We start from the raw sequence: 144,179 nt of genomic DNA on the forward strand, positions 1-144,179 counted from the left end.
ATCCTAAAGCTGCTCACAATAAACAACGATAAAATACAGAACTGTCACAAATGCGAGAATACTGAAGATTACAAATAGTACGTAAAAATGGTTTAAAGTTATATATAAAACAGCAGTAAGGAAAGTTGTCACAAGTGGCAAAATACTGACCACAATATACTTAGTCATAAAGCACCTAAGCACGTCAGAAATTAACTACCTTTTGTCGTTTAATAGGCTGTGCACATCAGTGTAGAGAGAGTGCACTATTCCTGTGCTCTGTAGAGCTGTGCGTGTTAGCGTCGAAAGTGCACCACTGAAATACTCCAGCGTTCAGCAATAGCTGTGCACATCAGCGTAGGGCATACCAGAAACAGCGGTGCACATCAGCATTGGAGATCCCACTGCATGCACTCTTCAAACAATGTTGCACATTAAGGGCACATTGGCACTCGTAGACCATATACAGAGATGAAGACGCAAACGATCTGTTAGTGTGTGTATCACTGCGCTGATCGCCCATAGCAAAATGGCTGTGGCGACGCGTTATGTCACTCCGCACATTCAACAGCGTCTGATGAAACTGCGGCGCACATAGTGCGCCCTTGTTAGGGTGCTGCCCCTTAGTGTGCACACTGACCATACTCTACTCCCAGGGACCCCCAATGGGAGTCCCTTCGTTTCCGGTACTCTCTCCACATCGTTTCTGGCACCAAGGGGGCTGGAGCCAGGAGGTACTTATACATGCCCCACCGAGGTGCCAGCCTCTTTGTTGTCCTGCTTGACACGCTGTTGGTGCCGACCTCATGGTCATGTTGTTGCGTTGCATCGCAGTCTTGTACTTGCAGGCAGCATCTGTGTTATCTCGCAGTGGTTTCTTTAGCCTCCTGGTATTTAATTGCAGTCTTTGGACTTTGTCTATCTTCTCCGCACCCGAACGTGGCTAATAGTGATGAAAAATACTTCACACAAAATGTACCTCAGAAATTGTGGCTAATTTGTGCATGGGAAGTATCAGTGCTAAAACTCTAGATCTGCTATGGTCCAGCGAATTTTGTATTCCCTGTGTCACCAATACTCCTGTTAGGAGTCCTATGGCATTAGCCGTAATATTCAGGTTTTGTATGTTAGTGAAAGGATGCATGTCCTGATACTTGCATTGTTTCACATCTCAGTCCTTCATCTATCCCTGCCAATGAAGGTGTGCATCGAATTGCATGTGAGCTATCACATTGTGTGTTAAGTTATCTCCTTAGCTAAATTTCACATGTTTGCCAACCGTCAGAGGAGCTCTGATTTGCATTAGAGTACCTTCTTTAGGTCGAGCCTTGACAGTACTTGGTGGGCTGCTCCTGCCGCCGCTGCCCTACCTGCACCCGAGCGACCCTGCCACAGCTGAGCCGCCCGGCTGCCAGTGTTTTTCCCGCCGCTGACCCCCTGCGGCCCCGCCCACCACCAGCCCATTGGCCGCCCCGCCAACCCAGCTGACCCGCCCTCCCGTCCCCCTACTTATGACCCCCCCAGAGCGACCGTGCAGCGGACGCGCGCAGCGGGAGCGCCGACTGAGCGCCGAAGGTGCGCCAAAGGTAAGCCCGTCTGCTCCCATCCGCGCCTGGACCGCGCCCAGCGCCAGGACCCCTGGCTCCCGCAGACACCAGCCCTACCGCCGGACCTACGACGCCACCGAACTCTACGCACTCAACGCCGGTCGAATCCCGGGCTGCTATTGAGCCACCCCGAGACGCACCCACGGACCCTTCTGCTGCCACTCCTGCAAGCTCACCTGCATCCGGACCTGCACTACACCAGCACCGACCAAGCCGAGCACCAGCAGCAACCACCTCAAGTGCATCCTGCTCAACACCCGCTCCATCCACAGACACGCCGTCGAGCTCTGGAACCTGCTCGACACCACAGCCCCAGACGTCGCCTTCCTCACGGAAACCTGTATGAACGCCTCCTCAGCGCCCGATATCGCCATCGCCATCCCGGACGGCTACAAGATCATCCAGAGGGACTGCGTCAACCAGACAGGAGGAGGCATCACCATCATCCACAGGAACACCATCCGCATCACGACCAACACCGACGACACCCTCGCACCCGCCGAACACCTGCACTTCCAGATCCACATCAACCCCAAGACCACACTCAGAGGCACCCTCATCTACAGACCCCCGGGACCACCACACAATTCAGCGAAGACATCGCCGACTTCATCAGCCCACACGCCCTCCTCTCCGCTGACTACATCCTCCTCGGGGACCTCAACTTCCACCTGGAGAACAACAACGACCGCAACACCACCACCCTGCTGGACAACCTCACCAACCTCGGTCTCAAGCAGCTGGTGACCACCCCCACCCACTACGTCGGACACACTCTCGACCCCGCGTTCTCATCCAGCAAGGACTCCACTGGACGGACTACAGCTGCGTCCACTTCAGCTTCAGAAGGACCATGATCTCCACCACCAGCAACAGGTTGCATGCAGAAGCTGGAACAAGATCACAGCCGACCAGCTCGCGACTTCCCTGAGCATGAACCCTCCCACCAGCGCAACGAACCCAAGCCAGGTGGCCACCAACCTCGCGAAGTGGATCAGCAACTGCGCAGACGACCTCGCCCCTCTGAAGACCCCGCCTAGCAGACCCGGCAGCAAGAAAGCCCCATGGTTCACCGACGAACTCAAGAGCTCCAACAAGAACTGCCGAGCACTCGAGAAAGCCTGGACAGAGACCCAACACCGAACAACATGACTGCCCTCAAGCTCGCCTCCCGAAAACACCACCAACTGATCCACGCCACCAAGAAAACTGCATTCAAGGAATGACTGGACACAACAGCAAGGAACTCTTCAACATCGTTAAAGAGCTCTCCAACCCCAACGCCGGAAACAACAACATCACCCCTTCGCAAGACCTCTGCAACTCCCTCGCCTCCTACTTCCACAACAAGATCGCGGACATACACAACAGCTTCAGCACTCAACCGATGCACGCCACGACTGAACCACCGCCCCCCACCACCACCCTCCGAGCCTGAACCCCGATCAGCACCGTAGACACCATCCGCACGATGAACTCCATCCACTCCGGATCTCCAACCGACCCCTGCCCTCACCACGTCTTCAACAAGGCCGACGCTGTCATCGCACCCCACCTGCGGGACATCATCAACACCTCCTTCGACACCGCTACCTTCCCGGAGAGCTGGAAGCACGCCGAACTCAGCGCTCTACTAAAGAAGCCATCAGCCGACCCCACCGACCTCAAGAACTACCGCCCCATCTCGCTGCTCCCGTTTCCTGCAAATGTCATCGAGAAGACCGTCAACAAGCAGCTGGCCGCCTTCCTCGAGACGAACGGATCCCTCGACCTCTTGCAGTCTGGCTTCCGGGCCAACCACAGCACGAGACCGCCCTGATCGCAGCCACCGATGACATCCGAGCCCTCCTCGACAACGGAGAAACAGCAGCCCTCATCCTCCTAGACCTCTCCGCGGCCTTCAACACTGTCTGTCACCGTACCCTAGTGCGGCGCCTCAGCAACGTCGGAATCCAGGAGAAGGCACTGGAATGGATCATCTTGTTCCTCGCCGGAAGGACACAGAGAGTCCGCCTCCCCCCGTTCAGATCAGAAGCCACCGAAGTCATCTGCGGCGTTCCTCAAGGCTCCTCGCTCAGCCCAACCCTCTTCAACGTCTACATGAGCCCCCTCGCAGCCATTGCACGCCAACACAACCTCAACATCATCTCCTACGCCGCCGACACCCAGCTGATCCTCTCCCTCACCAACGACCACGCCACCGCCAGAGCCAACCGACACTAAGGGATGACAGACGTAGCCGAGTGGATGATGAACAGCCGCCTGAAACTGAACTCGGACAAGACGGAAGTCCTCATCCTGGGATCTTCACCCTCCGCCTGGGACGACTCCTGGTGGCCCCCCGCCCTGGGCAGCGCACCCAAACCAACAGACCACGCATGCAACCTGGGCTTCATCCTGGGCTCCTCCCTCTCTATGACCAGACAAGTCAACGCCGTCTCCTCGTCGTGCTTCAACATCCTGCGCATGCTACGTAAGATCTTCCGGTGGATCCCCACCGAGACCAGGAAGACGGTCACCTAGGCCCTCGTCACCAGCCATCTGGACTACGGCAAATCCCTCTACGCCGGAACCACCACCAAACTCCAGAAGAGACTCCAGCGGATTCAGAACGCCTCAGCACGACTCATCCTGGACATCCCCGTCGCAGCCACATCTCCGGACACCTGAGAGATCTGCACTGGCTCCCGGTCAACAAGAGAATCACCTTCCGTCTCCTCACCCACGCACACAAAGCCCTACACAACCAAGGCCCAGGATACCTCAACAGCCGCCTCAACTTCTACCCTCCCACACGCCAGCTTCGATCGACCGGCCACGCCCTCGCCGCCGTCCCCCGCATCCGAAGAGCCACCACAGGAGGAAGGTCCTTCCCCTACCTGGCCGCCAAGACTTGGAACTGCCTCCCGACCCACCTCTGCCTGACCCAGGACCACCTTGCCTTCAGGAAGCAGCTCAAGACCTGGCTGTTTGAGCAGTAGCGGACCCCCCCTCCCCTAGCGCCTTGAGACCCTCCGGGTGAGTAGTACGCTATATAAATGCTTTGATTGATTGATTGATTGATTGATTGGGCTCTGGAGATCAGACCCAGGACTTGTCTGCTTCCGCTTTTGCTTAGAGACATTTTTTTCTGTTCAACTGTCTCTAATTAACTGTCTTGATTGAAAACTACCAGTAGAGGTCAGTAAAATACCAGAATTGCTTTCTGCTTAGGGACTTTATTTTTTTATTTTTCTGGCAACTGCCTCTATTTATCTTTCTTGAAAGAACACGACCAGTAGAGGTCAGTAAAATCCCAGAATAATTTTAGCATTCCCTAGATTCCATGCCATAGAAACTTGTCTTTTTCAAGCACCCGTAATTATAATAATTGTTTTAAATCTTGTATTTTCGGTGATTTGGGGCCAGATGTATCAAGATACACTTTCACGATTCTCAAATAGCGATTTTTAAGGAATCGCTATTTGAGAATTGCAAAATGGTATGTATGTAGAAATTCGCTATTCTTTAGCGATTTCTTAAAATTTCTTAATTAACAATTAAGGAATAATTTCCCATTCATTTCTATTGGCCAGGAGGCCCATAGGAATGAATGTGAAATTATTCTCAATTTGCGATTCGCAATTTGCAAATCGCAAATTGAGAATAATTTCAAGGGTGCAAGGGTGTCCGAAGGACACCCTGTTGCACCCCTGAAATAAGCATGGGTGCACATGTGGTGCACATACATTCCATAAGGGCATGTATGTGCATCACATGGCACTTTCAAAAATGCAAAAATTGGCATTTTTCAAGAAATTCGCAAATTACCACCAACTTGAAGTTGGTGGTAATTTGCGATTCTTTAGGGACAATTAGCAAATTTTTTTGCATCATACATTGCATTTAAGGAATCGCAAATTTTGCGATTCCTTAAATGCAATTGCAAAATAAGGAATCGCAAATTTGCGATTCCTTATTTTGCACTGAAATTTGCTACATACATACGATTTTGCTCAAATGAGCTCGCAAACGCAGAATTTCGGCGTTTGCGAACCCATTTGAGCTTCATACATCTGGCCCATGACCACTTAAAATAAGAGCTTTCGACAACGCCATTTCCCGCTGTATGGCAGTATTACTCTCCATGTGTTTGCATACCTAGCGTGTTTCGCAGTTTCGTTCTTACTTTCCCTCCATGTTAAAGAACAGTAGATGTTTCATCACCCAGGCTAATGTGCTGCATAGCTAAATACATATAAAGTCCCAAAGACGAGATGGATTGTATTGCAAATGCTTGTTTTAGCATTGGTGCTTCTTGGGGTTGTTTACACTTAAAACATAAGCCCTATGTGTTCGTGCATTTCCGGTGGGGGCCTTAAGGTATCGCGCCACCATTTTGCTTCGGTAGACTCGAGGATGAAAAGGAACGAAGGCTTCTACTTAGATTGAATTTCAACTGGGTTTCATTTTGAAGGGACGATTTGCTTGACTCCGAATAATGCTCTTTCGGTTTCGGTTGTGAGTTGGCTATTATTAATCGGTGCTACTGATGCAATTCGAACCACACATGCCTGATAAAGGTTCTGAATGTCTACACATAAGCCCCTATGTGCACAAATCTATGCCTAAAATGTGCACTATATAGCAGCGTATAGAATTATCACCTTCTTAGTGAAATCCAGCATTTCCTTGCATGTAGAGGATTACAAGGGTAACCGGTGAGGTTCAGTCAGCTTTTTGTGAACACTGCCCATAATCTACAGAGGCCCGAGCAACACTTTGTTTCATTCAGAATGTAATAGTTAGCTCATTATCGTAAAGGTGTGACACGAAAGTTAAACTCAAAAAGGGACGAAGCTTCCTGTTAAGGAAAGTGGTTGAGTACTCTCCTATAAAGGGATTACTTTTATTTCGGTACAGCTAAATGACCTAGGGGGATACTCCCCTTTCATGCACACCTACTCTGAGTCAGCTGGCGGTCAGGTTAGCAAGCCAGCCTATTTATTGGCGGTTAATAACTGCACCACGGGACCCACCATTATAACTGAACTGGAAATTGGCTATAAACTGGATATGATGTGACTATCATTTCACTTCTCTTGAAGTCATGTTTAAGGTGATGAGGTATGGGAACCTACGACGAGCATCCGGATAGAAATTTTGGTTTCCATCCCCACGCAACACTCATGTGCCTCAACCGGCCACAGGAGGGTTTGCAGGTTTCGGGCGAACGACATAGAGACTGTTCTCATTGGCGGTTCAATAGTGGGGGAGCAAATGAGCAATGTCCTGGGTGGCACTAGGCTCTGCGGGGTGCCCGAGCTCCCACGTGAGTTGGAATGAAAAGTGGTGGGGATTGTATGCCGGTCCGTTACCGTATAAGCGAATGTTGGTACTGCAATGATCACAGCCTAGATCCGTGGAGGCCGGTGCCACCCCTTAGGTTGGGACAGGCAAGTGGAACAGTAATTTTTCAGCCCAGAAGCTGTAAATCCGAGACAGGGTTTTATTAATTTGTTGTCATGTGCCCTTTAAGGTGGTTTTCAGTGCAGAATCTCCAGTTATACTTTGGGCTAGAATGATGGTTTTATCCTTGGATCCACCAAACATATGAATGAATGAATGAGATTTGGATTTATAAAGCGCTTGGTTACTCCGAGGAGTGTCCCCGGCTAAGCAGAAAGTCAGGCCGTGGCCAGTCTGGAATGAGTGGCCTAATAGCTCTGCCTAAAAATCCAGGTCTTCAAGTTTTGCTTGAAGCTTTTCTCAGACTTATCAAGTCAGAGGTTGATTGGCATAGAGTTCCAGAGCTTGGCTGCACACAGCCCAGATGAGCAGCCCCCCAGTCCTGCACGCCATACTCTGGGAATAACTGCCAGCGCTGCTTCTCCCAATCTAAGTGTTCTGGAAGGAGTGTGAGGGTTGATCAGGTTGAAGAGATAGCTGGGACTCCTCCGATGCACTATCCTGTGCATAAAACACAGGGCTTTATATGCAATTCCGTGTTTGACTGGAAGCCAGTGAAGTTCGACCAAACCATGGTGAATAGAAAACCCTTTCGGTCTGCTGCATCCGGGCTGTTGTGTTTTGTACTCTCTGCAGCATTGCTAGCCTCCCTAAGGATCTGCCCAGATAGAGCACATTGCAGTAGTCCAGCTGAGACATCATCAGGGCCTGTACTACTGTTTTTTGTGCTGCCATCGGTATTAGCCTCAGGAGCTTCTTTATTAGTCGCAGCATACCGTAGCACATGCCAGCTGTGGCCCTGGCCCGACTCTCAAAAGATAGATGTTCATCAAAAAGGATACCTAGGTTTTTAACTTTGGGTTTTGGGCTAGGGGTAGGGCCAAGATCAGCCAGCCACCATGCGGAGGACCAAATGGAGGGCTGTTTCCCCACAACTAGTATCTCCGTTTTCGCTGCATTCAGCTTCAATCATCTGTCCTGCATCCATGTCGCTAAATCCGTGAGGCATAGTTTAAAGTTGGTTGTGGCCCTCTCATCATCATTTGCTAGTGTAATCTGTTGACTGGGTGTGAGTGTTTGATTGGTTCAGATGCTCCGTCCATCACCACCCCCTTTTGTACTGCTTTGTTCGCCATAAGTTGGCCGGGTATGCTCAGACGTGAGTCCCTTGCTCACTTTGCCACTTGATTCAAAGCAAGCCTGGCTGAAGACGGCTGTAATTCCAGAAACCGGTCCTAGGAAGCTTGTTTCCGGTCCAGGGAAGGCATGGCTTGGCAGTTCGGGCTGGACTGTTCCCATGAGGCACAGGGTCAGACTGATTTGCATATGGCCATGTCTGAACTGGGGTGGCAGAGTGGCTAAAGAACGGTGATGGATTAAACCCAGATCTGTTGACTGGGTGTGAGTGTTTGATTGGTTCAGATGCTCCGTCCATCACCACCCCCTTTTGTACCGCTTTGTTCGCCATAAGTTGGCTGGGTATGCTCAGACGCGAGTCCCTTGCTCACTTTGCCACTGGATTCAAGCAAGCCTGGCTGAAGACGCCTGTGTCTTGTATCGTGCAATTGGCCGACGAAGGCTGCCGGCGGAACCCCATATGAAGATGACGACCGACTCTGTGACGGAATGCGAGTAAGCCTTTTCCCGTCCCGAGTACGTCCTAGTTGGTGGAATCCCCGTGACAAAGCCTTACTTGACTCAACTAAGGAATACCAGTGAGCAGCTTCCCGTCCTGAATACGTCCTAGTTGGTGGAATCTCCGTGATAAAGCCCGACTTGATTCTTTTAAGCTACCGGAGCTTCTGATTCAAATGCTTTGATTTCATCAGCGGCACCGAAGCCACAACATTAGTTCTTGCAGGAGCACTTATTATCGATACAACCACTACCGATAGCGAGACGACAGGTTCAACTCCTGACTTGACCAACAGGACGTCTTTGAAGAGATGAGACAATATTCGACATTTTTTACATCATAAGAATTCTACATTTCTGGTTACCTTACGTATGTTAACTATTGGGTGGAACAACGAGCCGCATAAGTCCGACCAAAGGAACCACAAGCCCAGATTAAATAGCTTGGTTACAATTGGAATCCATCTCCCTTTGCAGTCGTGATGGTGGCCCTCAAATCGTACGCCACCTTAAACAAAATAAACAGATTTTACTTCTCTCCCCCTGCCCAGCATACTACCCTGGCCCTGATGAAGGTGTGGCCATATTGGCTTTTCACCGAAACGCGCGTCGGCATGTTTTCCCAGGAATACGGCATTCTGTCCTAACTACATCAGGACCCGTATTAATACTATCTACCTGGATGAACCTCCCGATTTAGGCAACTTATTGAATATCTATGGTTGCCTATGCCAGGACTATATGAATGGATGAATGGTAGTTGAATGCTTAAACTAGAGTTAGAGACAATCCCTGTATGAATGAGTGTGCAAGTTTGTCTGAAGTGTGGTCAGTACTGGGTAGCTCTTAATCTTTTAAAAAAAACTTTTGCTATGTATTTTGCGATATATCAATGTGACTATCTAATTTGTATATGTCTGTCCTCTGAAAATTACTAATAATATATTTAAAAAGAAGAAAAATAAAAAGTATGTATTTTCTAATATATCTTGTTTAGTCTGCTTTGATTGACCTGGTGTTTGTCCTGTGCAGCGTCAGCCCTTGGGCTAATCACCCCCCCTTTTTTATCATTTCTGGATCCTGTAACTAGGAACTTTATAAACACTAGGCAGGGTACCTTCTTTCATTTTCTATACAGTTGAAGACGCCTGTAATGCCAGAAACCGGTCCTAGGAAGCTTGTTTCTGGTCCAGGTGTGGAAATAAAATTGACAATTGTGCCCCATCATTTCCCTGTTTCTGCCCGACAGCCATTTTTTCATTCAGACAAGCACCCATTTTGTGTGACATCCATTTTGTCTTCAGACCCACAAGCAAAACACCCTGCCTCTGGCACCCCCGTTCATTGACCACACATTTCTGTGGTTCTGCCAAGTCTGGGAACCAGCAGCAGATAGTTCCTGTTTTCTTAACTGTAAGACACCCTGCACCTTGCATCTTAGTTCATTGACCACCCCTTCCTGTGCTTCAGCCAATCCCCAGAACCAGCAGACAGTTCCTGTCTTAAGAAATAGTTCCTGTCCTTGACTGCAAGCCAGAGAGCAGATGGTCTCTGTTTTACACAAGATAGTTCCTCTTTTTGACTCTTGTGGTTCAGCCAATTCCCAGAACCAGCAAGATAGTTCCTCTTTTTGACTCATGTGGTTCAGCCAATTCCCAGAACCAGCAAGATAGTTCCTGTTTTACACAAGATGGTTCCTGTTCTTGACTCTAAGCCAGAGATAAACCCCCGAATGAGTAAGGGCCTTCAACTGAAAGAGAACACATTTCCACACATCACATGCCCTCTCACGAGACACAAGACACGCCCCTACCTTGACACATCTGTTGGAAATTACTGCTTGTCACTTCCCTTTTTCTTGTCACTTCTCTTTTCTTCTTTTGCCTATTGACTGAAAACTGTATAAATATTCTGATGTGTGAATAAAGCTGCAGACCACTCCTGTACCCGCTTGGTGCTGGAGCTCTCCCCTTAACTCGAGTTACTGGACCCTTTTTTTTTTTTTACTCGAGCACCACGGACGTTCCCTTTTCCCCACGCGCCGGCGATATTGGACCCGGTACTGTCCCCTCCTGACCTTTGACGGACTTCAAAGTGCACAACGCGGGGAATTCCTGCTAACTCCCTCGAGGCAAAGAGGGGGACCAACTGCGGCCCGGTATCCACACGATGCAGTGAGGAAAATTGCGGAACGTCCTGAACCAGAGCCCAACCTGTGAAGAGACGAGTCCGAGGTTCTGCGAGTCCCACCTTAGAAGCTGCGCACATGTCAAGATCTTCAAGAGGCCATCCAGTTATTTTTTCGGTGAGTACTGCTGAAAAGTATAAAGACGAACCCACAGCTTTTGTGGGTGCAGTAAAGATACATGTTTTTGTTGGTTTCTCACCTATCTTTGGTGAGGACTGCTAAACTAGTATAAAAGACGGACTCACCACTTTGTGGGTGCGGTAAAGATACATGTTTTTGTTGGTTTCTCACTTATTTTGTGAGGACTGCTAAACTAGTATAAAAGACGGACTCACCACTTTCGTGGGTACAGTAAAGATATATGTTTGTTTGTTTTTCTTTTTCTCTCAATTCTAAATCTTTGAAAAGTCTTGCCATCATGCCCATTTTCTCGAAAATACGTAAGATAGCAACCAAAAGGAGTATTCTTGAGAAGGAAATTCCCCTTCCTCCTCGGGATACTCCAGGATACTTCATGTATGCAAAACATGGTGTCGGTGCAATTATTTATTGTGATTTATGGGTGGATTATACTAAAGACCTAGAACACAGATATAGATGGCCTGAAAATGGTACTTTTGACATGGAATGTATTATAAAATTAGAGGAACAGTTGTGGAAGAAAAAGGGAGTCCGCCAGTCAAAAAGTGACTCGGTGGAATTATGGAGAAAAGAAGCCCATAGGAGGCAACAGAAGGAATTGCATAAAGTTGAAAAGGGTAAGACAATGTCAGAGCAGGCCAAGAAAGAACAGTTACAAGAAATAGGGAAAGAAGTAGTTAGTGAAAGGAATAAAAGGGAACAATCAGCCATTTCTACTGGTTTTTATCCTGTATTGCCATCTGTACCTGAAAACCTTAACATTGCACCACCTAAGACACAACCTACCGCCCCATTACCAGAGGATACTTTCACCAATTTCCTCTTAGATACTCCACCTCCATATGAGGTTCCAGTAATTCAACACCCTCTGCCTCCGCCACCCCTTTTACAACATAACACACCACCTCTCACTCCAGAAGGGGGTGCCGTAGGTCCAGACCCAGGTAAAACAATTCCCGACTGCCCCTATGACCCGACTCCGAGCAACACAGGGGAGGCGGGCCGAATAAGTAAAATACTTCATGACTCCTGGGAAGAAATAAGACATCTACCAGCAATTGACACGTTTCTTCAAGTGGCCTCTGAGTTTCTTCGTACTGGAGAGAACTCACGAGCCATTAACGCTATGACTACAAGGAGATCACACCCTGTAAAAATGCACATGTATAGGTTCCTCCTTTGCTGTTTCATAAAACACATACAAGCAGAGGAAAGAAATGTACCAGTTTCACTTTTTGACTTATTAGATTCCGCATCCGACCACACTAGTCTAAAACTTATAAATGATGCACTAGACAGGTTCACCCGTAAGGTGACCCGTATTCTGCAAAACAAATGAAGAAAATAAGAAACTTGAGGAGGAAATTACTGAACCTACTGAAAAAGTCCTACCCGTTCGTTCTTCCGCCCCTAATTCACGAACATCCCCGCCTACATTCCTCCAAGGTCACTCTGAACGGTCATCTTCAGATGAGTTATTTGAAAATACATCCAATGCATTAGACTACTGGTTAGACCAGGAACCTCCGCTTACACCGGAGGAGGAGGAAATAGCCAGAACTGCGACCCTATGGGTCTCTCAATATAAGATATATGACAATGATCTCATAGCCCAACTTTTTCTAGCATTACCACGCTCACTTCAAAGATTAGCAAGACTCTACATGGTACAACATCTCATCACACTCAATGACACTCATTTTAAACATGATCCAAGACTCGAATATTTTCTGTCTGACTGCGCTGATAACATGTTCCTCCACAATAGTTCAGTTTTTCTCAACACATTTATAGATTTTAGACAGAAATACCAGAAAACGACTGAATATAAATCTTTCAATAATACTTGTGGACCAATTAATAGACTTCCTCAAACACGCCAGTTCCCCAGGAGAGAGGTCCACCCCAGAGCTGACACGAATGGCACGCTACAACGCGTTTTTATTTATGTACCCCTGACAAAACTTGAGTTACTAAGGATAAAAGAGATGGTTCCCTCCCATTTAAAGCATCCTGCTGGATTCTTTAAAGAATTAGGAGATGTATTAATGATGGGAACATATACTCTTTCTGATATCACAGCAATTCTGAAATTATTGTTGCCATCGGGTATATATGACAAACTAAGAGAAAAAGATTGGGAAGTAGCAGGTGAACACATTAGATTGACCGAACTTCAGAATTACGAAAATACTAGAGTAGCAGGTCAAGGTATAGGAGACAGACTAAAAGCACTTCCTGGCACTATTTTAAAGGTGCTACCACAGTTACTGACAGTGAAAGGAGTGGGATACCATTTCCTCCTGCAAACAGAAACATGGTGAAGACATAGGAGATTATTACACCAGACTTGAAAAATGTTTTGCGGTAAATAGCGGCCTTACGCCGACAAGCGAAGCTTACCCGCATCTGTTTGTTTCTAAATTAGTAGACAACGCCTTGCCAGCTATTAAGGAAAGAGTACTAAAAGTAGAAAGTACCTGGCAAGCACATACACCACCACAGGTGTTACAAATGCTACAATATCACCAAAATCGCATTAGGGATGAAGAAGAAAATGATAAGAAACGGATGAAAGACACCAAGATGAAAGCATTAGTAGCCCAAACTTCACCCCAGCGCCAACAGACACCAGGTAGCCAGATAAACGTGAAGAGCACTTGTAATTATTGCAAAAAGACAGGACACTTTGTTAAAGACTGCCCTGTCTTAAAGCACAATTTGGCTACTGGTAAGACACAGCCTCGTCCATATCAGCCAAAACAGAATGTTTCCCAATGCAGTTCAACACCTTCAGTTCCACCGACAACACAAATGGCCCAAATGAACATTATAGACAGCGACTACACTGAATACTCCCCAGATTGTTCATGATGTTGCCCAGGGAGAGAAGATGACAAACTGCCCCTAATCCCCATCCCAGTAGATCAGAAAGGCCCACTTATAGAGGTCCGACTTCTTAGGGAGGATAGAAAGTTTCTACTAGACACTGGGGCCAGTAAAACAACAATAAGCCATCAAGAGGTCCCAGAGGCTCCTCTCTCAGGTTCAAAAAGTATTTCTCTGGGTTTCTCCGGACAACCTGTGACAAACGCCACGTCAAAACCACTGCCCTTGCAGGTTGGTCCCCTCACGACAACTACAGATCTCATATTGACCACATCATGTCCAGAAAATTTGCTTGGTATAAAAACATTGAAAGAATTAGGAGCCGTTATTGTTTATTCACCTAAAGATGTCAGATTATTTCTACGAGATTTTAAGGGCCACTACACCAGTAGAGAATTAGACGAGCGTTTGAAAGATTTGCCACACACCCTTTGGGCCACTGATTCCACCACAGTAGGATGTATGGAAATAACACCTCACAAGGTTACACTGAAAGAAGGAGCCCAACTACCACGTATAAGACAATACAAAATTCCCCCTCAAGCAGAACAAGCATTAATGTTAATTATTCAGGACCTAATACAGTCAGGTGTGATTAAAGAAACAACTTCGAACATTTGCAATTCTCCTGTTTTACCAGTTCATAAAAAAGTGGAACCAGGAACACCACCTGTCTACAGACTAGTGGTGGATTTGAGAGAGCTCAATAAATGTGTCATTCCACAACACCTGTGGTCCCAGACATCTCCACTTTACTCACAGCCATAGATGCAGAAGCAACACATTTTTCTGTCATTGACTTAAAAAACGCATTCTTCAGTATACCCATTCACCCAGACAGTCAATAACTTTTTGGCTTCTCCTTACAAGGACGAAGTTTCCAATTCACAAGAGCTCCTCAAGGTTTCACCGAAAGTCCAAGTGTATATAGCCAAGCGCTGAAAAGACAATTGGATACTATTCAAATGCCCACGGATATAGCCATACTACAATATGTTGATGATATCCTCATTACAACAAGGGGTGGTGAGGGACAGAGTCTCTGAATAAAGCAGAAAGCTCTCACCCAGTCAAGAGATCAGGGCTAGATCCAACACCGTTTTTTAGCTCACTGCACCATCCCAGTTTCAGAACCTGGCTGTATGCAAATTAGTCTGTTCCAGTCCCAGTGCATGATGGGAACAGGGCAAACCAAACTACAAAAGCCAATTCTTACACTGGGAAGGAAACAAGCTCCCGGGGACCGGTTTCTGGCATTACAGCCGTCTTCGGCCCGGTTTGCTTGAATCCTGATGGTGCAATGAGCAAGGGTCTCACATCTTTAGTCTGCCCTGTTCCCATGATGCACTGGGCCAGGGACAGACTGATTTGCATATAGCCATGTTCTGAGCTGGGATGGGGCAGTGAGATAAATAACGGTGATGGATCAAGCCCTGATCTTTGGACTGGGTAAGAGTGGTCTGCTCAATTCAGACACTCTGTTCATCACCACCCCCTTTTGTAAATCGATTTTGGCCACTATAGGTGTGGCAGGGTATACTCAGACATGAGTCCCTTTCTCACTGCTCCATCAGGATTCAAGCAAGCCGGGCCGAAGAGGCTGAAATGCCAGAAACCGGTCCTCGGTAGCTTGTCTCCTTTCTGGTAAAGAATTGGCTTGGTAGTTTAGTCTGCCCTGTTCCCATGATGCACTGGGCCAGGGACAGACTGATTTGCATATAGCCATGTTCTGAGCTGGGATGGGGCAGTGAGATAAATAACGGTGATGGATCAAGCCCTGATCTTTGGACTGGGTAAGAGTGGTCTGCTCAATTCAGACACTCTGTTCATCACCACCCCCTTTTGTAAATCGATTTTGGCCACTATAGGTGTGGCAGGGTATACAGACATGAGTCCCTTTCTCACTGCTCCATCAGGATTCAAGCAAGCCGGGCCGAAGAGGCTGAAATGCCAGAAACCGGTCCCCGGTAGCTTGTCTCCTTTCTGGTAAAGAATTGGCTTGGTAGTTTAGTCTGCCCTGTTCCCATGATGCACTGGGCCAGGGACAGACTGATTTGCATATAGCCATGTTCTGAGCTGGGATGGGGCAGTGAGATAAATAACGGTGATGGATCAAGCCCTGATCTTTGGACTGGGTAAGAGTGGTCTGCTCAATTCAGACACTCTGTTCATCACCACCCCCTTTTGTAAATCGATTTTGGCCACTATAGGTGTGGCAGGGTATACTCAGACATGAGTCCCTTTCTCACTGCTCCATCAGGATTCAAGCAAGCCGGGCCGAAGAGGCTGAAATGCCAGAAACCGGTCCCCGGTAGCTTGTCTCCTTTCTGGTAAAGAATTGGCTTGGTAGTTTAGTCTGCCCTGTTCCCATGATGCACTGGGCCAGGGACAGACTGATTTGCATATAGCCATGTTCTGAGCTGGGATGGGGCAGTGAGATAAATAACGGTGATGGATCAAGCCCTGATCTTTGGACTGGGTAAGAGTGGTCTGCTCAATTCAGACACTCTGTTCATCACCACCCCCTTTTGTAAATCGATTTTGGCCACTATAGGTGTGGCAGGGTATACTCAGACATGAGTCCCTTTCTCACTGCTCCATCAGGATTCAAGCAAGCCGGGCCGAAGAGGCTGAAATGCCAGAAACCGGTCCCCGGTAGCTTGTCTCCTTTCTGGTAAAGAATTGGCTTGGTAGTTTAGTCTGCCCTGTTCCCATGATGCACTGGGCCAGGGACAGACTGATTTGCATATAGCCATGTTCTGAGCTGGGATGGGGCAGTGAGATAAATAACGGTGATGGATCAAGCCCTGATCTTTGGACTGGGTAAGAGTGGTCTGCTCAATTCAGACACTCTGTTCATCACCACCCCCTTTTGTAAATCGATATCCTCATTACGGCAAGATCCGACGCAGCATGTCCTGAAGCATCACTACTAGTACTAGAATTCCTAGCTGCAAATGGCCATACAGTTTCCCCTGGTAAGCTCCAATTTTGTTTACAGCAAGTGGCATACTTAGGGCACTTGCTGTCAAAGGAGGGTAGGCAGCTTACACAGGAACGCATCCAGCTCATACAACAAATACCACAACCAACAACACAGAAACACGTTCGAGCTTTTGTTGGTCTCACCTCATATTGTAGACAGTGGATCCCCATATTTGCACTCATTTCTAAACCATTAGTGCAGCTGACAACACTCGAAGCTGGCGCTACTCCACAATTACCCTGGACAGATGAACACACGCAATCTTTTCAGTCTCATAAAAAGGCTATGTGTCAAGCCCCAGTGTTAGCAACACCTGATTACACTAAAGATTTTACCTTGTTTGTAACAGAAAACTCAGGTACAGCACTATCAGTCCTGACCCAACTTCAAGCAGACAGACATAGACCATGTGGTTATTTTTCAAGTACATTAGATCCAGTAGCACAAACATTACCTGCAAGTCTAAAATCAGTAGCAGCTACTGCACAAGCTATTAGACAAAGCGATGCTATTGTATTAGGACATCATCTGATAGTCCAGGTCCCACACGCTGTAGAACTTCTGCTAAACAGAACGCAAACACAGCATCTGACAATAGCCAGACTCACCAGATATGAGATGACGCTTTTTCAGCCACATATTGAGATTAGACGATGCAACATTTTAAACCCAGCAACACTGTTGCCACTGACCTCTCCTACTAAACAACATCACGGTTGTATTGACATAATTGATTTAGTGACCAAACCCAGACCAGATTTACAAGATACTCCCCTTTCTAAGGCAGAAATGACACTTTTTGTTGATGGTTCTTGCATGAGACTCCCCACTGGAGAACTAGCAGCAGCCTATGCTGTCACAAATAGTACAAACACCTTGGAAGCACACAAGATAGAGATACTGTCGGCACAAGCAGCCGAACTCATAGCACTAACACGAGCATGTCACTTAGCAAAAGGAAAATCAGTTAACATTTACACTGATTCACAGTACGCTTTTGGGGTTGTACACAACTTCGGCACATTGTGGAAAGAGAGAGGATTCCTCACATCACATGGGTCTAAAATACAGCATGCTACACTCATCACTGCCCTCTTAGAGGCCAGTCAGTTACCAGCGAAAGTTGCAGTATTAAAGTGTAAAGCACACACAAAAGGAACCGATGAAATATCAAAAGGAAATGATTCCGCAGACAGTGCAGCCAAATTAGCAGCAAACACATAATTGAATATACTACACCGCCAATACGCAATACGAGACCCCTTTTCTGACATCCAGGATGTCCAAAGTCACACCACACCACAGGAACTACTAGAATGGAAGGAACAAGCATTTACAATGCAATGGTTTTGCCTTTGTTAAAGTTAGAGCTATTGGCATTGCTCTTGACATTATTTTTATTTATGTTTTTTTTTACATAAATAAATGGCATTGTCATTTACAATGCCACTAGCTTTATCTCTCGCAAATGACACACACAAACACACACAGAGCCCCCCCACACACACCCACACAGAGCCCCCCACTTACACAGCCACACAGAGCCCCCCACATACACAGCCACACAGAGCCCCCCACACACACAGCCACACAGAGCCCCCACACACACACAGCCACACAAAGCCCCCCACACACACAGCCACACAGCGCCCTCCACACACCCACACAGAGCCTTCCACACACACCCACACAGCACAAGCAGGCAACAGGGGCACACGGAGGCACAAGCAGGCAACAGGGGCACACGGAGGCACAAGCAGGCAACAAGGGCACACGGAGGCACAAGCAGGCAACAGGGGCACGAAAACGGAGGCACAAGCAGGCAACAGGGGCACACGGAGGCACAAGCAGGCAACAGGGGCACACGGAGGTACAAGCAGGCAACAGGGGCACACGGAGGCACAAGCAGGCGACAGGGGCACACGGAGGCACAAGCAGGCGACAGGGGCACGAAAACTGAGGCACAAGCAGGCGACAGGGGCACGAAAACGGAGGCACAAGCAGGCAACAGGGGCACACGGATGCACAAGCAGGCAACAGGGGCACACGGAGGCACAAGCAGGCAACAGGGTCACGAAAACAAGCGCAAGCAGGCAAAAGGGTCACAAGCAGGAATTGTAATTTAGACGGGGCTGAAGTGGAGAACGGTCAGTAGGGAAGTAGTGCGGCTGGTGCAGTGGTACCAGGCCGAAAGGTGAGAGGGGCTGTCTGCACCCCAGTTTGGACAGTTTCCACTACCTAACGGGGATTGGTGGGAGGGGGGCGTACTTCTTGCTTGCTTTAGGGCTGTTACTTCGGGGATGCAGTGCACGCTCTTGCCTGCTGCCGCCGAGACACGACAACAGGCAGGGAGAGGACAGGCTGGGAGAGGGCAGGGAGGGGACAGGCTGGGAGAGGGCAGGCCGGGAGAGGGCAGGGAGGGTACAGGATGGGAGAGGGCAGGTTGGGAGAGGGCAGGCTGGAAGTGGACAAGCTGGGAGAGGACAGGCTGGGAAAGGTCATGGAGGGGACAGGCTGGGAGAGGGCAGGCTAGAAGTGGACAGGCTGGAAGAGGACAGGCTGGGAAAGGGCAGGGAGGGTACAGACTGGGAGAGGGCAGACTGGGAGAGGGCAGGCTGGGAGTGGGCAGGCCGGGAGAGGACAGGCTGCGAGAGGACAGGCTGGGAGTGGGCAGGCTGGGAGTGGGCAGGCTGGGAGTGGGCAGGCTGGGAGTGGGCAGGCTGGGAGAGGACAGGCTGGGAGAGGACAGGCTGGGAGAGGGCAGGCTGGGAGAGGGCAGGCTGGGAGAGGGCAGGCTGGGAGAGGGCAGGCTGGGAGTGGGCAGGCTAGGAGAGGACATGATGCGAGAGGACAGGCTGCGAGAGGGCAGGCTGGGAGAGGGCAGGATGTGAGAGGGCAGGCTGGGAGAGGACAGGCTGGGAGAGGACAGGCTGCGAGAGGACAGGCTGCGAGAGGACAGGCTGCGAGAGGATAGGCTGGGAGAGGGCAGGCTGGGAGAGGGCAGGCTGCGAGAGGACAGGCTGCGAGAGGACAGGCTGCGAGAGGACAGGCTGCGAGAGGACAGGCTGGGAGAGGACAGGCTGGGAGAGGGCAGGCTGGGAGAGGGCAGGCTGGGAGAGGGCAGGCTGGTTGATGACAGGCTGGGAGAGGACAGGCTGGGAAGCAGAGAGGGTCTTAACTGAGAAGTCTGCCAGCGCGTAGCTCTCCGGGGCGCAGAGCAGCAGCAGGGCCCAGCAGAGCAGGGCGGGGGCGGCAGGGGCTCGCAGAGGTGTATCCTGGGGCAGCCGCCCAGGTCCACCATGGTGCGGCTCCGAGCCCCAAGCTCACATGGTGCCAGTGCTGCCCGCTGCCGAGCAGCGCCGAGTCTACGGGGCGCAGAGTAGCAGCAGGGCCCAGCAGGGCGGGGGGCGGCAGGGGAGAGTAGGGCGGGGGCGGCAGGGGCTCGCAGAGGTGTCTCCTGGGGCAGCCGCCCAGGTCCACCATGGTGCGGCTCCGAGCCCCAAGCTCACATGGTGCCAGTGCTGCCCGCTGCCGAGCAGCGCCGAGTCTACGGGGCGCAGAGTAGCAGCAGGGCCCAGCAGGGCGGGGGGCGGCAGGGGCTCGCAGAGGTGTCTCCTGGGGCAGCCGCCCAGGTCCACCATGGTGCGGCTCCGAGCCCCAAGCCTCTGGTGGTGGTGCTGCTGCGCTCGGTAGGCCATTTAACTTACCGGGCACTCTGACGGGGGCTCCTTGCGACGGCGGCAATCTCTTGGGCACTTCTCCGGTCTCCCTCTTCAGCATGGGAGACCGGCAACGTCCTCCGCTTCTCCCGGGGCTCCCTCCAGGCCACGGGAGCCCCGCTTGGGCTGCCATACTTCTTCTCCTGGGCCGCCGTCTTCCTTCTTCCCCCGGGCTGCGGGGGGGGGGGGGCACTTCCGGCCGGCCGCGCTAGGATTGGCCGGCCGGCTAGTCACTTCCGGGTCGCCGCGGGCCCGTCTCTAGCTCAGGCAGGCGGGAGGCGAAGTTTCCCGAGGAGTGGGCTCAATCAGCTCACGGGAGCCCGGCAGAGCGCCTGCCATGGTAGTGCTGGTGGCCGAGGCTGCTGCAGGGCCCCGCTGCAGCGGGACGGACGGGGGCGGTGGGACGCAGGAAGAGGTGGCCTGAGCTGCAGCCTAGGACTCGTGGAAGGGGCGCCGAGTGCCGCCAATGATAGAACAGATTCGGGGGCGTTCCCGAGGGCTTTTGGCTGACGTAGCGTGACGTCGCCAAAAGCCAAAAATTCTCGGGAACGCCCCAGAATCTGGTCCGGCATTGACGGACAGGCCCGTCTTCCAATGGCTAGCCTCCATTTATGGAGCTAGCCAATGGAAGACGGGGGGCGTTCCTGTCTCCCCTACTATAGTCATTAGGTTTTCGCCTGCGCGAAAAAGCTGCGCAGAGCGCAGCTTTCGCCAGGCTAAACCTAAAAAGGAGGGGTCCTTACAGATCAGGGTTGGATGACACCTGAAAGAGCAGTATGGTTTCTGCCGGATGCTATGGTACAGGTTATAATAAACACCATACATGCACCAGCGCATCTGGGAGAAAAAGCAATGTTAGACAGCATACAGAACATATGGCACAACAAACATTTGAGAGCTGCAGCCAAACAAAAAGTTAAAACGTGCATGATTTGTAATCAGTTCAACCCAGGTAAAGGCACCAAGGTGGAGCAGGGTGGATTCCAACCCCCTGACCATCCATTTGAAGTTCTCCAAATGGACTATATCCAGATGGAGAGATGTAGAGGTCACAAGTATGTGCTAGTTGTAGTATGTGCTCTGACCAGATGGACAGAAGCCTATCCCGTCCCAGATTACACTGCAACGACAACTGCTAAGCAACTAGTAAGAGAATATTTACCGAGATATGGGTTGCCCCGCATCATCTACTCAGACAACGGCCAGCCCTTCTCCTCTGAACTCATGAAGCAAGTGTCTCTTCTATTAGGGTACACTTGGAAATTTCACTGTGTAAGACATCCTCAAGCAGCAGGTCTAGTAGAGAGACACAACCAGACTTTGAAGACAAAATTAGCCAAGATATGTACAGACAAAGGCGTGGACTGGATGGTAGCCTTACCGGTTGCCCTTTTCTACATGCTTATGGTAGCACATTCCAGAACTGGTCTATCTCCGTATGAGGTGGTCTTTGGCAGACCACCAAATATGTGGCGTACGCCAATGCCTAAAAGAATTACTGATGTAGACAGCAGAATATTGACTGATTACCTGGCTTCCTTGATGTCTGCACTCCAATCTTGTCGTTCACAGGTCGCTGCAGCCTTCCATGACAAAACCGCCCCTGGAGAACACACCATCTGACCCGGCGACTGGGTGATGATAAGAAACTTCGACAGGACCAGTCCTCTTCAGCCCAGGTGGAAGACTCCGAAGCTTGCGCTCCTAACCACGCGGACGGCGGTGAAGGTCGAAAGCAGGAAGGGCTGGCTACACGCGAGCCACTGCTGGAAATATTTTGGACAAAGAGACACTGTTGCCGGCGACGCTGCCAACCCTAGTGACATTGTAACAGAATAATCTTTTGTGCCCTTGGAACTGACCCCACAACAAGGATATAAATAAAAGTTGAGGTCTGCCATCGGGACTCTGGCTAATTAAGTTCACTGGGCGCAGGTCCAGTGGTGAAGCGGTTGGAGCATGGGGATGGATTTAAACACCTTGACTATGTGGGAAAAAGATAGAATGAAACGCAGAAACAAGAACTTTAAGAACTTGCGTAGTGGTTCTATCATATGTTTAATGATATTGTTTTTCTTCATAACCATTATGACGTGTCTTGGTTGGATCCTCCACACTGTTTTTCCTCCAACACCAAACACCTTTCAAGCACCCAACAGCACTCAGCAACACACATATCATGACCTACCCCCTCATGAACAAGCCCACAGACTAGCCTTGCAAAACAATACCTTTATACAGATGTTACACTACACGCATCAGGCCAGCAATAGCACAAATTGCTGGATATGTGGCCGCCTCCCACCTCAACAGAAATATGGAGGGATGCCTCTTTTCCCCTTTCCATTTTCCTATAATTGGACTTGTGAAGCCTGGTTCACCCTAATAACAGCTGATGATACTACCCCCACCTCCTGCCCTGACGGAAATAATTCATGCATGAATGGGTGGCCTTGGGGGGACTTAAATAAGGTACTTAATGCTGCCTGTTACCCAATTAAGGATGGAAATCCTCCGGCGACAGGTACAGTCCTAGAAAGTGAAGAATACAAGCAAGGGAACATGACCATGTCCTACAAGATGTTAAATACCAAACCTAAAAAGAATGCTGGTCCCCCTTCCATCTCGGTCTCACCAGTAAAAGGACACCTGTGCATTCAGAAAAATGTCTCTGTTCCATTAGGGCACAGTGACTGTCATACCACTATAAGTTTTGAAGACAGAGGAAAGTCCTCATTTCTAGCATCTCGCCATACTTATTTCGTCTGTGGCCAAACGGCCTATGTGAAGCTGCCCTTGAACTGGGGGGGAACTTGCTATACAGCATTCCTGTTACCCCCTGCCTTTGTGGCCCCATCCACTTACCACTGAGACCTCCTGGTGCCCCATGTCAGACATAAAAGAATGATCGATACCTCCTTGGTTGACCAAACAGAAACCTCATGGGAACAGTATACAGATTTTAACAAAGGGTTCTTCTTCTTTGTTGGCCCTGTACAGAACAGAAAGCTTATACGCAGGTTGAGAAGGACCTTAGAGGCTGTTGTAAACCAGACGGCGTCTGCCCTGGGGAGCTTAACCCAGGAGCAGTCCGCCATACGATTGGTTACTCTCCAAAATCCTTGACATCATCCTGGCTGACAGAGGCGAGCCTGTAAAATTATAGGCTCTAGCTGCTGTATATTTATTCCTGATAATTCCCCATCTGTATACATGGCCATAACAAAATTACACAAGATAGCCGTAAGTTTACATCAAGAACCTGGCACTTGGACGTGGTCTGATTGGTTCTGGAAGATAATATCGTCCTGGGGATGGCAACTGCTGTCAGCAGCAGGTATAATATTCCTGATAATAACTGGATGCTGCCTTTGCATCCAATGTGGTCCTGCCCTGTGCGGTCTATGCGCTGTAAACTGCATTCCTAAACCACTTGTCCAGCAGAGAGAAAGGGAAAGAATTATGCTACAAGAATGTATAGACGATCTCCTGCAAATTGAGATATAATGTAGGTACACTCTGGGGCAAGGAGGGAATGTGGAAATAAAATTGAAAATTGTGCCCCATCATTTCCCTGTTTCTACCTGACAGCCATTTTTTCATTCAGACAAGCACCCATTTTGTGTGACATCCATTGTGTCTTCAGACCCACAAGCAAGACGCCCTGCCTCTGGAACCCCCGTTCATTGACCACACATTTCTGTGGTTCTGCCAATTCTGGAAACCAGCAGCAGATAGTTCCTGTTTTCTTAACTGTAAGACACCCTGCCCCTGGCATCATAGTTCATTGACCACCCCTTCCTGTGCTTCAGACAATTCCCAGAACCAACAGACAGTTCCCATCTTAAGAAATAGTTCCTGTCCTTGACTGCAAGCCAGAGAGCAGATGGTCTCGGTTTTACAGAAGATAGTTCCTCTTTTTGACTCTTGTGGTTCAGCCAATTCCCAGAACCAGCAAGGTAGTTCCTCTTTTTGACTCTTGTGGTTCAGCCAATTCCCAGAGCCAGCAAGATAGTTCCTGTTTTACACAAGATGGTTCCTGTTCTTGACTCTAAGCCAGAGATAAACCCCCAAATGAGTAAGGGCCTTCAACTGAAAGAGAACACATTTCCACACATCACATGCCCTCTCACGAGACACAAGACATGCCCCTACCTTGACACATCTGTTGGAAATTACTGCTTGTCACTTCCCTTTTTCTTTTCACTTCTCTTTTCGTCTTTTGCCTATTGACTGAAAACTGTATAAATATTCTGAGGTGTGAATAAAGCTGCAGACCACTCCTGTACCCGCTTGGTGCTGGAGCTCTCCCCTTAACTCGAGTTACTGGACCCTTTTTTTTTTTTTACTCGAGCACCACGGACTCCTCTCCTTGCTTTGACTGAAATTATGATTATTAAGTGTAGAAATTCTGAGATGAGGTAATATTTAATTAATTTACCACACAGGGAAGGCATGGCTTGGCAGTTCAACCTGGACTGTTCCCATGAGGCACAGGGTCAGTCTGATTTGCATATGGCCATTTCTGAACTGGGGTGGCAGAGTGGGCTAAAGAACGGTGATGGATTAAACCCAGATCTGTTGACTGGGTGTGAGTGTTTGATTGGTTCAGATGCTCCGTCTATCACCACCCCCTTTAGTACCGCTTAGTTCGCCATAAGTTGGCAGGGTATGCTCAGACGTGAGTCCCTTGCTCACTTTGCCACTGGATTCAAGCAGGCCTGGCTGAAGACGGCTGTATGCCAGAAACCGGTCCTAGGAAGCTTGTTTCTGGTCCAGGGAAGGCATGGCTTGGCAGTTCGGGCTGGAATGTTCCCATGAGGCACAGGGTCAGACTGGTTTGCATATGGCCATGTCTGAACTGGGGTGGCAGAGTGGGCTAAAGAACGGTGATGGATTAAACCCAGATCTGTTGACTGGGTGTGAGTGTTTGATTGGTTCAGATGCTCGTCCATCACCACTCACTTTTGTACCGCTTTGTTCGCCACAAGTTGGCAGGGTATGTTCAGACGTGAGTCCCTTGCTCACTTTGCCACTGAATCCAAGCAAGCCTGGCTGAAGACGGCTGTAAAGCCAGAAACCAGTCCTATGAAGCTTGTTTTCGGTCCAGGGAAGGCATGCCTTGGCAGTTCCGGCTGCACTGTTCCCATGAGGCACAGGGTCAGACTGATTTGCATATAGCCATGTCTTACTTGGGGTGGCAGAGTGGGCTAAAGAACGTGATGGATTAAACCCAGATCTGTTGACTGGGTGTGAGTGTTTGATTGGTTCAGATGCTCCGTCCATCACCACCCCCTTTTGGACCGCATAAGTGTCATCAGCATATGACACCATCTTCACCGCTATGGCTCTGTATAACATCGGTCAATGGGCGCAGGTAAAGATGAAGGGTTTGGGCTCAGTGCTGACCCCCTGATGTACTCCCCACTGCAACGGGATAATGTCTAAGGTGTATGGTTTATGGATTACTTGAAACGAGCACATATGAAGGATGTCTGCTATCCAAATGAAGGCTCTACCCCAATCCCGTCTCCAGTCAATCCAGTAACACAGTGTGTGAAACTGTATCGAAGGCTGCGCTAAGAGCTAGCATGATGAGAGCCCCTGATTTCCCTTTGTCAGCAACCCTACGTAGTGTCTCAGAGGCCAAAAGCAGAGCTGATTCTGTGCTATACTGTGGCCTAAAACATAATTGGGTCTCAGGTAGGATGTTCTTCTCTGTGATAAACTCAGTCAATTATGAGTTGATGTGCCTTTCAGCCAGTTTCGCCACAAAAGGTGGGAGAGAAATGGGGCGGAAGTTCTCTGGTTTAGCGGGATCAAGCGAGGATTTTTTCAAGAGCGGGATCACCATGGCTTGTCTCCACTTCACCAGAAGCTGGCCAGCCTCAAACGACATGTTAAGCACTGAACATAGCTTGGATGCCAGTGCGGGCAATCCCAGTTTCCAGATAGCTGGAGGCGCCGGGTCTAGTGGAGATACCCAATTTGATTCTAGCCACTAGTGAGTCTAGTTTTTCCACTGAGATGCCCTCAATCTTTAAAGCACCATCGGGGAGGGGTTCAGACTTCCTCTTGGAGGGGAGGCCAGAGTTGTTTGCAGCCACCGGAAAGGAGGCATATATCGCTGAGATTTTATACTCAAAGAAGTTGCAATCTTTTTGCAGCCACTTCTGCTAGGGTCCGTAAATGCAGATACGGTATCCAGGGAGGTAAGGGATTTTACAATTTAAAATATCTCCGGCTGGGCGTTCTTGGCCCCGCGGGCGATTAGCACTATTAATCGCTGAACGTGTGAGGACTTGCTCATGCCACCAGTGGTGACCGTGTTTGATGGTATGGTACAAGACGATGTTGGTGAGGGTAGATGCTAAAGATGGGAACTATGTTAACATTAAAAAATCTATTATATTGAGCGTTCAAGGACCAGCTCACTACTTCAATAGAAGTCAACAGGGGAATAAATTCTCCTGGTTACATATTTAAATTTAAATTCTACCACTTTCCCCTTTAAAATGGAGGGGTGGACGCTTCTGTGGCTAACTCTGATGATTGATATTTCCGGCTGGGCCTTATGTTGCGCGCCTGGGGACGTCATCTGATTGCAGACCGGGGGCTTTAGAGTTTCACAGGGGAACTGCTCGCCATGTACCTTTCTAGTGCAGCATTCAACCGTCACAGATGAGAATCACTCCATTGGATAGAATTGGGCCTGTCTGTAGGCACTGGAGGCGCAGTTGTTCTTTGGCAGGAGAAACAACTTCACACTTTATTAAGGGGCGGAGAGAATGAGCTGTTCTTCGTAATGCAGCATGTTATTATATAATACTTTCTATCCATAGTGCTTTTCCCGAGGAGGATTTTCCTTGGGGGGGCTGGCGGGTCATCCCTCAGCATTAGCCAATGCCTGTTTCCGGATGATCCCTAAGTATCTTGTCCAGCTCTTGGAAAAATCTTTAAAATGGAACAAATTACAGGTATTTTGTTTTGGAGGGTTGGAAACAACAGTTGTGGGTCAGGAAGAATTCAATGGCTCACAATTGCAACCATGCAGGAGCCCCCTTTGAGAAGTTGTGGGGCAGACTTTAATCGTCTTGAGGCAACTTGACATTGCTGCGTTAGGCTGTAGGATCCGGTCCGGCCATACATGCCAATGGACCGAAGCCAGACAGGTGACTTTGAATTTTGGAGCAAAATGGCACTATTTTGACCGTCTCTTGCTTGAGACCGCCTGTGAGAAAAGTTCCACAGGATACTTTAACGCAGCAGTGTGCTGCTCTCTGTGCAGAGCGTTTGACACCCTACAACAGATAATTTTCCCCCATATTCAACCACTCTGTGTTTAACCTAACCCTGATAGTACAATCTGGGCAGAGTTCCAAACGTTAGACAAAGCAGCACATGGGGCCCCAGCATGTACTCCTGTCTAGATGACCTCTCAGAATGGATGTTAGTAAAAAGGCAGCATGGTATAAAGAAATAGAAAGGGTTCACCTGGTTTAAGCTACATAACTTTTATTCTGATACTATCTTCTGAAAACATATTTAGAACTTCAGTGAGTCCTGATGGTTCTACATTGGCTCAACAGTTGGTGTTACCATTCAATTACTTAAACGTTCACTGTTTCGGCCTGCCTTTGACTGGCGAGTCACATATTTTAATAGGAAGGCCAATTTAGCTTTGTCCCATGAGCAGTAACAATTAAACAAGTAACTTTAACACATGGTGTTTACAGCAATACAAGAGGTCAAAACTCATGTGGTACTGTGTTAGTGCTCAGATCACTTTTGAACACACTATACACTAATTAGACCCTCGATGTGGTTAAAAAGCTGAAAAACGAGTTTTCTTGCTTTGAACTCTTAACCGATACATGTGGAGCACGATCAATTCCACGACAAACAAGTTTAACTAGGCTAATTTCTAGATTAATCAACAAGGGTAATAGTGGGGTCGCACGGAGTGAGGAATATTAACCCCCCCCTCCGCCAATTGGAGGCAGATGCTCTCATGGAGAATTAGCTTAATGTAAGAGGTGTGCCATTGACATGTGATACAGGAGCAATGAGTACCCCAACTTTTACTTTCTGTAAGAAGAACTTCTTCAGCTAAAAGGTAAAACATCTGGAGCTACTAATAAAATTCTATCCCAATCCAGGCCACATCTTAACCTCCCTGTCTTGAAGCAGTTAGCGGAGTGACAGCGATCTGGAAGCCGATTGGTACATAGGGGTACCATCTTAAGGAGAACAGCAGGTGTGCTGTATGGCAAACTCAGGAGTCTTCACGGCAGGACCCTGGATGTAAACGCCGGCACCCTGCTAGTCCTTTGGGCGGTTGTAAGACTGAGCAACCGGGGGCTTGCCTTGCAACGCTACGCCCCTAAAAAAGGCATGAGTAAAAAACCTGAACTGGTGGTCCACGATATTTAAGGGAAAATAAAATGGTGGCACTAAATGGGTTGGCCACCATGTCGCATGGCTTTTCGGGCGGGTGGGCAGCTGAGGCTACTCATCGCAGCCTTCCCTTGGATCGCCTGTATGTTAACCCACCACATTGGCATATTTCATTTACGAAAAAACCCAGAGGCAAGCTGTTTTGCCACCAAACCATGTATAGCTTGATTCTTGTAAGGCATTGTGTACTAATGTCACTTACCATGGTTGTTGGGGAGGGCTGCTGATATCGGCACTAACGCTCTGCACTCCAGCGATGCCAGAATCTGGTGATGCTGCACTCCCCGAGCTTCTCCTCACACGATGGCACTGCTCCTCCTTGCACAAGTTAGGAAACTGCAATGCCTGTGCAGACGCAGTCCCCGAGGCACTCCTTGCATGTATGGCAGCATCAAGAATTGGTAGGGCAACAAAAGGTGACAGCTGCAAGTGCGCTCCATGCTCTGAAGCCTCTCAAATTACTCACACGCTCTTACTTACAATCTGTTCTCAATATTGTTACCGCTAAGCGCATTGTCACAGCTTGTAGTCTTCCGTTGAAGGTCGTTGTAATACAAGTGATCCTTTCCCTTTGGAAAAAGTAGTTGGGGTGATGGGTAATTTCTGCTCATCGCCAATATAAATATGAGAGGTTCACCCTAACTTCTTATAACAGTAAGTACATCTTTCTCCCTAGCCTCCAACCTTCAACACCTTTCCTAGTCAACGCCCTTCTCATTTACATTTTTGTTTTGTGGCACATGCCATTTAAAAAAAAAAATCAAAACGTTCTTTTGTGACTTGAAAATCAGCCATTATTATAAAATCAACTAGAACATTCACAGCCCTAAACCTCCCATGGCTTAAGTTTACATTTAGTATGGATCAGAATATTAGCATTTAATGTCCCCTGTAATTGCCACATAAATACCTGTCTAAAGTTATGTAATGAGTATCAGTATTAGTGTAATCATCATATGTAGGTAACATTGTCCTTAGCTTTTCTGGTAATCTAGAAAAACGGCTGATTATAAGTTGTATACTACTGAAGTACAAATACAACATAGCTGCCAAGGTTTTAGATTGCTATGTGTGACATTTTCATAAACTCAGTGCAACTATGAGTGACATTTCACCGACTATGTGTGACACTTTCTCGTGAGCAAAAATCAAGTAAAGAAGGCAAGGAAAACAAATGCATATCAGAAATTACACCCATTTTAGCAACATGACCGCGCCAGCAAAAGACCATTTTCATAGCAAGTCCATGCAAACTAAAGGACACTTCTGCAAGGCGAGCCAGAGCCGTGGCAACAGGCGGGCCCTGCAGTTTGCTACAAATGGAGACAGGCCCACATCAATCAGCACCACCGCTCTGTATTCTGGCACACAACTGCTTTTGGTGACATTGGTGCTCTGGGCTGCTGAACCACTCCAGGGCCACCGTGGTTTACATTGTCAACGGGGACTAAAACTTTACCGAATGCAGCTGGCTACAAAGCAAGGGGGTGCAACAGGGGTCAGGGAACAGATTTACTTATTAGCATCCAGATATGGTATGCAGCCGATGTTCCCGATCCCCAAAAGAAGTCCTTTAATTTACCCGTTGCGTTGAAATAGCGCGCCATGTTTAGCGGAGAACAGTACCAGCTCAGCTCTCTGTCCTACTGAGTGCCATAGTAGCAAGGCAATGGGCATCACATGGACAATCATGATAGGGGCTGTTTGTGCCATGCCCCATCATCTCAGGAAAAGGCCTATTCCTGCAACTGTCTGATTATCGGTAACACAACCTACGCCAAAAAAATTATCAGGTCAGTGATGGCACTATTTACTTTCAGTATTTTTTTCGGCAGGAGAAATGTGGGTCGAACTGGGGGTTGGTGGTAATTTACACAGCCAACAGCAAACCGGTTCCGAAATGTTACAATGAAAGTGGCGAACGCCCCATTGGTTGTCAACTGAGCAGGTTAACGATGCGCTGGTAGGGATCAGGTCGCATCCTGCTGGGCCGCGTTATCAATGATACTGCCAATTAGTAATTGAAATGAACGCAGTGGCAGGACGAACTGAAAATCACCTATTAAAGCGAGCTTTCTCCCACGTAGCCCCTACCCTCTGGAACACACTCCTGGGGCACCTGTGACACTGTTCGGATCACTTACATATGTGGCTGGTAGCAGCGCGGAGATACCCCTTGGGGGGTGATTCAGGTGCTCTATGAGAAAATATATCAAATCAAATCACTGTTAAAATGACAAATGCTCCAGGGAAGGTAGGTAGAAAACGCCGTTTATTAGGTCTCGGCTAGAAACGCGCAAAGCGCGTTCTCGCCAGAGAACCATATTTGCCGGCTCAGCTGGCTAACGAGTGGAATGTGGCTTCAAGACCTGGACGCGCAGCATTTCCTCATAGGATAACGTTGTGCGCGGCCTGGGCTTGTCTCCACTCCACAGCATGGCATGGCAGACCGGATCGGGTCGCGCGCCTCCCTGGAATGCAGGGGGAGTCTGCAGAGGGGCGCGCGGTGCTGCTAAAGAGGCTGACGTCGGAGACTGAGTGCGGAGAGGCGGAGGCAGAGGAGGGCTGGAGCCGGCAGGCTTCATTCGGGAAGTGAATCCAGCAGTTATCTCTATGTTCCATTGCAGGATGTTAATCTTCTTAAAACGTATTTTAAAATATGGTTTTCAAGTTCGTCTATCACTTGGGGGTAAACAAATCCCATGGCGTGTATCATCTGTACACAGGGAAGAATCTGAGTCTGATTAACGCTTGTTAAACCCTGGGACCATGAAATGTCTTTATACCACGAAAAACAGATACACACACCACTCTTAAGGCACAGAAATACTTGCCCCCTCATTTTCTTTCTTCTTGACAGTATTTCCCCTCTTGCTGTCTGCCAGGAACATTAGGGTAGACATTCAACTCCATTAAGATCTTACCGTGTGGCTTCGTAAGGAGCAAACTGGGCAACTGTAACCGCCTCTCTGACTCGATCGCATGCACCATTCTTCACTCACCTTTGTCACCAGCAGTCTGTACCTCCTACCTGGTTCTGCCCACGCATACATTCAGATGTCCCTGGTGAACTGGCATTCGGTCTTCAAAGAGAGCCTTTCCTCACCACCTCACCTAATTCCTCACCAAGGTCCGAAAATCAACTCAAAGGCTGCACCACCTCCCTAGCACAATGCCTCTTTCAGTCCAAGCCATCTCCGCATCTTCCCAACCACCAAAGTCATTATTTCTGAAAAATACTCTCCAGCAGCACACCCTGTCACATCCCTTTTTGTACCTTTTTTCCCACCGTTTGCAAAGCCAGTGGGAAGGCTTTAATGTGATAAACATCATTTATGCATGCTACGCTTGCAAACAACACTTGAAAATGCTTGTATGTGCATGTATTCCACATAAAACCCATGCCTTTAGGGTTTACCAGTGCTTGTTTTTATTTTAATTTAATGTCACCTTTGTATAGACACACCGTGAGCAGCATCGTTCTTGGCAAGAGAAACATCAAAAAACGATTTTGAGAGATCACTGCACTCAACAGGAGAGTATGTTTTTTCCCGCTGCTTGCCACTCTTCCTGCCGAGTGTGGATTAGCATAGACATTCTCCACTCTTAGACCCCAGCCTCCAGATCTTCTAGCCTCAAGGGATGGGTGCTTTGTGTGAAAATCATTTGAAGCATGAGACGAAGAATTGATTAGGCTGATACTGGAACAGTTTTCAACTAGGCGACATGGACCAGCCCATGAAGGCTGTTGAACACTGGGGTGAAGATTAGAAAGATTACCTTAGACTAAAGCGGCTGCCAGTGAGCGCATGGCACATTCAAGTTTTGACATATTGCCTCTTTTCTTCAATCCAAAAATGTACATGATTATCGCATTGTGGGTGCACTATAATCACTGCAAACTGTGACTCAGGGAGACTCCGGTAGGGGTCATTCCTGTAAGTCCACTTGGTGTTAAATACTGCACCCCTACAACCTCATGGAAATCTTAGGGTGGCAAAAAGGACTCTCTCAAATGGTGCAACTTTAGGTTCAGGTAAAACTTAATTTCTTGACTGTGTCTATAAAAGAATGTCCAAGAGCATAGGGCAGGTCCCGAGAGCAGATGCCTATCCCCAGGGATGTCACCTTGGTGTTGGCTGCATTAGGTTTCTGCCATATAGGTCCCACCCTACAGGTTATACACAGCCTCCCTGAAGTCCTCGCCTGACCCACTAAAACGCAGATAAATGTGTATGGCATTGAAATTGAGAACTTGACTTCTCAGAAGGTCAACAACAGGCCTAATATACATATATGTTGAACAGAGGTGGCCTCCGAAGTAATCTGCATGCAGTTCTTTGCTTGTGTCTTTTTCTAGGTTCTTACTATACCAAGGCAAGGCCCTTTTCTTAAAAAAATTGAGAACCTAAGAGGTACTCCCATGCACACACAGACACCACCACTGCCATGCACACACGGAAACCACCACTGCCATGCACACACGGACACCACCACTGCCATGCACACACAGACACCACCACTGCCATGCACACACAGACACCACCACTGCCATGCACACACAGACACCACCACTGCCATGCACACACAGACACCACCACTGCCGTGCACACACGGACACCCCCTCATTATGCAGGAACTGCGCCTCTCGCCCCATTATGATGTCTCGGGGACATAAAAAAAAAAATGTTATTACATCGCAACACCTCGCAAGCTGTGTTTTTTAAATTATTTTTTATCCTCTTTACGGATTGTGGCATATTTAATTTTACATTGTCTGTTATTTTATTAACCTACCTATGTCCTGTCCCGTCCCCCCAGCCCACTTCCATCCTCTAAGTAATGAACCTCTTTTTGAAAGGCACACACGGACACCACCACTAACATACACACACGGACACCACCACTGCCATGCACACACAGACAACACCACTGCCATGCACACACAGACACCACCACTGCCATGCACAAACGGAAACCACCACTGCCATGCACACACGGACACCACAACTGCCATGCACACACAGACACCAGCACTGCCATGCACACACGGACACCACCACTGCCATACACACACAGACACCACCACTGCCATGCACACACGGACACCACCACTGCCGTGCACACACAGACACCACCTCATTATGCAGGAGCTGCGCCTCTCGCCTCGTTATGATGTCTCGGGGGCGTAAAAGAAAAATGTTATTACATCGCAACACCTCGCAAGTTGTGTTTTTTAAATAATTTTTTATCCTCTTTACGGTTTGTGGCATATTGAATTTTACATTGTCCACACACGGACAACACCACTGCCATACACACATGGACACCACCACTGCCATACACACACGGACACCACCACTGCCATGCACACACACACACCACCCCTGCCATGCACACACGCACACCACCACTGCCGTACACACACGGACACCACCTCATTATGCAGGAGCTGCGCCTCTCGCCCCGTTATGATGTCTCGGGGCATAAAAGAAAAATTTTATTACATCGCAACACCTCGCAAGTTGTGTTTTTTAAATTATTTTTTATCCTTTTTACGGTTTGTGGCATATTGAATTTTACATTGTCTGTTATTTTATTAACCTATGTCCTGTCCCGTTCCCCCCCACTTCAAATAAGGCATACAATCTACAACATATCACTCTGCACTGCTACAAGTTAAACACTTGTGGTCATGGACTATGTCTGTTGACTTCCATTACAAAGGCGTAGCGAACAAGGCCTATATTTATTCAGCACAGCAAAACTAGCACTCTATATTACCGGCAACTTTGCTTGGCATAAGCAACAGCTAACCATTCACAAACAATATTTATATACCAATTGCAAATAAAAAAAAAAGTTAATGCAAAGCATTGTCATTTACAATGCCAGTAACTCAAACTTTAATGCTGCGAAACCTATTGCATTGCAAATGCTTGTTGAAATAGAAGTCGGAGGACTGAGAACCCACAACCGCTCTTCTGGTGTCCTAGGTGTAACTGCCTAACAGCACGGTTAGAGCAGAGCATCAGGGGATAGCAGAACACAGAACCATAATTAAATGACGACATACGTCCCGAGCGGGAGCACGGGTTCATAACAAGTTGTCCTTAAAGCATCAAAAGATAACTTATTAATATAACATCACCACCCCTTTTTTGCAAATAAAAGAAAGTTGAAGAAATAATAACGATAAACAAAATTCAAGTAGGCATGCAACAAAAAAAAACACCAAATTTACAATGTGGTAATAATAACAGTAACAAGGAAAAAAGAGCAGGGAGCATACATAATCAAATAAATTACATTAAATAATAATCTTTAAACTTAAGAGGAAATACAGCATTGTGAGGCATCCTACAAGGAGACGTGGAAAGTGAAGACCCTCTGGTCAAATCCTGGATGCAGGCACCAGAAGAAGAAAGGATAGACTTGTTACATGGTAACAATACATGTGAATCATCATGTTCATGAACATCCTCATTGAACGGAACACAATATAACTGTGCAGAGAGCACAACAGAGGTTGACTGCGACTGAGTCTTTTCATGAGAAAAGTCCAACTAGGAACTTTCCTCACCATACTCCCGGTAGCATAAACCTTTTTGCATTTGTAATCTTTAAAGCTTGTTCATTGGTGATTTCAACCAGACTCCTCCTGCTCCACCACCCTCTACCCTCCAAAAGAAAGCACCTTTTGAAATCCTAACAACCTTGACAGGTAGGGTAAATTTAGATTCTCCTTTCCTGATCCTGTTGGGATTGTTAATGAGTACCCTGCCACCTACTGAATACTGAAGAGTTATTGCCATAATATCTGGATATGGCTTCGTGTTTTCTGGTCACTTCATTCCTCGTTGCATCAAAGTTATCCACTGCATTACCAGTACCATTAGGAAGCTCTTTAACCCAAGCAGGACATGGTTTATATCTGGGTAGTCAGTTACATAACAACGAAAGGGTGATATTCCAGTGGTGCTATGTGGTGTGATATAATAATTCCAAATTTTCTATCTTACTGAAATTTTCAACCTGTAAGCCAGCTGACAATGCAGTTTGTATGCCTTCATCTAAAAATGTGTTGACCTGCTCTACTAAATCATTTGAGCTTGGAGAGTACAAAGCCATCTTGAGATGTTTATTGCCTAGACCATGAATGAACTGCAAAATTGGATGAGACTTGAACTGGGTACCATTCTCAGTTACAAGCTCTTTAGGTGGGCCTTCAGTTTCAAATACTTTCTTAAGGAAATTTATGACAGATGTGTTGTCAGGTGTTGACACAAAGTTAAAATCATTTCGACAGATAATCCAACAGAACTATCATGTACCTCTTATTGCTGGGAAGAAGTTCAAAAGGACCAGGAAAATCAACTGCACTTTTGACCCATGGTGCATCCGGTAAAGGAATCGTGTGTAAGCAGGCTCGGTTAGTTTCCAATGTTTATTGGAAATTAAGCATGTACTGCATACTGACACCCATCTGTTAACCTGGGTATCAAGGCCCAGCCACCTATAATATAGCATCAAGTTGCGAATTGTGGCTGGGAATTCCCAAATGACCTTCATGTGTTTTTTTAAATAATACATCTCTTAAATTTGTGGGAGGTAATAGTAACTCATGGTGCAGTAAAAATCCTTCGAACACAGACAATTCATCTGAGACTTAAGCGAACACTTTAAGCTCCGATGCTAGGTTTCTATCCTGGGGCCAATCTTGTTTAACATGTTTGATGACTTGTTGGAGAAGTAAATCGTCATTAGGAGCATTTAACCAAGACTGCGTCGATATGGAGGGTTGTACCTCAGCAAAATCCCTAATGAGAGCCACCACACATTCCACTTCTTCCTCAGACTCACAAGGGATCATTGGTAAGAGGCATTCTGGACAAGCAATTGGCACGGCCATCCTTACCACCAGGAAGATAATGAATGGTAAAGTTGTATTCTTGTAGTTTAGACAAAATGCGAACTAACCTCGTAAATGCTTTACCCATACCATTGCCATTGAGTAAATAAATGAATGGTTTATGATCAATAAAAATGTGAAATTGCGCACCCCACAGATATTTTTAAAAATGTTCTACTGCCCATGCATACGTTATTGCCTTTTTCAATTTTACTGTAGTTGAATACAGCAGGACTCAAGGAAAGTGACGCAGAAGCAATTGTATGTTCTTTTATGCCTACCCACCAAGAAAGAATGGCACCTAGCCCTAATTGACTGGCATCCAATGTCACAAAACATGGTTGTCCAGCTGTGAAAGCTGATAAACTGGGTGCAGAAGTGATACGTTTTTTGATCCTAGAAAAATAGTCATGCACTGCATCAGTCCAGACAAAAGCTTGGCCCTTCCATAATAATTCACGTAAGGGTTGGACTGTCAAAGCGTAGCCATGTATGAAACGTGAGTAATATTCACATAAACCTAGAAATGAACAAAGTTTATCTTTGTTAGAAGGTGGGGACGTATTTTGGCTAGCACAGACCAGTGGCATTTTAGGGCTAATGCCCTGACTACATAAGCAGTGGCCAAGATAATCCAAGTGATCAACCATAAATTAGCTTTCCTGAGTATGATACCTATATTCTCAAATTCACTCAAAACCCTCTCTAAACTTAAGTTGTGTCTCCTTACACTATCAGCAAAAATGAGCACATCATCCTAAAATGCCTGTACTCCACGGATGTCTTTTTAAATGGTGTCCATAAACTTTTGAAACACACTTGGGGCAGACCGAAATGCATGTGTAAAAATGTAAAAGCCACAAAAGATGTGAAGAAAGTGGTAAGTTCCTGACTCTCTGCAGCAAGTGGTATTTGATGGTAAGCTGATCTGAGATCAAGCAATGAGAAAACCTTAGCTCCCCCCTAAATTTGCCAAGAGATCTTGCACTTTAGGTAGGGGGTTACAATCAATAACAATGTTCTTGTTGAGGGTACGTACGTCCACACAGAGACAAATCTCTCTAGTCTTTTTCTTCACAATAACGACTGGACTGACCCATTCTGATGATTCAGTTGATTGAATAACTCCTTCGTTGCACAGTTTATCCAGAAGATCCTTGAGCTCTGACCTGATGCTCAAGGGAAACTACCTAACTTTATGAACCACAGGGATGGCATCATCCTTAAATTCAAATTTCGATATGTTACCAATTTGTCACAAAGATTTTTTTTAAATGTTTTAATTACACAATTTACATTCAAATCAGAGTCAGTCTCAATGAAGGAAATAGGATGTTCAGCCATAACAATAGGATTTTCTGCACCTGGTAATAAGATGATCCAAAGTCTGGCTAGGTCTTGCCATCCTATAATGTTCCTGCCTTCGATTGCAACATAGATTTTAGTGGTGATTTGCCTCTCTAAAGAAAAAAATGAATCAATAAAATACCCCAGCATATCAATGTCTTGTTCACCAAAGGCTTTTGGGTGAATATCAGTTTTAGATATTACTCTTGTGCCCCACTGTTCTGATGAGAAAACATCTGAAATAAGGGTGATGGGAGCACCTGAAAGCACCATCATGTCAATAGCTTCTCGGTCTACAATTACTTTACACCAGGGGCTTTTCAAGGCAGCCTGAGAGGTATTGTCAGAACAAATGGTTAAGGCAACACTGGATAAATCATGAGCACATGAATCCGTGGTGACCAAGCTAATTCTCATTGTATTTTTATTACTTCTGCATGAAATGTTCCATTTTTGGTACCGCCCTTATTGATGGCAGGACAATTTGGACTATTGATTTGAATTGTGTGTATGGTTTTATCTATTTTAATTATGTGTAATGATCTTTTGCCTATGAACAATTGATGATTTTTTAAATAAAATATTTTTATACTTTGCATATATTTGGCCTCTTTTTTTTTGTTTAAATTTGTTTATTGGGTTTTTTGTTTGCATTTTACAACCAGCATGACAGTGATTATACGGTATAGTAATGCATGACCATAAGTACAGTTTCAGGAAACGCCTAGTAGCCTTCCCCATACAATAATCACGTGCACCATCGACCACAACAAGCTGTGCGGACCAGTAACGTTTACCATATATTCCCCTGCAGGGCCGGTTGCTCACTCCTGAGAAGAGCAAAGACTGTCCGTGGTGAGCGGTCTACTATTCTAAGCGTGGTAATGACCTCATGGTATGTTGATTGTTATTCAGTCATCTCAAATAGCGCCGACTAGGTCGGCATGATCCGTATCTGCATGTGCCGTCATGACGTCGTTATCTATAGGTCTTCCCAATAAACCATTGGTAGGGGGGGGGAGATACCCTCTCCAATCTAAAGGTTCTAACTTTTTCAAATCTTAGAGGTGAACTTGGTGGGGTGGCGGGGGGAGTATAGGGGGTTTAGCTGTTGCGCCGGGGTGAGGCGTCAGTGTTCCTGGGTTGCAGGGTACGACAGCGTGTGGGGAGTCAGTGGCGCACGTCGGGCCGCAAGGGTCGCGGGGCACGGTTTCTTGCGATGTTAGGGTAGTTTTTGTGGCTGTGTCAGTGAGGTGCGGGGGCTGGTGTGGCTGTTCATGTCTTGGATTGCGAGGCCGTCTGTGACTCTTGGGGACATGTTGCCTGTGTAAATTTGTACATTAACCGGGCCCAGTATAAGGATATAGGGTGTTTGCGGTGTCCCTTCACTTCCTCCTACCGGAGCATCTCCTCCGCCACTTCACCGCACTTATGCATCGCGCCTATCCAAGTCGCTTCCGGTGGTCCCGTGGGAGTCCACCAATGCATAGCTATATCCCGTTTTGCCAAGAGAATGCCTAGTGAGAGGAAACGATACTGCACTTTCTCGGTTTTCCGCCTGCGGAATATCCCGAGCGCGCATGCAACCCATGTGGACATGGTTGTGAAGGCAGTAACCTCTTCAAGGGTCCAATGGACTGTACCCCAGAATCCTTGAAGTGTGGGGCAATCCCAGAACATGTGCCTAAAATCCGCTCCCGGAGTTTGACATCGGGGGCACTCAAAGTGTGTTTTTCGGAAAGAAGCGCTGCAGTCGGTGTGGTGTGAGGTAGGCTCTATGGAGGACGTTGAACTGTATGTTACGGAATCTTGCGTTTCTGGATACTTTTTTGGGGTATTCCAGGGCTGTGCTCAATTTTTTATCGTGGACCACTCTGCCGATGTCCGTCTCCCACTTCTGACGCAGGGGTTGAAGGGATGGGAGGAGTAGTGTACTGTCACCGGGTCACGAACCCATCAGGATCCTGCCCAGTGACAGACTTCTCATCTTCCCTGCAGGAATGGTCCGGGCCCTTTAAGGGAAGTCTGGATTCCCTTGACCGCAAATCCGCCCCTCTGACGTCAATGGAGAACAGCCTATCCCCAAGCGATGACGCCAAAGAAAAGGAGGACCCGGAAGACGCGGAGCTGTTGTGGTGCCGTGGAGAGAGCAAGCAGCGCAGAAGCAGACGTGAAGAAGGTGTGGAGGACGCCGACCCAGACCTGAGTGACAGCGGACCCGGAGCAGAGCCAGGCATCCACGGACTGTCGGAGCGGGAGAGAGAGACCTCGCCGCGGGAGAAGCCAGGAAGCCACCGGCCCCATGCACCGCTCAGCCACGCGCAGGAAGACGCGTGGCTCAAGCAGGTACGGGGTCGTTTCCGTAACATTCTAAACTTTACAAAAGGGGGAACCGGGTAAAGGTGGGAGTGGGAGGCTCCAGGACACACCAGTTGCTTTGTGCACTTCACTGCACCTTGGGCTCCATAATTGTGCAGTTATTTTGGTGACGGTGGTTCGCTCTCTCCTACACCCGATAGCTACCCTCACTCCCTTTTCCCCATAATCATTTAAAATCAGGCAGTGAAGTAATTGCAGCGTTTTTCTTTTGTTTTCCTGCACACACCGGGCACGCCGAGAGGACCGGCCAAGATGACCTCCCGAAGAAATCAAAGCAGGAAGTTATAGCCAGTACCTGGAAACTATATCTAAGACTGGAACTGTAGAAACCACTCTCTTGTACAGAACACTCAATAAAACTCTTGTGCAAAGACCCATTTAGCGGCTCCTTCCCTCCTTGTATACCCACAAGGTTACATGTACGTACCGCCTTATAAAGCCAAGTGACCAGATGTCGCCCCACTCCCATGTGTAAGATCGTGTGTATCACTATATATTTGGCCTCTTATTGTGTTATGTTCTGGTGATAGTCTGGATGTGAAGAGTGGTTTGGCTCTGTTGATTGAAATATACCTAAAGGGGGTCTGGTTTTGACTACGGTCTATTTGGTGCCCTACCCCTTTGTTGGTAAAGGAGCCCCTCTCATTTGTTTTGAGCCAATTTCTTTGTGTCAGGGCTAAGAAAATATATGTATTAGTTGAGGTCCAGATTTTGCGTCGGGATTGCGCCACTCTTTGGCACACCCCTGACGCCCAATCTCATTTGTTAAATCTCAAAATGCGCTTAAATGTACTCATCATATACCCGATAAACATATGTGTAAGGTCTTAATCACTAATGTCACTTCCAGTGAGGTCATTTCCTGTGATCCAATGGATTGTGGTCGTGCACTGCGTAGTTTAATACTGCAAGTTCATTTCTATATGTTGTGCTCCCGGGTATCACTCATCACTCTGACGTGTAATTGAAATTATATCATGGTTTGCAGATCCAAATCCTTGGTCTGTCTCCCTGGGCACTGTTAATGCTGTGTATCCAGCTATTTTCAAACAATAAAGATGCTGAGTAACCTTCTTGGATATTTAACTTCTGTTTATTAATCCATGTATTTCATAACAGATGTTGTATTCACATCTATCTTCTGAGCATTAAATCATTCTCTGCTTATAATGTGTTCTATGTTTTACACATCAATACATATTTTGCTACCCCAATGCATTTCGGCGCCGCGCGCCTTTATCAAGGGGTAAATCGATGTGCGTTCTCTGACCTTTACTGGGTTTCCCGTCCTGGTGCGTGCTGGGATTCCTGCATGGGCGTTTGTTCGCGCTGGCGTTTACGTATACTTTAAAATGATGCTCATTTTGTTCCCTCATACCCCAAACCTGTCTCTCAGCACCGGAGCTGTCTCCACCTCCCTTGCACATACACACTGTCTCCTGGTCCGTACACGGTACGCCACTCCTTTCTCTGGCTCCCCTCGCAAACTGAGCCTGCTCTTCAGACATGAATCTGCCCTACCATGCTCCCTCGTGCAGGTCTTTCCACACATGTGCTTGTCACCATCTCCTTCACAGGCTGAACGCTCTCTTCGTTCACTGACCCGTCTCTTACTCTGCCTCCTCGCGCAGGGATTCTGTTTTCACACACACAAAGACCTGTCTTCTGCTTTTTGTTTTAACCACCTAGAGAGCCTGTCTCCACCACCCTCACACATAGCGCATGTCCCTTCACACACATGTCTCCTGTCTCCAACAAGCTGCGCCTGCCTGCCTTCGGCTTACACAGAGTGCTCCCCTCTGGGCAAACTTTAGGGCAGTCAGACGGCACTCTGCTCCATAAACCTGTTACTGACGCACACTCTGACCCGAACCTGCCCAAGACGTGCGTCCTCCTAGGATCTGCGGTTGGTGGCTAACGCGACCCGCACACCACCCTTGCACCTTGCAATTATTCCTGTCCCATTCATGCGCTCTGTCCCATCCATCACCAACTCCAGTCCTGCGATATGCCATTCATTCAACCCCAGTCCAGCAGCACTCTGTCCTAGTACCTGTCACAATCATTTATTGTCGCAGGCCTACCTAGTACCACCACAGTCTCCTTCCCAGGACCTGCACTCTACCCCAGTCTTTCTTGCCCAGCATCTCATCCTGCACTCTTTCCCCTGCCTGGGATCGGTCCCACTTTCCTCACACTGCCCACAGTGTCTTCCCACGCCTCTACCCTAGCCTTGCTCTGTGCTCCAACTCATTGACCCTGTTCCATCATTCATGATTTCCCAGTCCCAGTCTGCCCACAGTGCTTCGTGTGACCTATTGCCGTTAGCAGCTGCCAGTCGAGGAAACTTTTTTTTTTTAAATCAAGGAAAGGAGTTACTTTTCCAAAACCCGGTTTCCCACAAGAAAATACTGTATTTTCCCACTCCCACGGATTTAATTAGAGGGATTATCGTGCAATCATATAATCTATGGAGATGTGGCATCCAGAATAGTTCTTTGTTACAGCAAAGGATGAAGTGGCAGACCCTGTCCGTTGACTGATTGCAACTTACACCAGGAGATATGTTATCCCCGGATGACAGCCTCTCAGCTGAATGTTTAGAAGCCATTGAATGCCCAACCAGGATCGATCATTGACTGTCTTCCCTACCTTAAGTGCTCTCTACACACACCTTGTCCTGATGAAGAGTCCACAGTGAGGAACGAATCACCCTCTACCCAACAGGGGTCGAAACGTAGACCATCTACTGCTTACCTACAAACTCATAGAAACTAAATACTAATAAATATATGCCTATGAGTTATGTATATATGGGAACAATAGACCAGTATAAGACTGGAAAGGTTTTATTGTATATAAACGTGATTGTGCCTATGTCACAATACCTTTACCCTGTCCCTCACTCACCAATTCACCCCTATTACCCAAATACCCCCTTCTTTCTTCTATCACACTGTGAGAACTGTAAATGCTACATGCACTATGAATGTTTTTAAGCCGATACATTCAGTAACATTAATGCTTTGAGTCAAAATTGCATTTAATGAATGTATCACTCTTGGAAATTAAATTTCCTCCCTTTTCTGTTGAATGCAATCAGAATCGTGTGTGGTGAATTGCTTGTCTCTATATGTTTAAACTTTAAAAATCTACCACGACCATTTCTTGAATGTACTGTACTGTTGACCCAGGCCGGGTAGTTTGATGGGCTTTACCCCGTTAAAACTTAACACAGTGATGCCCAATTCTTGCCATCTGAGGTCAGCCCTTTACTCTGCCCCTAAGCAAGCCGCCCCTCCCTTTCATCCTTGGCTCTGACCACAGTCCCGGACAGCCCTTCACGCTGCCACAAACACACCCCTGCCGTTACGCCTTCACTCTCTCTTGCCCACTCTCTGGCAATAACTCTGGCCACAGACCTGTCCCAGACCAGCCCCTGACATCAGCCCTTCATTCTGCCCCCAACCCTCCCCTACCAATACCCCTTCATTCACCCGTGTCAGTGCTTTCCTCTGCCCACAGTCGGTACATGGCATTGGTCCGTTTTGGCCCCTGTCCTGCCCAAGAATATTTACTGAATTTTGGGTTGGGTTGGCCATAGCGGGCACCGGGCAATATCCTGGTGCGCCACACGGCTGAGGGCCGGTTTTGGGCCCTGGGGGCGTTTTTGTTACAGGGCCATTGGCCCTGTAACAAAATCGGCGGAAGACCGGCCCCGGAAAAGAGCTCGGCGGCACCTCCCCCCCCCCCCCCCCCCCCCCCCCCGAGTGGGGGGCGCCGAGCACTTTGCCAGGGTCGGTTGTGGTTCGCAGTCCGGCCTTGGTTGGTGCAGAAATTACCAAAGGTCCTCGGAATTTGAAGGCGGGATTATTTAAAGGCAGAACTAACCGGCTGTGTTTTTTCTCACTTCAGCTATCACTAAATTACCACTAAATATCTCGGCCCTGGGTCACTGCTGGGTAAAACGTGTGCTGAATTTTTTGGGTGGAATTTAACAACTGGATTTTGCAATAGGTGGGATATACAGCTTTCGCCAGCTGGGCATTTCCTGGAAGTGCTCCCGGGGTGACGGCCCACTGCCCAGTGTCCCCTTCACCCACAAACAAGTTGCTGTTTTACCGAAAAAAAGACCTCTCTCAAGTCTTTAGACCTGAGTTTATGTTTTGCCAAAACACTTCAATCTGCGCAGTTTTGATTTCAAAGTGGGTTGGTGAATGACCTCCTTGTGGGAGCAGTGCTGCGCTGAGGCGTTTTTCGTATTTTCCCTGTGCCTTCTGAAGCGGAATAAAGGTCTGGTAAACGCATTGGAGTGTTTTCCACAAGCACCTTTTACATTACACGAGGTCAGATCCAGCGTGTTTTATGTATGTATGTATTTATTTACTTATGCTGGAAAGTACATTATGCTGGAAAGTACATTACTAAACACTTATAAGATCCCAAAGGCCACTGCAAATCAAAACACATAGGTAACAAATACAATTCTAACAACATAAAATCACAACATTTCACATACATACATACACTCAATAATACATAGCTATAATACAATACCATTAGCAAAGCAAATGGCTTTAACTTAACCAAAGACGCAACCTATTGCATTTCCAATGCTTGTTTAGGACTTGTGCCCTGGGTTGGTGGTTATATGGGGAATAAAAGGGGATGCATGATTCTAGCAGAAAAAGTATAACCACTTGGCAGCTGCTGCAGCCAAAGTTTAATGCAATTTTTTGCAGCTGGTTTTACCTTCCTGAAACATATTTAGGTGTCCCACACAAAGTAAAATAAAACGCGGCAATTTCGCTCTGTCTAGGTTATAATGAGGTCCTACGCAGAAGAGGGCAATAAATATGGTCCTACTTCTAGTAGCTGGAACGTCTCGGTTTATGGTTTACAAAATCGGTTCGGCTAAACTGTAAAGAGCTGCTTTAGGTAACGCTCGCGCTGTATAGAAATGCAATAAGTAAATCGTGACGCCATCAGAGCGCCCCGCCCTCCCACTCCTCGTGACGCCATCGAAGTGCGCGGCAGCGGAGCAGGCCTCGGGAAGAGGCTGCAGCAGCTGATCATGGCGTCTTCGCTCTGGAAGGGGCTGGTGGGCCTCGGCTTGTTCGCTTTAGCGCACGCCGCTTTCTCTGCAGCCCAGCGTGAGTGCCGGGGGGATTAGTGGTGTTGCAGGGGACAGTTGCTGTTTATAAAGCCCAGAATGACAAGGACCGAAAAAGACTTACTTGAGGCTAGAGATCCGCGTGTGCGGCAGGTAGCAAGTGCTCCGGTGCACAACGTGCCGGGAGACGCTGAGAAAAGGATTCCACGCACGCTGTCTGTAGCGAGGGAGAAGTAGGGGCTGTTAGCCTGTGCACGCCATTGAGGCAAAATATCACAGACTAATGTTGGGGGAGGGGTGGCAGGTGAGTCTCTGTGGGGTGTGAGGCATAGAATAGGTGCGGCCTGTCAAACCTTTGACCCCCCCCCCCCCCCCCAATAAGGACGACGTCTGGTATTTAAGAGGGTTTTTCCAAAGTAATCGGGCAATAAATGGTTTAGGGCAGGGGTGGCGAGGAAGGCGTCTCCTAGCATAGTTCGTGCAATTGCATCTTAATACAAAGTACTAACGCATAGTTACAATTGAATTAAAACCTCCGACACATTACAATCGTTAATGACCTAATCCGCGCCGTCAGCCAGTATTGTTAAGTCCTTCAAACGGAAGCAGGTACGAATTTAAAATCCTAGCTTAATAGTGATAGTCATGCAGGTACATTTTCATCACAAATTTGTCATTCACATCAACAAATTAGTAGCACGTATTGAGGTTTATGGGAATTTATCAAGACGCCAAATAATTACTAACAGCACCAGCTGATAATACACTCATTTGCAGCTGTTGCTTTATTGACCGTCATTTCTTATTCCATGTGCAAGCATATCCTGTTACCGTAATAATTGCTAACAGCACCAGCTGATAATACACTCAATTTGCAGCTGTTGCTTTATTGACCGTCATTTCTTATTCCATGTGCAAGCATATCCTGTTACCGTAATTTCTGCCTCAAAATAATTGGACATTGGCACACCTGTAAGAAAAGTTGTCAAGTCTTTCTACATCATAACTAAATAGCCTACAGTTGGTTATTTGTTCTGCCTGCTTCTCAGCCAGTGTGAGTAAAAGAGGGAGATATGTTGTACCTGCTGCTCAGCCAGTGTGTGTGGGGAGGGGAATGTTGGATGTCCAAAAGAGTCAGTTCGAGTATGGGCTGAGCTGCAGGAAGTGTGCTCCTGGTAGGGCTCTTCATTATAGCTCTTGATCTTAATTACTTAATAAGCCATTTTACTTAATCTGCGCCTGCACTACTGGACTTAATTTATATTACCACATTATGCTTGTGTCCTATGGCTTCCAGCAAGCAGATCCCTTATTTTTAAGTGCATGAACTAAAGCCTCAGAAATCCCGGGTGTCGTAGGCAGTACTACTCGCTGCAGTGTTCTGTCAAAAAAGCATACCTGTATATTCACTGGTTCCCAGAATTATGTGGGGGGACTCTCCAAGTTAGGAACAATGGGTGTGGCATCACTGAAAGTGGCATCCTAACCCTTAATGTCACAGGAAGTGACCTTAGATCTTAAGACCTCACATATGTTTGGAAGTCTATTATAAGTACATTTGGGCGTATTACAATTTTTAAGAAATTGGATTTTGCATTGGGGTTTTGCCAATATATAGTGAAACAATCTGATGCAAAATCTGGGCCTCAATGTATACATGTATGTTTAACCCGTTCCGTGCTCGTGACGGAACCACTCCGTCACGAGCCACGGGCACGCTGTGCTAATGACGGAGTGGTTCCGGCACGGCCGCTCCGCCATGCTGCATCCATTCCGTGCCTGTATTGATGAGCGGGCGGGGCTGTGACGGAAACACTCCGTCATGAGCACACCGTGACGCAGTGGTTCCGCCACGAGCATGGAGGTGCTGCACGACCCTCCCCCTACACGGTGGAATTACCGCTGCGGCCAAGGGGTTAAACCCTGCCACAAAGAAATTGACAACAAGGAGAGACGTGGCAGTACATTTGTTTGCAATGTCTGTATTTTAAAATATATTATGGAGTTAAGGCACCTTCTGCAGAGATCTTTGTATACCAGATCAATCTCGGGGAATAATAAGGGTAACATGGTAACATATTTGCTGGAGAGATCTGTGTTTTTCCTAGTTTTGAATCAAAGTAGCATAGTGGATTAATAAGTCTCCCACAAAGCACATTATGTAACACGCAGGTGACACATGTTTATTATCTGTAAATGGATAAGTGGTTACTGCTTTTAAGACAGAGATCCTTTTGTTACTTACAGTTCATAAATTGTAATCCTTCTAATATAGCACCATGAGGTATGAAGGGCATGTAGCTTCTACACCTTGTAACCCTCGCTGTCTTATGTAACACATTCTACCCATTGATTTCCACACACATGATTTATTGGCAATACATAATCTGTACGTCTGATGTAAAGCGCTTGGACACCCTGCATTGGGATGAGTAGTCAAAGAGCGCTATAAAAGAAATAAAGCAAAATGGTGGTATTTAAATTATTTGTGTAAATACTGGGGCGACCAACACATCTGACATTCTTACACTGTATGGATATCTATATTTAGGGACTGAACAAAGTCAAAAGCATTTCTCTCTTAAGTACTTGTGAAATGATGAGATGTGAGCCTTTGTTTCCCCTCCATCGCATCTAGGTGTGAGGCTCCAGATAGCTCCCAGCCAGGATAATCTAACAAAAAGAGGCCTAATGGCCCTTAACTCCTGCTTTTGTTATGTGCGAACCTGGAATCTGATAAGCCCCTTCCCCACCTGCACATTGCTGCTCGGAACAAAAGCAGGAAAACTGCAGGCACTACTGAATGTGATGTAGTGTCAGAAATTAACACCAGGACGCGTTCAGCACACTTCTGTGAATTCTGGAAAAAGTAGGAAAGGAACTTGGCACTGCTGAAAGTGGGCAGATTTGGAGCTGGGTAGATGGAGGGAGTCTTCCCTCTGAAAAAAGAGGGTGGAGAGCGTCTACCCTCGGCTCGAGCCCTGGTACTTTGCCATCACTAAGCCTACGTCTTTGTAGTTCTATTTAACATTTTATCTGACCACAAACTGGTCAGATTGTATTTCTCCAAACCTATTAATAAATATGTGCTGCACATTCATGCATAAATACATGGTCCAACAATAAATAGGCCATGATTTAGAATGTTCTAGATGCAAACTGTAAGAGATACTTTTTCAATCTAGACACAGTCACTATAGTTCACCCATTATCTCTAGTAGGCTTAAGCCACTAAATACCTTCAGTTACAATTTGATCTCTTCTAATCTTTTTCCTGGGTGCTCCCGAAGAGGGTTGTTGTACCCTGACCAAGACAAGTTGGCCTAGTGACCCACTCTTCTAAGATTTTCAGTGTAAATTTGCATGCATTTATCGTATTGGATTCCTGTCTTAGGTCTCTTAGCCATATGTTGGATGCATGTGTTAACCATACCAACATCCATGGAGTTTTAGGAAAAATGATTTTGGTAATATAACAATCTTGACAGTACTAACACAGAATAAAGGGAGTTATGTTCTTTTTTTTAAAGACCTAGCTATCCTGTTTAAATGTCTCTAAAGAAAACTTTCATTGGGTTCCCTCATACTTGAACCCATCTAACATGCTTTTATGTACATTTGGCCCCTAGAATCAGTTATGAGTTGGATAAAGAGCAGTGCATTCAATTGAAGCATTCCAAAGTGTTTGCAGAAAATATAGAATTTAAAACCTATGCTCCCTATTTACGTTTTCAACATGAGCACGGAGTAAGGCGCTGTATCCTACTCTTACGTTTGGGTATACTCCCTCTAGCAATTTTTTTTTAATGAATAGGTTTATTAACATTTTCTTGATTACATTACAAGAACATCGTTGAGCAGCGAAACGTAGTAACCTTTCCAATGTAGCAGCAGCACAAGACATGATCGACAATCAGATAGTTGCATCATACTCTTATAAATTTCTGTGGGCCCCTTACGGTAACACAACCCGTGCACCCCCCAGGGGGGATCATTATGAGTCAGAGAGTGAGAGCCCATAGTGTGCAAGCCATGGCTTCCATATTTTCGAAAATTCTTTGGGGCAACCCCGTACTTCATATGCCTCTAGCAACATTCTTAGCTATCTGGGAAGGTACAAATAATCCCAGAGGCTTATGTGATTTATGTAAAGGTGGCCGACAAGATTTGCTTCACGTTTTACTAATCTGTCCTAATTTGAGCATAGTAGCGGCACAACGTCGAGATATATTTTTTCAATTGAATTATAATGCACTTTTGGCCCAAGAATTAATTATGTTGTGTAACTCTCCAGTCAATTAATTTGTATGCCATAACCTGTATAGGCTTTTAAAAAGTTTTTTGAAGCCGTTCTGAAATTAATCAAAGTTATCTTTATAGAATGTTGTATGGGTAGGTGATAGAACATTATTATTATGGATTTGTAGAGTGCATGGCTGCCCTAGGGCTTCCCAGCGCTGAGCAGTCGGGTACTGAATATGGACAGGTTAAACCTTAAAGATATTGCATAAACAGCCAGGTTTTGATCTTTTTACAGAACTCTAGTTCTCCATTTATCTGCCTGTATTCTAGTGGTAGGGAGTTCCATAGTTTGGGAGCAAGGTGGGAGAAAGATCTCTGTTGTATTCTCTGCACTTATGTTTTATGTATCCCTTTAAGTCCTACATTCCTTTTTCCCTGATGTCATTTTCTCCTTTGTTCTGTCCTGTCAGTTAGCTCCTGCTTTCTGATGGGAACACCAGCTTTTCTCTATGGTGCTTAATAAATAAGTGTTAAGCCTTACATCTGCCTGCTGACTTCATTTACAACACATGGCGACGATGAACAGAAGGAGCTAAACAACCATAGAGGGAGAAGAACTCCACTGGTGAAAAGAACCACGCGAATTTTCGATGAAACAGAGAAAAGAATTTTGAAGAACCACGCAAGTTCAGAAACTAACAAAATTATACTGCTACACATCTCTTGAAACAGACTGAAAGAAAATTGCTATCCTAAGAAACGCTGGGTCTGTAGCCTGCATCAAGATACGTTTTTTTAATTGAGAAGTGAAGCCTGCAAGTTTCCAAACCGACCGGTGAGTTGGAGAGACTGTCGTATGCCTGTTTGTGACTGTCCTAAACGTTAATCTAAAAGACTACGTTCAGCCAAAGAAACGCCACGTTTGGGAAACTGCCCTTTTTAAAAAAAAAAAGGTGAAACTTCTTGGATTTGATGGGGATGTGAACAGCATCGCACTGTTTTGTTTTTGTACTGTTTTATTTGGCCACGTCAGACTGTGGGGGCCGAGGTTCAGGCGGCAGAAACAAGTTTCGTTTTTGTGCCCCGGCGTCACACGTTGTGGTCGGAGGCGTCTTTTGAAACTCACCGGCAAGTGTTGACATCGCGCTGCATCTTTTAAAACCGGCGCGCGTAAAGAAACACGAGCCTACTCACCCGCTGAATCCCGTGACTTCTTGCCGAACGGAGCCATTCTTACTGTAACCTACGTCAGGCAGGAAGGAGAATATCGGAGAAGAAAAGAAAACAAACGTCAAGGAGAAGTGACGTAATGACGCAACGTAGCGGCCATTTTGGAAGCCGTATGAAGTAACTAGGCAACCTCACTAAGCAACACGCATCAAACTGCAGAATATTACGGAAACAGACAAAGACACTGAATATATTGCGGAAACTGACAAAGACACTCTCCGCTACGGTTCTTTCTGCAGACGAGTGAATTAAACAGTGATTCAGAGGTGAGGTGATTCAAACGGTGAGGGAATCATTTATTAACCAAAGTAACCAGAAGATCGACTATAGACTAGCACACATTTGGTAAATGTTAAGTGGTGACATTTCTTTTTATCCAGTTTGACTATCTCTCCATTTTAAAAAAAAAGAAAAGAGGATACTGTTTTAAAAAAAATGGAGAATTTAAATATTATTGCACCCCCTTTGTTCCTACAAGCCACAGGAGATCCACCCATCGAATGGGATGAATGGATAGACATTTTTGAGAACTACATCGAAGCGCTTGATGGGAAAGATTTTAGTGCAATTAGGAAGAAAGCCCTTTTGTTAAGTGCTTTGGGCAAGGAGGGTCAACATTCTTTTAAATATCTTCCTGTGGCAGTCAACCAAGATGGTAGGGCGATAACTAATGTATACACAGAAGCTAAAGCTCGGATGAAGAAACAATATGCAAAAGAAGTAAATATTGTTATGGCGCGACACAAATTTTACACCCAACCTCAAAGGAATGAAGAGTCTGTGGACCAGTTTGTGGCTAGGCTACGTGAGTTGTAGATAAAATGTTGTTTTGGTGAAATAAGGGATGAAATGATAAGAGACCAGCTAATAGTACAATGTCGAAACAAAAAGATGCAAGAAAAATTGTGGGCAGCAAAAAACCCAACTCTACAAATGGCCATTGATATAGCAAAAGTAGTTGAGGAATCGAATGCATGCATGAAAGAGATGGAAAAGAAAGATAACGCAAAAGGCAATGCTCAAAGCAATGATGTTTCATGTGTTGATCATGATGAAGTTGCTGTTGTGAACAAGAGGAGTGTGGACCTAGGAGGAGGTAGTCAGAAAAGATTTAACAATGCATTTTCAGGTAATGACAGGAACAGATTCCAAGGAAGAATGTGCAGTAGATGTGGGAGTACCTTTCACAACTCGGACTTTAGGAGATGCTTTGCGATAGACAAAATGTGTAGGAAATGTGGGCGGAAAGGACACTTTTCAAAAATGTGTAGAAGTACAAACGTTGACAAGGTTGCTGTTGTTGAAAACAGGGATGAAGTAAGAGACTTCGTTAGTGTTGAGGGTGCAAACAAAATATTGTGTTTAGGTGGAGACGGTGCGAATGAGGGTGAGCCTGGTAGGAGATTCAGACCAAAAGCATTGTTTCTTATTGATGAAATCGAGGTCCAACTAATGGTTGACCCTGGGTCTTTATGGACCATAATTCCCAAGGATATGTTCCTAGCAAATTGGAAGGATGCGCACTTGTCTGCTAGTGACATTAATGCCTGTGGTTTTCAGGGTGAAAGCATAGATGTGATTGGGTTCATGGTGTGTGTAATAACTTTCAAGGATCGTTCAGCTGAAGGGAAGGTGTACGTAGCTAAGTCTGGTCCTGCAATTTTAGGATGGGGGCAACAGTATGACCTTGGGATAATAATAAATCCCAGAGCAGCACAACAAGTGATGGTGGTAGACAGCATAACCACTGATTCGATAGTGGAAGGGATGAATGGTTTGTTTGAGGAACACATAGGAGAGTTAAGGGGCTATGTGCATAAGATCGTGTTGAGGGACGATGCCATACCCATGCAACACAAAGTCAGAAAGGTCCCATTCATCGCACGTGAGGAAGTGAGGAAGATGTTAGAGGAAATGCTAGACCAGGGTGTAATAGAGCAGATCGAAACATCACCTTGGATTTCCCCTGTAGTTATTACAACCAAATCTGACGGAAAATTTCGTTTTTGTGTGGACCTTCGCACCCTGAACCAAAACATTGTGGTGGACAACTTTCCCTTACCGAACATCAATGAGTTAGTTCTATCATTAAAAGGGGGGAAGTACTTTTCCAAGTTAGACCTTCGTAGCGCCTATCATCAAATAAGACTACACCAAGACTCCAAAGCACTTACGGCGTTCATAACAACCGAAGGAATATATCAATTCACACGAATGCCTTTTGGTCTCGCTTCTGCTGCTGGAGTATTCCAAAGGATGATGGGTGTTGTATTAAAAGGTGTGCACAATGTTGTGTATTTTCAGGACGATGTTCTGATATTTGGAGCGACCATTGAAGAGCACAATGTGATCCTGAAAACCGTTTTAGAAAGGATGGAACAGGCAGGTTTGACTCTAAAGAAAGAGAAATGCAAATTTGCAGTGGAGGAGGTTGAATACCTGGGGTATACATTGTCTGTGGATGGAGTAAAACCTAAAAGAGACTTATTAGACTCCATTAGAAATGCACCTTCTCCGTGCGATAAGGATCAGTTGAGGTCTTTTCTCGGCCTCATCGAGTACTATGCTAAGTTTGTAAGGGATTTTGCAGAGAAAACCGAGAAGATCAAAGTGCTGTTAAGGAGTGGATGTAAGTTTGTATGGGGTGTGGAACAAGATGAGTGCTTCAAAAGAATCAAGGTGGAAATTTGCGAGGCGGGCATTTTGACACCGTTTGATACCAACCGTAAGTCAGTCCTGACAGTGGATGCAAGTGCTGTGGGTGTTGGTGCGGTCCTTGCTCAAGTACACGATTCTGGTCTCAAAACTGTAGCGTTTGCCTCAAGGACACTCACTACAGCTGAGAGGAACTACTCTATAATCGAGCGTGAGGCTTTGGCTGCGGCATGGGGTTGCGAGTATTATAGAATGTACCTGTGGGGGTTCAAATTCACATTATTGACAGATCACAAACCTCTGGTTAAAATACTTTCGCCTGGTGGCGCTGGCAAAGGCTCTGCCAGGTTAGCTAGACTTGCTGCCAGGATCCAGGAGTATTTGTACACTGTAGAATACATTCCCGGTTGGAAGAATTGCCAAGCGGATGGACTCTCTAGACTTCCACTACCTTGGGAGAGGGTAGACAAGTTAGGGGTTGAATCTCTCAATTCAGAGGGTTCTGTTGCCGCTGTAGAGGAAGTTGTTGATATGTGTGCTGGGGCAATCAGTAGAAGTTTGTGGAATTCTTCAATGGCTAAAGATGCGGTGTTGTGTGAAGTCAAAGATTTAATAGCGAAGGGACCAAGGAGAGAGAGTTGTCTATCTCCTGCACTTCGTCCTTATTTGAAGGTTCTTGACCAATTGTCTATCTTGGACAATGAGGGATTCATGATTTTAATGGATGACAAATTCATTCCTCCACAAGATGTGCGATTTACTTTGTTTAAGCTGGGTCATGAGGGCCATTTGGGGCAGTCCCTTACCAAGAGGAGAATTAGGGACAATTTTTGGTGGCCCGGGATGGACTCAGAAATCTCACAGTGGGTGGAGAGATGTACAGAGTGTTTGGAAAGTGAAAAAAGACTTAAGGTGGGTAGTCATACTGGTTGTGGCTCAATAGCTGATCCCAAGTGCCCGTGGCACACCATATGTCTCGACTTCATTGGCCCCTTTCACCAGTTGAATCAGGATTTGAGGTTTGGGTTGGTGGTAGTTGACGTCTCTTCCAAGTGGTTAGTAGTCAAATTCATGAGGGAGATCACCACGAGCAGCACTATAGCCGTGTTGGGTGAGATCTTTAGGGAGGAAGGTTTCCCCACAAGGATCATTACTGACAATGGGACACAACTCACCTCCCTGGAGATGGCTAATTTCTTGGGAAAGTGCGGCATTATTCACTCTAGGACCTCACTTTACAACCCCCAGGGAAATGGCATAGTGGAGAGGGCCAACCGAATGGTCAAAGGTGCCATTCAAATGGCAATTTCTTCCCGCATGGATGTGAAGACTTTAGTTAATGACCTGGTGTGGGCCTACAGGACTACAGAAAATGGGGTGACTGGTTTAGTCCCGTTTTCTGTCATGAGGGGACGTCCTGCGGGTACTAAACTTGTGGCTGCTTGGATGAAAGAACTCATGGACGCTGATCCTCCTGCTGGTCATGGTGAGCCTGACACTGTTTGCGAATCTGATGGCGCGTGTAAATTCGCTGTGAATGATTGGGTTAAGGTCAAACCAGGTCGTGTGGGTGTCGGACTGACGAAGTTCAGGGGTCCATTTAAGATCAAGTCTGTACACAAGAGATTTGTTACCTTATTTAATGGGGAGAGTTGGAACTTGAGGCGTGTGGCACTGTATAAGAAAGCCGAGCGAGAACCGGTGGGGTTCAGAGAGCCCAGAGAACAGGCCAATGAGGTTAGCGCAAGTAGAATCCAGAGAGTGAGAAGACCTCCAGTTCATCTACGTGACTTTGTTTGCAAGTAAGGTCTCTCTCTGCAACGAAGGGCATGGTCTTATAATGTTTTTGTTCGACTTACTTTCGTTTTTTTTTAATTGATTCTCCATATGAAGGGAAGAGGATATGTTGTATTCTCTGCACTTATGTTTTATGTATCCCTTTAAGTCCTACATTCCATTTTCCCTGATGTCATTTTCTCCTTTGTTCTGTCCTGTCAGTTAGCTCCTGCTTTCTGATGGGAACACCAGCTTTTCTCTATGGTGCTTAATAAATAAGTGTTAAGCCTTACATCTGCCTGCTGACTTCATTTACAACAATCTCCCTACCCATTTTCCCCTTCTGACCTTTGTCGGTTTTAGCTGTTCTTCAATGCTAGAAAGCAACTACCTCTTTGGAATATAGGGGGAGATTAAACTCCTAACTTTTTTGGGCCCTTTATTGTGCCGTGCTCTATGTGTAATGACCAATACCTTACATTTTATTCTGACCTCCACTGGAAGCCAGTGTAGTCTTATAGATGCTTTTTTACCAATTCCTGAGCTGTAATGTCAAACAGTAATCTTGCAGCAGCATTCTAGGCTATCTGCAGTTTCTGGGTGACGCATTTAGGTGCCCCCAGGAACAGTGAATTTCCATAGTCCAGTCGCGAGGTTACCAGTGAGTGGATCACTGTTTTCCTTAGTTGTGTGAATATTCTGTCTAACATTTTATGTAGACTTCTGAGAAGTCCAAAGCAGGTTGCTCTGACCTTGTTGGCCTGTGAGATCATAGAGCGAACTGATTCTAGCCAGAATAGTTTTTTAACCGTTTCTGCCAGAGTGGGTGGTTTACCTAGGCATGCGTGCCTGGGTATTGTCTTATTTCCAATGAGCAATAACTCATTTTCGTCTCCATGCAGCTTTAAGTAGTTTGCTGTCATCCATTCTTTTACTTTAACCAGGCAGGAGGATAGTCTCTCACCATCCTTGCAGTTTTTTGGGGGCAGGGAGATAATCGACTGCATATCATCGGCGTACGAAGTCATGAATCTATCAAATTCTAGTTCGATTTTGGCAAGCTGTTTAACATAAACATTGAAGAGTGTTGAACTCAGTGAGGAGCCCTGTGGGACTTCACACTTCAATGGCATGGTTTGGGAGAGATTGGTATTTTCCTGTACTTGAAATGTACGATCACTCAAGAATGATGTCAACGCTCGGATGCCAATGATCCAAGAAGATGCGGCCATCTTCTCATTAGACGCCACAATGGCGTTCGACCTTGTGGAATGGCCGTTTTTGTTCGCAGTACTCCGAAAGTTGGGATTCGGTCCAAAGTTCTGCGAGTGGATCAAATTTTTATACACAGCACCCCTAGCACAAGTGGTACCAAATGGACGCATATCGTGAGAGTTTGCATTGGGGAGGACGACGAGGCAAGGCTGCCCGCTGTCCCCACTCCTCTTAGCCCTAATGCTGGAACCACTTGCAGCATGGATAAGGCAGGATTTGTCAATCCGTGGGATGAAATGGGAGACGGACTGGGAAGACCGGATTTCGCTTTACGCGGATGATGTGTTAATATACTTAACATCCCCCGCAAGATCCCTGGTGTTCTGCTGAACATTTTCACGGCATATGGGACAGTGTCACGATATATTATCAACTGGACAAAATCACTGCTCTATGTGGTCCATGGTCCTACTCTCGGGCTCCCCCAAGGTTGGGAGTTGCAGATTGCGACCAGATGATTTACATTTTTAGGAATATAGGTTACCCCGCTGGAAACTAGTTTTATGGAGGAAAACCTGATGAAGCTGCTGGCAAGGCTCCGGGCACATGTCAAACACTGGAGATCCCTTCCGTTGACGTTACTGAGGAGGGCGGCGCTCTTCAAAATGCTGGCCCAGCCTAGGTTCCTCTACGCCCTTCAGAATACCCCATTCCCAGTCCCCTCCTCTTACTTTAAAGCAATTGAAGCTGAAGTATCCACGTTGCTGTGGGACGGGAAACCGCCCGCATAGCACAACACAAATTAGTACGTAGCTGGTACAATGGGGGAATCTCATTACCAAATGTTAAAATATACTATTGGGCCTCAAAACTAAAGGTGATAAACCAGTGGCTGCACGTCCCACAGGACGAACCGGCATTCAGAATAGACAGATGCCTCCTACCCGCAGAACATCTGATGAAAGCCCTTTACACCAACAAGAGACGAAATACACTCACAGGACCGACGGCACACACAATTAAATTATGGCACACTGCACAAAGGGCGCTAGGTTGGGAAGGAGTACTGACACTGGCCACCCACCTCTGGGAGACTCGACGTTTGGGCACCCTGGCTAACACTAAGGGATTTAGACAATGGGATCTCATCTGCATTACTAAAATAGGTGATCAGTAATATCCTACCCTTCGCAACACTGCGGGAAAATATATGGGATGGGGGAGACAGAACTCTTGATATATCCAAATTAGACATGCACTCCAGAGCGCTATCCCACCAGACACCCAACAAGCAGAGTCTTCGCCCTTGGAAGACAGACTCCTCATGGATTATATGGAAAAAAGGCCGTCTCACAGATGTATCGTAAGCTGGTAAATAACCAACCAGACCCTATGGCGACACTGAAGGAAAGGTGGCAGGCAGACTTGGGGGACATGGAGGAGTCAGACTGGATGGACGCATTGGCGTCGACTCGTGAGGCAGCAATCCCATCTAGGCTAAAACTCATACAACTCAAAGTTCTACATCGTATATATTATCCACGCACCACACTACACAAGCTTGAACACCCCCCCCCCCCCCTGATCCCCTCTGCCTCAGAGGTTGTGGGCATACTGCCACATTTTATCATATGGGACTGTCTGGGTATACAATCCTACTGGGAACGGGTAATGAATGAGATCTCGGAGGTGGGGGGGCAGGCAGGCAGGCAGGTGCTGCCTCCTAAATGTCTGGCAACTTACGGATTTAAATCTGGCACTACAGAACTGGGCCACGCTCGGGACGACGACCGCCAAGCAAATTATAGCCAAGAACTGGAGTTCTGGGTTATCTACGCATAAACAGAGGGAAAGGGACATGGATGTCGCAATGGTGGCTGAATGGGCGGTCTACACCCACAGGGGATGTCCCAAAAAATGGTCCAGAATATGGGGAAAATGGAATGAATTCCGGGGGAATATATGTGAGCCTCCACAAACGGCCTCAACCCCTGAAGTTAGCCCGTGAATATAGGAAGGGCTGAATAGACTGAACTATGGCTATGAATAAATGATGATGTTGGTTATGGAAGGGATGCTAAGAAAGTAATGTTACCTGTTGTAGTGTAAGTTTCTACGCTGTGAGATAATTGTTGTGTATGCCATGAAATGTACAATGTACAATTTAACTGCAGAGGGAGATGTTTACTGTTCGTTGATCATATGGAAGTGTATGAAAACGCAACAACAATAAAATGTTTATCAAAATAAAAAAAATTATGTCAACCATTTGAGTGCCGAACCCCTTACTCCTTTGTCTGAGAGTCTTCTGCACGATATACGGTGATCCACCGTTTCGAAAGCGGCGCTCAAATCTAATAAGAGCAATGCAGCTGTTTTTTCTTGGTCTAAAGACTGCTTTAACTCCTCCACTACCACCAGCAGGGCAGTTTCTGTACTGAACTGTGCTGTGCCCTGAAGCCCATCTGTGTATGGTGCAGGCAGTGATTGGCCTCCAAGGTTTTTATTGACATATTTTTCTAATAGCATGCCAACATATGGTAGCAGGGAGATGGGGCGGTAGTTCCCTGGTTGTGATTGATCTGTTTGCTTTTTTCAGCAGCGGTTTTATCACGGCATGTGTCCAGGCCACTGGAACTGTGCCTGTTTCTAGTGACTGATTCATGATCTTCATCAAGTTGGGTGTAGTGATGGGCGCTACTGTTTTGAGCGTGTGGAGGTGCTGGGTCCAGGGGTGAGCCAGACTTCACAGTCTCAAGTAAGGTTTCTAGATCCTTCGTTTCCATCTTTGGAAAATTAGTGATAACCTGTTTTGGGGGAGCTCTTACATGTTCTTCTTCCCCCTCTATTATGTGGTTTCCATCCGTTTTGAAGCAGCTATAAATGGCTGTCACCTTCTAGAGGAAATATGAGGCTAAGTTATTACACCTCTCCTCTGAAGTTTCGGATGGACCACTGTTAATGGGTGGATTGGACAGGGTTTTGATTGAGAACAGTTCCCTTGCTGAGTTCTGTGCCCCCTTGATTTTCTCCTCTAAGAACTTAGCTTGACTCATTTTAATATCATTGTGATACTTCCTAATAGCTGATTTATACTTTGATACTGCTCCATTTTATAGTGTTTTAATGCAAAATGGCGTATGGGTGCGATAGAACATTGTTACTGTTACATTTTATAGTGTGTTTTAAAAGTAAAAGTATTATCATCTAATCATTTTAAATTCAATAATAATTTTATTTCTGTATTTGTTGCTCTCAGTTGTGGTCTGAATCATTTTTTCTATTGATTTGATATTGAATATGTACATTAAAGACACAAAGGATGGTGGTGTTATATTTACAGTTATAATCTCTGCATTGGTTAATTTTGATCTAAGGCCAGATAACCACAAATGAAGGCATGGGCATCATACAACTTTCACTACCAAATGTGTGTGTTATAGCCCTGAAACTTTACCCGTGCATAACAATTAAGTGAGAATGTTGTAAAACGAAATTTCCCGTAAAAACCACCATTGTCCTCACCAGTCATATTGTGGAAGAAAGTTTAGAATTCAGTAAAACAATTGACCCAAACATGCTGTGTTGAGCTCAGCTGTGACTGTTCTGACCTGGTCAAACTTTAGCTTTCTGAACACCACCCAAACAAACCGACTAATGAGATGAAAATATCATTAGGGCTACCTAGCGCATTAGGTGATTTGAATCCTTAAAACCGAACATGTATCTCTGCAAGGATATTGCTCTATCCTCCCACAGCCTGCAACTCAAACCAATTGTCTTATTGTTTCCCTCTTATGCAATTCTGACCCTGACATTTTATCTTTACAGTAGCGATGCTTTAGTCTGCTCCTTCTAGTTTAGGGCCTTTAAGGAAGCCATCATTGTTCCTTCTCCTTTCATACGCTGTTATATTGTATTCTACAGCTTACCTTTGGTACAGAGGATAATTCCTCTACTTCAGCTGCCCCACATAATCTTGTCATCCAATTTGGGTGACAGTTTGCGGTCTACACATGACTTTCTGCTAAGGCACTTCATAAGCTCCAGTGAGTCTCAAGCCATGCTTCTGGACATATTTCTGGCTTGCAAGGCTATGACCATTGCAAGAACTCACTAAATCTTTTCGGCTGGGTGGCTCCAAAATTTCCGCAGTTAAGGTTGTGTCATACTAAGGACTGTCTCTGTTCTTAGCACCTATAAGCTTCCAAAGGTTCTTCCTGTACTATCAACATTTTGCAGAGCTCAAAAATACATTTCTTGCATGCATCCTAATAGTCCGATATGGCTCAATTCTCCTGTGACCTAATTCTAGCTTCATCCACAGGTCTCTCTTGCACTTACCAACCCATTGCAGACTAGTCACAAGCCCAATACAATGCCCATATACAGAAATATAGCATGTGGCCCTAATAGGGACATGTAAAGAGATTTCTAAAATGTAATCCGTACATAATTAAACATTTTAAGTCATGCCCCTTGCTCTACACTTTTGACATGTAGGATGGATATTTTTTTCACCATTTGACTGATTTTTCGTGTTTTGTATGTCAAGGTATTTTGAAATGTATGAAAATCCCATACAAAAGCAACAAATAATCATTCATGTAATACACTTTCACAGCTGAATTATCCAAGTACTTTGTATTTTTCGGTTGTAACATCATCCTTTTTTTTTTAGTTGTCAGCTCTCTGGTGGTGCATTACAGACTTCTTCTTTGGTATGTAGGTTGCAGAAGGACTGTTGCCTGTTGGTCTGCTTTCTGCCCTGTCTTGTATTTTAATCATAAATAACTGCTAATGACAAAAGACTTGGCTTTAGAAAAAAACCATAGAAATAGCTACCCAGTTTAACTATGTCTCAGGATGTAAAACAACCTAAAGTGAACAGCATAGGGCAGTGGCTCTTAACCTTTTGCTGCTGCGGCCTGCCCACTAAGTCATTACTGGACGCCAAGGATCCCGGCCTAATGATTAGAACTGCAAAAGAAAGCACACAAGTACAGAAACAAGCATTCGTCGAACATATAAAAATGACTAAATGGGTTATTTAATTCACAAATATGAAAAACTGCATTTCAATAGTACGGTTGGAGCGTTTCTAAATATAATTGAGGCCACCCACTGTCCATACTATATTCTGTTTGATGGACATACGCTGCTCCCACAAATCAGTCTGAGAATACTAACTTTTAACTTCCACTTTCAAATTCCTTCACATTTACTGTTTAAAAAATCGGTTTCACATTTGGCTTCTTTATTTATACACACTTTATTAATCTATGTATATTATTTAATTTTCTAAGCAGTCTCTGACTCCTGGAGTAGCCTCCATTGACTTTCAGGGTCCGCAGGCTAAGAACCACTGGCAAAGAGCAAATAAGTGAAAAGACCGATGGTTAAAAAGACACTGGGAGCTTAGGTGGGAAGGCATGAAGCAGTATGTGGATGGGATGAAAGAGAAACAGTAGAGATGGTGTGCATTTCATGCATAGTAGAAGGGCCCGTTTAACCACTGTCAATGCCTGTCGTGCCTATAACAAAGTGTGTAAAAGGTGTAATCTAATGGGTCCCTTTGCTGTCATATGCATGGGTTGGAGTGCAGGAAATTACAGTTTAAGCAGGAACATAGATGTAGTTTGTATCAAGGAACAGGGATGAAGACAAAGACGTGAAGGAAGAATTTACACTTCAAATTTGTGGGGTCAGGGATGACCAAGCTTCTCCCTTCTGTGAGATTACAGTTAATGGTATACCATTGAGAGCCATGGCCGGTTCAGCTCCAAGATGCAATCAGTTTGGAGAAGATGTAGAAACAAGGGAGAAATCTGAAAGAGTCCAATATCCAGTTAATGACATACGAGTGGGAAGATAAGGGTTGTGGATTAATTTGAGGCAGATATTGATTTTGCACTTCCTACAAGGTGTATGTTGCTAAAGATGGAGGATGTTTGTTAGGGTCGTGTCAATCATGGTAGTTAGGTAGAACATTAGCCCTTCAGGATTTTGACCAAGTGCTGTGCGATGATAAACCAAAAGAGCAAGTAGTATATGATAAGGGGAAGCCGAACTTTCCAAAGATTTTGATTGACCGTCTAAGGTTGCTAAAGAAATGCAAAGATAAGATCTCATTTCTGGAAGGGGCAGTGTTGAAGGTGCATAACGGTGAGGCTTCTATCCTTGTCCTTGAGAATGCAGTTGAAGTAAGAGTTGAAGTTATTTTAGGGAAGTATTAAATCAGTTAAGGCTTTGAAGTGCTTGGCTCCTATTGATTTTGCCCTAAAAGCAGGGTGGAAAAATTAGAATGCATGTGTATTTGCGAGACCTAGTCAATGAACTTGATTGGACCCTTTGCTGAACATTAATGAAATTAAGGGTGCAACAGTATTGCTGACATAGGATCGCTCCTCCCTACATCTTCAGATTGCACTAGATGAGCGATCCAAGTCTTTACTGTTTATCACCTGAATGACCTTACAGTTTCTGTTGCAAGCCCTTTGGTTTGGTGTCGGGGGTATTCCACTGGGTAATTCATCAGTTGCTTTGTAAGGCCAATACAGTCACATACTTTCAGGATGACCTCTAACTTTAGGTAAAGAATTTGGAAGCGCACGATCAAACATTTGAGCAGGTTTTGAAAGGGTGCCTACCGTCAAGGGTGAGAAGTCCAAATTAGGTCAAAAGTGACATGGATTTATGGGGTCAACCTATTGACTGAGATGAGGAAAAAGAAAAATGTGTTTAATTATTATTAAAACTGAGGGCTTACTTTAAACAGTTATGCTTATGCCAAGGACTAGTGGAATATTGCACTAAATTCATAGTAAACTTTACTAACCTGATGTGGAAGTGGTTAAAGAAGAACACATGCAGTGACAAAGGCATGACAATAAATGTGCTAATTTAAAATTTGGGAAGTCTGCTATATACCGTGCTTGAAACTGATCGATACAAAATGCCAAGAATAAAAATATAAATTATCAAGAATTCTGCTTATGTATATTTTTATTTTCCTCAAATTATTTCATATTTATGTTAATGACTGATTGCAAGCATTCCCCCTGCATACTCTTTAGCAAAAAAATCATTTTCATCTGGTGAATTGTAACCTATACATTTTTGTCTGTGTGCTTCTGTTGCTAGTTAAAATTACGTTAAGTAGCCATCTATCTGCTAAGGTTGTTTAACAAGTGGCTCTTGCCTCTGTATTCTTGGGAATGAACGGAATAGTGTTCTCCATTCACTTTGCACCTTTATGTATTTTATATCTAAAGCTAATCAAAAGGTTTTATTGTCTGACTAGATGAAAAAACATGTTTTTAATTGTTGAGCAAAGTGAAGTGTTTTTGCCCTTTTTGGAGTGTGCTGCGTAGATTTTTTCTATCTTGACTAACATCGTATACCTATGTTTTGCGTGCCACTTAACAGTAAATGCCAAGTGTGGCCACCTATGGTAAATTTTCCTGAACAGATGGGCCTCCTATTCAGTCACATAATTGAACTGTCTCCCTATAAGAATCTGTTGCTTAGACAAATTTGATACCTTCAGCTTATTTTTAGTTTCTGCGTAGGGTAAAAAACCCTTTTCACTCTGATGGCTTTGTGTAATGGCTATATCTCCGTTCTACCTGATGTCACACATCTAAAGACAGTACTACATGCTGCAACTCCACTATCCAAAGGTAATTTATCTTTACCACTCTACTCGGAAAAGAACTGTATTGACGGCTGCCGCTTCCTGCACCTATTGAGTTTTTAAGCTCTTGGATGATCTTAAAAAAATGTACTCAATGCATTGAGCACTGCTCTACATTTTTCAAGCCTCACCTGCTACTCGGAGCTTGTCGTCGTCCGGTTTGAGTTCACAAAAAGCCCACAAACTGAGTACCTAAAAGGCTACTTGTCATAATCCCCAGTTCCGCATCAGACACATTGCTTGCTGAGCCTCAAAAGTACTCTGACAATAATGTAAAAAGCTAAGGATGTAAGATGGTTTTTATTTTTCAGTGGTTTGGCTGACTGCCTGTACTGCTTTCTCACAAAAAAAGCAAGCACCGAACTATATATGTCATGGGATATTGTCTATTTCAAGTCTTTTGATAAATTGGTGTTCCCCAGCGAATAGTTAAAAATCAGCCCTGGATACTGACCTTATATGCCTTTTCATGATAGGCTCCACCGTGATATTACTGAGGCAGCGATCCTTTATATTAAGCTTGTTTAGCTAAGATTTTCAACTTTGCCTAGTTTATATCACTTTCAAGGTGACAGTGGGTGGAGGAATGCCTTAACCACCGTCCTTGCACTAGATATGGAGTAGACCTGCTGATTTTACATATAAAATGCCATTGGTTTAACTCTGTTTCTCAGTTATGGGGAGGGGTGGAGGGGAATGCCTAACCACTAGATATGGAGTAGACTTGCTGATATTCCATATAAAATGCCATTGGTTTAGCTCTGTTTCTCAGTTATGGGCTAAGAATACATTGAAAATATTTCAGGCCTCCCCATAGATGAAATGAAAGACCTGTTCCAACTGCCATTGCTTTTGAATAATTCCTGTCATTCCTAAAACTCAATGGAGTAGTTTGTAGGCCAGTTACATGCAAATTATATTAAGTAATGTAAATTGATATTTGTTTGTTTTTTAATACAGATCGCTCCTATATGCGGTTAACAGAAAAGGAAGATGAAACTTTGCCAATAGATGTAAGTAATTTGAAACCTGCTCCATTTTGGGTTTCATATATTTGAATGCCCTTGTTATTTATATGTGATTTTGTAACTTTTCCTGCCATCTTCACTTTTTAGGTCGAGCCTATAGCAGCACATGCGCTGCTATAGGAAATTGACCTCTTGGAATCGGTTCATGTGAAGCTCGTGAATGTGGTGCTCACACGCCATTGGCCTTTGCGTCTGGCTTTAGCACGCAATTGGCCAAATGCTTGTGAAGGTCCCAGCTTTTATGGAAATGTTCACTCCCAGAGCGTTTTGCTCTCGGGAGCTAGCAGCGCATGTAGGGGCCAACTGGTTATAATAAGCGCTTGTCTGTTTATACAGGGCGTGGGAAGGCTCTCCTCATGCTCAGCTGCTTGAGTGTTGGTTGGTGAGGCAGAGTGAGGTCTTCCGCCCTCCCCGCAGTGTGTGCACCATCTCTCTACCCTCAACATATACTGTTGTAATTGCCTCACCGATAGCTGAAACTATGTGGCCTCCGGCATATGTAAACTTTATTAAGGGCAGCAGTCTGCGAAAGTGCAGTGCTGCTGGCACAGCGGCTAATGTGACATCCAAGAAATGCCCTCCCCTCCCCCCCAAGGTACGTCTCAGGACGGGGGCAGACACACCCTTCCACCATTGTTGGGGAGACCTTGCTTGGACTCCCGGAGGCAGAAATCTTACTTGCATCTGCGCTTGAGTGTAGTGCAGCTGTGATGTGTCCCCGGGCATTTGGGAACGGCCCCTGGCTCACGTAGCCTCCTCCGGTCTCCTCCGCTAAACCCATCTCCTTCACTCGGTTGAAGCAATGCGGGCCACGGTGAGGTTCCGTGACAATTGTAAGTGGTGTTTTCGACTCGCACGAATATGGTCGAGTCTGGTATCTATGAACCGCAAATGACGAGTTTAGTAAGTGTGCGCAGTTTCGCTGTGCTAACTTAAACCGTTCGTTTGTTATGTGGGCTTTTCATCTGTACCCACGGGTTCCATCTTAGATACGGCATCCATTTTGTCTCTTGCCCTCAAGTAGCCAGCGAACGGACGCTGTCCGCTTCGCGACCCTGGGACTCCCAAGATATTTGCGGAAGACACATGTTCTTTGTAAGTGTCTTTATGACGAGGGGGTTGCTGCTGTAAGGCAGATGGCGCCGCTCGAGGCTCATCTTGCCGCACGGACTTATTGTCTCAAGCCGTGCATCTCATTAGGCACGTCCCTTTGATGCCTGTATCTCGTGTTTCTCGATACCTCCCCTTTTACACCCTTTCCGATCTCCCCACTGTCTCCGTCTTCCTCTGCACCTGTCTTCGTTCCTATTTCGATCTACTTTACTGCTGATTGGAATTTGCTAATGGTGGGAAGATGGGTTTTTACAGTTGGGAACCGCCAAATGTTTCCGCACTTATGTTCCGGACCTTGTGTGTTTCAAAGTGACCAAAGCGACCCCTCTGGGAGCTAAATGTGGGAACCGGGTTGTAAACTTTTGTGTTCAATGTTATCCTATGGGTAAAAACTGTATAAAAGGAGCGATCCACAGAACCAATTTGAAGCAGTCTCCCCGAACTACACTCGATGTACTTCCTGTGACTTCTGTGTTCCCTGCAGCAAATAAACCTTGAATCTTTGACGCCGAAGGAAGTGTCCCGTGTCTCTGTGACTTGTACGCCGGAGCAGGTTACCCACGAAGGTTTCAGGTGTTGTGCCCTGGCACCGCTGGGTCCAAAAGAACCCAGTCCTTCAGTTGGCGCCCAACGTGGGGCTGCATCAGTGGTACCGGTCCAAGCCCGACGATCGTGAGGAACTTCGTGTGAAATCTCCGAGGGAAGGTGCACCCCGCTTCATCGATCCTGTTGTCGAAATAAGTGGCCCGAAGACTTTTCCCGCGAAGATTCCCGCCTCCTGACGGCTGCGACGGACTGCTGCCCTGACTGTAGACCTGTTTTGGCGCCTGGCGTAGACCTTGGTATAGCGAGACGATTGACGGGCCTTCCTGAGGACGCCATCGATCTTTGAGTTAAGTATTTGTGGGTCGCTCCCAGAGTTCTTGGTTGTTGACACTTTAGCGAGTGTCTTTGTTGTACACGCTGTGTGAGTGTTTTTGTCGGTGACACTTTGCTAGCGTACTTTGTTGTTGTATTGTTTGACGACTGCAGCCGCCAAAAACCGAGGGTTTTGTTCTTGCTGGGACTTGGTAAATCCCGTAACCCTTGAAGTTTGTGAAACTCGGCTAGTGTGCAAGATGCCTGGTCGCAGTACTTTGTTCAGTTGTTTTAGACCTTGTGGTGCGGATTCCCTGCTGGAGGACTCGTGTCCGATACCTCCGGTTGGAACTCCTACTTATGACTTATATAGCAAACATGGGCTAGGCCCGATTGCTTTTAACGATTATTGGATAAAATATACAAAGAAAGACGGCGATCTTCGTTGGCCACCTCACGGTAGCTTCGAAGCGTCGATCTTAGATAATTTGGAAATAAAGTTGTTCGAACGTAAATCTAGGCCGGCCATGTTTGATGCCTTTCGGTTGTGGCGCAAAGAAGCCCGACAGAAAGAAATCAGACAGAATAAACGTAGTCAGCGAGATAATGTTGCTACCATAGTGAAGAAAGCTGAGCAGTTTCAGCGTGATAAGGAGGATAAGGATAAGGAAGTGTTTGAGAGGCTACAGCGTATGTCCATAGATAAATGCTATCCTGCTTTGCCTACGGAGTCGGATAAGAAGGAAGAGGCAGTTGAGGATCCTTTAATGTCCTATCTTATGAAGTCGCCACCTCCGTACGTACAGGGTACCGCAGCTCCTGTGGTCCCTGCCGTACCTGTTCTTCCACCTATTGTTCCTCCACCAGTTCCTCAACCTGCACCCGCTCTTCCAACTATTCCTGCTCCTTTGTCTATTTCTATTCCTACTGCTCCTCCGCTTCCACATACTCCTGCTCCCGCTACTGCTCCTGTGTTGTTAACCCCTGTTGTTGCTACTGTTTCTACTCCTTCTCTTGTTAGTCCTGTGTCTTACTCTTCTCCCTCTACTCGTAATCGTAACTCTCCCCTTGCGACAAACTTCTTTCAGTCGCTCGGACCTGTTTTTGGGTCTGCTGGTTCTGATGGACCTCAGAGACGTAGCCAGCTTCCTGGTAATAGAGAACGTGTTGCGCTATATAACATGGCGATGGGTTGGATGGTAAACCCTCTTAGAAATCCACCCCGTGTTGTCCTCGAAACGTTTAATCAATTCAACATACCAACTCAGAGATATGTGTTTGATGAAATGTGCAAGTTCCTTCATGATCAGATAGCGGCCAATGCGCCTGACGAGGTGCTGACCGCCCTGTCTGAACTTCGACTTCAGTTCGCCACTGGACTGATAGTAGATACTAATGTCCGACGTGCTATTGAGCGGTTACTATCTCTTCGTCCCGCTCCTATTCCTCATGCATTGTTCGTTGAGGATATTGAGCAACAAGACGAGTCTGGCCAATATCCTATGCGTGAAGTTCCGCCGGTTTGGATACCAGCTGATAATACTAATGCTGCCCAGCCAGTAGCGGCACATTTTGAGAGAGTGTGGATGCACCTCCCATGGAAACGATCGGAAGTGCTTCAGGTGAAACAATCTTTGCCCGATCCTCGTAAAAATCCTACTGGGTATTACAAGGAATTATCGCAGCTCGTAGACGCTACGGTAATGAATCTTGCCGATATCGACATGTTGTTTGGCAATGTCGTACCGCAACCGGTATGGGCCAAGATTCGTCACCAAGATCACGCAAATGAATTAGGTGGTGATTGGGCTGCCATTACAGCGGCAGACGCTGGACAAGTGGCTGCTACTAAACCCGATCAATTGATTACTGCTCTTCCTGGGCGAATAATAACATTAATGAAAACACTTATGCCAGCTATGAGGGTCAATTGGGACAAGTTGTCAGCCTGTAAGCAGAAGAAAGATGAGAGTGTATCAGACTTCTTTACGAGGTTTGAGGAAGCATTCATTGATCATAGTGGACAGGATATGGGTACTGAGGGTGGACAACGGTTGTTTGTGGATAAATTTGTGTCGAACTTACTGCCCGATTTGAGCAATAAATTAAGGAATTCAGAAAGTGCATGGGCCGTTTCTACTTCAGCTCAGATATTGGCTACGGCACAATATTACGAGAATAGAGAGAAAGAGGAGAATGACCGTGCTGATAAAAAGACGAAAGAGCTCAAAACTAAAGTGTTGTTACAACAAGCGTATCCGCCGCGTTCTAATCAGAATGCGCCTCAACAGAATAGATCGCAGACGCAATCGAATCGATCGCAGCCGCGTAATGATTCCTCTTTCCAAAGATCTTCGTTAGGGTACAATCAATGTGCTTATTGTAGACAGGAGGGACACATTAAATTTGATTGTCCTGCTTTGAATGGACGTAATAGCGGTAATTCATCTAAAGGGGGCCGTGGTGGTTCACAGCACGCATCACGTGGTAGAGGTCGTGGTGCTCAGAACGACCGTTCTGACCATTCATCAAATTCTAATAACTGTTTCGATCAACGTGGATCGTCGCAAGGACGATCTGCGCAGTATAATGTAGACGATTATTACGTCGATCAGGGAACTGACGACAGTAATTACTAGGACAGCCAAAGACAAGGAGAGGGAGTGGTATCAGTTCCGGTTGATCAGAGAGGGCCTTACGTCGCAGTTGCTACATCGGGCGTCGTTGAGCCTTTTCTGTTGGACACTGGTGCAGCGAAAAGTTCTATCATGCATTCGAAACTCCCTGGCGCACCTTTGTCTGGCTTAACAAATGTTTCCGTTGGATTCTCTGGCGCCCCCGTTAGCAATCCAGTTTCACGCCCTTTGCCCCTTAAAATTGGGCCTCGTGAGCTCGAAGCTCCGTTGATTTTGACCACTGGTTGTGGTGAGAATCTTTTGGGTCTGGATTTGCTTAAACGTTTGTATGCAACTTTGTATTGTTCTCCTGCGGGTGTAAAGCTTACGTTAGGAGAGAGAGTAGTCTCTCCCATGTATTTGTCTCTCGATAAGCTTCCACTGGAATTGAATTCTCTTCCTGCGTCTTTGTGGGCGACGGGTCCGAATGACGTGGGCCTACTTGATATCTCCCCTTATGTTGTTCAGTTGAAATCGAATGTGCGATTGCCACGTATTCCCCAATACCGTATCTCCCTTGATGGTGAACGAGCTTTGTTAGCGATCATCTATGATTTGATCGAGAAAGATGTTATTGAGGAGACTCGGGGAAACGTGTGCAACAGCCCTGTACTGCCCATTCTTAAACGTACTGATCCTACCAAACCGCCTGTTTATCGTTTTGTTATCGATTTACGGGAGGTAAATAAAATTGTGGTTCCTCAATTCCCTGTTGTGCCTGACATCACGGCGCTACTGACTCTGATTCCAGCTACTGCTTCGTGGTTCTCGGTGATTGATTTGAAAAATGCGTTTTTCAGCATCCCGATCGCCGAAGAGAGCAGGGACCTTTTCGGTTTCTCTCTCGGTGGACGTAGCTTCCGGTTCAAACGCGCTCCTCAGGGCTACTGTGAAAGTCCATCGATTTACAGTCAAGCCTTGAAGGGTCAACTGGATGCGTTTAGGTTGCCGGTTGGTGCGGCTTTAATCCAATACGTCGACGACTTATTGGTGGCTGCTGATACTCAGGACATTTGCAAAATTGCTACGGTATCGTTGCTGCAACATCTCTGTGAGTTAAATCACAAGGTGTCACCTTCTAAACTCCAATATTGTTGTCAAGAAGTAACCTATCTAGGTCACTTATTGTCAAAGGAGGGAAGGAGATTGACCCCAGAGAGAATTGCAGCGATTGCGCGAATGGCTGTGCCACAAACCCAGAGAGATGTGCGTGCCTTTCTAGGTATCACGTCGTACTGCAGGCAGTGGATTCCTAATTTTTCATTGCTAGCGAAACCATTGGTGGCTCTTACGTGCAAGGATGTTTCAACTCCTTTACCATGGACGGAAGAATGTCAGAAAAGTTTTTCTGAATTACGTGATTCATTGTGTTCGGCTCCTGTGTTAGGTACCCCTGATTACAGTAAGCCGTTCACGTTATATGTTCACGAGAGGGAAGGTTGTGCTTTGAGTGTCTTAACGCAACCTTTTGGTGGTAAGCAACGTCCATGTGCATATTTTTCCTCGACCTTAGACCCAGTAGCTAGAGCATTGCCGAGTTGTTTGAGAGCAACTGCGGCAGCTGCGGTCTCCATCCGACAATCAGCAGGATTGGTCATGGATAATATGCTTACGGTGATGGTTCCGCATGCAGTCGATACTCTTTTGAATCGAACGAAAACTCAGCACTTGACGAGTGCAAGGTTATCTGGGTACGAATTGACGCTCTTGGCAAGCCACATTCAGATAAAGCGTTGTAATGTCCTAAATCCGGCAACTTTGTTACCAATTAGTGCAGAGTCAGATGAAGTAGCAGAACATGACTGTTACTTGCGGACAGAAGAGGAAACAAAAGGTCGAGTGGACCTTAAAAACACCCCATTGGAAGACCCGGATGGCACTCTGTATGTGGATGGGTCATGTTTTAAGTTGCCGAATGGCGATGTGACTACTGCTTATGCTGTTGTAACGTTGAATACTGTTGTTGAGACTGCGAGATTGAATCAGAATTCTGCCCAAGCTGCAGAGCTGATTGCTCTCACTAGAGCATGTGTGTTAGCAAAAGGGAAACGTGTGAATGTGTACACCGATAGCCAGTACGCTTTCGGTGTAGCGCATAGTTTTGGACGATTGTGGCGAGAGCGTGGTTTCTTGACGTCGCATGGCACGAAAATCCAGCATGGCCAGCTTGTGAACGATCTTTTGGATGCACTGACTTTACCTGCGCAAGTTGCAATTGTTAAGTGTAGTGCGCATCGTAAAGTGACGGATGATGTGGGTCGTGGTAATGCGTTTGCAGATGAGATTGCTAAGGAGACTGCCCGGAACCTTAGCACTCGAATGTATGTGACGAGTTCGGTTAGGTGGCCTACAGAATCGAGTATGTGTGAGGATACTATAGAGAGTGTGAAAGCAATACAGAATGAGGCCACTGATACTGAAAAGACGAAGTGGAAAGAAAGTACGGGAAAGTTGGATGTGAATGGTTGCTGGATTGATTTGTCAGATCAGAAAAGATGGATGTTGCCTGATGCGTATGTGCTGGCCGTTGTGACAATGGCACACGGGTTAGCACATATTAGCGCGAAAGGTATTTGCAAGTTGTTGGCTGCTGTGTGGAAGAATGATGGCATTACGAAATGTGCTGAACGTCTGGTGAAGAATTGTATGGTGTGTATAATGTACAATCCTGGCAAAGGAACCCCAACTCCCCCTGGCAGTTTTGCTCCTCCTTCGTATCCCTTTGAGGTGATCCAATTGGACTTCATCCATATGGAGCGATGCAATAACCTGAAATACGTTCTGGTTGTGGTTTGCGCATTCTCCCGATGGATTGAGGCCTATCCCCTCAAAGATAATACTGCTTTGTCTACTGCGAAAATCCTACTGAAGGAATACTTTCCTCGGTATGGAATGCCTAGAGTCGTGTGGTCAGATAACGGAAGTGAGTTTGTTGGAAGTGTGATGAAGAGTGTGTGTAAGGGCCTTGGAATTAATCAGAAATTCCACAGCGCCAATCATCCTCAGTCAGCTGGATTAGTTGAGGGGTACAATGGCACCCTTAAACTAAAGCTAGCGAAGATTCAGGCTACGACTGGACTTTCGTGGCCTGACGCTTTGCCTCTAGCATTACTGTCAACTAGGGCGACTGTACACTCCCGAATAGGGCTTAGTCCCTATGAAATAGTGTTCGGCCGTCCTGCGAATGTGTGGGGGGTTCCTAGGCCAGGAATATTCTCTGATCTTGAGTATCCGATGTTGATTGACTACTTACATGACTTGACTGCTAAACTGAGGTTAATTCACCAACAGGTTTACGACGCCTTGCCGACGCAGACGGAGGGTCCAGGCCACCAGCTCCAGCCTGGGGATTGGGTGGTTACCCGTAACTTCTCACGCAAGAACAATCTGGACCCCCGATTTGTTGGACCTTACCAGGTGCTCCTGGCCACGAGGACTGCCGTTCGTCTTGAGGGGCGGAAAAATTGGGTACATGCTACCCATTGTAAGCGAGTCCCTATTCCTTTGCCGGCAGACCCGTGGGTGAGGAAAGGCATTGCGTCAACAGAAACAGAAACATTGCCGGCGTTTGTGCCTTTCAGCGACGCACAGCTTGTTGGAGAACCCTCAGCACAGCAGAAAGCCACTGTTGAACACTTGTCAGCAAAAGACTCAAGACCAGAACAATCAACTGATCAGCAGGACGCTGTTTCTTCAACGGATCCTTTGTTCGACGAGCAGACACGTCCCGGGAAACATCGATATTCTTTGCGATCTCACACTAAGGACAAATAAAATATTTTTGCTTTGCTGAAATTGATAACTGCAATATCCTCGTTTCCCATGATCAACTTTGAACATTCGTATCATTGAAATTTTTTGTACATATATCAAGCTTCCTTCCTTGTATCTTTTTACTTCCACAGCTGAGAAAAATTGTGCTTATATATATACATATTGTGTATTGAAGGCCGTAGGGCCGCGCGCGTACTTCCTTCTGGACAGTAGGTCTTGACGCTAGGTTAAAGGCCGTCGGTTCCTAGGAACTCCTGGGGATTGACTATTGCTGCACAGAACGGAGTGCGTCAAGAAACGTTGCGGACGGTCGTAGGGAATGGCATTTTCGAAGCTGAATGATTTGGAAGGAGCTCAGGCATACAGATTCAAGCTGCAGCAACTCAGTCGTACCAAATGTTTTATACTTCAGTTGTTTGTGTTGTTTCTGACTGCATCTGCATTATTGGCGGGTGGGGTGTATTACACTATGTCTTACTTTTTACCTTCTGCACCTACTCCTACTCCTCACCCTAATCTTACCACCACTGCTTCTCCCCATTCCTTTCATATGTTACCGGAACACGAGCAGGCTAGACGTGTAGAATTCCGCAACAATTCCTTTATTCAGCTCCTCCATCAGCATCAGTTAGTGGTTAACGCTACTAATTGTTGGGTGTGTGGGTTGATGCCACATACTGCGGGTAAGGGAATTCCATATCTGGTGTTACCGTATAGTTCCCAAGGGTCAGCTCGAGCATTCCAAACAATGTTTCGAAGCACACTGGGTTTCCACCCCACTCAAGAACAACGTTCCCCCAACTCTGGTCCTACTTCGTATCAGAGGCTGCTATCAATGGCAATAGAGGATATGGAAGATGAGATCCATGATCCTTTTCTTATCCCTAAAGAGGAGGTACAAGCCTATAGGGTCCTAAGTAGAGGGGAATATAGTATGTTCACTAATGAAAAGCAGCTTAAAAGCTCGCCTCCAATATGGGTCGTACCCCACACTGGTAATCTTTGTCTTGTGGGTCGTGGTTCGCACGCCCCACTTGGAGCAAGTGCTTGCACTGAAAGTTACGTTCTGCCAATATTCTCGTCCCCTGTGTTTCTGGCTGCCAAGGGTACATACTTCATCTGTCATGATCGTGCATATACATGGTTGCCCGCAGACTTCATGGGCTCATGTTTTATTGCAAATTTGTTGCCTCCGACGTTCACTGTAGATGCCGATTATCATAAGACTAGAGTTGTACGAGGCGTAATTAGCGAAGAGGATACTGCCGGTCAAGAGGCAGGAGACTTTTTCAAGGGTTTCCTCCCGTTTTGGGGACCTATGGTTAATAGTAGGAACCTGAGACAGTTGACTCGAGTGGTAGAATCGACAGCTAATATTACTGCCAGTGCCCTTGGTAATATCACCACAGAACTTCAGGCGGAGAGACTTATGACGTTACAAAACCGTATGGTTTTAGATGTCGTCTTAGCAGATCGCGGTGGGGTATGTAAAGTGATCCATTCGAGCTGTTGCATTTTCATTCCAGATAATGCTCCTACTGTCTATCAAGCCATCTCGAGGTTGCATAAGATCTCCGAATCCATACACGTGGATGTAGGGGATTGGACACTACTTGGATGGTTTTGGGGCCTGATATCGACTTGGGGTTGGAAGATTCTGATGATCATCGGGGTTGTGATAGTGTTCCTGTTCACGTGTTGCCTTTGTGTGCAGTGTGGTCCTGCCTTATGTGGCCTCTGTGCTACAACGTGTATGAGACAACCATCTGTTACCAAGGGGACTCGATTGGACAGAGCTATGCTACAACAACATCTTGATGGTCTGATGAATATCGAATATGATTCCGACTAGTGCTTGCCTACATGAGGGCAAAAGGAGCGTCTGAGGTTCCGTGACAATTGTAAGTGGTGTTTTCGACTCGCACGAATATGGTCGAGTCTGGTATCTATGAACCGCAAATGACGAGTTTAGTAAGTGTGCGCAGTTTCGCTGTGCTAACTTAAACCGTTCGTTTGTTATGTGGGCTTTTCATCTGTACCCACGGGTTCCATCTTAGATACGGCATCCATTTTGTCTCTTGCCCTCAAGTAGCCAGCGAACGGACGCTGTCCGCTTCGCGACCCTGGGACTCCCAAGATATTTGCGGAAGACACATGTTCTTTGTAAGTGTCTTTATGACGAGGGGGTTGCTGCTGTAAGGCAGATGGCGCCGCTCGAGGCTCATCTTGCCGCACGGACTTATTGTCTCAAGCCGTGCATCTCATTAGGCACGTCCCTTTGATGCCTGTATCTCGTGTTTCTCGATACCTCCCCTTTTACACCCTTTCCGATCTCCCCACTGTCTCCGTCTTCCTCTGCACCTGTCTTCGTTCCTATTTCGATCTACTTTACTGCTGATTGGAATTTGCTAATGGTGGGAAGATGGGTTTTTACAGTTGGGAACCGCCAAATGTTTCCGCACTTATGTTCCGGACCTTGTGTGTTTCAAAGTGACCAAAGCGACCCCTCTGGGAGCTAAATGTGGGAACCGGGTTGTAAACTTTTGTGTTCAATGTTATCCTATGGGTAAAAACTGTATAAAAGGAGCGATCCACAGAACCAATTTGAAGCAGTCTCCCCGAACTACACTCGATGTACTTCCTGTGACTTCTGTGTTCCCTGCAGCAAATAAACCTTGAATCTTTGACGCCGAAGGAAGTGTCCCGTGTCTCTGTGACTTGTACGCCGGAGCAGGTTACCCACGAAGGTTTCAGGTGTTGTGCCCTGGCACCGCTGGGTCCAAAAGAACCCAGTCCTTCAACGGCGAAGTACCTCTACTTCCTTTTTCCAGGTGGGCCATCAGCTGGTTGGAGCCCGCACAGCTCCAAATCCCACCACGGCATGGCTTCGGTCGCCAGGCAATGCCGGGCATTCCAACGAGTGCTCACTCAGCTGAGCGGCTGACCACTCACAAACGGCCTTCTGTCTCCTGGGCCCTCATGCTATGACCCGGCACAGCATCTTGCTCGGTGCTCTGCCTCAGATGAGCAGAGCTCCTTCTACTAGCCGCCTTGCTGACTCTGCCCTCCTTCCTCTTGTTCTTACTTTGCTGCTGTGCTGCCTCGGAGAAAACTCCACGGAGCGGCGGTGCTTGCTGCCTGGTCTTCTTTGTTGTAGCAGCGATCCTTAACTGCGTTTGTTTGATCCACATTCATATTCTTATATGCACGTTTGCATTTACACAATTTATTAAGGGACATATTAATAAAACAATAATAAAAACTCTGGACACGGCGGTGCTGATTGGAAAGAACTGTATTACAAATTCACTTTTCAAAACCATGGTTTCTAAGACTCCCCATCAGTACTTCTAGTCTACGAAGAACCAATAATTCTATAAATTTCAGAGAAAGTGAAACTCTGAGAGGAAAACAAAAAGTCCCAGTTATATCTGCTGTAATGACTACATCAAAGAATAGAGTGCCGTGCTTTAATGTTATAAACAATAGATAAAACAAAAATATAAAGATTGGCAAGGATTGGGCAGCGTTCTGTCTGCTGTACGATTGAAAGATTAATCTTGGCCCTTGGTGCTTAAGGGGCCCAGGAAGGTGGGGGCAGAAGGTGTGCCAGAGATGTGCCGCTTCAAGGATCCGCTCATATGGCTAGCATAACCCAGGCCTCTAAATGTTTCCTCCTATCTTCCTTCCCAAGGCCCTCAGTACCGGTCTGGCCGGGCACCCTGTGATTGTCAGGTGAGGTAATGAAACCGTTACACAATTAGCAGAGAAATTACTCTGATCTCGGTGACATTTCCCCCAAATCATCACACAATACGATCGGCCAGGCGTTATTAACAGGCTAATCCAGTCTGGATAGGCCGGCGCCTGCAGCCGGTGAGCTGCGCGCTACCGAGCCGATAACGCCCCGGCTGCGGATCGCTGATAGCGCCTTAGCGCCTCCTTGCCCCGCACATTCCGCAGCTTTAACAGATGATGAAAGTATTAACCTCTAATGACAGGTTCATCCCCAAACCTGAAATAAAACACGCTAATCCGCTTTTTGCCAGGTCTATGAATTCGGAATGTAAAGTGCATAAACGGTGGTAAAGGTGTTAACACTGTTGTGTTTGAAATAGAACAGGACCCTTTTGCCCTAATATCCAAAGCTAGATGGAGGCGAGAAGTGTTCATCAACTCTAAGCCGCAGGATAAAGCGATCTAACGGCGGGGGAGGCGAAAGGGCGAGTGCGGATTCAAAGAGTTAAAAACGTATACTTCTGAGAACGTCTATGGACGTCAGCGAGGGGTAGCCAGAAAAGGACAGGCCTTTTTTTCCACCGGGCATTTCCCCCACTGAGCTGGGGCCCCTTTGTTTTTGTTTTTTTGCAGTTTTATATACCCCAACTTTGAACAAAACCTCAGAAGGCAGCAAGCAAGTGTAGGAAGGGAGCTCAAACCTTCCCTGAAGTACTTCCTTGTCACTTCCATCCAATCATCTGTTCATCGAATCATCCTTTCACCCTTCCATCCACCCACTGATATCCATCGTTTCACCTTTGTCCTGCCATCTATTCAGTCATTATTCAATGTTTTACCATTCCATCCAGTCACACATCTTCCATCTATAAGCATACATCCATCCATATATCCATCCACCCATACATTCATCCTTTCACTTAGATATCATCAATAAAGGCTTTCATCCATCAGTTGTTCTGTTTTGCCATTCTCTCAGACTTCCATTTACTCTGCGATCTTTTCACCCATCCGTCTACTTCTGCATTCACCTATCCATCAATCTATTCATTCATCCACCTGCTCATCCGTTCTATCACTCTTCATAGCTTTCTTTCATCGCTTCTTCATCCCACCTTTCCTTTCACTCATATTTCCCTTTTCTATTAACATTTGTTTCTTCACTTTAATTGTGAACTTTTGCTTAGTTGTAGAAAGAAGTGGTCCATTAAGAACCCCACCCCCTCTGCCGCTGCTAAAGTGAAGGGTTCACCACACCCCTCATTGGAGGTTGCAGCTGCAGACAGCCCTTTTTGAGTCACAGCATTCCTACTCCATTTCCTGCCCCCAGAAGCCCCAGAGGGAGATTTCCAGGTGCAGAGGAAGTAGCTGACTGGTTAAGCTGCGGGCAATTTCCTTTTTCACTGCCACCTCAAGTGTCCACGTCAGGCCACCTTAATGACCAACTTAATGACCTATTCGCATTATGAGGAACTTCTGGCTTCAGGAATTGTTAAAAGTTAACTACGCCGCCTCAGGAGAACTTTGAGATCTACTGGAAGTATGGAAAATCCCCATATTCACCGAACTAAGCGGGCATAATTTAAAACGTGCCTTGCCATATGTAGATGCAGTGCTTTAAGTGGACTGGGTCTGGCCGGTGCTCGGCACCTTAAGTTCTAAAAAGTAGGTGTTGAGAAGGGTCCCTATAGGGCTATCAATTTTTGCCCTCACCCTCCGGGTGAAAAACATCTCATCTCTGCAGCAGTACCAACCATCACTGCCTCTGATGTAACTTCAAAGAGACTCGTTAAAGTTATTTCAAAGTCTTACATTTCAGATCTGAAACATTTTCAATATTCTATACAACAAAGTCATAGTTGTTGATTTATATATCTTATGCATCTAACAACCATTGACAAAGCCAATAGTTTTGGCTTGTTGTAGGTGGAATGTTACTTATTGTATTATATATCTGGATCCAGTGACAAAACGAGCACTGGCATAGCCAATAGGTCTCGCCTTTGGGACCTTATGAGTGCTTAACCATGTAACAGTTGATGTGGTTGCACCAAGGATACTACTAAGACATATTTCAGATTATTACTGCGCTCAAACTGAATGTAGTTAATTTTCAGGACCTCAAAAGGTGCAGATGGTGTTGCAAACCCTCCTGTTAAAGTTTGCGTTCCCTTTCCAGGATTATACTGGAGACAGACAAGACTGGACTATCTTTTTAGCAGTCCCGGCAAGATCCGGATGATCCCAAACTTGCATGAGTTGTTTTGCCATTGACGATGCACCAGCATGTGCCGGCCCATATGCCTTGTGAATCAAGGGGTATAAGTGTGCTGTGGGTAACCTCCATTTGATCATATCTTTTATTCCTCCAGCAGCCATGATCATCCAGTGTTCGTGTTCCCTCCTTAGACCATTGGTCTAGTTCGTCAGCAGAGGCGGATTGTTGCATGTCCAGCACTTCCTTGTGACATAACCACATACATAGACGTGGAGCTTCGCTGCATTGCGGTTTCACGGGTTGTGCGATCCGCAAACGCATTGCCTGCTCCTATTTTATCAGTCACTTTCTTGTGTGCACTATACTTAACAATTGCCACTTTCTTATGATAGGTTAGGGCAGTAAGAAGATTATGCACTAATTATCCATGTACTATCTGTGTTCCATGTGAGGTGAGGAAACACCTTTCTTTCCCTTTCCATAAGCTGCCAAAATTGTGTGCCTCCCCAAATGCGTACTGGTTGTCAGTGAAAATGTTGACAAGTAAGTCTGTACTAAGCTCACATGCTCTAGTCAGTGCAATCAGCTGCTTGGGGCGACCTCTGTGGGATGCGAGCTTTCTCAACTACTGTCTGAAATGTTGTAATAACATAGGCAGCAGATGTAGTGCCATAGGGTAATTTCAGACATGACCCATTAACCCATACCTCCCCATCAACAATAGAGAGGAGTGTCTTGTAGGTCAACACAACCCTTTGTTTGCTCTTCAGTGAGAAATATACAATCATGTTGTTCTTGGGACTGAGGCTGAGTAGCTGGAAATGGTAGAAGTGTAGCAGGATTTAGTGTCAAACATCTTTTCAATGTAATATGAGGGGCCGAAAGTGTCAATTCATATCCTGTCAAGCAAGCACTAGTCAAATGCTGTGTTTTGTTTGATGTAGTAAACCATCAACTGAATGGGATACTAACACAAGCAGCTTGTGTGACAAAAACTATTCCTTCACTCTGACGTATAGATACAGCTGTTGGTGCCACAGCTCGGAAACATCCAGGCAGCGTGCGAGCGACTGGGTCAAGGACAGCTGAGAAATATGCAGAAGGACGTTGTTTATCACCGTGTATCTGTGTTAAAACCGAGAGGGCACAACCTTCCCTCTCGTGTACATAATGTGAAAGTCTTGGTGTAGTCTGGAGTTCCTAATACTGGTGCAGAGAAAGAGCTTGGTGTAACTTTTGGAAGGCATTCTGACATTCGGTAATCCATAGGATGGGCATCGGAGTGTTTTTAGCCAAAAGGGCCAACAAAGGTTTCATTATGTGCGAAAAACTGAGGATCCACTGCCTACAAAAAGAAGTGAGGCCAATCCGTGCACAGACATCCTTCTGAGTACGGGGCACAGGAGTATCTAAAATGGCCTAAATGCAATCTGATGTGAGTGCACGTCCCTCCTTAGACTGGAGGTGACCTAAATAGGTAACCTGCTGTCTACAATATTGCAATTTCTTTCGCAAGACTTTGTGATTTATGTGATGCAAGAAACTATATCAATAACAGTGTTCCTTCTTTACACTGCTCAGGGGTATCTGCAGCTAACAAGATGGTGTCAACATATAGACATCAAGCTGTCTTTTTAAAGCCCGACTATAATGCCCTCTATTTCCTGAATTCCCTGGATGTCCTCTCATACTTCCCCTTCCCCGCTGGTAGTGCTGACCTCGCAAAAGAGGGCACTCAGTGTGCCAATGCCCAGTGTCTTTACAATAGGCACACTGATCAGGAGACAAATTTGCTCGAGAAAGAGGGAGCGCTCCGGATGCATACATTGCCTCTTCCACCTCCCCTAAATGGTGGACCATATACTTGGGCCATCATAACTTTTGTCTTTATTCTTCTTATCCTCCCTGCCTTTCGCTTCCTGTTCCTGTTGCTCATAATATTGTGCCATGGTCAAAAGGGAAACTGGAGAAGGCGTTTTCCAAGAACTCTCACTAGCCTTTAAGTGACTAGCTATTTCTGGTTGTTGACAAACAAATGCTTACCTGTATTGCCTGCCAATGACTGGCCGCTAAAATCATGGAATGTCTCCTCAAATCTTGAAAAGAAATCCGAAACGGACTCATCCTTTTTCTGTTTACAAGATGCTAACGTAGTCCATTCTATTTTGTTAGACGGTATAAGACTTCAGCTTAGTCACAATAGCTTTAGGAAGATCTAATATCTCCTTCTGAGGTTCCTGCGCAGGCTCCCTGTCTGCATCTATTTCTTCTAAATGTTCCCAGCCATCACCAAATGCCACATTATCTATTTTACATATTGTTCTCCACATATCAGGGGGCAAAATAAGCCTGAACAACATATCTATATCTGGCAAGGTCCTAGTGCAGGAGCTGATTGCTCCTTCCACCTCCTCGTGGAAGGCAGCAGGATTTTTCTGAGGGTCGGGCAAAGCAGCTTTAAAAGCCATAACCTCTGCTCTGCTCCAAGGAGTATAAACTCAATTATATATAAAATATCCCTTTGCATGATTGAAAGTCTTATTTGTTACTGCACCCTTCGGGGGAACATACTGTGGTGCAGCTTCACGCATTGGTCTCATAGCAGACTCACTACTGTTGGAATCATTCGCATCCATCGAATTATCCATTTTCTTTGTCTGAGATTCTGTTGTCTCAACGCCTGCTTGCTGCTTTTTAGCCAATTCTTTTTCCTTTTGCATTTGTACTGTATAATCTGGGTTCCCCCACCTCGGTCATCAACCGTTTACAGGTCATCCAGAACTACGCAGCCAGATTGCTCACTGGAACCCCCAAACTCTCCTCAGCCAAACCCGCCCTGCGTCTCCTCCACTGGCTGCCAGTGAAAGAGAGAATCAGCTTCAAGTCACTCTGCCTGGTCCATATATCCCTCCAGGGCAAAGCCCCCCCCCTGCTCTCAGCCATACTCCACCCCTGTAGGGCCAGGAGGCAACTGCGTTCGCACGGTCTTCACCTCCTCGCCACTCCAAGAATTAAACGAGCCAGGAGTGGCGGCAGACTATTTTCCCTGAACACAGGCAGACGTCCTCCCATACATCTTCGAAACCAACCCAGTCACTGCATCTTCAGGAAGCAGCTGAAAACCCTCCTCTTGTCGTAATACTCCTCCCCCCCCCCCCGTTCTGTCCACTAACTGAGTAGCCCTGCCTAGCGCTGGGAGGCCTCCGGGTAGCCAGGCGCTCTATAAATATCCTTTCATTCATTCATTCATTCATTCATCCCGTAATTTAACCATTCACCTTATTGCGTCAGATATGTATTTGAAAGGGTAAGTCCCATCTCTTAACTGCCTATAATCTGTCTTCAAATCATTTGAGCCTGATTCGTCCGATATATGTTGCCAATTATATAATTTCTCCCAACAGAACTTTTCAAAAAAATATGTTTTGCATTTTGTCAAGCCTGAACTGTAGTTGTGAGGATCGTCGCCGTAATCTTCCGACGAGATTCCTCTCTAGCACTGCCCTTCAATTTATCTTCATCTGCACTAGACAGAGTAGAGCGAGTCTGTCGCATGGATCGCTGATCTTTATCCTTATCATCAGATGAGGCAATTTCCTCATCAGAAGCACCTTTCTCAGGGGCACTTGGAGCGGAGAATTTATACGGGTGTGGGGGTCGTTCTAATGAGATGCAATCATACTGGGGCGTATTAAGTAATGGATAGATAGGGCGCCTAATAGGATACTGGCCATTTACCGCTAATCGACGTTCTCTATCGTCCTTTTCTATTCTTTCCTCCATTTCTTTGTATTTTAATTCCGCCCCTTTCTGCTATATCGTCTTCTTCTGCTCTTTCTCTGCTATAGCTTCCTCTTTCTCGTACCTCTTTATCCCACATACGTACACAATCAAACATATCCGGTCTACTCTTTCTTTTAAATAAACACTGTCCTACATACTGAACTTTTTTAGAATCAAATGCTCCATTCACTGACCATTGTAAATCGGACTCTTTCTTTGTGTATTTGTTCCACAATGAACTACATTATGGGACAAATACCATATTTGATATACATCTCTCTATTTGGCATCCCTTCTGGAGGAGCCGGCTGACTTTGCTCTAAAGTATTTTTGGTACCACAAGAGCAGCAACACCACTTACGGAGTATGCTGAGAACAGGCATGTTTTCACAAGTATATGTAAAATATTAGTACTCCAAACAAAAATTCCAAAAGGAAAAAAAATCTCCACATTACCTGCCTTCAGACTTTACAAAGAATAAATACCAAACCAAGCAAATCAAGAGTGCCACTTCAGCGACCTTACCAAACAGAAGTCTCCAACACCCACCTGCTGATCTCTGGTCAGCCTATGGTCACTGCAAAATACGCCAAAGAAAGCCCCAGTCGAGACCACCCAGAGGGGCAAATCAGGAAAACTGGAAAAGTCACGTCAGCCTGCAAAAACTAGGGTCTCCTCATGCAGTGCGCATCCTCCCTAATATTTCGATCCTCTGTCTATCACTTCTTCAGATGGCCGCGTCTCCGATGGGGTCCTACGTTGGGTGCCTACTGTGGAAATGTATCTAAAAGTGAGCACTCTGGTGCAGGGTCACCCTCTTGTCCAAGGGTCCAAAGACTAACAAAAGAGAGATTGGCACTGGAGCTGAAGTAAAAACAACAAGTTTTTATTAATCACTTACCCTTTTCAACAGTTTCTGTTGAAGATTGTGTAAAAATTAAGACTTCTGCCAGCTGTGCTAATTAGTCTAATTTCACTAGTCAATGAAGGTAGAGAAACTATTTAAAAATGATATTAAGACAGAAAATGGAAGAAATGGAACAAAAATAGAGTGGTGGCGGTGGTTAGATCAGTTTCACCTAAAGCTTACTTCACTTTAAAATCCGGGGCAGACCGTTAGCTCTGGGCTCGGCTCTCCTGTACTTCTGTTGGCTCGCTCACATCTACTTTCACTCATTCAATCTTATCCTCCCAACTTTTTTCCTGCTTATCGATTTAACTCTCGAGTTATTGCTTGAATACACTTTTCACCCGTTTTGTTTTCTCTTTTTCTTCGTTGGCTCTGTGTGATCCCATTTATTAAGCACCTTAAACTGTGTAGGTCAGTCATCTGCTTCATGTCCTACATTGTTTGTCTCGAAATCTAGCTTTCTAATGTTAATGGTACCTTCTAATGGAAATTGTAAAATTTGATCATGTGCAGTATATTTATTCCAATGTGAAATCCAGTTATATGTATAGTACCCAATCTCTTTCATCATCTTATAGGCTGGTGTTTCTTCTGCACGGTTCTGTCAAAGGTCAACCTATCACAGCACATCTTCGCCACCAACCAACCAGTCAAAGCACTGCTTTGTGATGTCTCACCAATCAGTGTTGCTCCCTGGCTGACTTATCGGTCAAACCAAGACTTATTTGTGAACAGGAGAACTATTGCAACACCTCTTTAAACCAATTAACTAAATGAACCCTTTATAAACCCTTAAACAATTCAGTCAAACAATGATACTTCAGAAACAAAGATAACAAAAATGTCAAATTGCTAACGGGGCATGGGCCTTTTCTCCTGTGACTACAATTCCCGATAGGATTATAGCTGCCAGTGCAACCCTCCAACCCATGGGAACCTGGGTATACGATTCATAAGTGTTACAGTGGTTCTCACAGTAAACAGTACAATAAATTATATTAAATTAAAAATTATAACATCTGAAAAAATCTTGGGGCTTATTGTATGTATTTGTATGCACACTAGATCTACCAATGACGGAAATTGGGATGCTGGCTTAACTATGAATCACAAGTGAGAAAACAATAGAAAAATCACTCAAATCTTTGTCCAATTTGATAATTTTTGGTTGTTACATGCACGTGCACTTTTTGTGCCAGTACCTCAATACATTTGGCGAGTGTCTTTCATTTATTATAATCTTTATATATAATATACTATATTGTACTGTTTCCTGTGAGAACCACTTTAGTACAAGTCACACTAGGTGGACTCCAATCACGGGGCAGCCCGCCCTAGCCAGTGTTCTTACTCCTGTGCACTCAGAGGAAAAATACACCAAACAAAGTTAGAATTCAACCTGGAAAAAGGAAAACCTGGTTAAGAACCCCTATCAATGTGTATGCGGTGCCTCACTCTACACCCACTACAGACAAGTACATTAATTTATCTCAATCTGGGATTTCGATGAATTCAATAATCAAAAAACCCAATTGAACTTCAAATGTTTACAAAAATAAATAATACATTAGTACAACATTAATTCGTCCACCAATCAAACCCACAATTATCATCGAATATCCAAACCCCACGCAACAAAAACCGAAATCTATCTCGCGAACAAATACTCACAACATACATCATGAATGTGTACATCATATACAGAACAGTTGACCCTATTCCTACTTGCACTCAAATACTAATGCCAAAGCCAGTGAACTCTACTCTGGGCCTTTCTACATCAATGCATTGTACACTTATACACTTTAAGCAACTCTAACATACTTTGTGCCTCTGCACTCTACTCTGAAACCATCTACTCCATCTATTCTTCACCACTCTACTCCACGCCAACTACTCTTCACCAGTGCACTCAAAGCTACTATACTCTGCAACACCTCACTACAGGATACCCACTCTACACTAGTGCGTTCTACGCTACTCTTTTATACTCTGCACCACTGTACTTTGTCACTTCCTATTAGACACTACACCCTACAATACTCCACTCTGATGCTCTACTCCATTAAGCTCTATTTTATTTAACTCTAATCAGTGGCACTCCACTCTGTGCCGCTCCACTGCTCTCCTCCGTGCCATTCCACTTCTCCCCTCTGATGCTCTACGCAACTCTCTCTGTGCCACTTTACTCCACTCTATCCTACAACACACAACTCCCCGCCACTCTACGGCGTACGATTTTCCTATACTACTCTGACGCTGCTCTGCCCCGGGCCCCCTGATGCCGCTCTGCCCCGGGCCCCCTGACGCCGCTCTGCCCCGGGCCCCCTGACGCCGCTCTGCCCAGCGCCTACTATGGCTATCTGGTCGTGCCGGACTAGGACAAAATCACACGTTCAGGCCAACTGCGACGAGAGAGCACAGGCTGGATACAGAGATCTAGTTAGGTCCAATATACACGTACCTTAAATTCTAGTTTGCGTAGCGTTGCAAGGGCCCGCATCAAAAATGCATCAGGCAGCCGGAGCTATGCATCGGTTCCAAGATGCGGCAAGGCTGCGATGCGAGGTCCTGGGTTGCTGACGAGGACTTGTGGTGCAAAGTGGCATCGTGCAGTTGGGGGCAATGCCTTGGTTCTAAGGTAGGGAAATGCCAACTTCCTAAAAGTTAAAATATGACTTTACCATAAATTAGCAATTTTTATTACAATTCAAAAGACACTAAACATTAACTGGTTACCTGCCCTCATTTGGAAATTGCAGCTTAATAAATGTAATAAGGTAACTCTGAAATTATCCTGTGGAAGAGGTAGGCCTTGCAGTAGTGCAAAACAAATGTAAGAGTTTTCACTACCAGGACATGTAAAACTCAAAAGTACATGTCCACCCTTTTAAGTACATTGCACCCTACCCTCTGATCTGTCCAGGTCCTACCCTAGCTGGGTGACCTTTATGTATTAAAAAGAGGGGTTGGGTTTGTGAGGTTGAAAGGCCAATTCAAAACTGTACACACGGGCTGTAATATGTTCCTTAGGCCTGAACATGTTTAAAGTGCTACTTAAGTGGGTGGCACAATCAGTGCTGCAGGCCCACTAGTAGTATTTGATTTGCACAGGCAGTGTCCATTTTTTTTTTTATTATTCAATCTGTATTTCAGCCATATGGCCATAAAAGATGTACAGTGAAGTAGTGTGGCTCACTGGTTAGAGGCGGCAGACCCGAGAGCAGAGGACGGCCCGGGACCAGGGTTCGATTCCCGGCGCGGCAGGTTTCTGGACCAGGGTCAGCGGACTCGATAATTCTCTCGCCTCGGTGCCCACTCTGATCAGCGTTCACACTCGGCAACTCTGGGCATTAGCTTGCCTCATCTTCACTAACGGCCCCACCAGACCGCCGGGGATGCCTGGTCTCACCCTGGAGATACCCATTAAAAAGGGACCATCTCTCAGGGAAGCCAGGAAGGGTTTCGCAGCGGTCGAAGCGCCTTGGGACCCTACGGGTAAGTAGTGCGCTATATAAATGCCTATACATTTACATTTACAGCAGCAATAAAACATATACAACCATGATAAAATCACCAAAAATGACAAAACAGTACATATTTATACACTATAAAATCATTCATTTCTGAAAATTTAAAACTACCAAAGTTATGTTTAGAAGGACTCAAGGATTAAGTCAGGGCCTGTGACTTCAAGATGCGGCTGCGGGTGTGCCAGACATTAGTGAGGAATTTTGCCAGTGCAAACACGGTTGGACTCGAAACATCGGTTTTTAGAATTCTGTACATCGGGAGATACTCCCTACAACAAAGTTTCTAATAAGTGGTAGAAGCCAGTATTTCCTAGCTTTCATGTAGGTTGGACAGAACAAGACCACATGCAAGTCACTTTCCTCGGCATGAGAACATGTCGGACACTGCTTGGAAGAGGACGGAGTTGTCCAGGAGCTGGTAAAAGATCGCAGGGGCAGTGTTCCATATCTCCATTGGAGAAACAGCTTCCTGGACAACACGGGGGACATGGCGTCCAAAACCCTTTTCAACCTATATGAGTCCTTGCTCGGCATGAATACAGATGTTAGTGATCCCTCCCGCTGGCAGTCCGTGGCAGTTGATAATTTCTGGCCATGGTAAACATTGGCCAAGGTTCTGCGTGAGATGTTTAATGAGGCGTTTGCAGGATCGGACCAAAGATCGGGAAACCCCAGTATCGTACATGATTTTTTAATGTATTTTACCCAGGGGATCTGCAGCGCTTTAGGATGAGTTAGAAGCTCCCTCAGTTCCGCCCTATAAGCAGAAAGTTCTTCGCCAGAAGACTATGGGTCTGAGACCTATTTCATCAGCTATTGGTCTCAGTCCCAGATCCAGCCTCAGTGGAAGGAGCAGAGTGCTGGCCGGGAGTGCAACTATCTGTCTAATAAAGTTGTTCTCAGTTGCCGACAGACTACGAGTTGATGTATGACCCCACAGTTCCGCCCCATACATAGTAGCGCCCCTGGCCTGTGCCTTGTAGATCTGTATGAGCGGTCCCAACGGCCGATATGTCGAGCTCTTCATCATCCACGCGATGCCCCCAGTAGTCTGTACTAATTTAAGGTTCGCTCTAATCTGATGTGGCCCCCATGACATAGTCTCATTCAGACTTACACCTAGATATTCAAAGGTGGAGACTCGCTCTAGCCTTGACGCTCCCAGTAGTGGATTCGGGCGCAGTTTTTGACTTGGCTTCAGGACCATAAATTTAGTTTTTGTGGCGTTAATTTCTAGGCCCCTATCTGTACAAAAGGCCACAAAAGAGTTGAGAATCCGCTGAATCCCCATTGGGGTTTTGGACAGCAGCAGGGTGTCGTCTGAAAACCTAATCGCAGGCACCCTGCTGCCGTTCAATTTTGGGGCGTCAGTGTGTTCAGTGCCATTCAGGTGGGCGATTACCCCGTTGACAAAGAGGCAGAACAGGGTCGGTGCAAGCACACAGCCCTGCCTAACCCCCCTGTCAACGGGGAATCTATCCGTCAATTCCCCTGACTTCCCGTACCTCACTCGGGCATATTTGTTGCAATGTAATCTCTGTAAGATTATCAAAATGTCCGCGGGTACACCCATCTTTGACAGGACATTCCAAAGTTTACCTCTGGCCACCAGATCGAAGGCAGCCCTCAAATCCACAAATATTGTGTATAAGCTGCCGCCTTCGAATATCGCTGCCCTCCAATAGATCATGTTCAATCGGAAGACCTGGTCCACTGTTGAAACTCCCTTTCTAAATCCTGCCTGATAGGGGCTAAGGACACCCGTTTCTTCCTCCCAGTCCTGAAGTCGATTCAACAGTACCCTACCAAGCAGCTTCTGTTTATTTATTTATTTCTGGTATTTATAAAGCGCGGCACTCATCCCGAGGGATATCACGGCGCTGTAAACGGAAGAGACTGCTGAGGACTGTGCTAAGAGTTATGTTTTAGGGAACAGGTGAGTTTTTAGTTGTTTCCTGAATAGGAGGTAATTTGTGGTGTGTCTGAGTTCTACAGGTAACTCGTTCCACCTTTTTGCGGCTAGATAAGAGAAGGCGCGTCCGCCGGTCCTTGCTTTGTAGATACGTTTGGGTTTAGCCAGGGCCAGTTGGTTCGATCTTAAATTTCTGTTGGGGGTGTAGAATTCGATTTTCCCTTGGAGGATGGTGGGGCCAGTTTTGTTGAGAGCTCTGTGCGCGTGACAGAGTATTTTGAAGGTGGCCCTCTGGCGTATTGGTAGCCAGTGGAGTTTCCTAAGGCATGCGGACGCTGAGTCTCGCTTGCCTTTGTTGCAAACCAGTTTAGCCGCCTGGTTTTGTAGGACCTGTAGACGGGAGAATAGTTGTTTGTTCATCCCCTCGAACAGGGCATTACCATAATCCAGGCGGCTGACCAGTAGGGCTTGGGTGACTGTGCGACGGCAGTCCAGAGGTATCCAGGGAAAGATTTTTGCCAGGAGTTTAAGAATTGTGAAGCCTTTGCCCCAAAGTGATCGGATGTGGTCCTTCATGGATAGTGTATCATCCATGATAATGCCCAGATTTCTGGCATGCTGTTTTGGGGTGGGGGCTGACCCCAGTGATGGTGGCCACCATGTGGCATTCCATGTGAGTTTGGCTCCTCCAAATAGTAGGATCTCCGACTTTCCGGCGTTTAATTTTAAACAGTGGTTTCGCATCCATTCCGCCATTTCGGAGAGGCAGCTGTGTAATTTTTTCTTTGTTGTCTCAGCCTCTTCACCCATTGTCACCATCAGCTGTGTGTCGTCGGCATAAGAGCATATGCCGATGCCCCACTTTCTTCCAATGTCAGCCAGAGATGAGACATAGACATTAAAGAGAGTGGGGCTCAGTGAGGCTCCCTGTGGGACTCCACAGCTGATGGGGTAGGGTTTTGAGTGGTATTGGCCCATGTGCACTGCTTGGGTGCGTTTGCTGAGGAATGATTTAATCCATCTCAGGGCTGTGGATTGTACTCCTTTACTCCAAAGAGTGTTCAACAGGCACTCATGTGCCACCGTGTCAAACGCCGCTGACAGGTCAAGCAGTATCAGGGCCACAGATCCCCCTTGATCTGTGATGCATCTGACACTGTCCGACACTGCCAGCAACGTTTCCTCGGTACTATTGTTGGCTCTAAAGCCGGTCTGGGAGGGGTCCAGGAGTGAATTGTCTTCCAGGTATCGGGACAATTGTGTGTTAACTAGTTTATCCAGAGCCTTGGAAAGGTAGGGGAGTTGGGAAATTGGCCTGTAATTCTCCGAATTAGAAATGTCGGTTCCGGCTTTTTTCAGGAGAGGGGTTACGGATGCGTGTTTCCAGGCTTCCGGAAAGGACGCGGTGGTGAGTGATTGATTAAAAAGTTTAGTGATAAAAGGGCAGAGCGTTGGTTCAATTTGTGAGAACACGAAATGGGGACAGGGGTCCGCGGGAGAGCCAGATTTGATTGTCTTCAATGCCGATAGTACTTCATCGTCAGTAAAGGGTTGAAAACTCGTTAGACGTGGAGAATTGTCGTCGTCTGTGATAACATCAATTAGGCTGATTGGTCTATAGTTGGCTGGGAGCAGGGGCGAGCCCTTCTTAAATATGGGAACCACCTCTGCCCCCAGCCAAGTACTTGGGACCTCCATGCCGCTCAGAACCCCGTTAAACAGAACGGCAAGGTAAGGGGCCCAGACGTCGGGTTCCTGCTTAAACAAGTCCCCAGGTAGGCCGTCCAATCCTGGCGCTTTGCCCGATGTCAGGCCTGCTATTGCTGCCCTAACCTCTCCCACTGTTATTGGTTCCCCCTCATATACCGCCTGGCCTTCCCCATTGTCATTCGTGGTTTCTCCCAACTCGGAGCTATAAAGGGATTGGAAGTGAGTCTGCCATACCCCAGCTGCGATGTTAGGCTCAATGGCTGAGTGGAGATTCCCCGACCCCCCCCCCCCCCCCCCCCCCCCCCAATTCACTACTCTCCAAAACGTCCTGTGGTCTCCTTTTACAAGGGAATTATTTATCTCCTCCCATTGATTCTCCTCCCATTCAGTTTTAGCATGGGCGAGTAGTTTTTTATATGCCCGTCTGCTTTCTCTTACCTTCTCTCCACCTCGACCCTCCTTAATCAGACCCCCCAGGATATAGCGGCATGGATTCGCAAATTTAGCGGCACAAATATGGAAATTTAGCGGCACAAATATGGAAATTTAGCGGCATTTTAGCTGCACTTTATTTTACTCATAAGCATTCATTTTCAGCCTTAAATCAATGGAAACTGTTTTAGCAGAGTATTCCACTTTGATTAGGCAATCTGGAATATGGAATAGAGGAAGCAGCCCACAGGTGAATGCTGTTATCCCTTGGAATTGCAATTCTTCATCTGCCAGTTGGGCTAAAAAGAAGTGTGAGGTCTAAAATTTTGTGTCACATTTTGTGATGTCAATTCCTGTGAGGTCCTGGGTCTTGATGCCACTTCCTGTGATGCGACATGCCATGTCGCGCTCAATGATGTCACTCAATGTGATGTCACGCGCTATGCTGCCTAACTTGGTTAGACCCCCCCCACTTCTGTTTTTTAGGACCTGTGCCCTCCTAAGAAGTGAAATAAAGACAAAACAAGACAACAGGCCTCCTCCATCCGTGTACCCAGAATCGGGGAGAACATTCCTGTCTCCATCAGGGCCGCCCCAGCGCGGATGCAATGCAAGGATTGAGTGACAGGCACTCACCCACACCTGCCCCCCCCCCCCCCCCCCCCCCCCCACTGCATGTCTGGTTTCTGCCCCCAAAGCCCTCCTGCCTCTGAAGTCATGGCTCCTGCCTGGGATCCGAGGGGCAGGCGCAGAGTACAAATGATGCGGAAATGAGTCCTGTTCCTAGGGAGGGCCGTGGGCTAAATAACATGATGGATTCAACCAAGATCTGTGGCTGGGAGTGAGTGCCTGAAAAATCTACGAGTTGTGGAAATTCCTTAGGAGCTGACATAAGAGACTTTGTAGTTACCTTTGCATCAGAGATGCCAAGCTTCTGGGTTGTGATTGTGGCATCAGTGCCGATTTTCGCGATTTTTTCGTGAATCGCGAAATCGCGATAAACTGGAGGGTCTGACTAGGATGCTGTCCCCTGAGTTTCGCCCTGCGTACGCCCAGCTGCATCCTCAACAAAGTATGAGTGGAAGCCTTAGTAGAGCCCGGTTCTCCAAGAAATCATACCAGTGCATCACAGGTGGAAACGGTCACTGGATGTCAGTCAGCATTGAACACCGCTGCACACATGGCAATAATTAAAAAATTACTAGGAAATCTCAAGAACCACTGAAGGAACAGTCCAGAAAGGATGGAACATCATCGTCACACGGCGGTCCATCAAAAGACAATTTGTCTAGCACACGGTCTCAAATGTACTATCTGGGCTCCCAGGTGTCTTGAATGTCCGCAATGAGATCCTGATTGTGCGGTCTAGGACCTACCTGGAGTGTCTGACTGAGTCAGAGGTGCTGGACAACGCAATAAATATCCTTGTGAACTTGTCCGGGGAACAGCCCCAACGATCTAAAGGCAGTTGAATATAGCATTTGGGAGGCAACATCAGTCTTTTAGGGGATGGGTGTGGTGATGTAACCCTCTTTAAGAAGTATGTTGTCTTGGTTACACATATATTCTATGACTATGTTACCAAGGTTTAAATGATTACACCAGTGTTGGATATATGCCGACAGCCCGTGAGGCATGCAGTCTGCGTTCCTGTGGCCCCATCCCTGTCTCAGGAACCTTATCTTGCCGTCATCATATTGTAATTTTAAATAGCGGTCAACAAGTCCGTATGAAATATAAAAAACATCCCTACATTGTACGTATCATGTTACTGTGGTCAGACGTCTGTTCTTGTTTTGCTATGTACAGTGAAAAGTCTAAAGCACACAAATGCCCTATTGTTGATATATTTAAAAAGCAGCGCGAAAAACCTTCCTCGGTTATATCAAAAGCTCAGCTGCAGACTAGAGCTGAAAAGTCCGCTGAACCCCTGTTTACAGAACCCTCGGCCCGAGCGCGCAGCCCATTTCCTGAGAAGTCTGCTGCAAGAATGCCCCGTGAGCCCGGGTAATCCAATGGAGGCCAAGTGAAAGGTCTTTTAATGACCTGTGAAGTACTCGGGTGCGGCTGCTGACTGTCTGTGTGTGTCCTGGGAAGCTGCTGACACACACGAGTGTGGGGGCGGCGCACAGCCAATAAAAGGCATTGTTTGTTTTACTGTCTCCTGGTAGAGACACTTTTTTGTAAATATCGCGGCCAATATAGTTATTATCGCGGTAATCTGCCGATTTCGCGATTTTTTTCGTGAATCGCGAAATCGCGATAAACTGGAGGGTCTGCTTAATAGCTCTGAGGATTTCTCCCTTTGCCTTTTTGCAGGCTATGTTATACCACGAGGATTTATGTGGCTGCCCCCTCCTCGAGTTTTGTACGTTACTGAATAGGATGGGGGCGGCGCCCTTTGAGGTCCTAGTGTGCCTGGTAAAGTTTGCCCAGTGTGTCTTTATTGCCCACCTCGATGGCTAAATCTCCTACACTCTCTAGAATAGGGATTAACCCTGCATAAAGCTTCGGGAGTTTCTCCTGACTCGAGGCTATTTTTTCCCACCTGATTCTTCTTTTGTTATTAGCCAGTAGAAGTTCAGGTTTGTTTTCCTCTCATTGTTGCAGGGGTTTGAAGGCCAGGATGGATGAGATCAAGTTCTAAAGCATTGTGATCACTATCTAGCCTTTCAGTAACCCTAAAGTCCTTGATAGTGGGCCAATTCACTATCTGTACCAAGACCTAATCCAGACGGGATTTTCTTCCTGCTCTATTGTAGGTAGTTCTACTGGGTACATCTGAATTGGTGCGCCCATTACAGGCTCTAATTCCGAATTTTAGGGTGAGGGCTGTGATCTGCAATGCTACGGGGGTCCATGCCTTCGGGGGAGGGGCTTCTACAGAAGGTACTAACCACCTGGCCTCCTCTTCCATCGGTAATCCCTCTAGGAGGCCGGGCAGCGGCTCAAAATGAGAATTTAAATCCCCCCTCCACTATGTAGGGTAGATCTCCTGGTATTTCGGCTAGGTAAGCTGAAAGTTCATCAATGGTGGGTGACTCCCTGGCAACTCCCACTGGCCTCGAGTAGATGTTAATCAGGACAAGTTTTGCTTGATTCGGCCAGGATAGTAGAACCACAAGAATATCGCCAGATGGCACCGGTAGGCGTAGGGCCTCGCACCCCAGGTGGGATGCCACCCACGTAGTTAGTCCACCAGAAGGGCGACCTTTGCCCTCCCACCTGGCCGGGATAATAAATGACTGGTATCCCTGGTGCGTGTGTTCCTCCCTTGCCCAGGTCTCCTGGAACATACAGACATTCCCAGTCTCAATGTATGCTATCCAGTCTGGGGTACTCGATTTGTTAGCCAGTCCGGCCACATTCCACCAGATGAGTCTCAAGTGCTCCGTAGTAGAGGTTGCAGAGGAGGAAGTGTCCGGGGGAGCAGCCCCAGATGCCCCCACGTTTGCTCCATCGGGGACGTTGTCAACAGTAGATCCAAGTAGCTCAGTGGCAGCACATGGGTCAATGTCCAGGGTCACATGGTTGGGGGCTGGATTTGTGGACAGTCAATCAACCCCGTCCAACCCACCAAGACAGTTAAAGCGATTGTAGTGGAAGAAGGGAGTGTCAGGTGGTTGGTAAAAAGGACGTGCCGCGTGTTCCTTGTACCGGTGTCTCCGTTCTACCCTTGTCCAGTTGCCTTGTGCTGGCTCGTGCTGCGTACGGGTGGGGGGAAGAAGGAGACTGGCAATGACTGTATGGTGGAGTCCAGTGATCTATTTGACCCTGCGCAAATATGTAAAACAGTGCCAGGGTCTCGAAAGGACACCATAATGCAATCCCATACTATTGTTTTCTTCGTCCTCCCCAGTATGGTACCCTTCTGACCATGATGATCTCGTTGTTAAAGTGGGGCGGTTAGGGTCTGTTCCAGTTGAGCCACTTGATGACTTTCCTCTTGAGTGACAGGAAATTTTCATTTTCACCCCTTTCAAGAGGGGGGGCACCTGCCAATACTACCATACGGCTGTTCACTTCCGGGGACAAGTCTGGTCTTCGGGGTCTGGGAGCAGGCTTTGCCGACGGAGGGGGGGAGATACACACGTTTGGTAGGGCCCAGTGATTTGTGGCTGGAACTGAACTATGAGAGACTGGAGCCACTATCTGGGGAGGCATAATATTAGGGATGTTCGATGGAACTGGGACTTGGATAGACATGAGTGGTTGCAAAGAGGTAACAACGGCAGCACCCTGTGTGGGTCCTGCGTTGGGAGGAGGTTCTTGTGGATGGGTGAGGGACCCTAAGGGAAGATTGGGCCCGTCGGCTTTTGTCTGTTTACTAGCCGTGGCTTTCAAACTAGTTAAGGTGGCTTCTAGGATGGTAAGCCTGATCTCTACTTTTTTCAGACTCTCACTAATTGGCAATAAGAGTGATCTTAGTAGAAATTCAATGTTCCCCAGGGATGTAGCAGAGGGTACTATATTGGATAGCTTAGCCCCTATGTCATTATTGGTGACTACAGTATTCATGTTAGTACCCTTGGGGTCAGCGACCGTAGGTGCCTTCTCAATGGGCCTGTTTGGAGTGTGTGCCGGCTTATAATTTTTCCCAAAATCTGAGTGGGGGATTTTAGTCTTTCCCTGGCCCCCCCTCGTCTTTCTTCTGCGCTTGTTGGGTGGAGGGCCATGTACCTCCACCACAACAGTTTGCTTAGGCTTATTTTTCTTGAATTTAGCTGCCGGGGGTGTTTGGGTAACCAGATCGACAGTCATACTGCTATCAGTTGGGGGTTGAATGGCCTCCATGGTCTGTTCAGTGTCCATTTACTAGGGACTTAGAAGTAAATTAAAAATGCCAGTTGGGTATAAGCTAACTGTACCATGTTTAAGAGCGAGAGCGCAAGTACTTTAGCACTGGTTAGCATTGGTAATGTGCGCAGAATCCTAAAGCCAACAAAAAACAGTCTGCAAACAGTAGGGTTAAAGACAAAAACCACACCAAGGATGCTAGATCTAACAGTCTCCTCTATCAGAATAGTTAATTTGTGGGAAGTGGGGGAGCCGTTCAGATGAAGACAGATAATACAACCACCATGTTCTACCGCAACAAACTGGTAGCAACAAGCTTTCAAATGCTGTTCATACTGGCACAGGACATATGGAGAAGGGCTATTTAGAGAAAGACCACTAATGACAATGCACTTGGTTGGGCTGCAGAATACATAGTGCAAACAGGATGCAGGCAAACTCCTCACATAGGTGGGAACTAAAAAAAACGAATGGAGAGAATGTTTGAGATAAGAACGCACTGGTTCCTGTTAAGCTATTAATTGGTGTATCCATCTAAGGAGTAATCTGAGATGCTCTTTAATTTATGTACCTTCAGTATGCGCACACTTTATAAAGGTCAACTGAAATGTTTTCCTAAGCACCCCAGCCTGCTGTCTTGCATCTGACCGAGTTCATGCTCAACGGCAGGCAACTTCAGTTTCAGTCACTCTATCGATTGCTGTCTACTCAAGTATAGTTTAGTAGTTAGACACTATTTAGTTTATGCTAGAACTGAAACTTGTATGACATTAACATGCCTTTGGATTACATTGTACCTAACTACCTGTCCACACACTCTGCCGTAGGGTTGTAAAGAAATAGCATAAACTTGACACCGGTGTAGTATTTGTGATTTAATGAAGACCAATATTTCTAAATGTATCCAAAATTCAAAGTTTGGGAAAAAATGCTAACTGTAGGAAGCTGGGTGAGTGACACTTAGTTTGTACATAGAAACATCTGCCATCCATCACAAATTAAGACTTTTGTGTACAGGCCGTTTTAGATCTTCAGGAAAGTGTTCTTGTGGACTTTGCAAAATTTTACGGTGGGCCGGTAGCCAGCCCATTGCATAGCATGGGCTGGCTTACTGCTCAATCGTTTGCTTGCTTTATCAGTGGCTTTCCTTTCCCTTATGTTTGTCCCTTCCCTGGAACATAAGAACTTCTTCACCATCATTTTCATTGGATGGCTTGTAGCTTCCGATTGCTCTTTCTTGAAGAACAAATTATTTATTTTTTCTGTGAAGCTCCATCCGTTTACCATTTGGGATCGCTCTGATAGAAAAAGCCCAACCATTTCAGTGGTGTCCCTTTGATTTCTATGTAATGTTCCATTGACAACTGGTCCCCAAAGTTCTACTGCTCTTTGCTGGCTGGTTCTAGTTCTCTCCTCTCAATAGACAGTAAATGGTACCATCTGTGTGGGATATTTCTATGGAAGGAACCGAGCAACATAGCAAAGGAGAGCCAATGTAGTAAAGTAAGGCCCTTAAAGGTGGAGTGGGTTAGAGATTGTGTGCACTTGTGATCGTAAGAGGGCATCTAGTGGTTAGTGTTTAATCCATAGCCCCTGTGCAAGCACCTCATCAAGAAACTGTGCAGTTTATTAGCCCATATTTGTTTTAGGATTAATTGTTGGTTCTTTTTTAGTGTATGGGTCACTAATCTGACTATCAAGGCTTGAAATAGTTATGGTGGCAAAAAGTTAATTCTGATTTATTCTGGCCCACCTAAATATCAATTTTCCTGTAAAAGTAAATACAATCTGACCTAAAGATTGGCTGAAATGTCTTGTGCCAGAGCAATGTCCTGCACTAGGTGAGTATCCATTCCAGTGCATGGAGAGTAGTGTATGTGTACGGTTTGTTCCAGGGCTGGATAGAATATTCAGTCCACCTTAGCACCGAAGTAGTAGTCGAGGAAGGATTTTATGCTTGCACTTGAGTGGATACCAAAATTGGAATTCTGCATACTGTACCTGTGAAGAAAATAAGAATGCTCGGTATCTGGTAATTATTGGTGATTTTGTACATTCAGGATATCTGGCCTTTTTTACCTTTCCTACAGCTTTTCAGAACTGAGAAACACAATTTTTGGATCAGTTGTAAAGGTGCTTTATGCTGGGTTCTAGACACCAAGAGGATTGAGGGATGTTGGTTAGTGGAATGTTAAAGATATGTGAAGAAGTCAACTTTCTACTGTAGGTTTTCTGATCACAGGTAGTGTAAATACTGCAGAATGGGGCCTAACAAAACGGTAAGAGGTAGGCCTCAATACGACCTCATGTCGAACTGCTCTCAAGGTGTTTTCAACTCCCTAATATACTTGCAGTCCTTATCTTTCCAATGTTACTTGGCATCTGCGCATTGAAAAAAAAATAAAACCAGTTTCTCGTTTTCAAGATCCAGCTTTGTTATATTGGTATTTTATGTCCGGACTGAAGGTGAGGTTTATCCTTTACTTTCTCCACTTTATTTAACTGCAGCAGCTTTTACATTCTATGTCCCGGTCTTCCTCTAAGCCTCTTCTTTCTTCCCTGATCTAGCAGCCCACAGACTAATGTCTCTTTGCCTCTTACGGTTACTAAGATAGTGTCGCTTATTGTTGGTTCCTTAACATTTTCCTCCCTTACAGGGTAGGAATGCATCTTAGTGCTCAGTTCGCGGTGCTGTTGAAATCTTTGACAGGGGCCATTTAAGCACGATGGAGCTCTTTGCCTGCTAGAGGTTGCTCAAAGGCTTGTATGAGAACAGACCTGCATCTCGCTGCTCTGTGGTTTGCCCACTGGCACAGATTATAGAGTCCCAGCGCCGCCTCTGCCCTTCCCGTCCAGCCTGGAAGCCTTTACATCCCGCTGGGGTCAGTATTCCTACTTGCATTTAGCGGTGCCTACAAAAACGCGGTTGGGTCGGTAATCCATTCCCCCCCCCCCCTCTTCCTCATTCTCTTCTACATCCAGTGCTTAGCGCCACAGGGACCGGGCCCAGACCAAAATCTTACATATACCTAGAGTTTGTAATTATCCCAGGGCAGGACCCACTACGTATCCTTCGGACACCCACAGAACTCTGCTTGTTTCACTCCACTGCCCCATTGAGAGCCTGCTCACAGCTGCAAGGCCTCTGATCAAGATCCTCCTAGAGCATCATGCAGGAGATGGAAAGGGATTACATAGTGGAAAAGTCAGGCTCTATTCTTACCTTAGATGACGAATTCTGCGAGGCATTCGACTCCTCCAAACCCCAGTCTGTGAACTCTAATATAGAACCTCTTAAGAGGCAACTTATGCAATGGGTATATGTGTATCCAGGACTCCTCAACCTAAGCATAGAACAATCCCAGCCGGGGTGGCTTCAATTTGTTAGCAAGGAAGCCACTACCACGGTGCAACGCCTGGACAAACTCAATCAGGAATTGGGGGTCGACCGTGTACCGTTAAAAGGCTAAAGCAGGCTTTTTTGTTGTGCTCCATCTTAACCCCCAGATTGGGCGGGTGGATTCCCATGGTGACTCCAATGACAAAGCAGGCCTTTCTGGGCTTTGGCCCACTTTTCTGCCAGCCCTAGACCAGGTGCCTCAAACTACCCTTGGGCAGGTTGGGCCTCTGAAATGCCAGACTTTGAAGTTCTCATGCACCCTTCTTCCCCTAAGTGGTAACCGACCGGGGAGGTGTCTAAGTATGTGCCCAGCCACCTTCCTAAGTCCCTGGAGAAGAAAATGAGAGCTTGTCTTTAAGTGGAATGCCCACTACTATTCTTGGTGGGAAAAGTTGCACTTCTCTCCGAGAGAGAGATACTAAAATGCCCACCTTCCTAGAGAAATTTTTCTGATACCCAAAAAAGGGCATCGACCAATCCTGGCGGTCCTGTAGGGATAAACTTCACGATGTAACAGTCCCCTCCCCCCCCCCCCTCTCCCCCGCCCCTCCTCTTCACAAAAATACTAGACATGACAATGGAGGCTAAACTGTCCTGTACCCTCATACCTCCGTATCCTTTGGCAGGTTGGGCCCAGAGGTCCATCATATTCCTGGGAAACTCGAACTGTACCCTATCAACTAGTGGCGTCGCTCCCTCTTTATAAAGCTGGGCCCCAAATTGGGAGACCTGGCCTCATCCAAAGTGGTTGCAGTGGAACAATAGGGGTTGCTTGACAACCAGTTAATTAAAGAACTGGGAACATTTGTGTCCACATTCACCTCCCTGGACACGGCACAGGCTTCCATGAAGAGAAAATTCCACCCAAGGATTTTGCCGGGGCCAGTTTTGGCAGAGGTCGCTCGTCATGCCTCTTCTCCCCCAAGGCCCTCTAAGAGGTCAAGGCTCCAGACACGACCACTAGCTGCATCAAACCAGGTGAAGGGGGCTTTTTACACTCCAGAAGACCCCAGAAGGCTTGTGGAGAAAGAGGCAGCTCCCGAGGAAATATTTCAGGTGAGAATTTGCCCTTCTTTCTGGCATTTTTCTTTCACAGTTGGAGGTCCCTGATCTCGGAAGCCTTTGTCTTTTAGGCGGTGTAGGGTTTCAACAACAAATTTCTCTGTTCTCAAATTCCGTTTTGCCACCTACATTCGTCATTGAGAAGAAGTCTCTTCTGGCTCCGGCCAGGCAGAGTACCTTCTGGAATTCGTCATCAACTCATCAGAAAAGACATTGAGTCTTTCCTCCCGGAAGATAGCAAAGATTCCGCCAGAGCTGCACAAAACTTTCAAAGCAGCAAACATCCCAGGGACAAATCGTTTTCATAGTGGGACTTTTGTCCTCCTCAATACAGGCAATACTCCCAAGTCCACTCCACTAGCCCTTCAAAGACTCCAGGCATTTAACCTCCATAGAGGCCTGATATTCTCTGGGTTGCTTTATCTGACAGACCAAGTAAAGAAAGAGATGTAATGGTGGCTCACACATATGGAGTCATGGAACAGGATAGCAATCTTTGGTTCAGATCCAGACATCATAATAGTCGGCCACCAACAAGTCAGGATGGGGTGCATGATGTGCAGTATCTTTTCAGGAGGAAAATGGTCTGTATGAGAACAATTGCATAAAAATTGCCTAGAACTGGTAGCAGACTCCTTTGCCATTCAATGTCTGACCAAAGAAACAGTGCAGTGTACTCCTGAAGTTGGGCAATATCTCTGCGGTGGGGTATATCAGTCATCTAGGAGGCTCCAAGTGAAAGGTCCTCGCGGAGCTAGCCAAGGACCTCCTGGATGTTTTATTTGGACAACAATGTGTCGGTCATGCTGTAATACCTTCCAGGCAAAGCCAACAGTGTAGCGAACTTGTGCCCCTGGAAGCAGTCATCTCAGCACTAGAGAAAAGTTGGGCACCATTCACAGTGGACCGTTTTGTGGCAAGCCTGGACCATCAAATGACTTGGTTCTTCAGCTGGAAACCAGACCCGATTGCAGCTGCAACGGTCTCATTCCCTCAACATTGGACACTGGAGCGGGGTTATGAATTTCCCCTGTTCAGTGATTATGAGGCTGTCGGCCCACGTGAGGAGACAATAGGCAACCATAATATTGATCATACCGATTTGGAAATCGCAATTTTGGTTCCCAGTTCTTCTGGAGCTTTACAGGGAAAAATGTGACTAACCACATCGATGATTAAAGGGAAAGATGGAGAACCCCTTGACTTTCTTAGTTATAGATCAGCATGGTTGATGTGGGTTCATCAATGTCTGCAAAAAGGTGCAGATCCCACGGGGTCAGATATTGTCCACGTCATGAACTTGTTATCTTCCTTCGCAACAGAAGGCCTGGCATTTAGGACAGTAAACACCTTCAGGCCTGCCATTTCAGTGGGTCTTATCACTCCGCAGGGATATCAGATAGGTGAACATCCTCTGTTGAGTAAATTAATGAGAAGTATCCGGCTGTCTCTTCCCCGGAACCGATATACTCCTCGATTTGGGATGGCAATAGAGTTCTGAATTTGTTTCTGTTGTGGCAGAATGATTATCTCGAAAGGACTTGTCAGGTAAGTTGGCTATGGTTTATGCCTGGTGTCATGACGTTAAGTCTAAGATGTTCGAGCTTTGGACATTTCAGCTAGAGTGTTTACCCTGAAAGGGTTATCTTCGTCCCTTCCAGAAGGACGAAGTGCAACTCCAAGGTGGTTTCTTACCCAGCTTTCAATAAGGTGCACAAATTGTTAGTGATATGCTGTCTTAAGGCCTATGAAAATGTAACTGACGTGTTATGGCCTCCAGGGTAGCCTCAACTCCTTATATCCTTTGGAAAACCTTTCAAGGCCCCATCATCCACAACCATTGAGTGGGTACGATGGACAGTGCAGGTTAGTAGGCACTGTGTCACAGTTCGGAGCCCACTCTGTAAGAGGAGCTATGGCTTAAAAAGTCTTCAATCTAGGAGCAAGGCTGACTGATCTAATCGATGCAGCTGACTGGTCCTCAGATTCCATGTTGAAGAGGTTTTATTTCAAGTCAGTCCTAGATATAGCACCTTCGGTGGTGAATAAGCATAATCCTCGCCCCAGGTCCTGACATAGAATGTAACATTTTCTAGCTTTCAATTACATTAAGGAGACAGAGGCGAGAATTATTCCACCCGAAGTTCCAAGAGACCATTCCCCACCATCGACTTCAAGGGCTATATGTATATTATGTTGAACATACATGGATGAATTTCTGTGAGGAATTATAGGTACTTGTTTTCTTTCTTGGTTATATGTTAATAATGGATCTGTCATTAAGAATTGTGATTGAATAATCAGGATTTCTTGTTGAATAATGTCCTTTGGCCGTGATGAATACCTTTTTTTTGAGCTAGGTTGTTGGTATACACCTTTTGTTTTAGTTTTGGAGAGTTCCAAGCTGGAGTAAAAATGACAGATTCTTGGGCTACTGTCGCATGAAGAAAGAGGTGGCTTAGAGGAAGACACAGACTCTTATGGGACATTGTACTCTTTGATTAGTTGAAGTTTTTTCTCTTTCCTTTCCCGTTGGTTCATGGGAAAGGTATTTTATTAAGTTCTAAAGCTGCTGGAGGTAAAGTGGAGAAAGCAGAGCATACTAGTCTGTGTCCTTACTACAATTAACTTTCCGTTACGAAAGCAAGAACATTTTACATTATAATATTTATCACATTGGTACATCCTGGTTTCTCTTTTTCTGTCTCAGTTGTTTGACATTTGTGATTTAATTTTGGGAACCATCTTTCTTATCCTCCAAGATCACTTGACTGCTGCCATAAAAATTGATTAGAAATTGTTAAATGAACACTTGTTTTTGTGTGTTATGTGTATACTGTGCAGCCCTAAATGCTTACTTTGTTTAACCTTGCAGATAGTTCTTCAAACACTATTGGCTTTTATAGTAAGCTGCTATGGAATTGTACACATCGCAGGAGAATTTAAAGACATGGATGCAACTTCAGAACTAAAAAATAAGTATGCTTTCTTTTTTTCAGTGCATGCAAAAAGTATAATAGTCTAATCATGTTTCTGGTTATGTTTTAATTTTCTCTTAGGCAACTTGACCATTGGGAAACCGAATGGCATATTATGTTGAAACGATACTTCAATTGCATTTTAGCTTAAGCAAGTTATACAATTCTAATTTGCTTTACTGTGAGAGGGCGTTTTAAGTATGTGAAATCTACCCATAAGCAAATTGCTGAAATAGAGTTCTGGGGTAGGCCTGCCAGCTCACTTCCAGTGGATTTGGTCTGATAAATAACACCTACCCCGTTCTCCTGTGTTGTGTTTAAGCTCCAGCCTTGTACTCCTTTTCCTGCTCTCTTTTTGCAATCTCAATCAGACGTTTAAGGCACTTGCACCATAATCTTTGGGGACTGTTGGAATTGGCAATCATTAGTGGTTACCACACCCAGACATTTCTGAAAACTAGACACCCGGTCAATTCCAGACCTGTGTGACTTGCCGACATCTCTCAATGTTTTCCAACCTAGAATGCCCTGCAGACCACATATGTATCTAAAAAAGAATAAGTTTCCTTACATTTCTGTGTGGGATAACCGCGCTGGCAAACATTTCCTAACACCCAGTATTGCCCTTGGTCTCCCGATAAAAATGATGCCTCACTTGTGTCGGTTTGCAATGCAGAATTGACTAAAAACATATATATTTTTTTAAATGTAGCGCTCGCAGATCGCGGTGCTATACCCTCAACACCTATGATTTTGGCCCTTCGCAGTCGCACGCCCTTCTGCCCACCTTTACATGTGAGGCATCATTTTACTCGGGCGACCAAGGGGAACGCTGGGTGGTAGGACATTTGTGCCGGCACGGTAATGCCACACAAAAATGTTTGGAAAAACTGATTTTTTTCAGCTAAATTTGAGGTTTGCAGGGGATTCTGTTTAGGGTAACGTTGGGAGAACTATGCAAGCCATACCTCCCTGGACTCCCCAGGGTTTCTAGTTTTCAGAAATGTGTGGGTTTGGTAGGTTTCCCTAAATGGCTGCTGAGCCTAGGGCAAAAAAAACCATGTGCCCCCGCCCCCCCCCCCCCCCCCCCCCATCTCCCTTGCAAAACCAAGTTGTTTGTGATAAGTAATTTTGAAGTTCTACAATACGTTTTGGGCCCTTGCCTGTCACGGGTACGTGACCCACCTACACGAGTGAGGTACAATTTTTGGGGGAGACTTTGGAGAATGCGGCGTGGGTGAAAGTTTGTGGACTATGCAGATTCCAGAACTTTCCATCACAGAAATGTGAGAAATTCGTTTTTTTTTTAAGTTTGAGGTTTGCAAGGGGTTCCGGGTAACAGAACCTGGTGAGAGCCACACAAGGCATCACATCGTGAATTCCTCTGGGTGTTTAGTTTGCTAGGTTTCCCTGGGTGCCAGCAGAGCTAGGGTTAAAAATCTGCAGCGAGGCACTTTGCAATAAACAAAAAAGTCTGTTTTCACTAAAAATGTGGTGTGTCCACGTTGCGTTTTGGGCCTTTTCCTGTCGCGGGCACTAGGCCTACCCACACACGTGAGGTAGCATTTTTATCAGGAGACTTAGAGGAACACAGAATTGTTGAGCAACTGTTATTACCTATTGACTTTCGATGCATTTCTACCTTCCAAATGTAAGACAATGTGTAAAAAAGTCGCTTTGAAAAATGGCCTATAATTCACATACTAGTATGGGTGCTCACAATTTCGTCGATGAGCAAATAGCTACTGATTCTAAATTCTATCTTTTGTTCCCATTTCCGAAATACATGTGTTTTTAATACCTATTTTTCACTCTCTATTTCACCAAATGAATATCTATATACCCGGTACACAATGAAAGACAATTGCAAGACGCTTCTCGGTTATTGGCTCTGGGTTCCTCAGGTTCTTGGTGAAGCTACACGTCCTATATATCCTCACTACCAGAAGGGTCCAGCGGATGCAACGGTATAATGCTTTAAAAAAAAATGTCATACTTAGAAGAAGTTACAGGTGAAAACAGCAAAACACACAAGATGATGGACGGAATGTTGCACATTGGCAAAACATTCACCCAGAGTCACAGATCTGGGTTTAATCCATCGTTATTTTTCTCCCCACGCCACCCCATTTCAGACATGACCATATGCAAATCAGTCTTGACCCTGTGCCTCATGGGAACAGTCCAGCCCGAACTTCCAAGCCATGTCTTCCCTGGACCGGAATCAAGAATCCTAGGACCGGTTTCTGGCTATCAGCCGTCATCACCCAGGACAGCTTGACTCCAGTGGCGTAGTGAGCACGGGACCTGCGACTGGGCATACCCTTCCCACATCGGGCGATCAGCAAAACACACAAGATGGTGGACGGAATGTTGCACATTGGCAAAACATTCACCCCCAGTCACAGGTGAAAATGGCACAAAGTGCTGTTTTCTTCAACTCATTTTCAATTTTTCTTATTTTCAACTGTTAGTTTCTATTAAAAAAAAACTTGACGGCGCTACACAAATGGCCCCTTGCTGAATTCAGAATATTATCTACTTTTCTGAAATGTATAGCTTTCCAGGATCCATTATTGCTTTAATTCCCATTTCTACACCTAATTGTAAGCAGTGTGAAAGCACAAAAAACGGCTATGCTCCAGTAAAATGCCAAAACTGTGTAAAAAGTTTGTTTGTCTTGCAAAAGTCCGCCAATCCCTGAAAGCTGAGAAGATGGTGATTTCAGCACCACAAACCCTTGGTTGATACCATTTTCAGAGGGAAAAAAGACTATTTCTTCTGCAGCACCTTTTCCCCCCCTAAAAAACTAAATTTGTTGTATGTTGACTAATTTCTGTGTGCCCTTTTGGGGAATCAACAAACCCTGGGTACTTCTAAAATCCCCATCATGATGGAAGAAAAGGACCAATTTTGGCGTATATACCTTATGTGGTCAAAAAGTTTCAGGGGCCTAAGCGCGAACTACCCCTAATAGTCAAAGAAAGGCTTAGCACAAGGGGGGGGGCCTAGCAGCGAAGGGGTTAAAGGTTATTCAGCGTTTCCAGATGGCCAACACATTTACTTGCATTACACTTGATGGCTGACATAGTATTCCTTTGGACTGCTAGGTGGTTTACCCAGCTGGTCCATCTTCTCGTTTAACTGGCCAGCTAGATTAGTTTTCCTTCTTGTGAGCAGGGAGTTCCGCTTATCCTGCCACCCAGGTCGATGCTTGCCCAAGGAAGCCATTCCCTACTGCCACCTTGGGTATTTGTGGCAAACCAAATTACTGACTGACGGGCAAGCATTACTGGTGAGCACTTCATGGGTAAGCATTTTGTAGCAAAGTATTTGACTGGCAAATATTCTTCTGCACAATGTTCAATGCTGATCCCCTGTTTGCACAGTACCCTGGTGGTCATAGGCATCTGTTTGGACATGCCTACATATATTACCCTCGATTCATAAATTGAATGTTGATATTTAATGTTATTACCAATGGTGAGTGTCATCACTGCACTGTCCTCTGGGTACAGTAATGTTTGCAACTGTCCTGTTTGATGCTACAGGAATTTCAATGACTGAAACACATTATATTTCCTGATAAAGGTGTACCTTAGGGGTTAAATATCTTGGCACATCAATGTGCTGAGGTAAATGATCCTCATTTCACAAAGTGGATTTTTGAACACCGAGAAGGACAAGCGTACCAAAATGAGCTTCAACTCGCACTAAATGTTTTTAGGCAGATTTTGGGCTCAGTTGTGCGAGGAACAGTGACCCATGCAGCTCCCAGAGCAGCCGTCAGGCTCATAGACACCAGCTGGAATCTAAGCACATCTCTTGCTCCCTGCCACAATAAGATAGGGCACGAATCAAGCAAGTGACAGACATGTCCTCTTTGCCTGCTTTCCATATTTTGCCTCCACTGGTCTTCACACGCATGAGATGTGGACAGGAAATTTGCATTCCCTATGTATATCAAGATGTAAACAACATTTGTCAATACTAATTTTTCTCAAACTAATGAAAATGCACACAATAGTCTTAATCCTCATTCGAGAAATTATCCCTGCTTATCACTGGGACCGTAGTCCGGTTTTCACCTACCTTCTCTAATTCTAAATTATTTACCCATTCAGTAACAAATCCTATTGCTGGATTCTGCTAGACAGTAAAAGATTGGTTCCTAATACTACATGACCAGAGATGTCATGCTCTATAGGTTAAGACCAATGAGAATAGAACCGCATTAAAAGCAACCCACATAAAATCACCGATCAATGCACTTCCTTTAAAAAAGTACACATACACATTGGTCTTTTTCAGGTTGCAGACTACCAGACAGCTCAGCTCTCTGGTTTGCTAAATACATCTTGGGGACTTTCAGGAAGTTGGTCTAGGAATGTATTCCACCTATCTAAATACCATTGGCTTTGTGGTTTGTAATTCACATTTTCGGCTTTATTTTTGCAGGCTTGATTAGCTTTAGGCTCTCCAGGTATAGTTTGTTCTCCCGTTGCCTGAATCGTGTTTGCTGTATTCTTCCACAAGCTTGCTTTCTGTAAACAGGCCTGTAAATCTTGTCCTTATCTCGTCATGTATGCAGTGCGTTCAAAGGCTGAGGTCAAATGTCAGGTGCTGTCTTCCGAGGGCGCTAGTTTACTTTTCTTTCTCTGACTTTAAAGTGAGATGATTTATGTGACCATCTTGCTGGATGGGGAGTTTTTTTTCTAGCACGGGACAACATTTAAATGCACTGCATAAGTATTTCAGAATTAGGAATCCAAATGAAGCAGATTTTCTTACTATTTCTGAAGTGTGTGGGTAACAAATACTTAAATATGATCAAAATAAATCATTACACTAGGTGGTGCCGTTGCCACACATTTTCATCTGTGCATGGTATAGTTTTAAGTGTGCAAATGTAATGGTCGTTTCAATTTAAAATGTATTGTCTAATGGTAGTGTGCTAACACGCCATAATTACTCTGCTCTGCCCCGCCCTCCTCTGCCCCGCCCTGCCCTCTGCCCCGCTTTTCTCCACCCCACTCTACTATATGCCTCTCTACTCTACCCTCTCCCACTCTAGTCTATGCCAATGCACTCTTTGCCCCTCTGCACTCTATAACACTAGTCTAGGCCACACCAATCTACTCTGCACAATTGCACTATACGCCACTGTACTCTGCCACTCTGCAACCCTCCACTCTACGCCAATGCACTTTACTCTCTAACACTCAACTCTATGCCCCTGCACTATACCCCAATCCATTGTACACCACTCTACACCATTTTACACTCTATGCAACTGCACTTCTCTCTGTGCCACTCACTCTACTCTGAAACAATCTACACCACTCCTCTTTACTCCACTCACTGCCACTTCATTTTCATTTTTCATCTTTATTTCGACATAGAAAATGTCATAAAAGAATGCACAGTAAAATACATCAAATATCATTACAGTTATTAAGATGAAAACAAGTTCCGTTATATTAAAATTATGGTAAAAACATTGTCATACAGAAAATCTTGGGGCAGACCCCTATAAAAGGCCTCAGATCACCACAAACCCCAGAACAACTAGGCAAGTTACACAACTGTAATGGATCTCAATTTTCCAAATACTCTCTTCTGGTATTCCACATGGCAGCCAAGAATTTTGTGACCGCAAAAATAATTATTGGCGAAAGGTCAGTTTTTAATATTCGATATGATTGAGAACACTGCCTGATGCCCAGGTTTTTGCAGGTAGGGATAATCCACTTCTTCCTAGAAGTTTTGTAGGAAGGGCAAAAGAAAACCAGATGTAACTCCTACTCTAATTCAGCACTACACGCAGGGCAGTTTCTGGGGGCATTAGGATGCCAGCGTGCGGTCAAGGCCCTTATTGGTAGGGAGTCATATCTCCATTGGAGATATAGCTTCCTATGGGCATTAGGGCGAATAATATCAAAAGCAGATTCCAGTTTGTAGTAGTCCTTTTGACCCAAAAATGATCTCGTCATTGTACCAATTTTTGCGTTGGTTAGGCAGGCGGACATGTTTTTATCATAGTACAGGCTAACCAATTCCCGCCGGGATACACCTCTACACGCTTCTTCAGGGTTAGACCATAATAGAGGGCATCCTAGGCTGTCAAATTCTTGCCTAATGTATTTCAGCCAGGGCAAGTTCCAAACATTTGGTGTTTTTAAAAGTTCTGAGAGCTCTCGCCTATAGCTGACAAGTTCAGGTGTAACCCAAAGCCGTCTCCAGAAGGTAAGAGGTTTATAAAGGTCCCCCGGAACCTTGTCCAACCCTGGGGCTTTTCCCATAGGGAGCTTGGCTATTGCCGTACGGACCTCGACTAGGGAAAACCTGAGGTCATGCGGGTCAGAGGCCAGAGTACTTACTATATCAGGCATGTGGGCATTTGTGCCATGGGTATCTTCCTTATAGAGCTCGGCAAAGTGTTGTTCCCATACCTCAGGAGCGATATTAGGTGTTACTGCCTGGTCTGGCTCAAGAGAGCCAGTGCTCACAATTAACCAGAACCTACGTGCATCTTTGACCGCAAGTGCTGAGGTTAAATTTGCCCATTTCTCATTTTCCCATTCGCCCTTGGCATGACGTGTAAGGTTCCTATATATTTGTCTCCTAGCTTTTATGAGGTCCCGATTATTATTCTGCTTCAAGGCCTCTAAAAGGTCACATTTCTCCTGCCTACATGCCTTGTTATACCAGGATGGATTCCTATGAAGTCCACCATTGCTTGGTCCTATGGGATTTAGAATTTCTTTTATGGTACTTAGTAATATCTTATGTAATTGTCCCAGTTTTTCATGAAAGGAGTCCAAAGGATGCTCTTCCATGAGTACGGCAACATCCTCCAATACTGGGATTATCTGGGTATACAATTTGGCTAACCCATTGGGATTTTTAGCCAACTTGTCCCATCTTACCCTACGTCTGTTACTAGATAGAGTGGACGTGTTAGGAATGTCAGGTTGAGGTGATAGAATGCCCCTGTCAGGACCCGGAATTATAAGATCTAGAATTAATGGGTGATGATCACCCCCCTCCCCCCCGCTGAGTAACCCTAAAATCTAGGATTCTTTTCCATGCCCTGCACTCCACAAAGATGTAATCAAGGCGTGTCCTCCTCCCTAGCTGATGGAAAGTAAAGGCAGGTGGTATAACAGACTTTACGTGCCCGTTACACGCCCTTATCGAGTGGGTCAACATCAATGAAGTAATTTGTAAAGCTAGAGGAGTTCATGCTCTTGCTGGGGGACCTGATACTTGAGGAATTTCCCAGGCATCCTCCCCCTGATTTACAGCATCTAACAGACCTTCCAATGGTTCAAACTGGGAGTTAAAATCACCTCCCACCACAAACATAAGACCCTCAGGGATGTTGGTTAAAAAGGAAGATAATTCCTCAATGTTTCCTGACTCAAACGAGGCACTCACGGGTCTTGAATAGACATTAACCACTGCCAGTCTGAATCCATTTGGCCACTCCAAAATTAGACACTGGACGTCATCTGTAGCTGTATCCATGATTTTAATACTACAGCCTAGATGTGTTGCCACCCAAATTGTTAACCCCCCAGACGGGTGACCTTTTCCCGCCCATTTAGCGGCAACTGAAAATGAGGCAAATCCCAGACGATATTGTTCCTCCCGTGCCCATGTTTCTTGGAACAAGCATATGTCATTCAAGTCAATGTATGAACCCCAGTCAGGGCAGGCCAGTTTATTACAAAGACCCGCTATGTTCCAGGAAAGAGTTTTTAATGAATGGGAGTCAGGAGCAGTTTTAGGAGAATATGTGGGGGATTCTAAAGTAATAGTACTCGGCTGGCCATTTGGGACAAGGACAGCGGGAGAGTTATCAGTATCAGCGATGTCTGGAGCAGTCTCTAGGACTGCTGCAGAGTGCACCGCCCTATCACTTCTTGCCTTGCATACATCTCGATGCAGTCAATCCACCTCTTCTAAACAACTATACCTGTCGGGATGCAAGTAATTGATCTACATTGGCATTTCCTGCCATGTAGGCCTATACCTAGTACCATCGATGGCAAAGCCCACCCTTGTCCAACCATCATTGGCCCTAGGATGCAAATTATGATTTCTAGGCGGGTAAAAAAAGGACAATGGCAACAGTTGGATCATAGTGTTTCCCAAACTGCCCAGCCAGTTGGTCATATGCGGGGCAATCTGAGAACCCCTGAAAGTTACCAGGATACAATCACCATTAATTTCCTTTCTTGTGTGCCCCACCCAAGGAACCCGCCTGACCATTAGTATTTCCCCTCTTAAGTTTGGTGGCAGAGGCCTGTGGATGTTCAACCAGCTAATCACCTTGTTTTTTAGCGAATCAAAGGGTTCTGGTGCGGTGCTAGAAAGTTCTGGTACTCCGGCCAAAATTACGGTATGGGCTGCCGCCTCTGGAGGCAGATTGACTGTGTATGACCGATTTAAGGAGGGGGCGTTCTGGGTGGTGTGGTCGCTGATCTTAGTTTGCGTTTTTTCTTGCCTTGGTGGGATTGTTGTCACAGGTAACTTTGGTTACTGCACTAGAGGAACTGGCGGTGAGTTGCCTCGAAAGAGGGGCGGGGGCAGAAGTGGGAGGACTGACTATAGGTACAGTTATTGTCATAGGTGATATAGTAAGACCTGTGGCTGGGATAGTAGCCAAATTAGCATGAGGAGAACTCTCCACATACATAGTTGTTGCACCGGAGCTATTACCCAAAATTCTTAGTTGTTCCTTCATACCCCCTGTGACATTTTCAATAGCTTGCAGTCTAGTGTCAATACAATCAAGACGCACACAAATGGTTTCTAGAAGCTTCCGCAAAACATTGGCAATGAGTGATATAGACCGATTTCCCCCCCCCCCCCCCCCCTCCACAAGAGCCCTCACCAAAAATGAATGGACCCGCCTCCCCTAGCACAGACGGTTGGGAGGTCTGTAGTGGAGTCCCAATTTCATTAAGTCGTAAGAGGAGAGGGGTCCATTGTACCAGAGATGTTAGCAGCAGTACTAGAGGCATGATCCAATTTCACCCTTTTAACCGCCTTAGATTGTCTAGATCTTTTTCTTTTGGAAATAGCACCTTCTCGAAGACCCCGTGCATGAGATAGATTTAGTTCGCTCCCTTCACTCTGAGTCAGGGCTGGATCAGACGATGGAGGTGGGGTGACTTCAGATGCAGATCGCTGTAAATCGTGTTGGGAGATTGAATAGGACCTTAGCTGTTGTAGGACAGACTCAATTGTTTGATCAATACTATCCAAAAGGGATAGATGGGAGGCCTCCATTATCTCCGGGGATGTAATATTTAAGTTCAAAGTTTTTGGGTGGCTAGTACTTTCAATGCCTTCTGTTAGCTGTCTTTCCAAGGCCGACAGTTCATTATTTACTACAGTGTTAGCTCTGATAAGGAAATTATCCAAAGTACCTGTGGCCATGATGGACGCAGCTGTCGCTTTACTCCGTGTTTCCCTTGTTGTCATGGTGCGTTACTCCTGAAGTGTCTGGATCTTAGATGAGACGGGGCACACGGAATCTAATTGTGGATATCCACCAAGGGGATGCCCAGAGAGATGGCCCGGTCCGGTCTCTCTCAGGCTCAAACAAGCTACAACGGGCCCGCCCTTGGCCCGGGCTTCGCCCCGCGCGTGTCCCGCGCGCGTCCCGCGTGCGCGTGGTTAGGCGTGACTTAAATAGGTAGGAGGGCTCGGGAAGAGGCCCCAGCTGCGGCCAATAGTGTTGGTGCAAGGCCCGCTGGACCTCACAGTCCCAAGTCCCTGGTCTCCTCCTCCTGATGTGCGCGGTTTCTGTTCCCCGGTTATCCGCAGTGGCAAGAAGTGCTTGGACGGCAAAGGACACACAGTCCCAGCCTACGAGCGGCACCTTCACACATTGCCACTGCACGCAACTCTTCTCCTAAACCACTGCCCTCCTCACCAATGCACTCTACACAGCTGCACTCAATGTCACTCCTCCTCCTGATGTGCGCGGTTTCTGTTCCCCGGTTATCCGCAGTGGCAAGAAGTGCTTGGACGGCAAACGACACACAGTCCCAGCCTACGAGCGGCTCCCGCGGAGCAGGGGCCGCGAGGCTTGATGAGCGGTCAGTGGGCGGGCTCAGGAAGAGGCCCCAGCTGCGGCCAATAGTGTTGGTGCAATGCCCGATGGACCTCGCAGTCCCAAGTCCCTGGTCTCCTCCTCCTGATGTGCGCGGTTTCTGTTCCCCGGTTATCCGCAGTGGCAAGAAGTGCTTGGACGGCAAAGGACACACAGTCCCAGCCTACGAGCGGCACCTTCACACATTGACACTGCACGCAACTCTTCTCCTAAACCACTGCCCTCCTCACCAATGCACTCTACACAGCTGCACTCAATGTCACTACACTCTACCCTGCATCACTGTTCTCTACACCACTGCTTTCTACACTACTACACTCTGACACTCTATTCTGTAACACTGCTCTCTCCGCAACTGAATTTATGCCAATTCTGGCTCAGATTTGCTTTTGCTGTTAGGCTGGTTATACTTTACCAACTCTAACCCGGTCATTTGTTGCTTTCTTCTGTGATTTGCTTCCATCAATTATGTTGTGACACTCCTCATCTGCTTTGCTTTCTGCGCTCCTTTGTACTACTTTGTTTCCCATCTGTCTTTAAGGCTTCCACCCCCTCAGTCTGTCTCTTTCATGTTTCCTCCTGTCTATCCATTCTTTGCGGCTGTCCAGATCTCCTGGCTAGCTTCCACTCCCAAATTGAATGCCTTACTGAGCCTTAAGTCTTACTCCCCCCTCCTCTACCATCAGATCCTACTCTTTTATGGGCTATCTGAGTTAGAAAATCAGCAAGAGGAGTGCTCCATCGATAGAGGGGATTGATTTCTCTGATTATGTTGAGGTCAAAAGAAGCTCAAGGGTACCACAAAAACGTGAACGTCAGAGACATTGGAGTTCATAGAAACTGCCCCTCAACCTACAGTGCCTCTTGCCTATAAACTTTCGAAGGGGTCCAAGCATAAGACACCCAAGGTACTGCCTATAACTCAAAAGGAAATGTCCTTGAGTAAAAATACATACAGAAAATAAAGCCCTCTAAGCACAACGCGTGTACAAAGCATGTGAATCTAGGGGGTGTTTCAAGCTGCAAAACTATCCTTACAGGCCCGTAACTGGTTTCGTATATTCCTTTTAGAAAAAAACACTACTTGTATATGAACCTCACGGAGAGCCAGCAGCATGAATATTAATACAGGATTATAACTCGAACTGTTCACTGTGACTATGCTGCAGCAACAGAAAACAAGTTATTTTCCTCTTATGATATCTGTGATACCACAGGGAATTAAAGGCCATGTGGCCATTCTCTCAGAAAGCCTGTCAGTGCAATGTTGGCTCTTTGCTTCATTGGAATGTAGAGAGTACAGCTCTGGGCTTAAGAGGGTGAGCGAAACTTCAGAGGGTGGTAGGGGGAATAGAAGAGAGTGGGTAACGGGAAATCAGTTTTTTTACTTTGTTTTTTAATATGACACTGGGAGGGGAAGGTAATGTTAAAGTTTGTGCGGCAGGATGCCAGATTTTTTGAAATCATTTTGAATGGGTTCAGGAGAGGATGTCCAGAGGTAGGCACAAGAAACCGGAAGTAACACGGGGCAGGGGCTGAGGCGTATGCGGCTGTTGTGTATTACTCTGTAATTCGGCATAACTGCTGAAAGCAGACGATCTGTATAGTCGCTGCCTTTTATATTGCACAATCGTATTTGCATGTAAATCTTTACAGTTTATTTACTATACTGGATTTTGCAGTTTCTAAATCTGTTTTCTTCATCCTTCATAGGACATTTGATACATTACGGAACCATCCATCCTTTTATGCATTTAATCATCGTGGTAGAGTTTTGTTCCAGCCCCCAGATTTGGAGGATTCTATTTCAAGCCAAGCTACTTTTTCATCCAACCCATCACTGAAGTTACGAAAACTTGAACCTTTGCGTCGTTAAGATTTTTACTGAAGATAATAGGAATGGACACTGAAATAACCTTGCAGTTTGGGATGTAAACACTTTTTTATTTTTCTGGAACAGTATTTATATTGATCTTCCAGACTTTATAACAAAAAAAATATGACTAAGGACCTTCTTTGTACACTGTTAATGAAAAATGACTGAATTGTAAAAAAGGCAATGCAGTGTAACTTATTGATACGATTATGCTGTGAAATTGTATTTGGTCTTTCATACATTAAACAATGTTGCAGTTGATCAATTTTAAGTTAAATGTTTTTGTTTAAAAAGATAACTACTTTAATGGAAATGTAGTTTTCTCAGGGTGTAAGGGGAACCCTTTTCTTGTAACGTTATCGGCTTTGTTGCCCTGCATTAATTTTTGGGACTTGTTGAGCATTGCTTTAATTAGAATAGCTGAATACTTCAGCTATATTAAAGATTGTCATTGCCTTGTGAAGTGCTACTGAGTAGTACTATTCGTTTTCAAGTTTCTGAAGGACGTTACATTCATCAAACAGTTAATTCATTTTCAACCTAGCCACTTATTTCTTCTGTTCTAAACTTGCTTACATAGTTAATATTGATGGATTTTATTTAGTTTAAAACCAACACTTACCCTTTTTGTTCACTTTGATCTGAAAGCAACGATGGCTGTTGGTTGCCTTCCTATTCCAAGGACTACTAACCAACATGGCGGCAAATTATGCTGAAAATTTGATTCACAAATTCTTTTCCTTTACCAATGGTTTGTATAAATTTTTAAGAGTTGTTTGGAAAACTGTACATTGGATAATCTACTAGGCACTGTAGAGTGAGCAAGACTTTACTTTATAGTCTTATAAAAAGTACTACACCTGTGTTTTGTGTTCAGTTTAATGATTTCTACTGGAACATGCTTGCATATACTGCATACTAATCATTTAGGAGAGAATCGCACAATGCACGAAGTTTAGACCAATATTCCCTATACAGGAATATTAAAGCACTAACCTGCAAAACAGATATTGATCCCAAAGCACTATGCCTTTTCAGATAGATCCATACTGGGCTGGGTGTACCACAGGAAAGTAAGTGGCTGTTGAGATATTTCATCCAGTAACACGATGTAAATGTAGCAGTAAACAGTTATCAAATGGAATAATTTCTGCAAAACTTGGTTGTTGGTGTTATCTGTTGAAATACCATTTCTTTATCATTTGTATGTAGGGCTTGCTTCAAGTTCTTCTTTTTACAGCCACCTCACCCTAAATGTAGGCCATTCTGAACAGGTATCCCTGATACTATACCAAACATTGTTTAATGTTGCCTGCGCATAAAATGATCAATTCCATGGTTCGACCTTGTAGGTCTGCCCAGCATGTTGTAACTGATTTGAAAGTCTATTGTTATTTTTTTTAAATAAAAGAGCTGCTAAGAGAAAGTAATATTTGCATTTGATTTATATGCAACCAGAAATTAAAGTGGTCACTGTTAAACGTTATCCTCTTGAGGTGGCCAGTAGCGCCTCTGTAATTCTTATCATGCTTTTTTGTTTTGTTAAGGGAATTGACCCAGTTTGAAAAACCAGCTCAAAATGTCCCAAAAGTGGAGGTAATTTACTGGAGTTTAATCTTTTAAAATATTGTGCAGATCCCGATACCTCTACTAAGCACTTCTCTATGAATCATGCCTTGGAATGTTAACGGCCCCCAGGACCGTTTCAAGCGGATGGCTGTCTTGCACTATGCGCAACGCCTTGGGGTGGACTTATTACAGCTACAAGAGACACACTTGCTGGGTAACCGTTGCCCCTTTGTAGTGCACTATGGATACGACAGGGCGTGGCCTCTGGCATCCCGAGGGGTGGCGATTCTGGTGAAGTGCTCTCTTCCCCTTTTCATTGTGCAGACAACCCTCGATGCCCAGGGTACATTTGTCTAAAAAACAACACAAGGGCCAATGCTGAGGGATTCTTTTGACCAAGAAGGCTTTCAAAAACAAGGGTGTTTAGATTCAAGCACAAACAACCTGCTCAATTTCTTAGTAACGTAAAAAGATTTATTCTTTTTCAAACATATTTTTTGTTTGCAACACAATATTTTAGTGCATGGAGAAGACACAATTTTTATACACAATATATACAACAATAACAAGTGAAATTATGCATTATCATACTTTAATCATACATGGCCGTCCAGTCATACAAAAACACATTCATACACAATGATATACACAACCAAGAAAAGAAAATGAATCCACGTATCGGTCGTGAGTTAATTGGAAGAACCAAACGTCATGAAAATCCAAAGACGACGAATCATAGAATTTCACAATGAAGTGCACGTAGTGGCTGGAGTTCGACAAGCTAGAGACTTGCCGTCGGGTCCATGCTTCTCCCTAATCCCGTGGGAAAGGTTTGCTTCGTTGCGATAGAAAGAAAGGCATTCGTCCTTGTTTCTGTCGTGCGAGTTGGAGAATGTTTGCCAAACATTCTCCAACTCGCACGACAGAAACAAGAAAATTCTATGATTTGTCGTCTTTGGATTTTCATGACGTTTGGTTCTATGGTTCAGAACCATTTGGTCCGGAGGAGAACCCCTTTAATGATTGGGGTTCGAAACGCGTCGACCATCACATCCCCGTATCTGGTCTACACGCTCTGTGTTAAAAACAAAGTCTCTTTACCATTGTCCAGAGAAGTGGATTCTCGGTTTTTGATTCATTGAAAAGACTTTAAAAATTGCATAATCAAAAGGGATTCTTCCAATTAACTCACGACCGATACGTGGATTCATTTTCTTTTCTTTGTTGTGTATATCATTGTGTATGAATGTGTTTTTGTATGACTGGACGGCCATGTATGATTGAAGTATGATAATGCAGAATTTCACTTGTTATTGTTGTATATATTGTATATAAAAATTGTGTCTTCTCCATGCACTAAAATATTGTGTTGCAAACAAAAAATGTTTGAAAAAGAATAAATCTTTTTACGTTACTAAGAAATTGAGCAGGTTGTTTGTGCTTGAATCTAAACACCCTTGTTTTTGAAAGCCTTCTTGGTCAAAAGAATCCCTCAGCATTGGCCCTTGTGTTGTTTTTTAGTTAGATTTGGCTCAGCCTAGCTGAGTTATGAGTCAAGACCCTAGTGTGTTTTTTTGACAGGGTACATTTGTGGCCCTCAGCGATAAATTACCTGGGAGACCCATCAACATTGTATCGCTCTATTCTCCTCCCTCGATGCTAACGGCGACACTAGCCAAATCCGCAGATCACCTGGCATCCCTACCATTGGATCCCACTTACCTTGGGAGTGATTTCAATGCGGTCTCCTCGCCTCGATACAACCGGTACCCCTTCCCCTAGTAGAATCACACAGGCGAAGCAGCTGAGGACCTGGTCCGAGTCCCTGGTCTGTGCTATGCTTGGCGTATATGGCACCCACATTCTAATCAGTTTACACACACTTCGGCAGCACATCACACGCAGGCATGTAATGACACAAATTTCGTTCCATCAACAGATTGCCTTATGGTTCAGGATGTTGCCATCCTCCCACGTGGTATCTCGATCACTCCCCGGTAATAATTCGCGCAGACCTCAGGCGTCTGGCTGAACCCTGATAAGTCAGCCCTGATTCCCCTCCACGTATCCCGCAAATGTTTTGACTGGCAATCCAACATTCCTCTTCGCCGTCAATCCTTCATATATTTGGGGATATGGATGACCTTGCTCCCTGAGCTCCGCTGGGCCCTCAACGTTGCTCCCCTGGTAAAAACGGGTTAAGGCGGACCTCCAGAAGTGGCAACCTTTGCCCCCTGAACCCCATGGGGAAGGTCGCCCTATTTAAAATGATGGTGCTCACCTGCTTCCTCTATGTATTACAAAACACTCCCGTAGGCTTTCCCAGGGCCTGGTCCCATGAACTAGATAGCATACCCAGCACGTTTTTATGGGGGAAAGGCAGGGCCCGATTGGCGCTCAAAGTCTGTAGGATCCCCTCGTTCGATGGGGGCTTGGGAATGGCCCATCTCTATTTGTATTATTTGGCCACGCGGTTTCTCTCCATACATGATTGGTTCAACAGGGGTTGGTCAGACCCAGCTTACAGGCTCGAAGTCAGGGAATTGGGCTTCACCAGGATTCAGGCTATGTTGTATGGGGCCTCTATTCCCTCACGCTTACCAGAGGTGACCAGCTCTGTGTTGCTGGCCTGGCGGGCTGCATTGCGGCATACCAAATGGACACACACACACTGACCCAATGTACACCTTTGTTGCAGGGGACCTGGCTCAAAGGTTAACACATTGCAGGGTTTCAGGGCCTGGGATCTCGTAGGCCTTTCGCAGCTAGGTGATGTGTGGGTGGGGGATCACATGCGGTCTTTCGGTGACCTTCAAAACCAATATTTCTTGCATCAGTCGCAATTCTATAGGTACTTGCAGTTGCGCCGTGCTCTCCACACCCAACTTGCGACAGGTACACGTCATCCTGACCACAGCCCGCCTGAGGCCCGGATAATGTTCGGTGACCTGGGGAGGGTTGGCATCTATCACACACTGATCAACAATGCCCCCACTTCCTTGGACCGACTGTGGGCTCAATAGGAGGGTTGGGTGGGCACCTTGGATGAGGATTGGTATGATGCCCTTATGTCTCCTAGGACGGTCATTGCCTCTGCTAGATTGCGCTTGGTGCAACTATATTATTTACATGCTGCACATCTCACCACAATGCGCCTTCACTGAGCCGGACTCAACGTAACTTCCGCTTGTGCTTGATGTGGTCACGATCCCGCAGACTTTTTCCATATGGTACAGGTATTCCCCCGCTTGGAGCGGTTCTGGGGGGAGATTAAGGAGGAGCTCACCGGGGTTTTGGGATGGGAGGTCCCCCCATGACCCAAAGCACTTGATCCTGGGCATCACTGATAGGATGGATGGGTCTCGGAATGAAAAGATGTTTTACACTATGGCAATAGTGGTGGCAAAAAGAAACATTGCAGCCTCCTGGAAGCTCTCCGAGCATTGGATGATGGAACTAAGGTGGACTGGTGTGCCACGCAAGAGAAGGTTATGTATGAGGCTCGTGGATGTTCTAAGAAATACAGTAGAGTTTGGGGGAAATGGTAGGGGATGTGGTTTAGTCATTAAGGGAGTGTCCAATTTTATATTCATATGCTCTTAAAAATGTTTGTAAACCAGTTGGGGTAAATTTTTTTTATCTTGGTCCTAGAATTTCATGGCGGAGGCTGTATGGTTGGTGTATTTCTTTTATCAATTCAAATAAAAAGGTTTATCAAAAAAAAATATTGTGCAGATTGGTTAGAGGTGGAGAACAGTTTTGATTTCAAGATCTGATTTTCTCATTTTTTTAAAGCTTACCAGTAAAATAGCCTAGGGTTTATCCCTAGCAAGAATCTTCAGCCCGCTTTGTCACATTAAATCACACAAAGAACCTTCAAAAGACCTAAATACGATGGCAGAACCTTAGGAGATCTAGTCTCTGTTGCTTGGCGTCGATCCAGTAGTGTTCCCTTGGCCCTGATGCAAGCATATCAACTTGAACGGGGAAAATGCATCTTTTGGTGAGTCACTCCCCACCAGAGTATGCTCTCCCCGATGTAACACACCACCTCAACACAGTCTTCCAGAAGTGCAACCCAAGATGGAGGTTCCACCGGTCTCCCAAGTGTTTCCCATTGTGTAGCAATCATCCTCAGCCAGTACATGCCAATACCGGGATAGTTTCAGATGATATGAAAGATACCCCCCTCGAGCTTTGTCGCTCGCTGTAGCCTCCAGTGAGGTAAGTAGTAAGTAAATATTTAAATTTTATAAGGCAAAGTTGCGCAGGGATAACTAGCAAACATGGGGCTATACAGGTATTCCTCCAATCTCTCTCATCGCGGGGGTCAAGATATGCCCCTATTTCTCTTTCTACTCCAGGAAGAGATTGGATGAGGTAATGCCCAGGGATTTATAGATCTTGGATGTGAAATCCTCCTTATACTTTTTTATCTAAGGGATCCATAACAGGTTTTGCCTTAAGCAGTCTGAATTTGGGTTTGTCCAAGGGAATCCTAGTGGTTTGCAAGTGCATGGCGTAGCTGCAAATTGCTGTAAAATGGGGCTTTTTGTTGGCCAGATTCAGCCTGGAGGTATGGCTTACAGTTTATACTTTCTCAGTAAAACTGCATTTGTGGGACAACTTAACTTCAAAACTGTGCGAGACTGAGTCCACACTTACCACCAGGATATGTTGGCTAGCTCAAAGTGCACCATCTCTACCCTTAACCTAGCACAGTAACAGGTGGTATGTGCAACTTCAGAACATGACAACCCTGCCTTCCCAAGGAAATCACAGAAAAAGATTGAGAACCCTTTTGTTTGGTAACTCCTGAATGCCCAAAGGGTGACATAAGAAGTACTCAAATTGGCTTTTCAATGTTTATTGACTCATTACGATTCTTGTGTGAATTATGTGCACTGCAGTAATCCATAGAAGGAAACAAAACAAATTGGCATTACGAGAATGGTAAAGAAAATTAACAAAATGATCAGTTCAACCATTGTGCTGTTACATAGATTATATGCTTGCATAGAAGTAAAATTATATTTGTTCTCCTACTTAGCGCTCCCTAGTGTATCTAGGGTGAGTGAATGTGCCAGAACCTTTGTAGGGTGATCTAACTCCCCAGTGGGTATTTTTCATATGGGAGGCCTTCTTGGTGTGGAACAAGGCACCATCCTTATCAGTGGGTTAATAGGATTTGGCTGGATTGGAAACACGGCATGGGGCGACCACGAATGTGTCAGCAAAATGCTTCTCTAACTAAACAAAGGAGTAATGTTGTTTTTCTAGGGTTCTCCATTTTCATCAAGGAAAACTTTGTATCTCTTAATTGTTTCAGATGGCTTCTTCCACGAAGACCGGATTTAAACCCTGCAGAGAGTGTGGCGGGCATATGTCGATTACGTACCCGCATGATGACTGCCTTTGCTGCTTATCTTCGGACCACGATGTTGAGGAATGCCTAAGCAGCAGGAAAATTAATCCGAAGGAGATTAAGGAGCCGGAGTCCAAGTTGTTTATGGCCAAAGCCAAGAAGAAGAGGTGTAGGAAGAGGGCGAAGTCTTCATCTTCTCACACTTCGAAGTCGAAGAAGCACAAAAAATCCAAGAGAAGACATTACATTACTTGCGTTGTCATTCATCGAAGGCCAGGGTTTTGAGGTCGCCGACTCCAGCTGAACGACCTCTGAGGAAGGACTTTATCTCCATCTCCTTCTCCTCAGGCGACGCCATCTCTGGCGGCGCCGACTTCAGATGCTTCTCCGCAACATGAAGATTCACCAGCTCCAGCGACGTCACCGACCCTGCAAACTCCAGTTCGGCCTGAGGTACGGATCCATAGCCTCCTTTTCCTGCTCCTGGGGCTGATTCTTCTCATTTTCTTAATGCGATGTTCGGCATGTTTGCCAGAGCCTCGACTACATCTGGCATGCCTTCAGGCCCCCTGGGTCCTTCGGCGTCCAACAAAGGTGTTCCTCAGTTCTATCCCCAGGCTCCTTTCATGCCATTCTTGACATCGACTCCGGCTTGGCATTTCCCGGCTCCGAGATCCTCCACTCCGGCTCCCCGGACTCCTTCAGTTACTGAGTCGCCGCCGCCTCGAGTTCGATCGACGTCGAGGTTTGAAGCAGAGGCTCCTCCATCTACGCCGTTGATGTCTTCGACGACGCGTGTGGCTCCACCGACGCCTAAACAATGCTCCAGGAGAGAGGCACAGAGACTACTCGAGGAGGGGGTAGTATTTACAAAATCAGGAGGCAGGAGAAATTGTGGACCCTATGGATGAGTTTGAAGGCCTTCATGAAGCTAGTCTCCTCGATACTTCCCCGGAGTATAACCTGCCATCTGCAAGTGGAGGTGTTGTATAGGACATTGCACCATACCATGTAGTTATAAGGAAGGCGGCTGATTTATTGGGTCTTAAACTTCCCTCAGCAGAGATAGTCCAACATAGTAACAGAGGTTTTAAATACTTAATCATCAACTTCTGAGCCGTTGCTTCCTTTTACAGATGCTTTAACTGATCCAATTTTAGAGGTTTGGCAGAAGCCTTTATCTGCTCTGGCTGTATCTTGATCCATCTCGAGGAGGTACAGGTCTGCTCCTGGTGATCCGGTGTTTTTGTCATCACATCTGGCGCCGGAGAGTTTAATTGTCCAGGCTTCTTGGTCAAAGCAGTCTTTTGATGCTTTCCCTGCCATTTTGGGTGATTGGGATTCGAAGAAGATGGAGCAAGCTGCGAAGGTGTTCTCTTCTGCCAGTATGGCTCTCAAAGTCTACTAATGCAACTTGCCTTCTTGGAAGATACATTCATGCATTGATGGACTCTGTTGTACAATTGGCTCCGCAGTTGCCTGAGGAGGATCGTGCCAACTTCTTGGCCGTCCTTTCGGATTAACAGGCTGCAGCATGTCAAGTGATTCAGTCAGGCATGGACACTATTGACTCTGTTGCTTGTGTGATGGGGTCTTCTGGGGCAACTAGGAGACAGGCATGGCTCAGGTCTTCAGCCGAAAAACCAGATGTTCAGACGACTTTTCTGGATCTGCCCTTTGAGCCAAAACTCTTTAGTTTGAAGGCGGACTCAGCCTTGGAATGTTTTAAGACAGCAGGGCTACTGCAAGATCTCTAGGCCTCCAGGTGCAGTCCAGAGGTTATGGTTACAAAAGATATTTTGGCTTTGGGAGATCTGCTTCCTTTCGTGGCTGCCAGCAATTTCAGCAGAGCCAACAACAGAATCCCTTGTACAAATCATACAGAGGAAAGGTCTTGAGAGCAAATCGTCAGCAATCCTCTTCCTCCTCCCGCCACCGTTGGTACAACATGAAAGCAGTTCCAGGATTCCCCCATCTTACAACATGTTAGTCCTGTTGAAGGTCGGATGTCCCACTTTCTACAAGATTGGAGACTGATCACGTCCGATCGTTGGGTCTTGCATCGTTAGAGAATGGGTACGCCCTTCCCTTTTTGGAGTTTACTCATCCTTACCCTCCTCGCCAGGGTGGGTGTTCAGGGGACCACTTACTGCTTTTACAGCAGGTGGTTCTTATTTTGCTTCAAAAAGGTGCGATAGAGGTGGTTTCGGAGCAGGAAAGGGTCAGGGTTGCTATTCCCGGTATTTCCTGATCCCCAAAAAGGACGGTTGTTTGAGACCAATCTTGGACCTCAGGATTTTGAACCTTTACCTCAGGCAGGAGAAGTTAAAAATGTTGACCTTGGCTCAGGTTGTTCTTGCGCTGCAAAGGAAGACTGGATGGTGTCCATCGATCTGCAGGATGTGTATTTTCATCTTCCCATCCTGAAGATCGGATGTATCAGTTTGCGGTTCTTCCGTTCGGTCTTACTGCCATACCTCGAGTCTTTACAAAGGTGATGGCAGTGGTAGCGGCTCATCTCAGAAGGTTAGGGGTGTCTGTTTTCCCCTATTTGGATGTTTGGCTGCTGAAAGCAGTCTCCAAAGTTGGTTTTGCGCCACTTGCAAGTGACAACTCATCTGTTGTTCAAATTGGGTTTTTCAATAAATGTATCCAAATCTCACCTGGTGCCTTCTCAGTGGAGCCTGTTCATAGGGGCAATATTGGACACTACTGTGTGTCTGGCTTTCACGCCTCCGCAGAGGATTCTCGACATACAGGAGATGATTCCTTTATTTCACGATGGAGCAGTTGTTCCTGTCACGATTGCTGGGTCTGTTCGCTTCCTGCATTCCATTGGTCAACCATGCATGCTGGCACAGTAGGGCACTCCAGTGGTGCCTCTGCAGACAGTGGTATCAGTGCAACGGAAATCTCGGGGAGAAGATCAGGAGCTGACTTGGTATAGTGTGCCGGGTAACCTGTCACAAGGAAAGCCCTTTCAGTCTCCTCCACCGGTGGTCACAGTGATCCCGGATGCCTCCACTCTAGGGTTGGGTGCTCATCTGGAGGTCAAATGTCTCTGCAAAGGGAAGGAAAGCCTTTAGTGCCAAACGTATTGCCCACAATTCTCACAGGTTGATATGAAGCGACCTTTCCTCTGGAGACCAGTCAGTCGGTTCAGATCCTAACGGACAACACTACCACGATGTGGTACATCAACAAACAGGGAGCTGTAGGGTCGTACCGTCTCTGGTCCTTGGCTCAGAGCCAATGAATTTGTGTCTTTGCAAATCTGGCCGGTGTGCTAAATGTTCGTGCGGAAAGTCTGTCGGCTTTACTCTGCTGATCATGAGTGGCGGCTTCATCCAGGGGTGGTCCATTGCATCTTTCAGATGTGGGGGTCTCCTCGGTTGGACCGGTTTGCCACTCAGCTGAACGTGCACTGCCCGTTGTTCTGCAGTCTCTGATGCAGGGAGTGTTGGGGAACGCGTTTCAGATAAATTGGAGCTCTCAACTCCTTTACGCGTTACCTCCCTCCCCTTCCCCTCCCCCCCCCCCCCCATACCATTGATTCTCCAAGACTGGGCCCAAGTTGAAATTGATCGCCCCAGATTGGCCAAGAATGGTGTGGTACACAGACCTCCTTCACCTCTTGTTGCACCCTTCGCTCCATCTCCCTCTCAGGGCAGACCTCCTCTCGCAGTCGCTGGGGCAGGTTCTACAACCCCACCTCCGGAGCCTGCACCTTCGTGCCTGGAGATTGAATGGTTTTATCAATACAGGGGTATTGTCCTACGGGACCAGGCTGGACACTTTAAACTTGAAAAAAGACAAGGGTGCCTGGTCTCAAGTTCGAGTGCTGTTTTTTAATTGTCAGCAACAACTTTCAAATTAATTAGAAAGCTCGTGGATACTTTCACATGTTTGCATATTTAGAAACATTTTTATAGTTACGAGGTTTCCATACAACCTTTACATGAGCTATGCATAAACATTAAACACATATAGTGAAAACATAATTGAGAATATCGTTCAAAATTTGAAAGCAAGTCATATATGTAAATAAATGACAAAACAAAGAAATTTTTCATGCATACAAGGTACATTCAATTCATAGGTACACCAGAAATCATCAAATCAGTCCTGTCTGCCTATTTATTTAACTGATTTGGACTGTATGTCACCATAGGCTTTTATTTTAAATCAAATTCAGTCCAACCGCCTGGGACAAGTATTTTTTGCCTTAGGTGAATAAAGGGATGTATCCTTTAAGGAAGCCAACGCGTTTCCAAACCCGTTCCTAAATGAGTTGGGTTTTTCTTCAGGGCAACCTGGGTACCTGATGGTGTAGAGAGTAAAAGAGACTTCATTTAGTGCCTACTCCTGTTTGTTTTAAAGCTATACTTAATGCTGATAGGAACATGGGCATACCTTTTTGTTCCTGCGCAGTGAAGTCATCTGGATGCAGTGAGGGGAGTTTTGCCCCAGTATTGGAACTTTCATAGATTCCCATGCTTTGTATCATTCCCCGTCGTCGGAATGGGAGCCTCGGTAAATAGAAAATACCATAGTAGTAAGCACAAAGTGAAAAAATAGGCCTAAGCCTCATCTCATTTTGTAGCTTATCCACCTCTTTTTGTAAAAGAGACCAAAATTCTGCAGTAGCCAATCAGAGCAGCCTCACCCCATAGAACCTTCCTGAGAGAAGCTCAGAGCCTCAGATTTTCTACCGCACGTTGTGCAAGGGAGTCTCCATTGAGCTCTGCTCAGTTTTCTTCAGTTTTCTTGTTATTTCTTCAACTACTTGGATATTTTCATCATGTCTGGGAGGAAAGCCCTTTTTAGAGCCTGTGCCACCTGCTCCAAAAAGAGGTTGTTTGTCGAGGACAAACACGAGGATTGTATTTACTGCCTGTATCCGGACCATAAACCAACAGGCTGTCCGATTTGCAGGTCCTTCTCAGCAAAGACCTTGAGGGACAGGGAAGGTCGTCTCCTCACATGGCTTCAAAAGATGAAGGACCGGAAGGATATTATCTCTTCGGACAGTGAGGGCTCCTCGTCGATGGTGTCGTCCAGGAAATCTCTGAAGAGGGGTAGGTCCCCCCTTTCTGCTTCAGACGAGTCCCGTCACAAGGCCTTACCAGGGACCTCTGATAGGTCTGACAGGCCTGCTGCCCAAAAATCTCCTCACCACGGTGAAAAGGAGAGGCAGGGTAAGCCTGAGGAACAGCAGTCCTCAAAGAAGGTGAAAAAGTCTTCAACAATCTCTTCACCTCCCTCGGAGAAGGATCGAGGGGTCAAGAAGCCTTCAACTCCTGTTCAGGAGGTCGCTTCAGACAAAAAGCAGAGGTCGTCGACGATTAAACAGTCAGGTACGTCGTCGACGAGTGGTAAAAAAGACAACTCTGGCAAGGTTGCCTCGTCGACGGGCTCGTCGACGACGGCTGTGTCGACGACGCCTACACCGTCGACGGTTTTCAAGGCTCCAGATTCCTGTTCGTCGTCGACGAGAGTGACCATCTCCACGTCGACGACGATGACTGCAAAGCTGGCGTAGACGGCGGTGTCGACGACGAGGACGATGTCGACGACGCCGGTTACCATGCTGCTGACGACGAGCTCGTCGACGATACCACCATCGTCGACGATGAGTTTCACCTCGTCGACGACACAGCCCCCGACGACGAGGACAGTGTCTACGTCTGCATCATCATCGACGCAGACCCATAAGAGCTTGCCGTCGACGACGGCCTCGTCGACGACGGAATTTCCTGAAAAACATGTTTTTTCGCATAAAAGAAGGCAGATAACGCCTGAGATGACGTCTCCTCACCAGGTTCAGAAATTACCACCTAGCCTACTGTTGAAGGACGACTCTGATGAAGAGACTTTTAGTGAGTTTGGGCAAGCCTATAGCCCATCTGACCTCCAGGTTAAGGTTCAAGATGTTAGCTCTGAGGAAGAGCAGATGGAACGACAGCACTATGTTCCAGAGCAGTATTATACGGAGGAGCGCACTACTACCAGGCACATTCCTTCACAGCAGCCTATGCGTCAGGTGCCTGAGGGGATTGTGGCAATACCGTCCACTTTAGTTGCGGATTTGCAACTTATGTTACAGGACTACCGACAACGTTTTCCTGCTCCTCCAGAAACACAACAAGTGCGCCCCCCAACACCTCCGCCTCAGACTTTACGACCTGTGGCAGACCATTCTTTACCTCCAAGGGAGCGTGCCACTGCACCGGAAGTGCGCCCACAAGAGGTGGTACAGGTGCAGGATACTGATGATGACCCTGCTTCTTCAGATGCAGACCAACAAGCGGATCCTCATCAAGATCAACAGGCGCCGTGGAATACTACTGATCCTATAGATCCGGACAACACAGTTCCAGATAACAATACTTCGCCTCCAGCGGACGTTGGAGGGTTTCATAACCTTATGGACAGGGCATCCTAGAGATTTGGTCTCCCAGTGACCACTGTTCAATCGGATTGCTTCTTGTATGACCTTAAAGAGCCATTCAAAAAATCGGTGAGATCCATACCGATCATTGAGCATGTCTGGTCTGAGGGCTTGAAGGCAATGCATAATCCGGCCACAGTCCTCCCGGTGCTACCAAGACTGGAAAAGAAGTACAAGGCACCTGATGGCAGTCCGGCATGTTTGCTTGGCCAACCGAAACCGGACTCGGTCATTTCTCAGGCCGCCCAGAGCAAATCTAAGAATCCTTCTACGCCGCTGACTACACCGCCGGATAAGGAGGGCAGGCGCCTAGACAATGTAGGCAAAAGATTTTCAGCTATGGCCAGTCTTCTGGTTAGGGCAGCCAATGCTTTGGCGATTCTGGGACGCTATGATCGGCAAATGTGGTGCGACCTTGCTCCATTTGTAGAAGAGCTGCAGGATTCTTCTAAAGAGGAGGTGAAGAAGATTTTGCTCGAAGGGGAACGAGCTTCCTCAGAAGTCATTGACGTGGCAATGGATATAGCTACCACCGCATTCCGAGCACTTGCTGGCTCGGCGGTTCTGCGACGCCAAGGGTGGTTGAAGGCCACATGGTTCAGGCAGGAGGTGCAGAATAAGATCTTGGATCTACCATACGACGGTGAGATGCTGTTTGGCAAGCACGTCGATGAGGCCCTGCAAGGCATCAAAAAGGACACGGACACAGCTAAGTCCTTAGGTACATTGCAGTATCGTAAAGTGCCTTTCAGGGGGGCTAGAGGTAGAGGTTTTTCTTCTTATCGTGGAGGAAATCAAAATCGCTACTCTTCTGGATCACAGTCCAGCCAGACGTATAAGCCTCAATACTCTCAAAGGGGTTCTTTCTCTCGCCAGCAGCCTAAAGGACGTCCGGGGCAGCAAAGGAGAGACAACACCAAGAAACAATAGCGGCCAGGTGGCTCTTTCCACTGTTCTTGTTCCCTCATTCACATCAGTGGGGGGCAGGATTGCCCATTGCCTGAACAACTGGATGATCATTACATCGGATCAGTGGGTCCTACAGATTGTCAGAGAAGGACACACATTGGAGTTTCAAGACCTTCCTCCAACAAGAGCGCCGGATACCTACCCTCCCAAACATCTCCGGCTCCTTCATCTCGAAGCCCGCCAACTTTTCACCAAGGGGGCGGTGGAGCCTGTACCCCTTTCGCAGAAGGGGAAAGGGTTCTATTCCAGGTTTTTCCTGGTTCGAAAGACAAAGGACAAGTGGCGTCCAATTTTAGATCTACGGCAGCTTAACACTTATCTCGTGAAGTTGTCCTTCAGGATGGTCACTCTTCAGGACATCCTTCGTCTACTCAATCCAGGGGATTATATGGCGACCCTAGATTTGGAGGACGCCTTCTTCCATGTTCCAATTCATCCAGCTCACAGGCAATATCTTCGATTTACAGTGGGCAAGAGCCACTTTCAATTTAAAGTACTGCCATTTGGTCTCCGGTCCGCCCCGCGGATCTTCACAAAGATTCTGGCTCCGGTGGCAGCTTTTCTCAGGAGGCAAGCTATTCAAGTGTTTCCATACCTGGACGATTGGCTGCTAAAGGCTCCATCTGTTCTAGAAGCGTCCAATGCAGTCCGGACATGCAAAGATCTGTTCGAGCGACTAGGTCTTCGACTAAACAGGGAGAAATCGGTTCTATGCCCATCCAAGTCAGCAAGGTTCCTGGGGGCCATCCTGAACACAGATAGTTGCTTAGCCCTTCCATCGGAAGAACGCCAGACCAAACTAATGTGTTCAGCTCGTCTTCTCCAATCTCGAAAGACACTGACAGTTCGGAGGTACAAATCGCTTCTCAGATCGATTTCATCTTGCATACCTTTAGTTCCGCACTGCAGGCTCAGGATGCGTCCACTACAAGAGCAATTGGACAGACAGTGGCGTCAAGTCACAGGATCCTTCGACAACAAGATTGTCGTTACCAAGGAAATGAGAAAAGCAGGCAGCTGGTGGCTGCTGAAAGACAATCTTTCCAAGGGTTTATCGTTCCGACTTCCACCATCTCCCCTTATTGTAACAACCATTGTAACAACGGATGCTTCCATGGAAGGATGGGGAGCGGTCCTCCAAGAGTTAAAGGTCAGCGGACATTGGAGTCCAGTACAAAGCAAGTTCCATATCAACCTCCTGGAACTTCTCGCTATCCGTTTGGCTCTACAAGCTTTTCTTCCGAGGATTCAGAACCGTGCAGTGCTGGTTCGTACGGACAACACCACAGCCATGCACTACGTAAACAAACAGGGTGGAACAAGATCCTCCACCCTCTCCAAGGAAGCCCAGACACTGTGGAATTGGTTAATTCAGAACAATGTCTCCCTCTTGGCGGAACATCTAGCGGGGACACTAAATGTCAGGGCGGACGCTTTGAGTCGTCAGAGAACAGTCTCTCACGAGTGGGAACTGGATCAAACCGTTCTGGAGGAACTCTTTGCACGATGGGGGACACCATCCATCGACCTGTTTGCGACTCCCCAGAACGCCAAATGCCTGTCCTTCGCAAGCAGGGTTCGCCATCGGGAATCCTTGGGGAATGCGCTTTTGATTGCCTGGTCAGGCGCCTTTGTTTACGCCTGTCCTCCCATTCCACTGATTCCGAAGTTGATCAGCAAACTCAAGGTGGAACCGTGCAGGATGATTCTGATCGCTCCAGCATGGCCAAGACAAGTTTGGTACTCGGAACTTCTTCTCCTCTCCCAGGACCAGCCAGTTCTCCTGCATCCTGTTCCAACTTTGCTAACAATGTCTCACGGTCAGGTTCTACATCCGGACCTGAAGTCACTGCGATTGACAGCGTGGCTCCTGAGTTCAGAGAGTTCCAGGGTTTAGATCTCTCAAGTGAATGTAGGGACATTCTGGCTCAGGCTCGAGCCCCTAGTACCAACAAGACCTATCGAGCTAAATGGAAGAGATTCTGTGTTTGGTGCCAGAAGGAAGGTTTACACCCATATACTTCTTCTCCGCACAAACTCTTGCCTTACATACTTTCACTGGCGAAATCTGGATTGGCTCCATCTTCTGTAAAAGTCCATCTGGCAGCCATCTCTAGATTCAGACGTTCATCTTCAGGTCCTTACCTATGGTCAGCGAGGATTGTCAAACAGTTCCTGAAGGGTTTATTCAGGGTTTTTCCTCCGGTCCGGCCGCCACCTCCGGCCTGGCATTTGAATCTAGTTTTGTCATGAAAGCCCCTTTTGAACCTGTTCATAAGTCTGACCTTAAGTTTCTTTCCTGGAAACTGGCTCTTCTCTTGGCCCTGACATTGGCACGCAGAGTAAGTGAGCTCCAAGCTTTCACGATTGAGGAACCATTTCTCCAGTTTAAGAATAATGTGCTGATTCTACGAACGAATCCTAAGTTTATCCCGAAGGTACCTTCGGAATTCCACCTAAATGAGCCGGTGGTTTTGAAACCATTCTTTCCAAAGCCTTCTACACCCGCGGAAAGAACTTTGCACTCTCTGGACATTCACAGATGCCTGAAATTCTACCTGGAGCGAACGAAGCATTTCAGAAAATCTTCACAGCTCTTTGTTTCCTTCAGTGCTCCACGCAAAGGTTGTCCAGTTTCTAAAGCTTGTATTTCCCCGTTGGATTTCCAGTGCTATACAATTTTGTCACCAGGCGGCTGGGAAACCTCTACAGCGAGCAGTTCGTGCTCACTCTACCAGATCAATGGCTTCATCTGCGGCTTTGTTCGCAGGAGTCCCTATCAAGGACATTTGCAGGGCGGCAACGTGGAGCAGTGTCCACACCTTCACCCGCCACTACTGTTTGGATTCTTCTGCGAAGGAGGATGCAGCAGTGGGCCAAGCAGTTCTGAGGAATCTTTTCCAATAAGTCGGTGAGCTTTCCTTTCTATCCCGCCTTCCTATTGCATATTTTGTGTAACTGCATTATTGTCATATTTTATGATCCTATGTGTTCTGCTGTTCTTATCAGAGATGTGTAACATTTTCAGATTTATATATGGCAAAATATGCTTTTCTGTTTACTGCTGGTTACTCTGATACAAAGCATTGGAATCTATGAAAGTTCCAATACTGGGGCAAGAAAACAAGTTACTTACCTGTAACTTTGGTTCCCCAGTATTGGTAACTTTCATAGATTCCCATGCGCCCACCCACCTCCCCTGGGAAAGCTCAGTCTTCTGGTCTTGGTGGATAGCTGTTCACAACGGCTACGAAAATCTGAGGCTCTGAGCTTCTCTCAGGAAGGTTCTATGGGGTGAGGCTGCTCTGATTGGCTACTGCAGAATTTTGGTCTCTTTTACAAAAAGAGGTAGATAAGCTACAAAATGAGATGAGGCCTAGGCCTATTTTTTCACTTTGTGCTTACTACTATGGTATTTTCTATTTACCGAGGCTCCCATTCCGACGACGGGGAATGATACAAAGCATGGGAATCTATGAAAGTTACCAATACTGGGGAACCAAAGTTACAGGTAAGTAACTTGTTTTCTTCTAACCTGTAGTTATCAAAGGAGACATTGTTTGTCCCTGTTTTACGAACGGAAGGCATTTCTTGTTTTACATGAAAATCGTGTTAATCACCACTTACTTGGGAATAGCTTGTAGTGTGGCCCGGTTTTGTTGTGACGTATTTCGTGTGTATTACCCCATCTGACGAAAAAAGATTGGTTTTATTTGTCTGTGGATCTCAGATAGTGAAAACTTGATATAAAGGGTTGTTTAAAGGCAGCTTACTTGGGGCAGCACTCTTTTTAGTCGCAGTGCTTCTCCTTTAATGATTGCGCTGCCGCGGGAACTCTGTCCTGCTGAAAACAAATCAGGAGACTAGGTGTAATTGACTCGTTTTAGCACGATTTTGACTTTACGAGTGTTGTGTGTGTATCTGCTCACCTCCTTCTAAGTTTATTTCTGCCTCACTGGCTCCTGATGCTGTTTGGGGTGCTCCTCCAAATGCGCTGAATTGGTCACAGGAAGTGTGTGCTTCAGTCACATGTTTATATATATATGGCCAAGACTTCTGGGAGTTGTAGTTCTTATTGGGCCGGGCTGTGCTATGTGGCATGTGATTCCTTTCGTAATCGCTCCTGCGAGTGTGGATGTGAGTTGCAGACTCGCAGGTGGATACAGTCGTGTGGGCGGTGTTCACGGAGTTCAGTGTATGTTTCTTTGTAGTTCAGCCAGTTCGTTCATACCATCAACCACGCAATTGAACTTTAATATTAAGTATGCCTCTCTTTGCAATAGTAGTGATTCGACATCTCCACCACGTGTGGGAATTTTGATTGCGGACAGTACTGCCCATTTGAATTCTTTTTCTGTGTGCCCACATTGTTGAAAGTGCTGCACCATTGGGGCTGTGATTATGTTTTGTTTGATTCGGGACCGGTGTTGGGCTATTCTTTGATTGATTTGTTGTGTTTTGCCTATGTATAGTTTCGGGCAAGGACAGGTGATTGCATAGACTGTTATATTCGAACTCTGTGCCTTCAACTGTGCTGGCACAGGACACACATGTGCCTCATTTATGGTGTCCTTCTATTGGTTTGAGTCTCCAAAGAGCACGTAAATCCGATTTTGCCTGACTTGTTCCTAAATCAGCGCGAACCAACTGTTGCCCGATACTTCTGTTCTTTTTGAGAGCAAAAAGAGGTTTTTCGAATGGTATGTCTAGCCCAGACACTAAATGCCAATTTTTGAGGATGATTGCTTTGAATCTGTTAGTGTATGGTCCGAATGTCGTTACGCATACCAGCTTCTCCAATGGTGTTTTTTGTTTCTTAGTCAAGAGCTCTTCCCTTGGTGTATTCCATACTCTTTTGGTGGATTGTTTGAGCATTTTGCTCGGGTAGCCTCTTGCTTTTAACTGATTGCTTAGGATTTCTGCATGGCGTTCAAAGTCCTCCTTTCTGGAGCAGTTTCTCCTGATCCTTAGCATTTGGCTGTAGGGAAGATTTGCTTTTAAATTTTGAGGGTGGTTGCTTTTGTAGTGGAGGATTGTGTTTTTGTCAGTTTCTTTGCGATGTAAGGTTGTGGTGAGCTTTTGATTCTGTGGTGACACCTCTACAACCAAGAATGTGAGGCGGACATTGCTAGAAGAGATGGTGAATTTAATGTCTGGGTGTCTCGTGTTCAGCCAATCATGGAAACGAATTAAAGTTTCTGTGGTACCGTCCCATTGACACCAAATATCGTCAATGTAACGATACCACGTTAGGATGTGGTTGCGATACGGATTATTTTGGTACACAAACCGCTCCTCATACAGGGCCATGAAGAGGACCGCCATTTCTGGGGCGTAAGGACACCCCATGGCAGTCCCCTTCACCTGCATGTAGAACTTGTCCATGAATCGGAAATAATTCCTCTTGAGTGCAATTCTAGCTAAGGCTAGTATGAATTCTGTGGGTACTCTTTGTGGTTTGGGACGTGTTTCCAAAAAATACTCCATGGCCTCTGGTACACAGACCTCCTTCACCTCTTGTCGCACCCTCCGCTCCATCTCCCTCTCAGGGCAGACCTCCTCTCGCAGTCGCTGGGGCAGGTTCTACAACCCCACCTCCGGAGCCTGCACCTTCGTGCCTGGAGATTGAATGGGGCAACCCGAGTTCTTTCTCTCTCCCGAAAGATATAGTGGACGTTATTTTATCATCCAGGCGACACTCCACTAAATCTGTCTACTCTTCCTGATGGTTCAGATTTGTAAAGTGGTGCGGAGAGGGAGACTTTGACCCTCTTAAGGCCTGTTTGTCTAATATTTTGGGGTTTTCTCTTTCTTTGGCACAGCAAGCTTGTGCTGTGGCTACTGTCAAAGGTTATTTATAGGCTTTGTTGGCCTTTATATGTTTGCCGGACCAGCCGTCTTTATTTAAGTCCCCCATTATCATGAGGTTCATTAAGGGCCTTACAAATAAGTTCCTTCCCACTCCTTTCATTATGCCTCAGTGAGATCTGAATTTAGTCCTTACTTTTTTAATGGGTTCACCATTTGAGCCTCTTCATTCTTGTCCGTTGAGGCTTCTTTCTTTTAAAACGTTTTTCTTGATTGCCATTACCTTGGCTGGGAGGGTAAGTGAGCTTCAGGCTCTTAGCGCCAAACCCCCTTTCCTAACCATTCATGCGTATAAGTTGGTTATAAGGACCAGTGCTGCTTTCCTTCCCAAGGTGGTTACACCTTTTCATATGGGACAATCTATTACTTTACCCACTTTCTATCCACCCCCCCCCTCATCCTTCCAAGGAGGAAGAGAGGCTGCATCGTTCGGACCCTAAAAGAGCTATCAGCTTTTGTTTGGATTGGACTAGTGATCTGAGTCTGGACGATCAGCTCTTTGTGGGCTATGTTGGGAAGTTAAAGGCAAAGCAGTCACAAGAGGACGCTTTCCAGGTGGATTATCTTGTGCATCAAGATTTGCTATGCCCTGGCCAAGAAGGACTCTCCAGAAGGTATCAGAGCTCATTCCACCAGAGTGAAGTCTACTTCTTCTGCTTTGGCTAGAGGTGTGTTCCTCTTCTTGATATCTGTAAAGCAGAAACTTAGGCCTCCCTCCAAACCTTTGCAAAGCATTACTGCTTGGATTCTGAGGTTAGGAGGGATGGCATTTTGCCCGCTCTGTTTTGCAGGATTTATTGGTCTAGTTAGGTGGACACCCTCCTCCGGGAGAGGTATGGCTTTGGGAATCTATTCAAAAGGAGAGGAATCCATAGGAGGAAGTATTCATCAGAAGAACAAGTTACTTACCTTCGGTAACACTTTTTCTGGTGGATACAAGATCTGCCTGTGGATTCCTCCCACCTTCCCGTTGTCCACCTGCTTCTACCAAAAAAGGTTTTATTTTAATTTGTATTAATGATGAGCAATGCTTTGCACTTGCTATTTCTCTTTATTGATTATGCAATTGTGGTTTTACATGTGTGTACATGTGTGTATATATATTTGATATTCTATGTATATATTTGAAAATGTCGTTCTGCCCGTTTGCCTCAGTGGCATAGAAAAAATGGGTGGAAAGGACGTCCGCATGCCGACGAGGTCCTTTAGTGGCTCCAATGACGTCACACGGTGCTGTGTGCGGAGCTGGTTCATTGTGAATTGTAAATGTGGGTGTACTTGTAAAGCGCACTGTGACTCCAAGGAGTATTCTGGCGCTGAAGACCGCTGGGGAACCCGTCCTGGTTTTTCCTTTGAGATGGTCCCTTTCTGGTATCTCCAAGGTGAAACCAGGCATCCCCGGCGTCTGTGGGGGGGGCTGTTGTAGAGATGAGGTAAGCTTAATGCCCAGAGTTGCCGAGTGTGTTCCCTGGTTAGAGTAGGCACTGAGGCGAGAATTATCGAGTCCATTTGACCCTGGTCCACGACCCTGCCACGTCGGGAATTGAACCCTGGTCCCGGGCCGTTCTCTGCTTACGGGTCTGCCGCCTCTAACCAGTGAGCCACACCACTCCGTTGTGACATCCTAGTCAGTGTGGGGGAGAGCTAGGAAAGAATTTCCTACGAAAAGCTGGCGCAGGGGGTATTCAAAAGATGAAGAATCCACAGGCAGGTATTGTATCCACCAGAGAAAGCGTTAACGAAGGTAAGTAACTTGTTCTTTGTAATAAACTTCACCCATGTTGCTTTGCCGAAGTCCCATTCAAGCTGTTATGGATTTTACCATGACAAAGCAGTCACATAACGAACAACAGCATTTTGTGCAATGAACTTTAGCTGTCACACAGAATGATAATATGCCTATGAGGATGTGTGAATATAAGCAAAGTAATCTCATGGAACATTATCCAAACAAGCACATAAGCAAATGTCAGTGTTCATGTTTAAAATTAACATCCATGAAGATATAAAATGGTAGTGTTCCTGCCTGGACCAAATGTTACCACATAACAAACACTCCTTGAACGTGAGGCGACTAAAAAAAAAAAAAAAAAAAAAAAACTATGCTAATAAAGAATCTTATAAAACTTAAAATAATATAGAGCATGCAGCTTCTTTAATAATAAAAGCATAGAAAAAGCCAAATTGTATTAAAAATGTAACGGGAAAAAAAGCTTCATTTTGTAAGCAATATAGCGAATAAAAACAGCTGAATTAAAATAAAATCTCCTCCACAGCTTGAAACTGCCAGTTTGTTAAAATGTCCTGCGAGAAGTAGATGAAGCATTGCTAGTCCCAGCTTCTACATGCTATTGCCCCCCCTCATCCCCCCCACGGAACAAACATGTTCAAATCCACCCCTCTCAGCAGATGCTGAGGGAGTGATGGTCAGTAGTGTATCTAGAGGACGAGCCAGGATTCAAGTCACCAGAAGCTAAAGCATCCCAGGAAGGCTCATAACCTGTGTTTTGAAGGAAGCAACAGCAATCTCGCTGGACATCTGTACAACTGAGTCTTTAGGGGACCCACCGCAGTGCAATGTCCAGAGATTGGACTGGTTACATCCTCGAGCATGTATCCAGGGCACACTCGAAAATGTATAGCTGACAGCGGAATACATGCTGCACGCAGGGTAGCCAGACAGGCTGAAAGAACAAGAACCACTTGTCATGCAGTTATTGGAGCAAGGGTGTGCCAAAGGACTGCATCATTCTCTCACGACAGAAGCACATGTGGTAGTGCCATCCCAATCAGTCTCCCAACAACTAGGAATAGGACAAGTGGTAAGCCGCCCCAAAAATTTCTCAGCATTGAGTATATGAAAGATGGAATAACTCTGAGTACTGGAAGGTACTAACCAACCTGGAGCTAGTTGTTAAAAAAAAAAGTGCTCCCCTCACCCCCTCTTTCTCAAGTATTGGAAATGTTAAAAATGAGGTTCATTAGCTCCCCAAAATGGTGTGAGAAATTGGTGTGAAGTAGAGACTGTATCTCAGAAGAAGACCTTGCAACTTGAAGATCAAACATGTCCATTGCAGAGGTTAAGGGCATATCCTTCTGAAACAGGGCTTTCTGTCTGCTTAAAGCATCAAAGTTCACATTCAGAATTTTTATTGAAGGCCAGATTGTCCCATTCCTAATTGTACGGGCAGGTAGAAGTAGCACTTGTGTACAACAGGTCACGACCCGAGAAGCCATCACTAGATACGGTTTTCCCGGTTTCATCCCACAGCAACCTTTAGTACTTAGCATCCAGTAACTCCCATTAGAGAGCAATCTGTACGCAGTACGAATCATAGCAGCCGGTTAACCCTTCAGAGATCATGACAAATTCGCCTTGGACGTATAACATGCACCGTGGAGTGTAGCCTCTTTGTGAACTAGGGAATGGCCTAAATTATTCTCGCAGTCTGTACCGCTAAGAAAAATCTCAGTTGCACCATTACTACAACAGTAAGTGAAAGATAGGATCCATGCCTCCGGTACAAACACTTCTCCTAGCACTTTATATCTGCCTACTTGATGGTGTTGTAAGCAGTATTTAATGTGAAAAGTTGAAATTGGCAGAGAAATAAATCTGTCTCTTATACAATCTGCTGATTGTACTTCTGCAACAGTAAATGGTTATTTTTCCAACTTTTCTGTGTAACATAGTGTGTATCGCATCTTTCTTAGCCGTAGTGGTCTGTTCTTTTGTTAAGTTGTATGGTAAAAACAAACTAGTGTAATTTCCACAGAACACAGTCAGTGCTGTAGAGTCTAATTTAAAAGCATAATAGACTTGAGCTGTGATGGCCCATGTTGCAAAGAGGACATATCACTCTGTATGATGTCAATAGCAGACAACACAATGTTACCCAGAGAATATATCCTTGTGGATACTGTAGTCATACCATTATCAACTATTGCTAGATTCTTTTCTAAATTTGCTCTGTCAATTTCATGAAGTCTTTCATCAGCTTCCTGCTGTGAAATTTACCACACTCTGTTGTATATTGCACACAAAGTGCTTTTGATTTGGCTTTCGAGGACCTAACAAAAATCCTGTAGGGCCTGGTCATCAGAAAGAAGAGACAAGTATTTTGTTTCACCTCAGACCACGCTGAATGTTTTAGCCACTCTAGGTGCAACTTTCCAACACTGTATGATGTGTCCATTCCTGCGTGTCATGTCTGCACATAACGTGGGTTTAGCTTATTTACCCAAACCTCCTTTGTGCTGTAAAGAAAATAGTGCCTGACATCCGTTAGTATCCAAGGGCCATATTAACCAGCCTTCTGGATTAGAACGCTAAGAATTGTATGTTCCATTTCTAAGCGTGTTGCCAAATGTGTCCTCTGTGTAATTTGGGAATTGCTGCCAATTCGCAAAGCATGCACAAGTGGGAATTTTTGGTGAATTGAAATACTTTATCTTGGCCAAGCTCAGACAGGACGTCTGCTGCACAGTTTTATTCAGGAAAATCATTTGGTGTGGTATAAGGCATGTGCTAAATAAAGCTTTGTTCCCCTTAACCTGCCAATCTCTAGTTCCCCCCAAAGATTTTAAATCAACATGTTCGTTCCAAAAATTATACCCTTATGTTGACAACTGGGAAATGAAGATACAGAATAAATCAACGTTGTGTCAGCACATTTTTCGTTGCTGGTCAATGTGCAAGTTTTCAATACTAGGACTCTGGGTCTGCTGGATCATGACCTGCAAATATGCAAACTGCTGTGCAAATGTCTGAGCTACCCTGTGGGGGTGCAGGGCAGTTTCCCCATTGGGTGTAATTAAATACTATTTATGGAGTACTTCCTACATGTAAATAATGTTGACCATAATGGTGAAAACAGAACGTTTCATGCACTGCTAATGTCCCAATCATCAGAGATTGTACGAGGAGTAATAACATAATTTAAGGACATACGAACTACGCAGTGTCATTGTATAGTCTGGCAGTCCAAATAGGTCATATGGTCCCTTATCCCAAACAATTCCATCTGGAACTGGAACAGCCAAAATATTCACCAGGGAACGGCCTCTTCGCACTTTTTGCAGGATTTGTGATGAAAAATGAGGCTTCAAAATATGGGAAACAGTGTCCATTTAGAAGCAGTAAAAAGAGGAGGAAAAGTAATGAAATTGTAATCTAAATGTATATCCATGGTGGGATAATGAATGTCCTTTTGAGCCAAATAAAAATAAAAATAAAAATTTCACGTAGTCCTCTTTGTGGAAGTGGGTCTGAAGAATCGGAAGAGAAGTCATCAAAATCAACAAAATAACCAGAGGCTGTTAGTACAAATGTGGCTGGCTTGTGAAGCTGTGTAGAACTGGTAGCTGACTCCAATAGCAGTACGTTGTGAAAACCGTCCTTGTCTGCTTGCAGATTGGAAGCCTGTGTAGTCCTATTTGATGATATAACTTGAAGTAGTGACACTTTAGTGTTAGCTGTCCCCAGCCAGGGAGAAAAGGCTTTATCATTGGTCAAAGCTTGTACTGGGACTTGCTGTAAGATAGTGCGAGGAGGCATGTAACTGCCAAGGACCCCTCGAGGCCTACTATGTAGAACTGGCCACATGATGTGATTGTATGAGATCAATAGACCCAAAACGCTTGTGTTTGTTGCCGGCAAGGGGTAGTAAAAGCACAGTTCTGGTACCTTCAACAACATGGAGAGGCACAGGCGGTGAATAAGATGGCCCGAACTCCTCCTTATCGATTATTTCCTCCTGTACCAGATACCTGATCCTTGGAATCCAACCAGGAGTTGCTGGTGCTTCCTTAATTTCACCAGTGGTGGAATGTTTCTGTGGGAATTGCTCTGAGCGTTTCTGAAGTCATTCAGGCCCTGTAAAACATTCAAATGTTCACTGATATCAAAAGACATTACTGCTGGGACTGTCAAGGTCTGAAACTCATATCTTAACTCCGAACAGGACTTTGAAGGGAGTCCGACCACCTAAGCATCTTCTGGGCAGATTGTTAAAGCCTCTCTGGACCCCATAGGTGGTGAACACAACTGCAACCAGAACCGAAAACACTAGATATTAAAAACTGCTTGATGTCACTATTTTTCCTTTTCACTACCGCATTACCCTCAGGATGACAGGGGGAGGAGTACTGCACAGTCACATCCAATTTTCCCATGATGTCTGTATGCCCTAGAGGTGAACGCTGAGTCCACTACTAACATGTTGTATTTGTAAGACCCTTTTGTTAGACCTGTCAGCCCTGTGGGTGGTCCCTCCTAATTTTTTTTCTCTCCTTTTTGCCTTCTATATTTTTTTTGTGTGTGTCCACTACATTTTTGGTGTTGACCCTAGGTCTCTGGGCGCCTCACTATTACCCATTAGTAATGAGGTGCAGGTGCTCCTCTAAAATGGAGGAAGGTGGTTCTCTCACAAAATGGTGGCCTGCTAACTGTTCAGATTATCTCACAGCCTAAGGCCATAGGGTTGTCATGAGGTGTTCCAGAACCTTCTGGTCCACTCTAGGCACTCTAGGCCCAAGGCTATATAAGTCTGAAGGTTGTGCGGCCATTTTGTGGGGTGAGCTGAGGAGAGAGGTATTCATCAGGTGTGGAATGAGCTGGAGTCCAGGCTGTGGAGCGAGGAGGTGGGCGCACTATGCAGGGTTTGACTGCATCTTGGGGCTGCTCCCTTTACTGTCGGATGCTATCCCTCAACCGTGGATCTGACCCGGCAGAACCATTCACTCGTGATATACCTAATATTCAAGAGGAGTGTGCCTACCCCCAGTAGGGACCCCTAAACGAGGACTGAGGAGCATTGTCAGGTGAGGGCGGCTAAGTCTGCCTCCTTTTTGGGGTTAAGCCCCCGTGGAGTTGGTTCCCTGTCTTTGTTGACATTAGTGGCCGGCGCAATTTTGGAAAAGGTGATGGACAGAGTTTCTCAATGATGCAGAATACTCCTACCCAGTCAAGAGATCAGGGCTTGATCCATCACCGTTATTTAGCTCACTGCACCATCCCAGCTTCAGAACCTGGCTATATGCAAATTAGTCTGTTCCTGTCCCAGTGCATGATGGGAACAGGGCAAACCAAACTACCAAGCCAATTCTTATACTGGGAAGGAGACAAGCTACCGGGGACCGGTTTCTGGCATTTCAGCCTCGTCGGCCCGGCTTGCTTGAATCCTGATGGTGCAATGAGCTAGGGACTCACGTCTGAGTATACCCTCCCACACATAGTGTGGATAAAATCAATTTTGGAAAAGGTGATGGACAGAGTTTCTGAATGATGCAGAATACTCCTACCCAGTCAAGAGATCAGGGCTTGATCCATCACCGTTATTTAGCTCACTGCACCATCCCAGCTTCAGAACCTGGCTATATGCAAATTAGTCTGTTCCTGTCCCAGTGCATGATGGG

The 144,179-nt window shown here is 46.0% G+C and overlaps 1 protein-coding gene across 1 annotated transcript; it reads left to right on the forward strand.

Moving 5' to 3' along the window:
- The first annotated feature begins 45,725 nt into the window (after window positions 1–45,725).
- On the forward strand, window positions 45,726–117,968 carry MMGT1 (membrane magnesium transporter 1). Its single transcript, XM_086918673.1, has 4 exons — window positions 45,726–45,840; window positions 65,575–65,627; window positions 104,434–104,537; window positions 116,379–117,968. Exons 1-4 carry the CDS (start codon window positions 45,762–45,764, stop codon window positions 116,539–116,541), a joined length of 399 nt encoding a protein of 132 aa, XP_086774799.1. The 5' UTR covers window positions 45,726–45,761; the 3' UTR covers window positions 116,542–117,968.
- Window positions 117,969–144,179: the final 26,211 nt, after the last annotated feature.

This window comes from Lissotriton vulgaris, chromosome 4_1 (genome assembly GCF_964263255.1).
Source record: "Lissotriton vulgaris chromosome 4_1, aLisVul1.2, whole genome shotgun sequence".
NCBI classification, from domain to species: domain Eukaryota; kingdom Metazoa; phylum Chordata; class Amphibia; order Caudata; family Salamandridae; genus Lissotriton; species Lissotriton vulgaris.

Coding starts and splice junctions, on each gene's coding strand:
- MMGT1 (XM_086918673.1), top strand. CDS start 45,762: ATGGCGTCTTCGCTCTGGAAGGGGCTGGTGGGCCTCGGCTTGTTCGCT. Junction 65,628..104,433: donor ATGAAACTTTGCCAATAGAT/GTAAGTAATTTG, acceptor TTAACCTTGCAG/ATAGTTCTTCAAACACTATT. Junction 104,538..116,378: donor ACTTCAGAACTAAAAAATAA/GTATGCTTTCTT, acceptor CATCCTTCATAG/GACATTTGATACATTACGGA.